This window comes from Arachis ipaensis, chromosome B5 (genome assembly GCF_059453495.1).
Source record: "Arachis ipaensis isolate K30076 ecotype BB chromosome B5, ASM5945349v1, whole genome shotgun sequence".
Lineage (NCBI taxonomy): Eukaryota > Viridiplantae > Streptophyta > Magnoliopsida > Fabales > Fabaceae > Arachis > Arachis ipaensis.
In genome coordinates, this window is record NC_142440.1 from 99,958,197 (window position 1) to 100,102,375 (window position 144,179).

General features: G+C 39.3%; 4 non-coding genes and 1 pseudogene across 4 annotated transcripts; 4 read left to right on the forward strand and 1 right to left on the reverse strand.

The window, feature by feature from the left end:
* Positions 1–40,070: 40,070 nt before the first annotated feature.
* LOC148565145 (small nucleolar RNA R71) lies at positions 40,071–40,178 on the forward strand. The gene has a single exon (XR_015885096.1). It is a non-coding gene; the product is annotated as a small nucleolar RNA R71 (small nucleolar RNA).
* Positions 40,179–50,267: 10,089 nt separating this feature from the next.
* LOC148565146 (uncharacterized) lies at positions 50,268–98,115 on the forward strand (annotated as a pseudogene).
* Positions 87,005–87,111, forward strand: LOC148565147 (small nucleolar RNA R71). The gene has a single exon (XR_015884880.1). It is a non-coding gene; the product is annotated as a small nucleolar RNA R71 (small nucleolar RNA).
* Positions 98,116–107,132: 9,017 nt separating the features above from the next.
* On the reverse strand, positions 107,133–107,236 carry LOC148565148 (small nucleolar RNA R71). The gene has a single exon (XR_015885219.1). It is a non-coding gene; the product is annotated as a small nucleolar RNA R71 (small nucleolar RNA).
* Positions 107,237–125,834: 18,598 nt separating this feature from the next.
* Positions 125,835–125,942, forward strand: LOC148565149 (small nucleolar RNA R71). The gene has a single exon (XR_015884989.1). It is a non-coding gene; the product is annotated as a small nucleolar RNA R71 (small nucleolar RNA).
* The last annotated feature ends 18,237 nt before the right edge of the window (positions 125,943–144,179 follow it).

Genomic DNA, 144,179 nt, shown 5'->3' on the forward strand with positions numbered 1-144,179 from the left:
TGCTTCTCCCATAGAAGTCAGGAGTAGGTGCAGTAAAGTCACCAAGCACCTTCCTTGCATTGTTGGCATTGTTGTTGTTTTCGGCTGCCATGGCTTCTTCTTGTTTGAAAAGTTCTGTTAGGTCCTCTTTAGAGAGTTGTACTTTAGCTTCTCTTAGCTTTCTCTTCAAGGTCCTTTCAGGTTCAGGATCAGCTTCAACAAGAATGCCTTTGTCCTTGCTCCTGCTCATATGAAAAGAGAGGAGAAGAAAATATGGAATCCTCTATGTCACAGTATAGAGATTCCTTGAGGTGTCAGAGGTAAAGAAAAATAGAAGGAGAAGGTAGAGAAGAAAGAGTTCGAACTTATCAAGAGGGATAGAGTTTGAATTGTACATTGAAGAGGAGTGTTAGTCCATAAATAGAAGGATGTAAGAGGAGGGGAAGAATTTTCGAAAATAAAGTAAAAAGATTTTGAAATAATTAAGAAAAATTTTGAAAATTTGGTAAATGATTTTCGAAAACTAAGATTGGGAAAGAAATTGAGTGATTTTTGTAAAAGATTTTGAAATTAGAAATCAAAAAGATATGATTGAAACTTAATTTTGAAAAAGATGTGATTGAAAAGACATGATTGAGAAGATATGATTGAGAATCAAATTAAAAAGAAGAAAGTTTTTTAAAATTAAAGTTGATTACTTGACCAACAAGAAATTAAAAGATATGATTCTAGAATTTAAAATTTGATCCTTTCTTAATAGGCAAGTAACAACTTGAAAATTTTGAATTAAATCACTAATTGTAGCAAGGATTTTCGAAAATAGTAATAAATAAAAAAAATTGAAAAGAAATTGATTTTGAAAAGATATGATTGAAAAGATATGATTTGAAAAAAAAAATTTGATGTTGAAAAATTATGAAAATTTGAAAAAGATTTGAATTAAAAACAAAATCTTCCATCTAGTGTCGTCCTGGCATTAAACGCCCAGAATGGCATTCATTTTGGTGTTTAACGCCCAAAATGCTACCTTTTTGGGCGTTTAACGCCCAACCAGGTACCCTGGCTGGCATTTAAATGCCAGTTTTCCTTCTTCACTGGGCGTTTTGAATGCCCATCTTTTTCTGTATAATTCCTCTACTAAATGTTCTAAATCTTCAATTCTATGTGTTATTGACTTGAAAAGACACAATAAATTTTTTTTTAATTTTTAATGATGAGAAACAATGAAAAATGCAACTAAGATCAAATAAACAATGCATGCAAGATACCAAACTTAGAAATTTGTATACTAAGGACTATAACAATTTGAAAATGCATGTAAGAAACAACAAAAGACACAAAATAAGAGATATCAAAGATCAGAGCAATGAAATCATCAAGAACAACTTGAAGACCAATGAAGAACATTGGTGGACGAAATTGTGATGTCCAGGCTCGAACAATCCCTGGTAATGGCTCCAAAGCTTGGTGCTTTGATCTAAATTCATAATTGTCACAACTTCGATACAACTAACCAGCAAGTGCACTGGGTCGTCCAAGTAATACCTTACGTGAGTAAGGGTCGAATCCCACGGAGAATGTTGGTATGAAGCAAGCTATGGTCACCTTGTAAATCTCAGTCAGGCAGATATAAAGTGATAATGGTGTTTTCGAAATTTAATAATAAAATAGGGATAGAGATACTTATGTAAATCATTGGTAGGAATTTCAGATAAGCGAATGGAGATGCTTTTCGTTCCTCTGAACCTCTACTTTCCTGCTATCTTCATCCAATCAGTCTTTCTCCTTTCCATGGCTGGCTTTATGCAAGGGCATCACCGTTGTCAGTGGCTACATCCCCTCCTCTCAGTGAATAATATGCTCACGCACCCTGTCACGGCACGGCTATTCATCTGTCGGTTCCCGATCATGCTGGAATAGGATTCACCCTCCTTTTGCGTCTGTCACTAACGCCCAACAATCGCGAGTTTGAAGCTCGTCACAGTCATTCAATCATTGAATCCTACTCAGAATACCACAGACAAGGTTTAGACCTTCCGGATTCTCTTGAATGCCGCCATCATTCTAGCTTACGCCACGAAGATTCTGGTTAGGAGATCTAAGAGATACTCATTCTAGCTTAATTCATGTAGAACAGAAGTGTTTGTCAGGCACGCGTTCATAGGGGAGAATGGTGATGAGCGTCACACATAATCATCACCTTCATCACGTTCTTGGGTGCGAATGGATATCTTAGAAGCGAAATAAGAAGAATTGAATAGAAAACAGTAGTACTTTGCATTAATCTTTGAGGAACAGCAGAGCTCCACACCTTAATCTATGGAGTGTAGAAACTCTACCGTTAAAAATACATAAGTGAAGGTCCAGGCATGGCCGAGATGGCCAGCCCCCTAAAACGTGATCAAAGGATCATAAGGTAATCCAAAGATCCAAATATGTCAAATACAATAGTAAGAGGTCCTATTTATAATAAACTAGTCACTAGGGTTTACATGAGTAAGTAATTGATGCATAAATCCACTTCCGGGGCCCACTTGGTGTGTGTTTGGGCTGAGCCTGAGTGTAGCACGTGCAGATGCCATTTGTGGAGTTGAACGCCAGTTTCTGTGCCAGTTTGGGCGTTCAACTCTGGTTTTGTATCCTTTTCTGGTGCTGGACGCCAGATTTGGGTAGAAAGCTGGCGTTGAACGCCAGTTTACGTCGTCAATTCTTGGCCAAAGTATGGACTATTATATATTGTTGGAAAGCCCTGGATGTCTACTTTCCAACGCAATTGGAAGCGCGCCATTTCGAGTTCTGTAGCTCCAGAAAATTCACTTTGAGTGCAGGGAGGTCAGAATCCAACAACATCAGCAGTCCTTTTTCAACCTCTGAATCTGATTTCTGCTCAAGTCCCTCAATTTCAGCCAGAAAATACCTGAAATCACAGAAAAACACACAAACTCATAGTAAAGTCCAGAAATGTGAATTTAACACAAAATCTATTAAAAACATCCCTAAAAGTAACTAGATCCTACTAAAAACATACTAAAAACAATGTCAAAAAGCGTATAAATTATCCGCTCATCAAACATATTGCATATATTCGAAAAATGCAAGAAGAATAAAGACATGCAATTGACACCAAACTTAAAAATTGACACTTGACTCAAACAAGAAACATAAAATATTTTTGATTTTGTAAATTTTATAATTTTCTTTTGTGATTTTTCGAAAATTATATAGAAAAGGAAATAAAGAGATTCAAAATTTTTAATGAGAATTTTAGGAATCATGCAATGTTAGTCTAAAACTCCGGTCCAGGAATTAGACATGGCTTACTAGCCAGCCAAGCTTTCAGTGAAAGCTTCGGTCCAAAACACTAGACATGGCCAATGGCCAACCAAGCTTTAGCAGATCATTACTTTCAACAGCAAAATTGATAGAAGTCAACAAGGTCTTGTGATGATAAGTTGAAACCTCGGTCCAAAAGATTAGACATGGCTTCTCATCCAGCCAGACTTCAATAAATCATCATGAAACTCTAGAATCCATTCTTAAAAACTCTGAAGAATAGAATAGAAATATTTTTGTATTTTTGAAAAAAAATTTCGAAAATAAAAAGTAAAAAGCTTAAAGCATAAAGTAAAATTACCTAATCTAAGCAACAAGATGAACCGTCAGTTGCCAAACTCGAACAATCCCCGGTAACGGCGCCAAAAACTTGGTGCACAAAATTGTGATCATCAATGGCGCCAATAACTTGGTACGCACAATTGTAATCTCAACTCTTTATCACAGCTCCGCACAACTAACCAGCAAGTGCACTGGGTCGTCCAAGTAATAAACCTTACGTGAGTAAGGATCGATCCCACGGAGACTGTCAGCTTGAAGGAAGCTATGGTCATCTTGTAAATCTCAGTTAGGCAGATTCAAATGATTATGGAGGATTGATAATTAAAAGATGAATAAAACATAAAATAGGATAGAGATACTTATGTAATTCATTGGTAGGAATTTCAGATAAGCATATGAAGATGCTTTGTTCCTTCTGAACCTCTGCTTTCCTATTGCCTTCTTCCAATCATTCATACTCCTTTCCATGGCAAGATTTATGTTGGGCATCACCGTTGTCAATGGCTACTTCCCGTCCTCTCAGTGAAGATGTTCCAAATGCGTTGTCACCGCACGGCTAATCATCTCTCGGTTCTCGATCATGTTAGAATAGGATCCATTGATCCTTTTATGTTTGTCACATGCCCAACACTCGTGAGTTTGAAGCTCGTCACAGTCATCCCTTCCCAGATCCTACTCGGAATACCACAGACAAGGTTTAGACTTTTCGGATCTCAAGAATGACCGCCAATGATTCTAGCCTATACCACGAAGGTTTTAATCTTAGATTAGAAACCCAAGAGATACACATTCAAGCTTGATTGCATGTAGAACAGAAGTGGTTGTCAAGCACGCGTTCATAGGTGAGAATGGTGATGAGTGTCACGGATCATCACATTCATCAAGTTGAAGAACGAGTGTATATCTTAGAGAAGAAGTAAGCGTGAATTAAATAGAAAACAGTAGTACTTTGCATTAATTCATGAAGAACAGCAGAGCTCCACACCTTAATCTATGGTGTGTAGAAACTCCACCATTGAAAATACATAAGAATAAAAGGTCCAGGCATGACCGAATGATGCCAGGGCATTTTGGCCAGGTTCACTGACCTTTTCTTTATGGTTTTAGGGTAGTTTCATGCACTTTCTTAGGAAATAAGCAAGTTTTGGGTAAATAATTATTTACATCTTGATTCAAGCAAACATTGTGAATTTTATATGATTTCATGAGAATTATGCATGAATTGAATGGTAAATTAAATGATGCATGATCTCATGGGTTATAACCTAGCTTTGATGCACTTTATTTGCTTGATTTCAGGACAAAGGAAGCAAGGAAGATGCCACATTAACAGCCACGTTAGTCCAACTAACGTGACCATTAACGTGGAAAGGAGGCTAGCTTACAACGTTAACAAGAAAAGTGAACACCAATAACACTTTCGTGAGCCATCATAGCCCACGTTAGTGTCCACGTTAACTACGTTAACATGGAAGCTAACGTGGAAGAGAAATAAAGCTCCAACGTTAGTGGTAAAAGTGAATGCCACTAACGTTGGGGAGAGGGGCACACTTAGCCACATTAAGAGTCACGTTAACTACATTAACGTGACCTCTAACGTGGGAGAAGCAATAAAGAGCCAACGTTAGGGACACTCACCTTTGTCACTAACGTTGGACTAAGCCTCTATTAGCCGCGTTAGTTGTCACGTTAATTGCATTAACGTGGAAGCTAATGTGGAGGAAAGGAATGATGAGCCAACGTTAGTGACACTCACCTTTGTCACTAACGTTGGAGATGGCTATCACTACCACGTTAGAAGTCACGTTAACCTAAGTAACGTGAACTATAACGTGGGAAGAAGGGTGTTTGGAGCGTTAGTGACAAAGGTAAGTGTCACTAACGCTCTCGAAGTTAAGCCATACCCACGTTAAGAGTCACGTTAGCTACACTAACGTGGACTCTAACGTAGGGAAGAAGGGGCCAAGGGCAACGTTATTGGCAAAGGTAAAGGCAAATAATGCTCGCGATGGATCAAGAGGCAACGTTAGTGGTCACGTTAGTGCCACTAATGTTGAAGTTAACGTAACTCATCTTGGGCTAGGAACGTTAGTGCAAAAGGTGATTGTCACTAACGTTCTCGAACCCACATTTTCACTTAACATTAACGCCACTAATGTCCTAGCCAAAGTCCATGCCTACTTCACACTTTCTCTGCAAGTAAAGCTGAGCCCACTGAAGATTCCAAACTGCTTCAACTCAAGATCCAAAGGCCCATATCTAAGACTTGAAGAGCCAACTGGAAGATCAGAAGAGTAGTATATAGGGGTAGTTTTGAACTAGAGAGGAGCTTTGGGGGGGGGGATTGAGAGGACTACTCTCTGTATAATTTTACTTTCTCTGCAACTTCTAGTTTTACTTCAGAATGTACTCTCCATCTTTCCTTTCCATTCCCAGAGCCATGAACAACTAAACCCCTTTCATTGGGTTAGGGAGCTCTATTGTAATTTGATGGATCAATAATAGTTTTCATTATTCTTCTTCTTTCTTTTCTCTTGATTTTACTTGAAAGCTTTCAATCTTCATCCAATTGGATAGTTGTCTTCGAAAAGAAACTATTCATACTTGGATCTCTTTTGAACCTTGGAAGAGGAATGAAGAGATCATGCTAGAAATACTTTCTCATGTTGGACCAAATTGGGGTTTGGGCGGATATGGTGACATATAATTCTCCCAATACTTTGATTTGGAAATACATGTGGTATAATCAGTGACCGCACCTCATCTCTTCTCATGAGCAATTAGACCAAGGAATTGGCTATTGATCAAGATTTGAGAGATTGAGTTACCAAGGAATTGGAATTCAATCACTTAAGATTGCCAAGGAGATCAATGAATGCATTGATTGAGGAAGAGATGAAAATGAACTTGATCCGGAGAATGCAACATCTCCTAAGCCCAATGAATTCCCCATTTCTGATCTTACCCATTCTCTTTAGTTTCTGCCATTTACTTTCATGCTAAATTCCCCATTCCCCATTTAAGATTCTGCCATTTACTTTCCGTCATTTATATTCAGCTCTTTATTTCCAGCATTTACATTTTCTGCCATTTACTTTCCCGCCATTTAATTTCCTGCAATTCTCATATCAAATTCTGCTTAGCTCAACTAGAACATTCCTCCAATTAAAGTTGCTTGACCAATCAATCCCTGTGGGATTCGACCTCACTCTATTGTGAGTTTTTACTTGACGACAATTCGGTATACTTGCCGAGGGAAATCTGTTGAGAGACAAATTTCCGTGCATCAAGTTTATGGCGCCGTTGCCGGGGATTGATTTTGTATCAACAATGATTAAATTGGTGGATAACTAGATGGAGCACTTTTCTTTTGTTTGATTTAATTCCATCTGAGTAATTTAATTTCAGTTTTAGTTATTTCCTTCCCTTTACCTCTCACCCATTTGTGGTGCTATCTGCATATCATTTTTTTTACTATTTAGTTCACTGACCCACTAACTGTTTGATATATTGCATCATTCACACTAATAGCATTTCTGCAGAAAATACTGACTACATCTATCCTTTTTTCTTGTGCCTTACTGGTTGTATGACAGGTAGAAGAAGTAGGGCTTCAACTTCCTTTGATTCTGAACCTGAGAGGACCTTCCTTAGATTAAGGAGGGAAGCAAGAGAGAAGAGAGTAGTTGGTGCTGAGGAAGAGGAAGAGTACTTTGAACTAGACCTGGATGAGAATATGGAGAACCATCATGAAGAAGAGGCTCACAACCATGGCAGAGAAGGTCCAGCGCATCATGCTGGGCAAGAGAGAAGAGTTCTAGGATCCTACATCAATCCAAACCCAGGAAACTGTGGAAGTAGCATCCAAAAGCCAACCATACATGCCAACAACTTTGAACTAAAGCTACAGCTCATCACCCTTATTCAGAACAATTGTTCATTCGGAGGAAGTGTTCAAGAAGATCCCAATCAACATCTAACCACCTTCCTGAGGATATGTGACACTATGAAGTCTAATGGTATTCATCCTGACACCTACAGACTACTTCTATTCCCCTTTTCACTCAAGGACAAGGCATCTAAATGGCTGGAATCCTTCCCGAAGGAGAGCTTAACAACCTGGAAAGATGTGGTAAACAAATTCTTGGTGAGATTCTATCCTCCTCAAAGAATCAACAGGTTGAGAGCTGAGGTACAAACTTTCAGGGTTAAAGACTCTATATGAAGCATGGGAGAGGTTTAAAGACTTAACAAGAAGATGCCTGGTGCGCAAAATTGTGAATCACACTTTTCACAACTCGTACCACTAACCAGCAAGTGCACTGGGTCGTCCAAGTAATACCTTACGTGAGTAAGGGTCGAATCGCACGGAGATTGTTAGCTTGAAGCAATCTATGGTTATCTTGTAACTCTTAGTCAGGATATCAATTATATTTATCAGTTTGAATTGCAAGAAATGAAAGAGCATGAAATAAATACTTGTTCTGCAGTAATAGAGAATATGTTAGAGTTTTGGAGATGCTTTATCCTCTAAATCTCTGCTTTCCCCCTGTCTTCTTCTTCACGCACGCAAGGTCCCTCCTATGGCAAGCTGTATGTTGGTGGATCACCGTTATCAATGGCTACCATCCTTCCTCTCAGTGAAAATGGTCCAGGTGCGCTGTCACTGCCCGGCTAATCATCTGTCGGTTCTCACTCATGCTGGAATAGGATCCGTTGGTCTTGCGTCTGTCACTACGCCCAACCTTTGTGAGTTTGAAGCTCGTCGCAGTCATTCAATCCTTAAATCCTACTCAGAATACCACAGACAAGGTTTAGACTTTTCGGATTCTCAAGAATGCTGCCAATGGATTCTAGCTTATACCACAAAGATTCTGATTAAGGAACCCAAGAGATAGTTATTCAATCTAATGTAGAACGGAGGTGGTTGTCAGGCACGCGTTCATAGGTTGAGAATGGTGATGAGTGTCACGGATCATCCCATTCATCATATTGAAGTGCAAATAAATATCTTAGATAGAAACAAGCGTGTTTGAATGAAAAATAGAAGTAATTGTATTAATCCATCGAGACACAGCAGAGCTCCTCACCCCCAACAATGGAGTTTAGAGGCTCATGCCGTCAAAGAGTACAAAGTTCAGATCTAAAATGTCATGAGGTGCAAAATAAATCTCTAAAAGTTGTTTAAATACTAAACTAGTAACCTAGGTTTACAGAAAATGAGTAAACTAAGATAGATAGTGCAGAAATCCACTTCTGGGGCCCACTTGGTGTGTGCTGGGGCTGAGACTTAAGCTTTACACGCTCCTAGGCCGTTTCTGGAGTTAAACGCCAGGGTGTAACCTGTTTTGGGCGTTTAACTCCAACTTGTAACTTGTTTCTGGCGTTTAACTTCAGACTGCAACATGGAACTGGCGTTGAACGCCAGTTTACGTCATCTATCCTTGAGCAAAGTATGGACAATTATATATTGCTGGAAAGCCCTAGATGTCGACTTTCCAACGCAATTGAGAGTGCACCAATCGGACTTCTGTAGCTCCAGAAAATCTATTCCGAGTGCAGAGAGGTCAGAATGCAACAGCATCAGCAGTCCTTTTTCAGCCTGAATCAGATTTTTGCTCAGCTCCCTCAATTTCAGCCAGAAAATACCTGAAATTACAGAAAAATACACAAACTCATAGTAAAGTCCAGAAATATGAATTTTGCCTAGAAACTATTGAAAATATACTAAAAACTAACTAAAACATACTAAAAACTACATGAAATTAACCCCAAAAAGCGTATAAAATATCCGCTCATCACAACACCAAACTTAAACTGTTGCTTGTTCCCAAGCAACTAGATAAATAAAATAGAATACAAATAATTCAAGAAGCAATAATATCTCAGAGTTTTTGAGTGAAGCTCAGACTCTAATTAGATGAGCGGGACTAGTAGCTTTTCGCTTCCGAACAGTTTTGGCATCTCACTTTATCCATTGAAGCTCAAAATGATTGGTATCTATAGGAACTTAGAATTTAGATAGTGTTATTGATTCTCCTAGTTCAGTATTTTGATTCTTGAACACATCTACTTTATGAGTCTTGGCCGTGGCCCTAAGCACTTTGTTTTCCAGTATTACCACCGGATACATAAATGCCACAGACACTGACTCAGCTTTACTAAAGTCCCTAATTAGAGGTGTCCAGGGTTCTTAAGTACACTCTTCTTTTTTCTTTGGACCTTGACTTTAACCGCTCAGTCTCAAGTTTTCACTTGACACCTTCACGCCACAAGCACATGGTTAGGGACAGCTTGGTTTAGCCGCTTAGGCCAGGATTTGATTCCTTTAGGCCCTCCTATCCACTGATGCTCAAAGCCTTGGATCCTTTTTATTACCCTTGCTTTTTGGTTTTAAGGTCTATTTTTTTTCTGCAAGCTTTTGTATTCACTACTTTTTCTTGCTTCAAGAATCATTTTTATGATTTTTCAGATTATCAGATAACATTTCTCCTTTTTCATCATTCTTTCAAGAGCCAACATATTTAATATTCATAAACATCAAATTTAAAAGACTTATGCACTGTTCAAGCATTCATTCAGAAGACAGAAAGCATTGCCACCACATGTAAATAATTAGAATTTTTTTCTTATTAAAAACTCGAAAAATATTGCCTCCTTATTCTATAGAAAATTTGCTTTTTTTATTCATGTTTAATGATGATGAGAAAAATAAATTATAGCTTAATTGGAGATAAAATCAGAATATAAATACTAATTACTACTACTCATATATAACTTCTTAAGGTAAAACTCAAATAAGAACAATTATCACAGAGTTAAGGCTAAGATTAGAACTCAACCACCTTGAATTTGGAAGGTGGATGTCTCTTTTGTCTTTGGAGTGCTTGGCCCTTCAAGAGATAGTTTCTAACGCTTTAATTCCTTCAGTTCACGCCCTTGCTCTTCTTGTTCTCTAAGAAATTTGCAGAGCATGCTGTTTTGATTTTGCTGTTCTTCCTTTAGTTGATCCACAGCTTCTTGCAACTTGGTGACAGATACTTCTAGGCGCTCCTAGTATTCAATTTGAGGGATTTCCGGGAGGAACTCCTCTGCTTTTCTCTTGATGGGGTCGTCCTGCACTTGTTGTCCTTCCATAGTCTTTTTGGTGATTGGTTGCTCAACTGAGATATACTTATCTACTCCCATCTTTATCCCAGCATCTTTACATAACAGAGAAACTAAGCTTGGATAGGCCAATTTGGCATCCTTGGAGTTCTTGTTTGTAATTTTGTAAAGCTCACAAGCAATCAACTGATGAACTTCCACTTCTTTTTCCAGCATAATACAATGAATCATCACTGCTCTTCTGATGGTGACTTCTGAGCGGTTGCTAGTGGGAAGAATAGAGCCCCCAATGAAGTTCAGCCAGCCTCTGGCGACTGGTTTGAGATCTCCTCTCTTGAGTTGGTTCGGGGCACCCTTTGTGTTGGTTGTCCACTTGGCTCCAGGGAGGCATATATCCTCTAGGATTTTATCCAAGCCTAGGTTTGATCTCATCATTTTCCTATTAAAGGAGTCTGGGTCATCTTGCAGTTGAGGCAGCTTGAAGATCTCCCTTATTTTATCAGGGTGGATGTGAACAACCTTCCCTCTGACCAAAGTTCTATAGTCATAGAATGCGGTTCTAGCTATCCTCTGCCTGTCTATCTGCCATGGATTAGCATAGAATTCCTGAACCATGTTTCTTCCCACCTTTGTTTCAGGATTAGCTAGGACTTCCCAGCTCCTGTTTCAAATTTGCTCTTGGATCTCTGGATATTCATCTTCTTTCAGATCGAATTTAACTTCCGGGATCACTGACCTTAGACTCATTATTTTGTAAAAATGGTCTGAATGTTCTTTGGTTATGAACTTCCCTTGATTCCAAAGTGGTTTTGGAATATTCTCTTTCTTGCCTCTTGAGTCGGTTTGTTTTCCCTTAGGAGCCATGATCTTAGTGGGTATTGGTTTAGTGATCACGGATAAACACACCAAACTTAAAGTTTTGTTTGTCCTCAAGCAAAAGAAAGCAAAGAAGAGGGAAAGAGGGAGAGCCAAGTGCAACTTGTGGAGGAGAGGGGGAGAGGCCGAACCAATATTTAAGGGGAAGGGGGTGGGTTTCAAAAATTATTTGAAAAGATATGATAGAAAAAGTGATTTGGAAAAGATAAGTATGATAGTAAAAGATGTGATTTAAAATTGAAAAGATATGAAAGATATTTGAAAAAGATAAATCTGAATTTTGAAAAAGATGATGTGAAGATTTGAAAAAGATATTGATGAGTTGAAAAGATTTGAGAAGGAAAAGAGATAGATTTATTTTGAAAAGGATTTGAAAATAATTTGAAGGGGATTAAGAAAAAGGGTTTATGAATTAAGATACATTTGATATCTTTTGAAAAAGGATTTGAAAAATTAGGATTTGTAACATGTTTGTGAAAGAAATCATGAATTGAAACATAAAAATTGGAAAAAATTTGAATTGAAAATGAAATTGCCTACTCCCCACAATCCTGGCGTTAAACGCCCAACTACTGCAAGTTTTGGGTGTTTAACTCCCACTTGCTGCTTGGTTTGAGCGTTTAACGCCCAGCTGTTGCTTCTAGCTGGCGTTAAACGCCAGAAACCCCTTTGTCACTGGGCATTTTTCTGAACGCCCAGGATGCTGTAAATCTGGCGTTAAACACCCAGAAGTTGCTTCTTTCTGGCGTTTAACGCCCAGATGGCTATCTTTACTGGCATTTTCTTGCCAGTAAGCTCCTTTTTCCTGTTTTGTGCTCTGAATTCTTCTGTAACCCTGTGGACTTATGCAATTGATTCTTTACCTTGTTAATATTAAGCTCATATAAATAAAATGAGGAATAAAATAGCAGAAAAGTTTTGCTAATGGTTGGGTTGCCTCCCAGCAAGCGCTTCTTTATTGTCGTTAGCTGGACCTTTGCTAAGCTTTTAATCTAGCCTCAGCCTTGAGCACTCTTGCTCAACATTGCCTTCAGGATAGTGCTTGATTCTCTATCCATTAATAATGAATTTCTTATCAGAATCAGTGTCTAGAAGCTCCACAAAACCATATGGTGATACACTTATAATCACATATGGTCCCCTCCACCGGGATTTCAATTTCCCGGGGAATAGCCTGAGCCTAGAGTTAAACAACAGAACCTTTTGTCTTGGTTCAAAGACTCTAGATGACAGCTTTCTGTCATGCCACCTTTTTTATTTCTCTTTATAAAGCTTGGCATTTTCGAAAGCAGTGAGTCTGAATTCCTCTAGCTCATTCAGCTGGAGCAATCTTTTTTCTCCAGCTAGTTTGGCATCAAAGTTTAGGAATCTGGTTGCCCAGTAGGCCTTATGTTCCAGTTCCATAGGTAGATGACAGGCCTTACCATACACAAGTTGGTATGGAGAGGTCCCTATAGGAGTCTTGAATGCTGTTCTGTAAGCCCACAGAGCATCATCTAAGCTTCCTGCCCAATCCTTTCTACGGGTACTTACAGTCCGTTCCAGGATTCTTTTTAGTTCTCTGTTAGAAACTTTAGCTTGCCCATTTGTCTGTGGGTGATATGGAGTTGCCACTTTGTGGCGAATTCCATACCGGACCATGGCAGAGTAAAGCTGTTTGTTGCAGAAGTGAGTGCCCCATCACTGATTAGTACTCTAGGGACACCAAACCTGCTGAAGATATATTTTTGGAGCAACTTCAGCACTATTTTAGTATCATTGGTAGGTGTGGCAACGGCCTCTACCCATTTTGATACATAGTCGACTGCCACCAGAATATAAGTGTTTGAGTATGATGGCGGGAAAGGTCCCATGAAGTCAATTTCCCATACATCAAACAACTCAATCTCTAAGATTCCCTGTTGAGGCATGGCGTAACCATGAGGCAGATTACCAGCTCTTTGGCAACTGTCACAGTTACGTACAAATTCTCGGGAATCCCTATAGAGTGTAGGCCAGTAGAAGCCACATTGGAGGACCTTGGTGGCTGTTCGCTCACCTTCGAAATGGCCTCCATATTGTGATCCATGGCAAATTTCATAAGATCCTCTGTGCTTCTTCTCTAGGTACACACCTACGGATTATTCCGTCTGCACATCTCTTAAAGAGATAGGATTCATCCCACAAGTAGTACTTTGCATCAGTAATTAATTTTTTCTTTTGTTGCCTACTGTACTCCTTGGGTATGAACCTTGCAGCTTTATAGTTTGTAATGTCTGCAAACCATGGTTTTTCCTGAATGGCAAATAAATGCTCATCCGGAAAGGTCTCAGAAATCTCAATAGAGGGGGGAAACTCCCCTTCTGCTGGTTCTATCCGAGACAGATGATCAGCCACTTGGTTCTTTGTCCCTTTCCTATCTCTTATTTTTATATCAAACTCTTGCAGAAGTAACACCCATCTTATGAGCCTGGGTTTTGAATCCTGCTTTGTGAGTAGATATTTAAGAGCAGCATGGTCAGTGTACACAATCACTTTTGATCCTACTAAGTATGATCTAAACTTGTCAATGGCAAAAACCACTGCAAGAAATTCTTTTTCTGTGGTTGTGTAATTTTTCTGGGCATCATTTAAAACACGGCTAGCATAATAAATGACATGCAGAAGCTTGTCATGCCTCTACCCCAGTACTGCACCAATGGTGTGGTCACTGGCATCACACATTAATTCAAATGGTAAAGTCCAGTCTGGTGCAGAAATAACTGGTGTTGTGACCAGCTTAGCTTTCAGAGTCTCAAACGCTTGCAGACACTCGGTGTCAAACACAAATGGCGTGTCAGCAGCTAGCATATTGCTCAGGGGTTTTGCAATTTTTGAAAAATCCTTTATAAACCTCCTGTAGAATCCTGCATGCCCTAGAAAGCTTCTGATTGCCTTGACAATAGCAGGTGGTGGTAATTTTTCAATTACTTCCACTTTAGCTTGATCCACCTCTATCCCCTTGTTTGAAATTTTATGCCCAAGGATAATTCCTTCAGTCACCATAAAGTGATATTTTTCCCAGTTTAAAACTAGGTTGGTCTCTTGGCATCTTTTTAGAACAAGTGCTAAATGGTCAAGGCAGGAACTGAATGAGTCTCCAAATACTGAAAAGTCATCCATGAAGACTTCCAGAAATTTCTCTACCATATCAGAGAAGATAGAGAGCATGCACCTCTGAAAGGTTGCAGGTGCATTACACAGACCAAAAGGCATTCTCCTGTAAGCAAATACTCTAGAAGGACATGTGAATGTTGTTTTCTCTTGGTCTTGAGGATCTACTGTAATTTGGTTGTAACCCGAATAGCCATCCAAAAAGCAGTAATATTCATGACCTGCTAGTCTCTCTAGCATCTGGTCTATGAATGGTAAAGGAAAATGATCCTTTCTTGTGGCTGTGTTGAGCCTTCTGTAGTCAATACACATGCGCCACCCTGTAACTGTTCTTGTAGGAACCAGTTCATTTTTTTCATTATGAACCACTGTCATGCCTCCCTTCTTGGGAACAACTTGAACAGGGCTCACCCAGGGGCTATCAGAAATAGGGTAAATAATCCCAGCCTCCAGTAATTTGGTGACCACTTTCTGCACCACTTCCTTCATGGCTGGATTTAGCCGCTTCTGTGGTTGAACCACTGGCTTAGCATCATCCTCCAATAGGATTTTGTGCATGCATCTAGCTGGGCTTATGCCCTTAAGGTCACTTATGGACCACCCAAGAGCTGTCTTGTGTGTCCTTAGCACTTAAATTAGTGCTTCCTCTTCCAGTGGGTTTAAAGCAGAGCTTATAATCACCGAAAAAGTGTCACCTTCTCCCAGAAATGCATATTTCAGGGATGGTGGTAATGGCTTGAGCTCGGGTTTAGGAGGTTTCTCCTCTTCCTGAGGAAATCTCAGAGGCTCTTTCAGTTCCTCTGAACCCTCCAACTCAGGCTGAACATCTTTAAAGATGTCTTCCAGCTCTGATTCGAGACTCTCAGCCATGTTGACCTCCTCTACCAAAGAGTCAATGAGATCAACTTTCATGCAGTCTTTTGGTGTGTCTGGATGCTGCATGGCCTTGACAACATTCAACTTAAACTCATCCTCATTGACTCTCAGGGTTACTTCCCCCTTTTAGACATCAATGAGAGTTCGTCCAGTTGCTAGGAAAGGTCTTCCTAGAATGAGAGTAGCACTCTTATGCTCCTCCATTTCCAGCACTACAAAGTCAGTGGGAAAGGCGAATGGCCCAACGCTAACAATCATGTCCTCAATCACGCCTGATGGGTATTTAATGGAGCCATCAGCAAGTTGGAGATATATCTGGGTTGGTTTAACTTCTTCAGTTAAACCAAGCTTTCTGATAGTGGATGTAGGTATTAAGTTGATGCTTGCCCCAAGATCACATAAAGCTGTCTTGGTGCAATTACCCTCTAATATGCATGGTATCAGAAAGCTCCCAGGATCTTTAAACTTTTCTGGAAAGCTTTTCAGAATGACTGCACTGTATTCTTCAGTGAGGAGAACTCTTTCAGTTTCTCTCCAAACCTTCTTATTACTCAAGATCTCCTTCATGAACTTGGCATAAGAAGGTATTTGCTCAAGTGCCTCTACAAATAGAATCTTTATTTCAAGAGTCCTGAGATAATCTGCAAAGCGAGCAAATTGCTTATCCTGCTCCTCTTGGTGGAGTTTTTGAGGATAAGGTATCTTGGCTTTATATTCCATAACCTTAGTTTCTGCAGGTTTATTTCCTACAGAGGTGGTTGGAGAAGCCTTTTTAGAGGGGTTGTTATCAGCACTTGTGTGTGTCTGATCCCTCACTGGCATTTGAATGCCAGGGTTAGAAGCTGGAGTGGGGTTGGACGCCAACTCCTTACTTGTTCCTAGTGTTTGAACGCCAGAACTGAGCTTCTATTGGGCGTTTGACGCCAAATCCTTGCCTATTTCTGGCGTTTGAACGCCAGAGTTATTCCTCTCTGGGCTCTTACTATCCTCAGAGGGATGTTGGATAGGAGTTTGTTCTTTTCTTGGCTTTCTGCTGCCTTGAAGTGAGGTATTTAATGTTTTCCCACTTCTTAATTGAACTGCTTAGCACTCTTCTATTATTTGTTTTGATAACTGTTGTTCTGTTTGCTTCAACTGTACCTCCATATTTATATTAGCCATTCTTGTGTTTTGTAGTATCTCCTTGAATTCGGCCAGCTGTTTTGTTAGAAAGTCTAATTACTGATTGAATTCAGTAATTTGTTCTGCAGGACTGAGTTCAGCAGTTACTGTTTTAGCCTCTTCTTTCATGGAAGATTCACTATTTAGGTACAGATGCTGATTTCTGGCAACTATATCAATAAACTCTTGAACCTCTTCAATTGTATTTCTCATGTGTATAGATCCACCAGTTGAGTGATCCAGAGAAATTTGAGCTTTCTCTGTAAGCCCATAATAGAAGATGTCTAACTGCACCCATTCTGAAAATATTTCAGAGGGGCATTTTCTTAGCATCTCTCTGTGTCTCTTCCAGGCATCATAAAGAGATTCATTATCTACTTGTTTAAAGCCTTGGATGTCCAGCCTTAGTTGTGTTATCTGTTTTAGAGGGAAGTATTGATTCAGGAATTTTTCTGACAGCTGTTTCCCTGTCCTTATGCTAGCCTTAGGTTGGTTATTTAACCACCTCTTAGCTTGGTCTTTTACAGCAAATGGAAACAGTAATAATCTATAGACATCCTGATCTACTTCTTTATCATGTACTGTGTCAGCAATCTGTAAAAACTGTGCCAGAAACTCTATAGGTTCTTCCTGAGAAAGACTGGAATACTGGCAACTTTGCTGCACCATGATAATGAGCTGAGGATTCAACTCAAAGCTACTGACTCCAATGGAGGGTATACAGATACTACTCCCATATGAAGCAGTAGTGGGGTTGGCATATAACCCCAGAGTCCTTCTGGACTGTTCAATTCTACTTAGATCCATGATGGAGAAAAGGGGGTTGATATGAATAGCAAATAGAATATATTTTTATTATTTTTTTTATTTTTATAAAAAGAGAGCGAATAAAAAAAATTGAAATAAAATAACTAGAAATTAAATATAGATTCCGAAAATTAAGAATAAAAAATTTTTAAAACTAAAATAATTACTTAATTAAGAAGATTTGAAAAAATTTTGGATATGATTTTTGAAAAAGATTTTAAATTTTGAAATAGAAATCTGAATTTTAAAAGTAATTTTTGAAAATTCACTTTAAAATAGAGAGAAAAGATATATTTTTTTTATTTTTGAATTTTATGATGAAAGAGAAAAACACACAACTGACACACAACTTAAAATTTTTAGATCTAATGTTCCTTATTTTCGAAAATTTTGGAGGGAAACACCAAGGAACACCAAACTTAAAAGTTTTAAGATCGAAACACAAGGAAGACTCAAGAACACTTTGAAGACTCACAAGAATAACAAGAACATGAAGATAGAACACCAAACTTAAAATTTTTAGAAAACTAAAAACAAAATTTTCGAAAACTAAAGAAAAGTCAACAAGAAAACACCAAACTTAAAGTTTGGCACAAGATTTATTCAAAGAAAAATTATTTTTGAAAAAGTTTTTTTTTAAAAGAAGATAGCCAATTACCAAGAACATAAGCACCACGCTCTAGCCAATTGAGCTATAAATTTAAAGTGTTTTAACAAGGTGTTTAATGTATTAAAATATTTTATTTTATTATTTTTTTTTTAAAAACTGATATTTTGAAAAAGCACAAGAAAAACAAGAAAAGACACAGAACAAAAAAAACCAAAGATCAAACAAGGAAAATAAACAAGAACAACTTGAAGATTAAGGAAGAACAAAGAACATGCAATTCGAAAATTTAAAGGGAAATAAAAACATGCAGTTGACACCAAACTTAAAACATGAAACTAAACTCAAACAGAAGACTAAATCATGAAGTTATTGGTTTTAAAAATTTTCGAAATTAACTAAGAAAAAGGAAATAAGGATTTTAAAATTTTAACAAGAACAATAATAAAAGACTCTGACCCAAAAGACAAAATTTTCCTAATCTAAGCAACAAGATGAACCGCCAGTTATTCAAACTCGAACAATTCCCGGCAACGGCGCCAAAAACTTGGTGCGTAGAATTGTGAATCACACTTTTCACAACTCGTACCACTAACCAGCAAGTGCACTAGGTCGTCCAAGTAATACCTTACGTGAGTAAGGGTCGAATCCCACGGAGATTGTTGGCTTGAAGCAATCTATGGTTATCTTGTAACTCTTAGTCAGGATATCAATTATATTTATCAATTTGAATTGATAGAAATAAAAGAGCATGAAATAAATACTTGTTCTGCAGTAATGGAGAATATGTTGGAGTTTTGGAGATGCTTTGTCCTCTGAATCTCTGCTTTCCCCCTGTCTTCTTCTTCACGCACGCAAAGTCCCTCCTATGGCAAGCTGTATGTTGGTGGATCACCATTGTCAATGGCTACCATCCTTCCTCTCAGTGAAAATGGTCCAGGTGCGCTGTCACCGCCCGGCTAATCATCTATCGGTTCTCACTCATGCTGGAATAGGATCCGTTGGTCCTTTTGCGTCTGTCACTACGCCCAACCTTTGTGAGTTTGAAGCTCATCACAGTCATTCAATCCTTGAATCCTACTCAGAATACCACAGAAAAGGTTTAGACTTTCCGGATTCTCAAGAATGCTGCCAATGGATTCTAGCGTATACCACAAAGATTCTGATTAAGAAACCCAAGAGATACTTATTCAATCTAATGTAGAACGGAGGTGGTTGTCAGGCACGCGTTCATAGGTTGAGAATGGTGATGAGTGTCACGGATCATCCCATTCATCATATTGAAGTGCAAATAAATATCTTAGATAGAAAGAAGCGTGTTTGAATGGAAAACAGAAGTAATTGTATTAATCCATCGAGATACAGCAGAGCTCCTCACCCCCAACAATGGAGTTTAAAGACTCATGCCGTCAAAGAGTACAAAGTTCAGATCTAAAATGTCATGAGGTGCAAAATAAACCTCTAAAAGTTGTTTAAATACTAAACTAGTAACCTAGGTTTATATAAAATGAGTAAACTAAGATAGATAGTGCAGAAATCCACTTCTGGGGCCTACTTGGTGTGTGCTGGGGCTGAGACTTAAGCTTTACACGTACCTAGGCTATTTCTGGAGTTAAACGCCAGGTTGTAACCTGTTTTGGGCGTTTAACTCCAACTTGTAACTTGTTTCTGGCGTTTAACGCCAGACTGCAACATGGAACTGGCGTTGAACGCCAGTTTACGTCGTCTATCCTTGAGCAAAGTATGGAGTATTATATATTGCTGGAAAGCCCTGGATGTCTACTTTCCAACGCATATAAAATATCCGCTCATCAATGCCCGCCAGATATGTTCAATGAATGGGTGCAGTTGCACATTTTCTATGAAGGTCTTTCTTATAAATCAAAGAAGGCAGTAGACCACTCATTCGGGGGATCTCTGAACAAGAAGAAGACCATTGAAGAAGCTATAGATGTCATTGAGACTGTAGTTGAGAATGACTACTTCTATGCTTCTGAAAGAGGCAACACTAGAGGAGTGATGGAGCTAAACAATGTGGATGCACTACTAGCTCAAAACAAGATGATTACCAAGCAATTGGCTGACCTCACCAAGAAGATGGAGAGAAATCAAGTAGCAGCAATCACCACTTCAGCAGCAACTCAAAAAGGAGTGAATGAAGAAGCAGAGGGTAGTCAGGAGCAAGCCAACTACATTGGAAATTCACCTAGGCAGAACCATGCCTCATACTCCAAAACGTATAATCCTGGCTGGAGGTACCACCCAAACTTTGGGTGGGAAAATCAACAAGACCAAGGCCAAGATCAGAGACGCCACAACCCCAACAACAATGCAGCTCACCAACATTCCACACAGAGATCATATCAGCACTCACCTAACAACACATCTCAACATCTATACCAAAGCCAAAATGGCCCTTCTCATCCCTCCAATCTCAACTCTCCATCATCAAAAGAAAGACTATCAAGGATTGAGACTCTACTTGAAGGCATATGTAAGGAAATCCAAGATAACAAGGTGTTCAAGGAGGAGGTGTGAGCCAATATCAAAAACCAGGGAGACACCATCAAGAGGATGGAGTTTCAAGTGGGATACCTCTCTGAGAAGATTCCCAAACCTACTGATAGCTTCCCAAGTGACACAGAGAAGAACCCAAGAGGTGAAGCAAAGAAGGTCAGATGGAAAGATTGCAAGATGGTCACTATAAGTGATAAGGGTACTGAGGAAGAGCTGAACAAATTAAAACAACCTGGAGATACCTCAGTAGAGACACACGAAGAGGATCACCAAGAAACCACACTTACATAAAAGGAGCTGCTGAAACTCTATGCACCTTTTCCCCAAAGACTCAAGGATGGTGTAGAAAAAAGAATATACTCAAGGTTCCTTGATATGTTTGCATCTCTCCATGTAAACATACCATTCATCAAGGCTCTCCAACAAATGCCCTCATACATTAAGTATATGAAAGAGCTGCTGACCAGGAAAAGCTCACTCAAAGGAGGGCAAACAATAGTGATGAATAAGGAGTGCAGTGCTCTCATTCAACCAGAGTTGCCTACAAAAAGGAAGGACCCATGGAGTTTTCACATCCCCTATGCCATATGAGAAACAATGTTTGACAAAGGACTCTGTGATCTGGGAGCAAACATCAACTTAATGCCTTTATCTCTTATGAAGAAGCTGCAGATCAATATGAGCTAATACCTACAGACGTAGTCATCAGGCTGGCTGACAAAACTCAAAAACAAGCAGTGGGAGTGGTTGAAAATGTGTTGGTAAAGGTTGGAAACTACTTCCTTCCTACAGACTTTGTCATATTGGAAATAGAAGAGTGTCACATCCACCCAATCATATTGGGAAGACCGTTCCTAGCTACAGCCAGAGCGCTCATAGATGTGGAGCGAGGAGAGCTAATACTGAGGATACATGATGAACAACTCGCATTCAATGTCTTCAAACACTCACAAGAGGAAGATCAGGAAAACAAGGAACCAAGGAAAGAGAACGACAAAGCAATGGTGGAAGAAACAAGCATTGAAGCACAGGGAATTCCTTTGGTTAATGAACAAGACAGTCAGCAGTTACCACAGCTAAAGGAAACTCAAGTGGAGCCAAAACCACCAGAATCATATGAGACCAGCAACAAAGTCTCCCTAGGAAAAGAAACCACAAAGAGTAGGGCAACAGCAAAAGAAACAAAGAAGAAGGCACCAAGGAGATGGAGGAACAAGAAGATCCCTACAGAGGATTTCTCTCCAGGGGATAAAGTGATCTCAGCCTACTTCCTAGACATCCCACCTTATCTCCCTACCATCCCATCTCAGTTACCTAAGGTTTTCACCATCAACAAAGTTCTCTCCCTAGAACATGTGGAGATCCTTGATGAAGCCAATGGATATAGGTTTACTGCAAGTGGGGAAGATCTGAAGCATTACCAACCACCCTGACAAAGGTAGAACGTCAAGCTAGTGACGCTAAAGAAGCGCTTCATGGGAGGCAACCCATATTTTACATGCTTTTAAAGTAGTTAATAAAGAAAAGTTCATGAATTTCAAATCAACTTTGACATGCACTTGAATGAATCATTTTATGCAACATATAGTGAAGAACAAGTTTGGTGTTCAAGGCACACTAAGAGAACATAAATGTAACTCATATCATGTCACGCTTAGAGCCTTGAACAAGTCATTTACACCACATAGCCCCAAACTAAGTTTGGTATCACCAATGTTGCATACATGGACATTTAGTTGGTTAGTTAGTTTGCACTCATGAATAGCACTTAGAAATTAGAAACAAAAAAATTTTAAAAGGTAGTTACCCCACTTTTTAAATTTAGCCGCCACTTTCCACAATTTTATTAATCACATTTCTTTTATTTTGTAGGAGAATTGATGGGACAATTGAAGGAAGGCTCGGCCACCACAAAAAGAGAGGACTATACACGTGTCTTCAAGGGGATTGCATTGGGAATTGTTGCCATGCAATATTGGAAGAAGAACACGCTTGGAAACTGAACCAACCCCATCATAAAGTTGATGATCCTTGTGCTCATCCCATGCTAAACCCCATCCGTTCATTATACACCCACTCCATCGATCCACACCTTTCATTCACTCACCACTCCTCTATATAAGTGGTTCTTATTTCATAACCCTCTCACATTCCAACTCCCATTCTTTATACTTCACACCTTCGGAACCCAAAGCCCTTCATCTCACCCTATCTTAACTGGCCAAAGTCTACCACACCCTTTACACCTTCACATATCAACAATCACTTATGGCATCATCAAGCTCTAAGAGAAGATAAGGGAAGGAGCCTATGGAGCAACGCCCTTTCGATGAGAAGAAATTCAAAACCTTTCACCATGCATTGCAATATGGATGGATGGTTGATAAGGAGATCATATATGAGCTAGGCTTTCAAGTCAGAAAAACTGAGTGCCCCGAAATCACATAGAAGGTGGAGAAGAGAAGATGGGAGCTCCTTACTAATCCAGTCATAAAAGTAAATGCAACTCTTGTAAGTGAGTTTTATGCAAATGCAGTCAAGTATGATAAGGCAGATGACTCCTATATAAGCTTCGTAAGAGGGGTAACCGTGGACTTCAGCCCCATGAGCATCATGAGGGCATTAAAGCTACAAGCCATACCATTTGCAGAAGAAAGCTATCACTCCAGAATAGATGGCAGCCCCAATCATGACCAGATTGTACAAGATATATGCGTGCAAGGAGCTGATTGGGTACGAGATCCTCAGGGGAAACCCAAGTTCATCAAGAAAGGAGACCTCACCCCTAAGGCAAAGGGGTGGTTTGAAATTGTAAGGAGATCTATCCTTCCTGTCAGGAATAACTCAGAGGTGAATCTTAAGAGAGCAACAATGGTGCAATGTATACTTAAAGGGGGAGAGATCAAGGTCCATGAACTTATAGCTCAAGGTATTAGGAAGATGGCTGAAAAGAGCGATTCTGGAGGAAGGTTAGGCTACCCCAACACTATTTTTCGTCTGTGTGACAGGGCTGGGGTGGTGTTCGAAGATGAGGACCCCGAGTGGATAAAAGTGGGCATCCCAATTACTATTCGACGGATGCATGCGGTTGCATCTCACCTACCTCAACGAAAGCCAAGAAAAAGGCCAACCCATCAAGTAGTAGAAGGACAAAACTTAGAGGAGCAAGCCCCTTTAGACATGCACCAGCTACAGGAAGCCATTGATGGCTTATCTAGACAATACTTGGAAAATCAAGGGGCACAGAAAGAATTGCAACTACAGTTGGTAAGCCGTCAAGAAGAATTACTCTCTGGATGGATGAATCAACATAGGGAATGGCAAAAGCAATTGATGGAGTAGCAACTAGAACAAGGGAAACATTGGGATGAATCCTTCCATAGGATAGAGCAAAGGCAAGATCAACAACAAGAAGCCATCCAAAAGCTAATCAACATCCAAGCACATCAAGGTGCACACATACATGAAATGCATCGGAAACAACTGGAACAGGCAGAACTCTTTGACGAATACAGAGCATTTGCAGAAGGAGTTTACATGAACGAGACTGGACATCATGTAAACACTCAATAAAGGATATGAAGAAATAAAGGATGAATTAGCGCAAGAAGAAAGAGAGAGGGTAGAAAAAAGTCATGAATCAGTAAGGAAGGCACTTGAGGAGTGGAAGAAAGCCAGGCTAGCACGGATACGAGGAAACACAAGTGGACACAAAGAGGACAAACAAGAGGGAGAGCATGAGCAACCCCATGAGTAAAAGGTGGTGGAGTTCCCTTATTGTCCCATCTTTTTCAAGTTTTAAATAAGGAAAATCATGTATGAAATAGAACATGCTTCTATGGTAGTTTAGGATTTTCAATTCTGTCTTTAGTATTTTCCTTGCTTTTGTCATATGTGTGCTGGTTCAAGTTACCTGTTTTCATCTGCATCTTGCTTATTGTATGTTTGTCCTTTTAAGCCAAATAAAAAGAGATGTTATGAAAGACCAGAGTGATGTTAAAGTTGTGGAGTAGGTCCTTAAATTTGTGGTGTAGTAATCACTTAGCTAAGTTGGTTCACCAACAAGGTAGGAAGGCAACTATCTGTCCTGAATCATATGCTTGAAACACACCCCATGAGACTAGCTAACTAATAAGATCCTAATAAGAAAAAGGAAAAGAACAATAAGAGTTGAAAAAGAAAGAAAAGTAATAAGAAATAAGGCTAGGCACCAAGGGCTTGAATCTTGAGGGATATGTCTGTGGTGCTCTTGTACCAAGGATCTGCTTGGATGAATAAGTTCTTAGGAGTACTTCATCACTTGGTAACTTGGGTTAACTAACCCGGGATTATCAACTGAAAATCCACTATCAAGAGCAACCTTGCTACAGAATATTTAGTAACCCAAAGAGGTGCTGGACACCAAAGCCTCAAGGAAATAAAATAACAAACCATGTGCCTGTGGTGTGCATGTATGGGGGAGAGAGACTTGAGGGAGTAAGTCCTTAGGGGTGTTTCAACACCTAGCACCTTGAACCAACTGGTTTGGGAGTGTTGGCTGAAAGCTTATCTTAAAGAGTCGCCCCCTCACAGAACACTTAGCCTAAGGATGCAATAAACCGTGGAAAGACAAAGGGATCAATAAATAAAAGTCTCAAAGGGTGCAATCAAGTGAGTATTCCAGGGCATGATAAAGGTCTGAAAGCCAGTAAAGGAATGAACCTAAGTTGCTATGCATGAAAACCCATAAAACCAAGGACATGACTTCCACAATAATGATTCATTTCTCTTGTCATTTCATTCATCAATCTCTTGTTCGAGTACTTGCTTAGGGACAAGCAAGCTTTAAGTTTGGTGTTGTGATGCCAGGGCATTTTGGCCAGTTTCACTGACCTTTTCTTTATGGTTTTAGGGTAGTTTCATGCACTTTCTTAGGAAATAAGCAAGTTTTGGGTAAATAATCATTTACATCTTGATTCAAGCAAACATTGTGAATTTTATATGATTTCATGAGAATTATGCATGAATTGAATGGTAAATTGAATGATGCATGATCTCATGGGTTAGAACCTAGCTTTGATGCACTTTATTTGCTTGATTTCAGGACAAAGGAAGCAAGGAAGATGCCACGTTAACAGCCACGTTAGTCCAACTAACGTGACCATTAACGTGGAAAGGAGGCTAGCTTACAATGTTAACAAGAAAAGTGAACACCAATAACGCTTTCGTGAGCCATCATAGCCCACGTTAACTATGTTAACGTGGAAGCTAACGTGGAAGAGAAGTAAAGCTCCAATGTTAGTGGTAAAAGTGAATGCCACTAACGTTGGGGAGAAGGGCATACTTAGCCACGTTAAGAGTCACGTTAACTATATTAATGTGACCTCTAACGTGGGAGAAGCAATGAAGAGCCAACGTTAGTGACACTCACCTTTGTCACTAATGTTAGACTAAGCCTCTATTAGCCACGTTAGTTGTCACGTTAATTGCATTAATGTAGAAGCTAACGTGGAGGAAAGGAATGATGAGCCAACATTAGTGACACTCACCTTTGTCACTAACGTTGGAGATGGCTATCACTACCACGTTAGAAGTCACGTTAACCTAAGTAACGTGAACTCTAACGTGGGAAGAAGGGTGTTTGGAGCGTTAGTGACAAAGGTAAGTGTCACTAACACTCTCGAAGTTGAGGCATACCCACGTTAAGAGTCAAGTTAGCTACACTAACGCGGACTCTAACGTAGGGAAGAAGGGGTCAAGGGCAACGTTATTGGCAAAGGTAAACGCCAATAACGCTCTTGATGGATCAAGAGGCAACGTTAGTGGTCACGTTAGTACCACTAACGTTGAAGTTAACGTAACTCATCTTGGGCTAGGAACGTTAGTGCAAAAGGTTATTGTCACTAACGTTCTAGAACCCACATTTTCACTTAACGTTAACACCACTAACGTCCTAGCCAAAGTCCATGCCTACTTCACACTTTCTCTGCAAGTAAAGCTGAGCCCACTGAAGATTCCAAACTGCTTCAACTCAAGATCCAAAGGCCTATATCCAAGACTTGAAGAGCCAACTGGAAGATCAGAAGAGTAGTATATATAGGGGTAGTTTTGAACTAGAGAGGAGCTTTTGGGAGGGGATTGAGAGGACTACTCTCTGTATAATTTTACTTTCCCTGCAACTTCTAGTTTTACTTCAGAATGTACTCTCCATCTTTGCTTTCCATTCCCAGAGCCATAAACAACTAAACCCCTTTCATTGGGTTAGGGAGCTCTATTGTAATTTGATGGATCAATAATAGTTTTCATTATTCTTCTTCTTTCTTTTCTCTTGATTTTACTTGAAAGCTTTCAATCTTCATCCAATTGGATAGTTGTCTTGGAAAAGAAACTATTCATACTTGGATCTCTTCTGAACCTTGGAAGAGGAATGAAGAGATCATGCTAGAAATGCTTTCTCATGTTGGACCAAATTGGGGTTTCGGCGGATATGGTGACATATAATTCTCCCAATACTTTGATTTGGAAATACATGTGGTATAATCAGTGACCACACCTCATCTCTTCTCATGAGCAATTAGACCAAGGAATTGGCTATTGGTCAAGATTTGAGAGATTGAGTTACCAAGGAATTGGAATTCAATCACTTAAGATTGCCAAGGAGATCAATGAATACATTGATTGAGGAAGAGATGAAAATGAACTTGATCCGGAGAATGCAACATCTCCTAAGCCCAATGAATTCCCCATTTCTGATTTTACCCATTCTCTTTAGTTTTTTCCATTTACTTTCATGCTAAATTCCCCATTCCCTATTTAAGATTCTGCCATTTACTTTCTGTCATTTATATTCAGCAGCTCTTTATTTCCAACATTTACATTTTCTGCCATTTACTTTCCCGCCATTTAATTTCCTGCAATTCTCATATCAAATTCTGCTTAGCTCAACTAGAACATTCCTCAAATTAAAGTTGCTTGACCAATCAATCCCTGTGGGATTCGACCTCACTCTATTGTGAGTTTTTACTTGATGACAATTCAGTATACTTACCGAGAAAAATCTGTTGAGAGACAAGTTTCCGTGCATCACCGAATGGTGAGCCCCCAAACGTGATCAAGAGATCAAAAGTATGATCAGTTGTGTAAAAGTCTATCCAAGATTAAAAGTATATTCTAAGATTAAAAACACAATAGCAAAAGGTCCTATTTATAGAGAACTAGTAGCTTAGGGTTTACAGAAATGAGTAAATAATGCAGAATCCACTTCCGGGCCCACTTGGTGTGTGCTTGGGCTGAGCATTGAAGTTTTCACGTGTAGAGACTTTTCTTGGAGTTAAACGCCAGCTTTTGTGCCAGTTTGGGCGTTTAACTCCAGCTTTTATGCCAGTTCTGGAGTTTTGATGCCAGAATTTCTATGCTGACTTGGAATGCCGGTTTGGGCCATCAAATCGCAAGCAAAGTATGAACTATTATATATTGCTGGAAAGATCAGGATGTCTACTTTCTAACGCAATTGAGAGCACACCAATTGGGTATCTGTAGCTCCAGAAAATCCACTTCGAGTCTAGGGAGGTCAGAATCCAACAGCATCTGTAGTCCTTTTTCAGCCTCTAAATCAGATTTTTGCCCAGGTCCCTCAATTTCAGCCAGAAAATACCTGAAATCACAGAAAAACACAAAAACTCATAGTAAAGTCCAAAAATGTGATTTTTATTTAAAAACTAATAAAAACATAATAAAAACTAACTAAAATATACTAAAAACATACTAAAAACAATGCCAAAAAGCGTATAAATTATCCGCTCATCAGGTGGGTATGAGGGTTCATTGGTTGGGGAAGAGGGTTTAAAATAAGAAAATGGTGGTTTTGAGAGTAATTGGATTGGAATTGTGGTGGATAAGGGTCATACGGTGGTGAATGGTGAAAAGGAGCTTGTGAGTGTGGTAGTTCAAAGCTACGTTGAGAGGATGGTCTATAAGCATAGGGTAGGGCTTGTTGGTAATTACAAGGGGGTCCACCATGTCTATCAGCTTGGTATGCATTGTAGAGTGGTCCTTGCCCATGATATCTTGGAGGGTGTTGTTGCCTAAAAGGTTGATCAGGGCCTCTTGGCTCCATCCATCTTTGATTGCTTAGACCTTGATGCATATTCCTGTTGTAGCTTCCACTCCTTTTAACAGATTTAGAACCAAAATCAAAGCGAGAGGGATGAGAATTCATAGTAGCTAATAGAAATAAAAGGGAAAAACAAAAACAAATAAACAATTAAAAGAAAAATATTTACAATAACCAATAATAAGGCACAAATTTGTAGTTCCCGGCAACGGCGCCATTTTGACGATCGGTTTTTCTATCGGTAAAGAAATATAAAAATATGATCGCGTTGTAAGTATAGCTTCTAAACCAACAGAAAATCCTTTCGTACAAATGTTTTGGTTGTCACAAGTAACAAACCCCTTTAAAATTGATAACCGAAGTATTTAAACCTCGGATCGTCTTCTCAAGGAACTGCAGGGAGGTGTTTTTATTATTGGTTATGAGTTTTGTAAATTGGGGGTTTTGAAAGTAAGGAACAAGTAATTTAAATGACAAGTAAAATAAATAAATAACTGTAAAATAAACTCTTGGCAAGGTATGAAAATTCGGAAGTCCTATCCTAGTTACTCCTATGAGAATTGAAGTTAATCCCACTTAGTTAACCTTTACAAAAGCAAGGGAAAGTCAAGTGAACTAATTAGTTAGATTCCCAAGTCCTAGCCAACTCCTAAGGAGAGACTAGAGTTAGTGGAATTCCAGTCAATTAGCCAACATAACAATCAATCACGATAAGTTGATAACTCAAGAGCCTCCAGTTAATCAATTAAAGCCAAGAATATAAAAAGCTAAACAAGAATCATAAATCTGAAATACCTCAATTGCATTAATAAGAGAAAATCAATCTAAACATAAGGAGTTCATAAGCCAATTTGGCAACATAAGTAATTAAATGAGAGCATTAAAGTATCTGAAAGTAAAAGAGAAATATAAAGTAAAAGAAATATTGAACCTGATGAAGAGTTGAAAACCTAAATCCTTTAAGAGGAATCCTAATCCTAAAACATAAGAGAGAGGAGAGAACCTCTCCCTCTAAAAACTACATCTAAACTATGAAAAGTGAATAATAATTGACCTCCTTCTAAATGGATGCATTACCCCACTTTATAACCTCTAATATGTGCTTTCTGTACTTGGATCTGGGTCAAAAAGGGTTTCAAAAATCGCTAGGAGCGTTTTTTGCAGTTTCTGGTGCGTGGCGTCTGTCACGCGTCCGCGTGGGTCACGCGGTCGCGTCATCTGGGAGTTTTCCTGATCACACGTTCGCTTCGGTCACGCATACGCGTCATCTGTGTTCTGATCAAGGCATGCGTCTGCGTCAGTCACGCGTTCGCGTCACTACCCTTTCGCGCTAGGCATGCGGCCGCGTCGTCCATGCGTTCGCGTCGCTTCCAGTTTCTTCAAAAACTCTATTTTGTGCTTTTCTTCCATTTTTGTATGTTTCCTTTCCATCTTTTAAATCATTCCTGCCTTAGGGGGTTTGAAAATACTCAACACACAAATCACGGCATCGAATGGTAATAAAAGGTAATTAAAATAATTATTTTTAAAGCATAGGAAACATGTTTTTCACATATATCACATAATAAGGAATGGAAAGTAAAACCATGCAATTTCACATAAATCACTTAAATTGAGCACAAAATATATCATAAAATATGGGTTTATCATCTCCTTTTAAGGTTGCCCCAACATTTGTTGTCTTATCCCAGGCATCGCCGATTTGGACTTCTTCAGTCTCGCCTTCAGGTTGTGGATGAAGTTCCTCGCGAGCTCGAACTCCCCCGAGTTCAATAGTGTTAATTTCCTCTCTTTTGGTGTTGCCTTTAAGGTTCAAACTTTCATTGTAATAGCGTTGTGCAATTTTTTGGTCTCCTTTTATCATGGCGATCCCTTCCGGAGTTGGGAACTTCATGCACAGATGTGGAGTCGAGACTACTGCGGCGAGCTGGTTCAGTGTTGTCCGACCTATTAGGGCGTTGTAAGCTGAGCTCACGTCAATTATGATGTAGTCTATGTTAAGTGTTCTTGATCGGGTTCCCTTTCCAAAGGTTGTGTGTAGTGAGATATATCTAAGGGGTTGGATTGGAGTGTCTCCTAGTCCGAACAAGCTATTCGGATATGCTCGGAGCTCTTTATCCTGTAAACCGAGTTTGTCGAAAGCGGATTTAAACAAGATATCCGCGGAGCTTCCTTGGTCTACTAGTGTTCTATGGAGATTAGCATTGGCCAATATGATACTAATGACCATAGGATCATCATGTCCCGGGATGACGCCTATTGCATCTTCTTGGGTAAAGGTAATTGTGGGGAGGTCGGATGACCTCTATTCTTCCCCGACATGATATACCTCTTTAAAGTGTCTTTTACGAGATGATTTAGAGATCCGTCCTCCTGCGAATCCTCCATTTATCATATGAACATGTCTCTCAGGAGTGTGGGGTCGTCGTTCAACCTGTCCGACCTCTTCGTCCCGCCTTCTCTTTCTTGGTTCGTCGGTTTTGTTGGCCAAGAACCTGTCTAGTCTTCCTTCCTGGGCTAGCTTCTCTATGACGTTCTTTAGGTCGTAGCATTTGTTGGTGGAGTGTCCATAGATTCGATGATATTCATAGTACTCTGTCCGACTTCCCCCTCCTTTTTTGCTTTTGATTGGGCGGGGTGGTGAGATCTTCTCAATGTTGCATATTCCTCGGTAAACATCCACAAGAGACACCCAAAGAGGGGTGTAGTTGTGGTATTTTTTAGGCTTCTCACTGGACTGATCTTCTTTTTTCTTGGATTCTTTATCTTTGTCCCGAGAGGGATAGGAGGGTCCAGCTTTTGAGGTTTCTCCTAATCGAGAGTTTTCCTCCATGTTGATGTACTTTTCTGCCCTTTCTTGTACCTCATTCAGAGATGTTAGATGCTTTTTTGATATGGAGTGACTAAAAGGTCCTTCTCGCAGGCCATTGATGAGACCCATGATGGCTGCTTCAGTTGGTAGACTTTGTATGTCGAGGCACGCTTTGTTGAATCTTTTCATGTACTTGCGCAGGCTTTCCCGATCTCCTTGCTTGATCTCTGACAGGCTCGGGGCGTGTTTGACTTTGTCCTTTTGGATGAAGAATCTGGCAAGGAATTTTTTGGCTAAGTCGTCAAAACTTGTGATGGATCTGGGAGGGAAACTGTCAAAGGCGTCCAAGGCGTCGGTGAGATACATTCTACTTCTGAAATTGCTGAGATGATGGCTTGGATCCTAGGTACCGTCGTATAAATTCATGTCGGGAGCTTTAAAGTCCTTTGGGACTTTAGCTTTCATGATCTCTTTGGTGAAGGGATCTTGGTCTTTGTGAGAGTTATCTTCATGATTGGAATGAGCAGTTCTGGTCTTGAGATCGGCCTCGAGCTTTGCGAGCTTGTCCTCTAGCTCTCAGCGACGTCTTGCTTCTCTTCGAAGGTTTCTCTTGGCCTTCCACTGATGTTCAGCCTCCTGTTCGAGCTGTTTAAGACGATCTTGTTGTTCTTGGATAGATTTCAAAATTTCTGTGTTGGAAGGTTGTTTATCCCCCTTATTTTGTGGTGCATCCTTCGATGTGACCTTCGTATTTTTAAGCGAAGTTCTTTCTTCTAAACCGGAGTTGTGGTCGTTGTCAAGGTTGTCTGCCATGATGATGGGATGACTTCTAGGTTTCCTGGCAACGGCGCCAATGTTCCGAGGGTTACCTGAAACTGAAGGTCGATCTCGAATGAGATCTGCTGTGATAGCCGGAGCTGTCGCATCTGACTTGTTGGATCTGGTGGTGCTGCTGATCTTTGATCGTTGGATGGTGGTGGTACCTGCAAGAGATTCCGATGCTTAAGTTAGAATGGGCTTTAAGCAGGTTTATTGTGTAGAATCAGAGTATGAGTTATACCTGGGTGCTCCAGTGTATTTATAGTAGTGTGGGCTGACCTTTCTAGATAAGATAAGTTAGTTATCTTATCTTATCTTTAAGTGAAGTCATCTTTTCTCCAAGGGGAACCGCCCTTATCTTTCTAGGCTTTAACTCCCTTTAGATTGGGCTATGTCCCTTTGTTTGGGCCTTCTTGGGCTACTTGTGGCGATTTGGCCGAACTCTTTTAAAAAAAGAGGTCGGGGGTCCTGACCCGAAGAGGTCGGTCGCTTTGTCTTCAATCAGCCCAGGTTGGATAGCTCGATCCAGGGTATGAACACTAATTATTATCAATTACTTATTATATGAGCCTGATTCGTTGTTAAAGGCATAGTTATTTTTTGAGGTTTTTTTCGAAAACGTTTGGATTAAGAAACAGTTATAACAGATAAAATAGTTATAAACAACCACGCATAAATATATCTCAAGAAGTTGATAACATTCTATGATCCAGCCTTGATAAGTTACATGGTTATGTAGAGAAAGAAGAGAGGGTCATTTTGGTGTAATCAGAGTTTTGATTTGAGTTTTAGTTCAGAAGAAATCAAGCTTTGAAGATTTAAGTGTTATGAAAGTTTTCTCTCTTTTCTCTCTTTTCAATTTCGGCCAAAGGGAGCAAATGAGATAGCCTTGGAGGTCTTGGGGGTTTAAGGTGAGTTATGGTTGGTTGGCTTGAAGGTGGATTAAAATAATATTAAAATATCTCAGGTGTATAACTACTAAAACTAGATGTATCAGAACACTCGTAAAAACATCTCTAAAAATTCTTTTATGAGCTACTAGCATAAATGACACTAGTAACATATTTAATATGAGAATAGAACATGTATTATGAGGCATTAGCATTGCTAAAATCATCAGAGAGTGCTGGTGCTAAGCTGCATGGTGCACGAAATTGTGATCTCCAGGCTCGAACAAATCCTGGTAATGGCTCCAAAGCTTGGTGCTCTGATCTTAATTCATAATTGTCACAACTTCGATACAACTAACCAGCAAGTGTACTAGGTCGTCCAAGTAATACCTTACGTGAGTAAGGGTCGAATCCCACGGAGATTGTTGGTATGAAGCAAGCTATGGTCACCTTGTAAATCTCAGTCAGGCAAATATAAAGTGATAATGGTGTTTTCGAATATCATATAATAAAATAGGGATAGGAATACTTATGTAAATCATTGGTAAGAATTTCAGATAAGCGAATGGAGATGCTTGTCGTTCCTCTGAACCTCTGCTTTCCTGCTATCTTCATCCAATCAGTCTTACTCCATTCCATGGCTGGCTGTATGCAAGGGCATCACCGTTGTCAGTGGCTACATCCCCTCCTCTCAGTGAATAATATGCTCACGCACCCTGTCACGGCACGGCTATTCATCTGTCGGTTCTCGATCATGCTGGAATAGGATTCACCCTCCTTTTGCGTCTGTCACTAACGCCCAGCACTCACGAGTTTGAAGCTCGTCACAGTCATTCAATCATTGAATCCTACTCAGAATACCACGGACAAGGTTTAGACCTTACGGATTCTCTTGAATGCCGCCATCATTCTAGCTTACGCCACGAAGATTCTGGTTAGGAGATCTAAGAGATACTCATTCTAGCTTAATTCATGTAGAACAGAAGTGTTTGTCAGGCACGCGTTCATAAGGGAGAAGGATGATGAGCATCACACATAATCATCACCTTCATCACGTTCTTGGGTGCGAATGGATATCTTAGAAGCGAAATAAGAAGAGTTGAATAGAAAATAGTAGTACTTTGCATTAATCTTTGAGGAACAGCAGAGCTCCACACCTTAATCTATGGAGTGTAGAAACTCTACCGTATGAAAATACATAAGTGAAGGTCCAGGCATGGCCGTGTGGCCAGCCCCCTATGGTCTATGAACAATGCGTTCAAAGATGATCCTAAGATCCTAAGATGATCAAAAGATGGTCAAAAAGACGTCTAATACAATAGTAAGAGGTCCTATTTATAATAAACTAGTCACTAGGGTTTACATGAGTAAGTAATTGATGCATAAATCCACTTCCGGGGCCCACTTGGTGTGTGTTTGGGCTGAGCTTAAGTGTTCCACGTGCAGAGGCCATTTGTGGAGTTGAACGCCAGTTTCTGTGCCAGTTTGGGCGTTCAACTCTGGTTTTGGATCCTTTTCTGGCGCTGGACGCCAGATTTGGGCAGAAGGCTGGCGTTGAACGCCAGTTTACGTCGTCAATTCTTGGCCAAAGTATAGACTATTATACATTGCTGGAAAGCCCTGGATGTCTACTTTCCAACGCAATTGGAAGCGCTCCATTTCGAGTTCTGTATCTCAAGAAAATCCACTTTGAGTGCAGGGAGGTCAGAATCCAACAGCATCAGCAGTCCTTCTTCAACCTCTGAATCTGATTTCTGCTCAAGTCCCTCAATTTCAGCCAGAAAATACCTGAAATCACAGAAAAACACACAAACTCATAGTAAAGTCCAGAAATGTGAATTTAACATAAAAACTAATGAAAACATCCCTAAAAGTAACTAGATCCTACTAAAAACATACTAAAAACAATGCCAAAAAGCGTATAAATTATCCGCTCATCACAACACCAAACTTAAATTGTTGCTTGTCCCCAAGAAACTGAAAATCAAATAGGATAAAAAGAAGAGAATATACTATAAATTTCAAACTATCAATGAAACAGAGCTTCAATCATATGAGCGGGACTTATAGCTTTTTGCCTCTTGAATAGTTTTGGCATTTCACTTGATCCATTGAGGTTCAGAATGATTGGCATCTATAAGAACTCAGAGTTCAGATAGTGTTATTGATTCTCCTAGTTCAGTATGATGATTCTTGAACACAGCTATTTTATGAGTCTTGGCCGTGGCCCTAAGCACTTTGTTTTCCAGTGTTACCACCAGATACATAAATGCCACAGACACATAATTGGGTGAACCTTTTCAGATTGTGACTCAGCTTTGCTAAAGTCCCCAATTAGAGGTGTCCAGGGTTCTTAAGCACACTCTTCTTTTGCTTTGGACCTTGACTTTAACCGCTCAGTCTCAAGTTTTCACTTGACACCTACACGCCACAAGCACATGGTTAGGGACAGCTTGGTTTAGCCGCTTAGACCAGGATTTTATTCCTTTAGGCCCTCCTATCCACTGATGCTCAAAGCCTTGGGATCCTTTTTCTTTGCCCTTGCCTTTTGGTTTTAAGGGTTATTGGCTTTTTCTGCTTGCTTTTTCTTTTTCTTTCTATTTTTTTTTTTCGCCTATTTTTTTTTTCTGCAAGCTTTATTCTTTGCTGCTTTTTCTTGCTTCAAGAATCATTTTTATGATTTTTCAGATTATCAAATAACATGTCTCCTAGTCATCATTCTTTCAAGAGCCAACATATTTAACATTCTTAAACAACAACTTCAAAAGACATATGCACTGTTCAAGCATACATTCAGAAAACAAGAAGCATTGTCACCACATCAATATGATTAAACTAAGTTCAAGGATAAATTCGAAACTCATGTACTTCTTGTTCTTTTGAATTAAAACATTTTTCATTTAAGAGAGGTGATGGATTCATAGGTCATTCATATCTTTAAGACAAAGTTACTAACTACTAATGATCATGTAGCGAAGACACAAACATAGATAGGCACATAACATAGAAAACGAAAAACAGAAGAAAGAAGAACAAGGAATGAATCCACCTTAGTGATGGTGGCATTTCCTTCTTGAGGAACCAATGATGTCCTTGAGCTCTTCTATGTCTCTTCCTTGTCTTTGTTGCTCCTCCCTCATTGCTTTTTGATCTTCTCTTATTTCATGGAGCATGATGGAGTGCTCTTGATGTTCCACCCTTAGTTGTCCCATATTGGAACTCAATTCTTCTAGGGAGGTGTTGATGTGCTCCCAATAGTTTTGTGGAGGAAAGTGCATTTGAGGCATTTCCGGAATCTCATGGTGATGAGCTTCTTGCGCCTCTTGAGCTCCATGACTGGGCTCTCTTGCTTGCTCCATCTTTTTCTTAGTGATGGGCTTTTCCTCTTTAATGAGGATATCTCCCTCTATGTCAATCCCAGCTGAATTGCATAGGTGGCAAATGAGGTGAGGAAAGGCTAACCTTGCCATGGTGGAGGACTTGTCAGCCACCTTGTAGAGTTCTTGAGGTATAATCTCATGAATTTCCACCTCTTCTCCAATCATGATGCTATGGATCATGATGGCCCGGTCTATAGTAACTTCAGACCGGTTGCTAGTGGGAATGATTGAGCATTGAATAAACTCCAACCATCCTCTAGCTATAGGCTTGAGGTCCAATCTTCTTAGTTGAACCGGCTTGCCTTTGGAGTCAATCTTCCATTGAGCTCCTTCTACACATATGTCCATAAGGACTTGGTCCAACCTTTGATCAAAGTTGACTCTCCTTGTGTAGGGGCGTGCGTTCTCTTCCATGTATGGCAAGTTGAACGCCAACCTCACATTCTCCGGACTAAAATCTAAGTATTTCCCCCGAACCATTGTAACATAGTTCTTTGGATCCGGGTTCTTACTTTGATCATGGTTCTTGGTGATCCATGCATTGGCATAGAACTCTTGAACCATTAGGATGCCGACTTGTTGGATGGGGTTTGTTAGGACTTCCCAACCTCTTCTTTGAATTTCATGTCGGATCTCCGGATACTCATTTCTTTTGAGTTTAAAAGGGACCTCAGGGATCACCTTCTTCTTGGCCACAACATCATAGAAGTGGTCTTGATGGGCTTTGGAGATGAACCTTTCCATCTCCCATGACTCGGATGTGGAAGCTTTTATCTTCCCTTTTCCTCTTCTAGAGGATTCTCCGGTCTTAGGTGCCATCAATGGTAATGGAAAAACAAAAAGCTTATGCTTTTACCACACCAAACTTAGAATATTGCTCGCCCTCGAGCAATAAACAAAAGAATAGAAGTAGAAGAAGAAGAAATAGAGGAGAGGGAGAGGGTGATGTGGTTCGGCCAAGAAGGGTATAGAGGGGTTGTGTTGTGTGAATTTGATGAAGAATGGAGGGCTTTATATAGGGAAGGGAGGGGGGGTTAAGGTTCGGCCATATGGGTGGGTTTGGGTGGGAAATTGGTTTTGAATTTTGAAGGTAGGTGGAGTTTATGAGGTAGGTTTATGGGGAAGAGTGGATGGATGTGAGTGGTGAAGAGGTGATGGGGAAGAGAGTTTGAGGTGATTGGTGAAGGGTTTTTGGGGAAGAGTGTTTATGGGGTTGTGTGAAAGAGAGTGGTGAGAAGAGGTGAGTGGAGGTAGGTGGGGATCCTGTGGGGTCCACAGATCCTGAGTGGATCCTGTGGGGTCCACAGATCCTGAGTAGATCCTGTGGGGTCCACAGATCCTGAGGTGTTCAAGGATTTACATCCCTGCACCCATTAGGCATGTAAAAATGCCTTTGTACCCAACTCTGGGCGTTCAGCGCCAGGTTGGTGGCCATTTTGGGCGTTCAACGCCCATCTGTGTGCCATTTCTGGCGTTGAACGCCAGAACCATGCCTGTTCTGGCGTTCAGCGCCCAGAAGCTGCCCATTTTGGGCGTTTAGCGCCAGAACCATGCTCTGTTCTGGCGCTGAACGCCAGACAGATGCTCCTCCAGGGTGTGATTTTTCTTCTGCTGTTTTTGATTCCGTTTTCAATTTTTATATTTATTTTGTGACTCCACATGATCATGAACCTAAGAAAACATGAAAAACAATAAAAATAAGAATTAGATAAACATTGGGTTGCCTCCCAACAAGCGCTTCTTTAATGTCAATAGCTTGACAGTGGGCTCTCATGGAGCCTCACAGATGTGCAGAGCTTTGTTGAGACTCTCCAACACCAAACTTAGAGTTTGACTGTGGGGGCTCTGGTTGACTCTGCTTTGAGAGAAGCTTTTCAAGCTTCCTCTCCATGGTTGCAGAGGGAGATCCTTGAGTTTTGAATACAAGGGAGTTCTCATTCCATTGAAAGACTATTTCACCTCTGTCAACATCAATCACAGCTCTTGCTGTGGCCAGGAAAGGTCTTCCTAGGATGATGGATTCATCCTCTTCCTTTCCAGTATCCAGGACTATGAAATCAGTAGGTATGTAAAGGCCCTCAACCTTTACTAATACATCTTCTACTTGTCCATAAGCCTGTTTTCTTGAGCTGTCTGCCATCTCTAATGAGATTTTAGCAGCTTGCACCCCATAGATTCCCAGTTTCTCTATTGCAGAGAGGGGCATGAGGTTTATCCCTGAACCAAGGTCACACAGAGCCTTAAAGATCATGGTGCCTATGGTACAAGGGATTATGAACTTTCCAGGATCCTGTCTCTTCTGAGGCAATGTCAGTTGATCCAGATCACTTAGTTCATTGATGAACAAGGGAGGTTCAACTTCCCAAGCATCAATGCCAAATAATTTGGCATTCAGCTTCATGATTGCACCAAGAAACTTGGCAGTTTGCTCTTCAGTGACATCCTCATTCTCTTCTGAAGAGGAATACTCATCAGAGCTCATGAAGGGTATAAGGAGGTTCAATGGAATCTCTATGGTCTCTAGATGAGCCTCAGAGTCCTTTGGTTCCTCAGAGGGAAGCTCCTTATTGATCACTGGACGTCCCAGGAGGTCCTCCTCCTTGGGATTCACGTCCTCTCCTCTCCTCAGAGGTTCGGCCATGGCGCTTATGTCAATGGCCTTGCACTCTCCTTTTGGGTTCTCTTCTGTATTGCTTGGGAGAGTACTAGGAGGGATATCAGTGATCCTTTTACTCAGCTGGCCCACTTGTGCTTCCAGATTTCTAATGGAAGACCTTGTTTCATTCATGAAACTTACAGTGGCCTTAGATAGATCAGAGACTAGATTTGCTAAATTAGAAGCATTTTGTTCAGAGTTCTCTGTCTGTTGCTGAGTGGATGATGGAAAAGGCTTGCTATTGCTAAACCTGTTTCTTCCACCATTATTAAAGCCTTGTTGAGGCTTTTGATCCTTCCATGAGAAATTTGGATGATTTCTCCATGTTGAATTATAGGTGTTTCCATAAGGTTCACCTAAGTAATTTACCTCTGCTATTGCAGGGTTCTCAGGATCATAAGCTTCTTCTTCATGAGAAGCCTCTTGAGTACTGTTGGATGCAGCTTGCATTCCATGCAGACTCTGAGAGATCATATTGACTTGCTGAGTCAATATTTTATTCTGAGCCAATATGGCATTCAGAGTATCAATCTCAAGAACTCCCTTCTTCATAGGCGTCCCATTATTCACAGGATTCCTTTCAGAAGTGTACATGAACTGGTTATTAGCAACCATGTCAATGAGTTCTTGAGCTTCTGCAGGCGTTTTCTTTAGGTGAATGGATCCACCTGCAGAAGTGTCCAGTGACATCTTTGATAGCTCAGATAAACCATCATAGAATATATCCAGGATGGTCCATTCTGAAAGCATGTCAGAAGGACACTTTTTGGTCAACTGTTTGTATCTTTCCCAAGCTTCATAGAGAGATTCACCTTCTTTCTGTCTGAAGGTTTGAACATCAGCTCTAAGCTTGCTCAGCTTTTGAGGAGGAAAGTACTTGGCTAAGAAAGCCGTGACCAGCTTATCCCAAGAGTTCAGGCTGTCTTTGGGTTGAGAATCCAACCATAATATAGCTCTGTCTCTTACAGCAAAAGGGAAAAGCATGAGCCTGTAGACTTCAGGATCTACTCCATTAGTCTTAACAGTATCACATATCTGCAAGAATTCAGTTAAGAACTAAAAAGGATCTTCAGATGGAAGTCCATGAAACTTACAGTTCTGCTGCATTAGAGAAACTAATTGAGGTTTCAGCTCAAAGTTGTTTGCTCCAATGGCAGGAATGGAGATGCTTCTTCCATGTAAATTGGAATTAGGTGCAGTAAAGTCACCAAGCATCTTCCTTACATTATTATTATTTTCGGCTGCCATCTCCTCTGCCTGTTCAAAAATTTCTGAAAGGTTATCTCTGGATTGCTGTATTTTAGCTTCTCTTAATTTTCTCTTCAGAGTCCTTTCAGGTTCTGGATCTGCTTCCACAAGAATGTTCTTATCCTTGCTCCTGCTCATATGACAAAGAAGAAGGCACAGAAAAATAATAATAATAATAGAAATCCTTTATACCACAGTATAGGGATCCCTTTGTGAGTGGAAGAAAAGAGGGGGAGACAAAGAATGTGATGTAAAGGAAGAAATGCAACTGTACTGATGGAAGAGATGTGAGATGAGATGTTAGGATATGAATGAATAAATAGAATAGGATGGGGGAGGTATAATTTTCGAAAATTATTTTGAAAAGGAGTTAGTGATTTTTGAAAATTGGTTTTTGAAAATTTGTTAGTATTTTTCGAAAATTTTTTTTGAAATAAAAATAAAAATAAAAATAATTAGTTAATTAAAAAGAAATTTTTGAAAAAGGGGGAGATATTTTCGAAAATTAGAGAGAGAGAGTTAGTTAGGTAGTTTTGAAAAAGTTAAGAAACAAACAAAAAGTTAGTTAGTTAGTTGAAACAAATTTTGAAAAGATAAGAAGTTAGGAAGTTAGAAAAGATATTTTGAAAAGATATTTTTGAACAAGATAAGATAAGAAGATATTTTGAAAAGATATGATAGGATTAGTTTTGAAAAAGATTTGATTTTTAAAATCACAATTAATGACTTGATTCATAAGAAATCACAAGATATGATTCTAGAACTTAAAGTTTGAATCTTTCTTAACAAGCAAGTAACAAACTTCAAATTTTTGAATCAAAACATTAATTGTTTATGTTATTTTCGAAAATTTGGTATAAAAATAAGAAAAAGATTTTTGAAAAATATTTTTGGAATTTTCGAAAATAACTAAGAAATTTGAAAAAGATTTGATTTTTGAAAAAGATTTTGAAAAAGATAAGATTTTCAAATTGAAAATTTGATTTGACTCATAAGAAACAACTTTGATTTTTTTTAAAAATTTTTTAAAAAGTCAACTCAATTTTCGAATTTGATGAGAGAAAAAGGGAAAGATATTTTTTTGATTTTTTTTTTGAATTTTTTATGAAAACATGAAAAATATGCAATGCATGAAATTTTTAGATCAAAACAATGAATGCATGCAAGAATGCTATGAATGTCAAGATGAACACCAAGAATACTTTGAATGTCATGATGAACATCAAGAACATATTTTTGAAAAAATTTTTAATGCAAAGAAAACATGCAAGACACCAAACTTAGAATTCTTTAATGCTTACGCACTAAGAATTCAAGAATGCATATGAAAAACAACATACAACACAAAACAAAAAATCATCAAGATCAAACAAGAGGACTTACCAAGAACAACTTGAAGATCATGAAGAACACTATGAATGCATGAAATTTTCGAAAAATGCTAGATGCATATGCAAGTGACACCAAACTTATGATATGACTCAAGACTCAAACAAGAAACATGAAATATTTTTTTGATTTTTGTGATTTTCTAAATTTTTTTTGGATTTTTATTTTATATTTTTCGAAAAATTATTTTGAAAAAGGAAAATAAGGATTCCAAAATTTTTAGTATGAATTCCAGGAATCTTGCCATGTTAGTCTAAAGCTTCAGTCCAGGAATTAGACATGGCTTACTAGCCAGCCAAGCTTTCAATGAAAGCTCCAGTCCAAAACACTAGACATGGCCAATGGCTAGCCAAGCTTCAGCATTTAACACCAGAGTATATTGATCTTGATAACAAATTGCTACTCATCATTTACCAAGCATGTAACTTGCCTCTGATGGTTTGGAAGCCTCAGTCCAAAAGAATTTAGACATGGCTCTACAGCCAGCCAGGCTTCACATGCTTCATGAAACACTAGAATTCATTCTTTAAAAATTTTGAATAAATTTTTGAAAACATTTTTATTTTATTTTTTTTTCGAAAACATATGAGAAATTTTTGAAAATATTTTTGAAAGATTTTTGAAAATAAAATAAAAAGAAAGTTACCTAATCTGAGCAACAAGATGAACCGTCAGTTGTCCAAACTCAAACAATCCCCGGCAACGGCGCCAAAAACTTGGTGCACGAAATTGTGATCTCCAGGCTCGAACAAATCCTGGTAATGGCTCCAAAGCTTGGTGCTCTGATCTTAATTCATAATTGTCACAACTTCGATACAACTAACCAGCAAGTGCACTGGGTCGTCCAAGTAATACCTTACGTGAGTAAGGGTCGAATCCCACGGAGATTGTTGGTATGAAGCAAGCTATGGTCACCTTGTAAATCTCAGTCAGGCAGATATAAAGTGATAATGGTGTTTTCGAATATCATATAACAAAATAGGGATAGGAATACTTATGTAAATCATTGGTAAGAATTTCAGATAAGCGAATGGAGATGCTTGTCGTTCCTCTGAACCTCTGCTTTCCTGCTATCTTCATCCAATCAGTCTTACTCCTTTCCATGGCTGGCTGTATGCAAGGGCATCACCGTTGTCAGTGGCTACATCCCCTCCTCTCAGTGAATAATATGCTCACGCACCCTGTCACGGCACGGCTATTCATCTGTCGGTTCTCGATCATGCTGGAATAGGATTCACCCTCCTTTTGCGTCTGTCACTAACGCCCAGCACTCGCGAGTTTGAAGCTCGTCACAGTCATTCAATCATTGAATCCTACTCAGAATACCACGGACAAGGTTTAGACCTTCCGGATTCTCTTGAATGCCGCCATCATTCTAGCTTACGCCACGAAGATTCTGGTTAGGAGATCTAAGAGATACTCATTCTAGCTTAATTCATGTAGAACAGAAGTGTTTGTCAGGCACGCGTTCATAAGGGAGAAGGATGATGAGTGTCACACATAATCATCACCTTCATCACGTTCTTGGGTGCGAATGGATATCTTAGAAGCGAAATAAGAAGAGTTGAATAGAAAACAGTAGTACTTTGCATTAATCTTTGAGGAACAGCAGAGCTCCACACCTTAATCTATGGAGTGTAGAAACTCTACCGTATGAAAATACATAAGTGAAGGTCCAGGCATGGCCGTGTGGCCAGCCCCCTATGGTCTATGAACAATGCGTTCAAAGATGATCCTAAGATCCTATGATGATCAAAAGATGGTCAAAAAGACGTCTAATACAATAGTAAGAGGTCCTATTTATAATAAACTAGTCACTAGGGTTTACATGAGTAAGTAATTGATGCATAAATCCACTTCCGGGGCCCACTTGGTGTGCGTTTGGGCTGAGCTTAAGTGTTCCACGTGCAGAGGCCATTTGTGGAGTTGAACGCCAGTTTCTGTGCCAGTTTGGGCGTTCAACTCTGGTTTTGGATCCTTTTCTGGCGCTGAATGCCAGATTTGGGCAGAAGGCTGGCGTTGAACGCCAGTTTACGTCGTCAATTCTTGGCCAAAGTATGGACTATTATACATTGCTGGAAAGCCCTGGATGTCTACTTTCGAACGAAATTGGAAGCGCGCCATTTCGACTTCTATATCTCCAGAAAATCCACTTTGAGTGCAGGGAGGTCAGAATCCAATAGCATCAGCAGTCCTTCTTCAACCTCTGAATCTGATTTCTGCTCAAGTCCCTCAATTTCAGCCAGAAAATACCTGAAATCACAGAAAAACACACAAACTCATAGTAAAGTCCAGAAATGTGAATTTAACATAAAAACTAATGAAAACATCCCTAAAAGTAACTAGATCCTACTAAAAACATACTAAAAACAATGCCAAAAAGCGTATAAATTATCCGCTCATCACTGCACCAGTAAACTGTGAACCCGGTTAAACCGATGTCCTGTTTTTAACTAAAACAGACCTGGTAATCTTATAATGTCATTCAAGAAGCTTCTAATACTAATATAATGATAATATTATACTATTATCTCTCTTCCCTCATTAATTGGGTCCAGTTCATCAAACTGAGACTATTTACGAAAACTAGAATAAAAACTCCTAACCGATACGGTTAAAAAACTAGGTTCTTCGCGATTGCGTTGTGGGCTTGTCTCAACTAAGGTCCTGAGTTAAAGATAATATAATGACATTGAGGATTGAGATGCTCGATGATATAGCAGAGGTTCTCCCCTTACTGATCTTCCGGAGAAATCCGTACTTTCAAAAAAGATCTCGCGTACTCGAAAAATGGGGTTGTTACAAATGATATCCAAGGAAGTTCGAAATTCAACTGGTATTTCATGGTTACCTCGTGTCTGAGAATCAGATTCAGCTGCATCCCAGCGTTTCCTGTGTGGACAGTTTCGAGCTATATGCCCCAGCTTCCCGCACTTGTAGCATACACCTAGCCCAGCCCTATGCGGCTCGTCTGGAGCAGTCTCTCCATAGCCTTCCTGTAGCATTGTCCACTTTAGGGAGTAATCTTCCGCTAATTGGCTCTTCTTAACCAATTCAGTGAAATTTTTTAGCCTTTGTGGATACACGTAGTTAAAGATATCTCTCCTAAGTCCTTTCTCATACTGAGCACACATCCACTCCTCATAGTCGGCTGGATTTCCTTGACAAACTATTGAGAAACGGAACAGGTTGTCGAATTCACAGGTATAGTCAGCAACAGACATATTCTTTTGCTTCAGCTGCGTTAACTCCAACTCCTTTGCTGTGCGAAGTGCATGCAAGAAATATCTCCCGTAAAATTCTGTCTTGAATCTACTCCAAGGGACATCTGTTAACTCCACCTGCAAGGTATGACATAACTCCTACCACCAATTATGAGCATCTCCTTTCAACATGTAGGTCACTATTTCCACCGACTGTACTTCAGGAATGTGCTGAGTGTACAAAAATCTCTCCACGTCTCCAAACCATCGATTAGCCTCCAACACATTGGCATTTCCATTAAATTGAGGTGGACCACTCTTGAGGAAATCAGTAAGGGTCATAGGCCTATAGTATTGACCTACGTTGCTTGCACCAGCACCCGAGGATCCATCTCGAGGTCTTTGCATCGGTTCAGTCCTAAGATTTTCCCTCCAGGTACTTCGCTCAGATCCGCGAGACGACATTTGGTCCCTATTCACACCAAACAATTGATATTAAGGTTATCAGTCTCAATATCTCAAGTTTAGTGCTTTAGAGTCCCAAATGCATGCTCACAAACATGTATGCTACACATATCAGTCGGATACCCTAGGTAGCACATAGTCACACACAGAGAATGCACAGAAGCATAGTCAGTCCATCCTCAGGCTCAATAGGAACGAACTGCTCTAATACTATAATGTAACACCCTATCACACAGAGCTTTACACCTAGGATGTAAAACAGAGGTGGTGTGGTATTACGCTCTAAGATAAAATATATATTATAATACATAACAAAGGATATAGTATACTAGGAGCCTTGAAAAATGGGTAAAGCAAAATTGCAAAATAAAAAGCGCAACGCTCCAGAAACGGAAATAACTTGCGTGTGAAGAAACCTAAAGATCATAGATATGAATAAGTGAAAGAGTGGATAGATAGCCAAGAATACATCATAACTAGCTCCTGGCTCAGCCTGCGAAGCCAAGGCTGGCCGGAGAATATTTACAAACATATACAAGTATCCCAAAATGCCCAAAATACAAAAATAAAATCTTAACTCTCCTTAAACATCTAAGAGGAATAATTTAAACAAGTTTCTTAGAGAGAAAGCTAAGTACATATATACATAAACAGTTAATCAAAAGAACCCAGAGACTACTCTGCTTCGGGGATCCGACGCCTAGCGAGGAGCCTCTCGACCTGCATCTGAAAATAGCAACACAGTATGGGGTAAGAACCGGAGGTTCTCAGCATGGTAAAGGTACCACGCACATAATATATAAGGTCTTGGGAATGCGAGAGGCAATCCTAGAATGCTGACACTCAGTTATAAAACTTAAATGCTAAACCGAAGCCATAAAAAGGGTAGGTATTCTAAGGAATCCTAAACTTACTTAAACCTAACTTTATCACAAAACCAGTCCACCCTTCCTCCATTCCTTCATCACCAATGACTTAGCAGAGACAGACAACCAAACAAATTCAAGCACAAGTAGAAAACAGGTAGTGCAAGTAGCAAACATAGCAAATAGCATAATATGTATTCAGTTAGGCAATCCCAAGTAATGCATAGCATACAAAATAAACAGAATGCATATGATGCATGCCTGTCCTATGGCAGATGAGGCTCATCTGTCAGTTATCCAGCCAACCCAACAAGTCCAAAAACCTTAGACTGTCCCTCGTCGCACATCACCATGAGTCTATGCATGGATTTCTCATTCATTCGTCATTTATATGATCATTCATTCATTTATATATCACTCAATGGGGGATATCCATTCTCGGGAATTTGTACGTGCCCGGTCACTCTTACGACGTAGGGTCAACAGAGTATTGAGTTTCAACATGGAACACTGATAAACCACTATTTTATGGTTTATATTGTGTTTAATTGTGTGGTTTTATCAAATCTTTACCCACTTATTCATTAAATAAGCATGCATTTATCATTCCTTCCTAAAAATACTTTATGGTTGAAAATTTGCTTCCTAGAGACTTTTAATTTTGTATTTTAATTCTCCTGTATTCCATTCGATGCCGTGATCTGTGTGTTAAGTGTTTCAGGCTTTATAGGGCATGAATGACTTAGAGATTAGAAAAGAAGCATGCAAAAATGGAAGGAACAAAAGAAATTAAGGAGATAACCAGCGAGAAGTGACGCGGGCGCATGGCTCATGCGACCGCGTGGATTGGAAACTGCACCAATAACGCGAAGGCGTGGACGACGCGCACGCGTGGCAAGGCAAAATGCTGGATGACGTGAACGCCTGGATGACACGATCGCGTGACATGCGCGATCTGCAGAATCTGCAGAATTCACTGGGGGCAATTTTGGGCCCTGTTTTGACCCAGTTTTTGGCCCAGAAAAGCAGATTAGAGCCAGGAAACATGCAGAGACCAGGGAGAACATTCATTCCGCATAATTTTTAGTTTTAGATCTGATTTTTCCTCTCCTCTAGGTTTTCTCTCTACACATTGAAGTTCTTAGGATTTGATTTTATTGCTTTTTGGATTGGAACATTGAGAAGAGTTATTACGTCCGTCAAGACTTCGTCATTCTAGTTTGTTTCCTTACTTGTCACTTACTCTTTCATGTTCCTTATTTACTCAGAGATACTCTTGGATTATTTCTAGAATTTATTTATACAAGAATTATTTTTATTTTAATTGATCCTTTTGATTATTATTTATTATGTCTTTGAGTATTTCTCTTCCTTATTTTGTGAAATTTACATTCATAATGAGCAAGTAGTTCCATAACTTGATTGGGAGATGATTGAAAGAAAACCTTGAGTTGGGTTACTCAAGAGAAAAATTGTAATTGGGTTTATTGTTGGATCGCCCTATAATCATTGACACTAGTCCTTCTCAAGGGAGAGGATTAGGACTTGTGATTAGAAATAGCTTTCCAACTTGCTTGACTTTCCTCTACCTAGTAAAGGGTAACTAAGCAGAACAACCTTCAATTATCAATTAATCTTGAAAGTACTCCAACAAGAATAGGGCTTCCAACTAATCTACTCCTAGTCAAGGTTTTAATTAAAATTACATAATTTCTCTGATTTAATTTCCTGTTTATCAACTCAAACCATTTTAGAAAACATCTGATTAATAAAATAGCACACCTTTCTGCAACTCGTTGGGAGACGACCTGGGATTCATACTCCCAGTATTTTAATTTAAATTTTAATTTTGTGACAACCCTTCTAAATTGATAAGTGGATTTTCGGTTGGTTAAGAACTGTACTTGCAACGTATCTCTTATAATAATTTCTTAACTCGCCAATTTCCGCCACGTCAATTTTTGGCGCCGTTGCCGGGGAGTTGCAATAGAGTGCTAAGTTATTAATTAGAATTTATTTATTTGCATTTTATTTTATTTTTGCTACTATGAGCTACATGTTTCTTTCGTTAAATGACGCGTTCACTTCCTGATCCAAGCTTGCCAGTATTTGATCCTGAGATTGAAAGAACTATCTCACGAATAAGGCAAGCTCGGCGTCGGTTAGTCCTCTCTGAGGGTGAATCTGAAATGTCACTTGAGGAAGAAACAAGCTCCCTTTCTGCTGATTCGGTTGATTTACGTGTAGGTGACCTGGCAGCACCTAGGAGAATTACTATCCAGGAGGCTGGAGCCCCTGATTTTATAATGCAACCGTTTCAAGCGCATCACCCAGCAGTGGCTACAGACTTTGAAATAAAGACTGCACTGCTCAATTTGATGCCTAAGTTTCATGGCTTACATGCTCAAGAGCCTATCAAGCACCTGAGAGATTTGCAAGCAGCCTGTTCTACTGTCAGGCGTGATGGTGCAGATGAAACTTCAATTTTGTTAAAAGCCTTCCCATTCTCTCTTGAGGGAAAGGCAAGAGAGTGGTACTACACTCAACCCGCAGTAACTGTTTCTGACTGGGATACGCTCAGAAGAGAATTTTTGGAAAAATTCTTCCCAGCTGAAGTTATTGAGAAACTACAGAAAGACATTTCCATGATTGTTCAAGACGAATCCGAGACTCTCTATGAATATTGGGAGCACTTCAACAACCTTCTGGAAGCATGCCCCCACCATATGATTGACAAGATAGTGTTGCTCGGCTACGTCACACAGGGCATGAGGCCCCAAGATAAGACCACATTGGAAAGTGCTAGCAATGGGTCTATGAAAAAGTACAAGACCACTGATGAGGTATGGTAATTGATCAGCGACTTAGCTGATTCTACTCGGAATCACAGGCAGAAACAAGGCCGTTCAAAAGCTGTTGCAGAAGTATCCTCTAGCAAAGAGACTTCTGCTCTAACTCAGAGTATCTGTGAAATGACTAACTTACTGAAGCAGATGCAATTGAATCAACAACAAGCTCAGCAAGCTCAACCTTCTCTACCACAGCAAAGTGAACAGTTAGTCCCATAGAGAGTGTGCAGAATCTGTGCTGATTATAGCCATTATACTGATGAATATCCGCAGCTCCAGCAGAAAGATAACACCGTGACAGCCACTCATAACTTCTATGACCGCCCCAACCAAGGGTACAATCAAGGTGGCAATTACAGCCATGGATGGCAGGACAATTCTAACCAAAATTGGAGAGATAATTCTAACCAGAATTAGAAGGACAACAATAACAGAGGAGGCAGAGACAATAAGGAAAATCAGAGGTAGAATAATAACAACAACAGGCAGCAGAACCAGAACCAGCCTTACAGAGCACCTTACCTAAGGCAATTTCAAGGATCACAGCACAACCAACAGCAAACCTCTCAGATCACTTGTCCTTCTTCATCTTCTAATGATGAGTTACTACAATCTATTGATCGGAGACAACAGGCCATGGAAAATAACCTTACTTCTACTCTAAATGGTCTGAACTCTACCTTGCAAGCTCTTGTCTCACAGATTGGATCAATGAATAACTCCAATAACCAGCCTTTGAGCTCCAGTGGAATCCCCTCTCAACCATTACCCAATCCAAAGGGTGGCATTAATGCCATCACCCTAAGGTCCAGAACCACATTGCAAGAGAGGAATCAGGAGGAGCCAAGTCCACCAGAACACGCCTCAGCTGAAGAGGTAGTGGAAATAGAAGATGTTGAGGAGGAAGAGGACATACAGGACATGGCTGAAGAAGAATAAGCTCAATCACAGGAAGAAGCACCGAAGGGCGCAGACACTGTAGAAAACGCCATTCTTATTCCCTTTCCGCAACTTGCAAGGAAGCCCAGGAAGCAATTGGAACCTGATCCCAAAATGGTAGAAATATTCAAAAAGGTTGAGGTAACTGTTCCCCTTTTTGATGTTATTCAATAGGTACCTAAATACGCAAAGTTTCTAAAAAATTTATGTATACATAAAGACAAAATTAATGAATTAGAGATTATTCCTTTAGGTAGTTCTATATCTGCTTTAATGGGAGGTATACCTGAAAAGTGTAGTGATCCAGGTCCATGTATGGTTAATTGTACTATTGGTGGTGTGGTATTTTCTGACCGCATGTGTGATTTAGGAGCATGTGTGACTATAATGCCTTTGTCTATATATGATATTTTGAGGCTCCCTCCCTTAAAAAGGTCGGCAGCTTGTTTTATGTTAGCAGATAAAAGCATTATTATAGTGGCTGGAGTTGCTGAAGATGTATTAGTGGGCATTAAGGGGCTCACATTTTCCATTGATTTTTACATCCTGGAAATGCCCCAAAATGACTCAGAGAAGCCATCATCAATCCTACTCGGAAGACCATTCCTGAAGACCTCGAAGTTCAAATTAGATGCTTTTTCAGGAACATACTCTTTTGAAATAGACGGCCGAGTAGTAAGCTTCAATCTGAATGGAATTATGAAGCACCCTCCAGAAGATCATTCTATCCTCCAGTGTGACATCATAGATGAAACCGTAGCTGAAATTTACCAAGAGGAGTTAGAAGAGAAGTACATAGGACAAGGTCCGAGTGTGGGGACACTTTCTGAGGACAATGAAAGTACTTTACCATTGTCATCAACTCCAGACAATCCAGAGCCTAGCCATGAGTAGAAGTTAGAACTAAAACCCCTCCCTCCACACCTCAAATATGCTTTCCTTGAGGACAAGCAGAAATTTCCAGTTATCATTGCACGGGAACTCACTTCTCAACAAGAAGAGCAGTTACTTAGTGTGCTGAGGAGGCACAAGAAGGCAATTGGGTGGAGTTTGGCAGACATAATAGGCATCAACCCTCAAGTTTGTGAGCACAGAATATTTTTAGAAGAGGGAGCTAGGCCTGTTCGTCAACCCCAGAGAAGACTGAATCCCACTATCTTGGAGGTTGTCAAAAAGGAAGTGACCAGACTACTAGAGGCAGATATCATCTATCCCATCTTAGACATTGAATGGGTAAGCCCAGTACAAGTGGTGCCCAAGAAGTCTGGAGTCACTACAGTGAAAAATGAGCATGGAGAGCTCATTGCAACTAGAGTACAGAACGCCTGGAGGGTCTGCATTGATTACAGGCGCCTAAACCAGGCCACTTGTAAAGATCACTACCCTCTTCCATTCATTGATCAAATGCTAGATCGCCTATCAGGTAAATCGCATTATTGCTTTTTAGATGGTTACACAGGTTATTTCCAGATTCATATAGCTCCTGAAGATCAGGAAAAGACTACTTTCACCTGTCCTTTTGGGACTTATGCTTATAAAAGAATGCCCTTTGGCTTGTGCAATGCACTAGCTACTTTCCAAAGGTGCATGATGAGTCTTTTCTCTGACCTTATTGAGGACTGTATGGAGGTTTTTATGGATGATTTTAACGTTTATGGTGATTCCTTTAGCCTTTGCATAGATAGTTTATCTCGAGTATTAGATAGATGTGTCAGTACAAACCTTGTATTGAATTTTGAAAAATGTCACTTTATGGTTAAACAAGGGATTGTACTAGGACATGTTGTATCTAATACTGGCATTTCTGTAGATCCAGCAAAGGTGGATGTTATTTCTAGTTTACCTTACCCCTCCTCTGTGAGGGAAGTCCGTTCGTTCCTTGGCCATGCAGGTTTTTACCGGAGATTCATTAAGAACTTCAGTAAGGTAGCGCTTCCCTTATCCAGATTACTACAGAAAGATATTGAGTTTGAGTTCAGTGAGGATTGTAAACAAACGTTTGATAAACTGAAGACTGCCCTGACTCAAGCTCCAATTGTGAGAGGACCAGACTGGAGCCAGCCATTTGAAATCATGTGCGATGCTTCCAACCATGCAATAGGAGCAGCGCTGGCTCAGCGTGAAGGTAAGGACCCATTTGTAATTGCTTATGCGTCTAAGACTTTAGACGCCGCTCAGTCTGATTACACTACTACTGAGAAAGAGCTTCTTGCTATTGTTTTTGCTTTGGATAAATTCTGAGCCTATTTACTTGGTACTAAAGTAGTAGTGTATTCAGACCATGCAGCTCTAAAGTATTTATTAGCTAAAAAGGAATCCAAACCAAAGCTTATACGTTGGATACTGCTACTACAAGAATTTGATTTAGAAATAAAGGATAGGAGTGGAAACCAGAACTTAGTGGCAGACCACTTGAGTCGCCTTGAGCACATTAAGGATGACTCCACTCCTATAGCTGATAATTTCCCTTTTGATAACCTGCAAGCAGTATCTGAGGTAGTCCCTTGGTATGCACCTGTAGCTAATTATCTAGTTAACCGCACTTTTCCTCCAAACTTTACTAAGCATCAAAGAGACAAGCTGAAAAGTGAGTCTAAATATTATATATGGGATAACCCATATTTATGGAGATGTGGCGCTGACCAGGTAATTAGAAGGTGTGTGCCTCAATCAGAATTCCAGTCCATCTTAGAGGCCTGTCACTCATCTGAGGGTGGAGGACATTTTGGCCCTCAAAGAACAGCTAGAAAAATCTTAGACTATGGATTCTGGTGGCCTACTCTTTTTAGAGACGCTGCTGAATTTTGTAAATCTTGTTTCCCATGCCAAAAATTTGGTAATATATCCAAGAAAGATGAGATGCCTCAACAAATTATGCTTTTCTATGAAATTTTTGATATTTGGGGCATTGACTTCATGGGTCTGTTTCCAAATTCTAATGGTTATTTTTATATATTGTTAGCTGTGGATTACGTTTCTAAATGGGTGGAAGCAATTTCTACCCGCACTGATGATGCTAACACTGTTGTTTCCATTGTTAGAAACCACATTATTTGTCGCTTTGGATCACCACGAGCAATCGTGAGCGATCAAGGCACCCATTTTTGTAACAGGAGACTAACAGGATTACTGAAGAAGCATGGGATAATTCATAAAGTAGCAACAGCCTACCATCCTCAGACTAATGGGCAAGCCGAGGTGTCTAACAGAGAGATAAAGCGCATATTACAGAAGATAGTCAAACCTCATAGAAGAGACTGGAGCACCAGGCTGCAAGATACACTATGGGCATACAGAACAGCATACAAGACACCCATTGGGATGAGTCCCTTTCGCTTAGTTTATGGAAAAGCCTGTCATCTCCCAGTTGAAGTAGAGCACAAAGCCTTTTGGGCAGTAAAATAGTGCAACATGGGATTTGAGAAAGCCGGAGCTGAAAGGAAGTTGCAACTGCAAGAATTGGAAAGCCTTCGCCTGGAAGCTTATGAGAACTCAAGACTGTACAAGGAAAAGATGAAGGCTGTACATGATCAGCACATCAAGAGGAAAGAGTTCCAACCTGCGGACTTAGTCTTCCTTTACAAATCCAGACTGAGGCTCATGCCAGACAAGTTGAGATCAAGATGGGAAGGTCCGTATCGAGTAGAGAAGGCTGAGCCGTACGGAGTTTTTCACCTAAGTCACCCTTCAAGCTCTGAACTCATCAGAGTTAATGGACATCGTTTGAAGCTATATCATGGTGAGAAGGTGACGAAAAAACAAGGAGTTAGATATCTTCCTCTTGAAAGATCCACTCACAGCAGAAGACTGAGCTAGTGGAGCGTCCAACTTACGGACGTTAAAGCAAAGTGCTAGGTGGGAGACAACCCACCATGGTATGATCGTTCCTTTCTTTATTCTTAGTTTTATTATTCAATAATTCTTCTCTTTATTAGTACATTTAGTTTGCATCTGCATTTGCATATTTTTATTTAAAAAAAAAAGAGGGAGAGCCGCGATGCGACAGTGTCGCCGACGCGTCCGCGTTGCAGGTGGCTCAATGAGAATAAGAAATCGAACAGAAAGTCACGCGGGAGTGTGGCTGGAGGCGTGCCCCTGGCAGAAATCGCCTCACACGACCGCGTCACCGACGCGTCCATGTCACATGGGAAAAATGCCTCCCACGCGTCCGCGTCACTCACGCGGCCGCGTGGCCTGGAAATCGACGTAAGAAAGGGTGCACGACCGAAAGTTGTGCTAGAATGGTGCTGGACTGGTGCTGAACGCACAAGCCTTACCACACGGACGCATGACTCACACGTCTGCGTCATACCCCTAAAATAGCCACTCACGCGATCGCGTCGATCACGCGACCGCGTCACCCTGAATTTTGGCAATACTAAGTTTTAAATAGAGAGTTGTGTGAGCGCGAGGCTGCCCTCGTTCCAGTAGCGCAAAACGCGTCAAGCGTCCGTGTGACCGATGCGACCGCGTCGATTAATTTAAGCGCAAGTCGCGCGAATGCGTCCCCCATGTGTCCGCATCGCTTGCGCAGCACAGTTTATCCTAATTTTCCAAATATCTTATCTTTCTCTTCCCCAAATCCTACTTTTTCTTTTCCCTCCTCATTATTTTCTTCCCCTTTCTTTCTTCTTCCTTCTTTCTCCCTTTCTACTTTCTCTCTCCCATCCCCATTAACAAGGTTTTTCTTTTCTTCCCTCCTCCTTACTTTTCTATTCTTCTTAATTTATGTTTTCTTCTTCTTTTCTTTTTCTTTTTATTTTCATTATTCATGTTTTCTTTTTCTTTCTTTTTCTCTTTTAATTGGTGTTAGATATTTAGTACGGGTTGTTATTATTCCTTATGTTTGCTTGTGGATTGTTGCAACATTGTTTGGCAATTATCTATCAATTTTTAAAGGGTTGCTTGCATGTTCAATTTCTTATTTTGAATAGCTTACCTACCATGCATGCTATGTGTTTGTGAAAAAGCCCATATGGCATTGTGCACTATTTTTGAATCCTTTTATTTTCCTACTCTAAATGCTTGCTTTTCACAAAATCCTTTTTCATATCCTATTAATTTAATATAATTGTCATTACAAACAGATTGTTAGTATGAAAGACTTGGTAATCTAACTTGGACATTGAATGCTTGATCTATGCTACTCATGCCTTTGCCTGCATGCCAATAAACACCTTGCATTTAATTGTCCTCATATGCACTCGTTATATTTCCATTGTTGATTTTCCACATGTTGTCATGACCATGTGTTAACATCATTCATTTTTTTAATGTGCATTGATTACCACCTTTCCCGTTCTCTTCCTTGCTCTATCCCTTGACATTTTGACATACTTTCTCTTTTCCCCCTTTCAGGATGGCCACCAAGAAAGGAAAGGAGAAATCTGCTCCTAAATCAACAGCAAGGAGAAGAACAAAACGAGCATTAGTGGCAGAGCCTTCTTCGACTGCAGTTAAACCCTCAACAAAAAGAATTAAGAGGATTATCAAGGTTGATGATAAAGAAAAAGCCTTCCCAGCAAAGGACACTGCGCGATTTACCAATCGCTACTGTGAGCAGATGTTCCCCATCCTGGCAGAAAGGAGTTACAACAACGAATACCTTTTTATCCTCCCAAACCATATTGCTGCATTTGTTGAGCCACAAATTGCGCAAAGACAATGGGGCTTCCTATAGAGACAGCCATGGCAGGTCAATCTTTCCTGGGTTGTCGAGTTCTACTCCAACTTCCACCTGCCGACCCTGCCGTCTGTCTATGTCCGTCAGAAGCAAGTCCCCATTACAGAAGAAGCCATTCAACGAACTTTAGATCTTCCCCCTACTCCAGAAGGACTGGACGTATTTCAAGAAGCCGCACTCAAGCGCCAGATGTACCAATTTGACTGGGATGCTGTTCTCAGAGTTATCGCACTACCTGGCAGCAGATGGATCTACAGATACCATCGTTCCCATCCTAAGGGAATATCAGCTTACGCACTTACCTTGGAGGCTCGAGTATGGGCACAGATTATATCCCATTACGTCTTTTCGATCACCTACGAGTCCTCCTTCACTGCAGACATGGCCGTTCTACTATGGTGCATCCTTACAGACCAGCCTCTGAACCTACCAAGACACATCCGGAGTGCTATGGGACACGTACAGATTGCGGGCAACTTACATTTTCCCGCCTTGGTTTCAGATCTCGTCTCAGCCACCGGAGTCTCCTACAGAGCTGGGGACACCAAAGCCATGCTTCCACGGGAAGATCAGTATGTCCCTAACGGGAAATATATCAGACCTCCAGCATCCACTACCAGCCAGCCTACTGAACCGGCTGAAGAGATTCCTCCTTCAACACCACAAGCACCTACAACAACTCAACTGCTCCATCAGATACTTGAAAAGTTGGATTGGCAGGAACACAAAGCAAAGCTAAGAGAGCGCCGTAACGAGCGCCGATTCACATACCTCAAGGAGCTACTTAAGGGAAAATACAGAGACTCAGACACCCCGGACTCCACTTCCTTTACCAGCACAGGGAGCCATGACGACCCCGACTGTGGAGATACTGCTACTAGCCCACCTTTGTTCCTGACAGATGGCACCGAGGACGGTGCAAAGCCTTAAGTGTGGGGAGGTCGGTCAGTAATTGACTTCCGGAGGTAATTTCTCTTCCCTAACACCAATAAAATAGGATATTTAGTTAGTTTTTATTTTGTAGAATAGGATAAATTGCATAGTAATAGATTAGTTGCATGCATGTTCTACTTGATTGAAAAGACAATAAGTTTCTTCTAAGACCCTATTTTTAGAACAAAATTTCACTAATTTTAATTTAAACTTTTGTGTTAAATTTGCTTGAAGTTATATTTGGAACATGGTTTTTGAGCTAAAGAACACACAACCTGTGAGATTTGAGCCTTTACACATGGTTACATTATTTAACCATGATTATTTTGTTCTTGTGTGTTTACTTCTCTATGATTGTAATATGTATTTTGTTTCATCCTATATGTCCAATGTTTAATATATCTATATGCTTGCATATGATTGAGGCCATTTTTTGTTTAGCTCACTTATCCAAATTAAGCCTACCCTTGCAATTACCTTTGTTAGCCACTTTGAGCTTTTAAATCCCAATTGTTCTTTATTTTACCACATTACTAGACTTAAGCAGAAAAACAATTTTATATCCCAATTGAATCTTTGGTTAGCTTAAGATAGAATTGTGTGTTAATTAAGTATGGGAAAATTGTGGGAACAAAAGATAATAAGGGAATGTGTCATGATGATATAATGGGAATTTGGGTACCTGCTCATGTGAAACTATAAGAATTAAACATCTATGTGCATTAATAAGCTATGTTTATTTTTATGTTTATAAAAAAAATCCAAAAATATTCAATAATTAATTAAGGGGACAAAATTACCCTAATGTTAAGTTAAGAATTCAAAGATCAATGCATGTATGATAAAATTAAAAGAAAAGTTGATACATGAGTAAGGAATGTGAAAGAGAAATTTTGGGTAGCTAGGTATGAGATTTAAGTTATATAAAATGTACATATGTGTGGGTTAAATCTCAGGATAATTAAAGATTCAATTTATAAAGCTTACTTAACCATATATGTATCCTTACCCTTACCTTGGCCCCATTACAACCTTGAAAAGACCTCATGATGTTTGCATTGGTATATTAAATGTTGTTGATTGGTTAGGTGAAGAACAAAAATTAGAAAGCATGATTAGAGAAGGATAGAGTGATTACCCTATACACTAGAGAGATTAGAGCATACATACATCATCAATGAGGGTTCAATTCTTAAATTCTATATTCCCTGCTTTCATGAGCTACCTTCTTGCATTTTTATCTATTCTTACTGTATAAGAATTGAATTAGTGGAATTTGATTTGTGATTGTCTTGAAGAGCTTATTCACTTTTAACCAGGTGAAAAAAAATCATATAGTTGCATTTACATATATAGGTTGCATTGCATTGCATGAGTTTTACATGTTCCTACTCATTTATTTTATCTCCTTCAACTAAGCATGAGGACATGCTAATATCTAAGTGTGGGGAGGTTGATAAACCACTATTTTATGGTTTATATTGTGTTTAATTGTATGGTTTTATCAAATCTTTACCCACTTATTCATTAAATAAGCATGCATTTATCATTCCTTCCTAAAAATACTTTATGGTTGAAAACTTGCTTCCTAGAGACTTTTAATTTTGTATTTTAATTCTCCTTTATTCCATTAAATGCCGTGATCTGTGTGTTAAGTGTTTCAGGCTTTATAGGACATGAATGACTTGGAGATTAGAAAAGAAGCTTGCAAAAATGGAAGGAACACAAGAAATTAAGGAGATGACCAGTGAGAAGTGACGCGGGCGCATGGAGCTTGGTGCACGAAATTGTAATCATCAATGGCGCCAACAGCTAGGTACGCACAATTGTAATCTCAACTCTTTATCACAACTCCGCACAACTAACCAGCAAGTGCACTGGGTCGTCCAAGTAATAAACCTTACGTGAGTAAGGGTCGATCCCACGGAGACTGTCAGCTTGAAGCAAGCTATGGTCATCTTGTAAATCTCAGTCAGGCGGATTCAAATGGTTATGGAGAATTGATAATTAAAATATGAATAAAACATAAAATAAAGATAGAGATACTTATGTAATTCATTGGTAGGAATTTCAGATAAGCGTATGAAGATGCTTTGTCCTTCTGAACCTCTACTTTCCTATTGCCTTCTTCCAATCATTCATACTCCTTTCCATGGCAGGCTTTATGTTGGGCACCGTTGTCAATGGCTACTTCCCGTCCTCTCAGTGAAAATGTTCCAAATGCGCTGTCACCGCACGGCTAATCATCTGTCGGTTCTCGATCATGTTGGAATAGGATCCATTGATCCTTTTGCATCTGTCACTACGCCCAACACTCGCGAGTTTGAAGCTCGTCACAGTCATCCCTTCTCAGATCCTACTCAGAATACCACAGACAAGGTTTAGACTTTCTGGATCTCAAGAATGACCGCCAATGATTCTAGCCTATACCACGAAGGTTTTAATCTTAGATTAGAAACCCAAGAGATACACATTCAAGCTTGATTGCATGTAGAACGGAAGTGGTTATTAGGCACGCGTTCATAGGTGAGAATGGTGATGAGTGTCACGGATCATCACATTCATCATTGTTGAAGAACGAATGGATATCTTAGAACAGAAATAGGCTTGAGTTGAATAGAAAAACAATAGTACTTTGCATTAATTCATGAAGAACAGCAGAGCTCCACACCTTAATCTATGGTGTGTAGAAACTCCACCGTTGAAAATACATAAGAACAAAAGGTCCAGGCATGGCCAAATGGCCAGCCCCCAAATGTGATCAAGAGATCAAAAGTATGATCAGTTGTGTAAAAGTCTATCCAAGATTAAAAATACAATAGCAAAAGGTCCTATTTATAGAGAACTAGTAGCCTAGGGTTTACAAAAATGAGTAAATGATGCAGAATCCACTTCCGGGCCCACTTGGTGTGTGCTTGGGCTGAGCATTGAAGCTTTCATGTGTAGAGACTTTTCTTGGAGTTAAACTCCAACTTTTGTGCCAGTTTGGGCATTTAACTCCAGCTTTTATGCCAGTTCTGGCGTTTTGACGCCAGAATTTCTATCCTGACTTGGAACGCCGGTTTGGGCCATCAAATCTTGGGCAAAGTATTGACTATTATATATTTCTGCAAAGCCCAGGATGTTTACTTTTCAACGCAATTAAGAGCGCACTAATTGGGCCTCTGTAGCTCCAGAAAATCCACTTCGAGTGCAGGGAGGTCAGAATCCAACAGCATCTGCAGTCCTTTTTAGCCTCTGAATCAGATTTTTGCTCAGGTCCCTCAATTTCAGCTAGAAAAGACCTGAAATCACAGAAAAACACACAAACTCATAGTAAAGTCCAGAAATGTGATTTTTAATTAAAAACTAATAAAAATATAATAAAAACTAACTAAAATATACTAAAAACATACTAAAAACAATGCCAAAAAGCGTATAAATTATTCGCTCATCACAACACCAAACTTAAATTGTTGCTTGTCCCCAAGCAACTGAAAATCAAATAGGATAAAAAGAAGAGAATATACAATGAATTCAAAAAATATCTATGAAGATCAGTCTTAATTAGATGAGCGAGGCTTTTAGCTTTTTGCTTCCGAACAGTTTTGGCATCTCACTTTATCCCTTGAAGTTCAGAATGATTGGCATCTATAGGAACTCAGAATTCAAATAGTGTTATTGATTCTCCTAGTTCAGTATGTTGATTCTTGAACATAGCTACTTTATGAGTCTTGGCCGTGACCCTAAGCATTTTGTTTTCCAGTATTACCACCGGATACATAGATGCCACAGACACATAATTAGGTGAACTTTTTCAGATTGTGACTCAGCTTTGCTAGAGTCCCCAATTAGAGGTGTCCAGAGCTCTTAAGCACACTCTTTTTGCTTTGGACCACGACTTTAACCGCTCAGTCTCAAGTTTTCACTTGACAGCTTTACGCCACAAGCACATAGTTAGGGACAGCTTGGTTTAGCCGCTTAGGCCAGGATTTTATTCCTGTGGGCCCTCCTATCCACTGATGCTCAAAGTCTTGGATCCTTTTTATTTTACCCCTGCCTTTTGGTTTAAAGGAATATTGGCTTTTTCTGCTTGCTTTTTCTTTCTCTTTTTTTTTTTGCTTTTTTTTTGCAAGCTTTTCATTGCTTTTTCTTGCTTCAAGAATCAATTTTATGATTTTTTAGATTATCAAATAACATTTCTCCTTTTCCATCATTATTTCAAGAGCTAACAATTTTAATATTCATGAACAACAAATTCAAAAATATGCACTGTTCAGGCATTCATTCAGAAGAACAAAGAGTATTGCCACTACATCAAAATAATTAAACTATTTTAAAATTCGAAATTCATTACTTCTTAGACACTTAGACACTAGTGATCATGTAAAAAAGACACAAACATAAATAAACATAAAGCATGAAAATTCGAAAAATAGAAAATAAAGAACAAGGGAATTAAAGAACGGGTCCACCTTAGTGATGGCGGCTTGTTCTTCCTCTTGAAGATCTTATGGAGTGCTTGAGCTCCTCAATGTCTCTTCCTTGCCTTTGTTGCTCTTCTCTCATGATTCTTTGATCTTCTCTAATTTCATGAAGGAGGATGGAATGTTCTTGGTCCAAATGTCTATGAGGACTTGGTCAAACCTTTGATCACAGTTGACCCTTCTAGTGTAGGGGTGTGCATCTCCTTGCATCATTGGCAAGTTGAATGCCAACCTTACATTTTCCGGACTGAAATCTAAGTATTTCCCCCGAATCATTGTAAGCTAATTCTTTGGATCTGGGTTCACACTTTGATCATGGTTCTTGGTGATCCATGCATTGGCATAGAACTCTTGAACCATTAAGATTCCGACTTGTTGAATGGGGTTGGTAAGAATTTCTGAACCTATTCTTCGAATCTCATGTCGGATCTCCGGATATTCACCCTTTTTGAGCTTGAAAGGGACCTCGGGGATCACTTTCTTCTTGGCCACAACTTCATATAAGTGGTCTTGATGCACCTTTGAGATGAATCTCTCCATCTCCCATGACTCAGAGGTGGAAGCTTTTGCCTTCCCTTTCCTCTTTCTAGAGGTTTTTTCGGCCTTTGGTGCCATAAATGGTTATGGAAAAACAAAAAGCAATGCTTTTACCACACCAAACTTAGAAGATTTGCTCGTCCTCGAGCAAAAGAAGAAAGAAAAGAGTAGAAGAAGAAGAAATAGAGGAGATAGAGGGAGGATAGTGTTTCGGCCATGTATGGGTGGGTTTGGGAGGGAAAGTGGTTTGAATTCAAATGGTGAGGTAGGTGGGGTTTATGATGGATGGATGTGGATTGGTAAAGGGTTTATGGAGAAGAGGGTAGGATTTGATAGGTAAGAGGCTTTTGGGGAAAAGGTATAGAGGTGATTGGTGAAGGGTATTTAGGGAAGAGTATTATGGAAAGGTGTGAAGAAGAGAGAGAGTGAGTTGAGGTTGGTGGGGATCCTGTGGGGTCCACAGATCCTGAGGTGTCAAGGATTTCTCATCTCTGCACCAATTAGGCGTGCAAAACGCCCTCTGCTGCCAATCTTGGCGTTAAACGCCAGGTTGCTGCCCATTTCTGGTGTTTAACGCCAGCTTCTTGCCCTTTTCTGGCGTTAAACGCCAGTCTGGTGCCCATTTCTGGCGTTAAATGCCCAGAATGGTGCCAGACTGGGCGTTTAACGCCCATTCTGCTGCACTTACTGGCGTTTAAATGCCAGTAGGCTTCTCTTCCAGGGTGTGCTATTTTTCATTCTGTTTTTCAGTTTATTTTTGCTTTTTCAATTATTTTTGTGACTTCATATGATCATCAACCTATAGAAAATATAAAATAATAATGGAAAATAGAAATTTAACATAGATAAGTAAAATTGGGTTGCCTCCTAACAAGCGCTTCTTTAATGTCAGTAGCTTGACAGTGGGCTCTCGTGGAGCCTCACAGATACTCAGAGCATGATGATGGCCTCTCAACACCAAACTTAGAGTTTGGTTGTGGCCTCCCAACACCAAACTTAGAGTTTGAATGTGGGAATTTTGTTTGACTCTGTATTGAGAGAAGCTTTTTATGCTTCCTCTCCATGGTTACAGAGGGAGATCCTTGGGCTTTAAACATAAGGGAGTCCTCATTCACTTGAAGGACTAATTCTCCTCTGTCAACATCAATCACATCTCTTGCTGTGGCTAGGAAGGGTCTGCCAAGGATGATGGATTAATCCATACACTTCCCAGTGTCTAGGATTACAAAATCAGCAGGGATGTAGTGGCCTTCAACCTTTACCAAGACATCCTCTACAAGTCCATAAGCCTGTTTTCTTGAATTGTCTGCCATTTCTAGTGAGATTCTTGCAGCTTGTACCTCAAGGATTCCTAGCTTCTCCATTACAGAGAGAGGCGTGAGGTTTATGCTTGACCCTAGGTCACACAGAGCCTTCTCAAAGGTCATGGTGCCTATGGTACAAGATATTGAGAACTTTTTAGGATCTTGTCTCTTCAGAGGTAATTTCTGCCTAGTTAAGTCATCCAGTTCTTTGGTGAGCACGGGTGGTTCATCCTCCCAAGTCTCATTACCAAATAGCTTGGCATTTAGCTTCATGATTGCTCCAAGGTACTTAGCAACTTGTTCTTCAGTAAAATCTTCATCCTCTTCAGAGGAAGAATATTCATCAGAGCTCATGAATGGCAAAAGTAAATTCAATGGAATCTCTATGGTCTCAGTGTGAGCCTCAGATTCCCATGGTTCCTTATTAGGGAACTCCTTGGAGGCCAGTGGACGTCCATTGAGGTCTTCCTCAGTGGAAATCACTACCTCTTCTTCCTCTCCAAGTTCGGCCATGTGGGTAATGTTGATGGCCTTGCACTCTCTTTTTGGATTCTCTTCTGTATTGCTTGGGAGAGTACTAGGAGGGAGTTCAGTAATTTTCTTACTCAGCTGACCCACTTGTGCCTCCAAATTTCTAATGGAGGACCTTGTTTCAGTCATGAAAATTTGAGTGGTTTTAATTAAATCAGAGACTACAGTTGTTAATTCAGAGTGGTTCTGCTTGGAATTCTCTGTTTGTTGCTGAGAAGATGATGGAAAAGGTTTGCCATCGCTAAACCTATTTCTTCTACCATTATTGTTGTTGAAGCCTTGTTGAGGCCTCTGTTGATCCTTCCATGAGAGGTTTGGGTGATTTCTCCATGAAGGATTATAGGTGTTTCCATAGGATTCTCCCATGTAATTCACCTCTTCCATTGCTGGGTTCCCAGGATCATAAGCTTCTTCTTCAGATGAAGCTTCTTTGGTACTAACTGTTGCTGCTTGCATTTTAGACAGACTCTGTGAAATCATATTGACTTACTGAGTCAATATTTTGTTCTGAGCCAATATGGCATTCAGAGTATCAATTTCAAGAACTCCCTTCTTCTAAGGCGTCCCATTGTTCACAGGATTCCTCTTAGAGGTGTACATGAATTGGTTATTTGCAACCATTTCAATGAGTTTCTGAGCTTCTGCAGGCATCTTCTTCAGATGAAGAGATCCTCCAGCAGAGCTGTCCAATGACATCTTGGACAGTTCAGACAGACCATCATAGAAGATACCTATGATGCTCCATTCTAAAAGCATGTCAGAAGGACACCTTCTGATCAGTTGCTTGTATCTTTCCCAAGCTTCATAGAGGGATTCACCTTCCTTCTGTCTGAAGGTTTGGACTTCCACTCTAAGCTTGCTCAATTTTTAAGGTGGAAAGAACTTTGCCAAGAAGGCATTGACTAGCTTTTCCCAAGAGTTCAGGCTTTCTTTAGGTTGTGAATCCAACCATGTTCTAGCTCTGTCTTTTATAGCAAAGGGAAAAAGCATAAGTCTATAGACCTCGGGATCAACCCCATTGGTCTTGATAGTGTCATAGTGATGAGCGGATATTTTATACGCTTTTTGGGGTTAATTTCATGTAGTTTTTAGTATGTTTTAGTTAGTTTTTAGTTTATTTTCATTAGTTTCTAGGCAAAATTCATATTTCTGGACTTTACTATGAGTTTGTGTGTTTTTCTATAATTTTAGGCATTTTCTGGTTGAAATTGAGGGAGCTGAGCAAAAATCTGATTCAGGCTGAAAAAAGGACTGCTGATGCTGTTGGATTCTGACCTCTCTGCACTCAAAATGGATTTTCTGGAGCTACAGAAGTCCAATTGGCGCGCTTCCAATTGCGTTGGAAATTAGACATCCAGGGCTTTCCAGCAATATATAATAGTCCATACTTTGCTCAAGGATAGATGACGTAAACTGGCGTTCAACGCCAGTTCCATGTTGCAGTCTGGCGTTCAGCGCCAGAAATAGGTTACAAATGGGAGTTGAATGCCAGAAACAGGTTACAGAAGTGGATTTCTGCACCATCTATCATAGTTTATTCATTTTCTATAAACCTAGGTTACTAGTTGAGTATTTAAACAACTTTTAGAGATTTATTTTGGACCTCATGACATTTTTAGATCTGAAATTTGTACTCTTTGACGGCATGAGTCTCTAAACTCCATTGTTGGGGGTGAGGAGCTCTGCTATGTCTTGATGAATTAATGCAATTATTTCTGTTTTCTATTCAAACACGTTTGTTTCTATCTAAGATGTTCATTTGCAAGTCAATATGATGGATGTGATGATCCGTGACACTCATCACCATTCTCAACCTATGAACGCGTGACTGACAACCACCTCCATTCTACCTTCGATTGAATGAGTATCTCTTAGATTCCTTAATCAGAATCTTCGTGGTATAAGCTAGAATCCATTGGCAGCATTCTTGAGAATCTGGAAAGTCTAAACCTTGTCTGTGGTATTCCGAGTAGGATTCAGGGATTGAATGACTGTGACGAGCTTCAAACTCACAAGGGTTGGGCGTAGTGACAAACGCAAAAAGATCAATGGATCCTATTCCAGCATGAGTGAGAACCAACAGATGATAAGCTGTGTGGTGACAGCAAACCTGGACCTTTTTCACTGAGAGGACGGATGGTAGCCATTGACAACGGTGATCCACCAACACACAGCTTGCCATAGGAGGAACCTTGCGTGCGTGAAGAAGAAGACAGGGAGAAAGCAAAGATTCAGAAGATAAAGCATCTCCAAAACTCCAACATATTCTCCATTACTGCAGAACAAGTATTTATTTCATGCTCTTTTATTTTTCGCAATTCAAACTGATAATTATAATTGATATCCTGACTAAGAATTACAAGATAACCATAGATTGCTTCAAGCCAACAATCTCTGCGGGATTCGACCCTTACTCACGTAAGGTATTACTTGGACGAACCAGTGCACTTGCTAGTTAGTTGTGCGAATTTGTGAGAAATAGTAATATTGACATTGACATACACAATTTTGTGCACCAAGTTTTTGGCGCCGTTGCCGGGGATTGTTCAAGTTTGGACAACTGACGGTTTATTTTGTTGCTTAGATTAGGAAAATTTTTTTCTTTTTGGTTTAGAGTCTTACATTATTGTTTTTGGTTGAAATATTCTTTTTTTAAATCCTTATTTTCTCTTTTTAAATTTTTGAAAAATTTTTATAAACTAATAATTGAGTTTTTCTGTTTGAGTTTAGTTTCATATTTTAAGTTTGGTGTCAATTGCATGTTTTTATTTTCTTTTAAATTTTTGAAATTGTGTTCATTGTTCTTTCTTAATCTTCAAGTTGTTTTTGTTTATTTTCTTTGTTTGGTCTTTAGTTTTTCTTGTTTTGTGATTTTTCTTGTTTTTCTTGTGCATTTTCGAATTATTAGTATCTAAAAAAAATTATTTATTAAATACTTTGTTAAAACACTTTAAATTTATAGCTCAATTGGCTAGAGCGTGATGCTTATGTTCTTGGTAATTGGCTATCTTCTTTTTAAAAACTTTTTAAAAATTAATTTTTCTTTGAATAAATCTTGTGCCAAACTTTAAGTTTGGTGTTTTCTTGTTGATTTTTCTTTAGTTTTCGAAAATTTTGTTTTGGTTTTCTAAAAATTTTAAGTTTGGTGTTTTATCTTCATGTTCTTGTTGTTCTTGTGAGTCTTCAAAGTGTTCTTGAGTCTTCCTTGTGTTTTGATCTTAAATTTTTTAAGTTTGGTATTCCTTGGTGTTTCCCTCCAAAATTTTCGAAAATAAGAAGCATTAGATCTAAAAATTTTAAGTTTTATGTCTTTTTATTGTTTTTCTCTTTCCTCATTGAATTCAAAAATATCTTTTTCCTTTATTTAATTGATTTTTCGAATTTTTCTTTTAAAAAATTCAGATTTTATTTTAAAATTTTTTTATTTTATCTTAGCTTAGTTTTAAAATTTCAAAATTCAAATCTTTATCAAAAATCATATCCAAAATTTTTCAAATCTTCTTAATTAAGTAATTATTTTAGTCTTAAATTTTTTGTTCTTAATTTTTGAATTCTATATTTAATTTTAAACTATTTTATTCTCTTTTCTTTTATTATTTATTCGTTCCCCTTTTACAAAAGAAAAAAAATAAAAATATATTCTATTTGCTATTCATATCAATTACCTTCTCTTCATCATGGATCTAAGTGGAATTGAACAGTCCAGAAGGACTCTGGGGTCATATGCCAACCCCTCTTCTGCTTCATATGGGAGTAGTATCTGTATACCCTCCATTGGAGTTAGTAGCTTTGAGTTGGATCCTCAGCTCATTATCATGGTGCAGCAAAGTTGCCAGTATTCCGGTCTTCCTCAGGAAGAACCTACAAAGTTTCTGGCACAGTTTTTACAGATTGCTGACACAGTACATGATAAGGAAGTAGATCAAGATGTCTACAAATTATTACTGTTTCCATTTGCTGTAAAAGACCAAGCTAAGAGGTGGTTAAATAACCAACCTAAGGCTAGCATAAGGACATGGAAACAGCTGTCAGAAAAATTCCTGAATCAATACTTCCCTCCAAAACGGATGACACAGCTAAGGCTGGACATCCAAGGCTTTAAACAAGGAGATAATGAATCTCTTTATGATGCCTGGGAGAGATACAGAGAGATGCTAAGAAAATGCCCCTCTGAAATATTTTCAGAATGGGTGCAGTTAGACATCTTCTATTATGGGCTTACAGAGAAAGCTCAAATTTCTCTAGATCACTCAGCTGGTGGATCTATACACATGAGAAAGACAATTGAAGAGGCTCAAGAGCTTATTGATACAGTCGTCAGAAATCAACATCTGTACCTAAATAGTGAATCTTCCATGAAAGAAGAGGCTAAAATAGTAACTGCTGAACACAGTCCTGCAGAACAAATTACTGAATTCAATCAGCAATTAGACTTTCTAACAAAACAGCTGGCCAAATTCAAGGAGATACTACAAGACACAAGAATGGCTAATATAAATATGGAGGTACAGTTGAAGCAAACAGAAAAATAGTTATCAAAGCAAATAACAGAAGAGTGCCAAGCAGTTCAATTAAGAAGTGGGAAAATATTAAATACCTCACATCAAGGCAGCAGGAAGCCAAGAAAAGAACAAACTGCTATCTAAATTCCCTCTGTGGACAGTAAGAGCCCAGAGAGGAACAACTCTGGCGTTCAAATGCCAGAAACAAGCAAAGAAGTGGCGTTGAACGTCCAAAAGAAGCACAGTTCTGACGTTCAGACGCCAGGAACAGGTGAGGAGTTGGCGTCCAACGTCACTCTAGCTTCTAACCCTGGCATTCGAATGCCAGTGAGGGATCAGAGATACACAAGTGCTGATAACAACCCCTCTAAAAAGGCTTTTCCAACCACCTCTGTAGGAAATAAACCTGCAGCAACTAAGGTTGAGGAATATAAAGCCAAGATACCTTATCCTCAAAAACTCCGCCAAGAGGAGCAGGATAAGCAATTTGCTTGCTTTGCAGATTATCTCAGGACTCTTGAAATAAAGATTCCGTTTGCAGAGGCACTTGAGCAAATACCTTCTTATGCCAAGTTCATGAAAGAGATCTTGAGTCATAAGAAGGATTGGAGAGAAACTGAAAGAGTTCTCCTCACTGAAGAATGCAGTGCAGTCATTCTGAAAAGCTTTCTAGAAAAGCTTAAAGATCCCGGAAGCTTTCTGATACCATGCACATTAGAGGGTAATTGCACCAGGACAGCTTTATGCAATCTTGGGGCAAGCATCAACCTAATACCTGCATCTACCATCAGAAAGCTTGGTTTAACTGAAGAAGCTAAACCGACCTGGATATGTCTCCAACTTGGTGATGGCTCCATTAAATACCCATCAGGCGTGATTGAGGACATGATTGTTAGGGTTGGGCCATTCGCCTTTCCCACTGACTTTGTGGTGCTGGAAATGGAGGAGCACAAGAGTGATACTCTCATTCTAGGAAGATCTTTCCTAGCAACTGGACGAACTCTTATTGATGTCTAAAAGGGGGAAGTAACCCTGAGAGTCAATGAGGATGAGTTTAAGTTGAATGCTGTCAAGGCCATGCAGCATCCAGACACACCAAAAGACTGCATGAAAGTTGATCTTATTGACTCTTTGGTGGAGGAGATCAACTTGGCTGAGAGTCTCGAATCAGAGCCGGAAGACATCTTTAAAGATGTTCCGCCTGATCTAGAGGATTCAGAGGAATTGAAAGAGCCTCTGAAACTTCCTCAGGAAGAGGAAAAACCTCCTAAACCCGAGCTCAAACCATTACCACCATCCCTGAAATATGCATTTCTGGGAGAATGTGACTCTTTTCTATTGATCATAAGCTCTGCTTTAAATCCGCAGGAAGAGAAAACACTAATTTAAGTGCTAAGGACACACAAGACAGCTCTTTGGTGGTCCATAGGTGACCTTAAGGGCATAAGCCCAGCTAGATGCATGCACAAGATCTTATTGGAGGACAATGCTAAGCCAGTGGTTCAACCACAGAGGCGGCTAAATCCATCCATGAAGGAAGTGGTGCAGAAAGAGGTCACCAAATTACTGGAGGCTGGGATTATTTATCCTATTTCTGATAGCCCCTGGGTGAGCCCTGTCCAAGTTGTCCCCATAAAGGGAGGCATGACAGTGGTTCATAATGAAAAAAATGAACTGGTTCCTACAAGAACAGTCACAGGGTGGCGCATGTGTATTGACCACAGAAGGCTCAATACAGCCACCAGAAAGGATCATTTTCCTTTACCATTTATATACCAGATGCTAGAAAGATTAGCAGGTCATGATTATTACTGCTTTTTGGATGGCTATTCAGGCTACAACTAAATTGCAGTAAACCTCCAGGATCAAGAGAAAACAGCATTCACATGTCCATCTGGAGTGTTTGCTTACAGAAGGATGCCATTTGGGCTGTGTAATGCGCCTGCAACCTTTCAGAGATGCATGCTCTCTATTTTCTCTGATATGGTGGAAAAATTTCTGGAAGTCTTCATGGATGACTTCTCAGTATATGGAGACTCATTTAGCTCCTGTCTTGATCACATAACACTTGTTCTGAAAAGATGCCAAGAGACCAACCTAGTTTTAAACTGGGAAAAATGTCACTTTATGGTGACTGAAGGGATTGTCCTTGGGCATAAAATTTCAAACAAGGGAATAGAGGTGGATCAAGCTAAAGTGGAAGTAATTGAAAAATTATCACCACCTGCTAATGTTAAGGCAATCAGAAGCTTTCTGGGGCATGCAGGATTCTACAGGAGGTTTATAAAGGATTTTTCAAAAATTGCAAAACCTCTGAGCAATCTGCTAGTTGCTGACACGCCATTTATGTTTGCCACAGAGTGCCTGCAGGCATTTGAAACTCTGAAAGCTAAGCTGGTCACAGCACCAGTTATCTCTGCACCCGACTGGACATTACCATTTGAACTAATGTGTGATGCCAGTGACCATGCCATTGGTGCAGTGCTGGGGCAGAGGCATGACAAGCTTCTGCATGTCATTTATTATGCTAGCCGCATTTTAAATGATGCCCAGAAAAACTACACAACCACAGAAAAAGAATTGCTTGCAGTGGTTTATGCCATTGACAAGTTTAGATCATACTTAGTAGGATCCAAAGTGATTGTGTACACTGACCATGCTGCTCTTAAATATCTACTCACAAAGCAGGATTCAAAACCCAAGCTCATAAGATGGGTGTTGCTTCTGCAGGAGTTTGATATCGAAATAAGAGACAGAAAAGGGACAGAAAACTAAGTGGCTAACCATCTGTCCCAGATAGAGCCAGTAGAAGGGGCGTCCTTTCCCTCTATTAAGATCTCTGAAACCTTTCCGGATGAGCATTTGTTTGCCATTCAGGAAACACCATGGTTTGCAGACATTGCAAACTATAAACCTGCAAGGTTCATACCCAAGGAGTACAGCAGGCAACAAAAGAAAAAATTAATTACTGATGCAAAGTACTACTTGTGGGATGAACCCTATCTCTTTAAGAGATATGCAGACGGAATAATCCGTAGGTGTGTGCCTAGAGAAGAAGCACAGAGGATCTTATGGCATTGCCATGGATCACAATATGGAGGCCATTTTGGAGGTGAGCGAACAGCCACCAAGGTCCTCCAATGTGGCTTCTACTGGCCTACACTCTATAGAGATTCCCGAGAGTTTGTACGTAACTGTGACAGTTACCAAAGAGCTGGTAATCTGCCTCATGGTTACGCCATGCCTCAACAAGGAATCTTGGAGATTGAGTTGTTTGACGTGTGGGGAATTGACTTCATGGGACCTTTCCCACCATCATACTCAAACACGTATATTCTGGTGGCAGTCGACTATGTATCAAAATGGGTAGAGGCCGTTGCCACACCCACCAATGATACTAAAACGGTGCTGAAGTTCCTCCAGAAACATATCTTCAACAGGTTTGGTGTCCCTAGGGTACTAATCAGTGATGGGGGCACTCACTTCTGCAACAAACAGCTTTACTCTGCCATGGTCCGGTATGGGATTCGCCACAAGGTGGCGACTCCATATGATCCACAGACAAATGGGCAAGCTGAAGTTTCTAACAGAGAACTAAAAAGAATCCTGGAACGGACTGTAAGTACCAGTAGAAAGGATTGGGCACGAAGCTTGGATGATGCTCTGTGGGCTTACAGAACAGCATTCAAGACTCCTATAGGGACCTCTCCATACCAACTTGTGTATGGTAAGGCTTGTCACCTACCCGTGGAACTGGAACATAAGGCCTACTGGGCAACCAGATTCCTAAACTTTGATGCCAAATTAGCTGGAGAAAAAAGATTGCTCCAGCTGAATGAGCTAGAGGAATTCAGATTCACTGCTTTCGAAAATGCCAAGCTTTATAAAGAGAAATAAAAAAGGTGGCATGACAGAAAGCTGTCATCTAAAATCTTTGAAACAGGACAAAAGGTTCTGTTGTTTAACTCTAGGCTCAGGCTATTCCCCGGGAAACTGAAATCCCGGTGGAGGGGACCATATATGATTACAAGTGTATCACCATACGGTTATGTGGAGCTTCAAGACATTGATTCTGATAAGTAGTTCATTGTTAATGGACAGAGAATCAAGCACTATCTTGAAGGCAATGTTGAGCAAGAGTGCTCAAGGCTGAGGCTAGATTAAAAGCTCAGTAAGGTCCAGCTAAAGACAATAAAGAAGCGCTTGCTGGGAGGCAACCCAGCCATTAGCTAACTTTTTCTGTTATTTTGTTTTATTTTATTTTATTTTATTTTATTTTTCATTTTAATTACATGAGCTTAATATTAACAAGGTAAAGAATCAATTGCATAAGTTCACAGGGCTACAGAAGGATTCAGAGCACAAAACAGAAAAAAAGAGCTCACTGGCAAGAAAACGCTAGTAAAAGGCTGTTTTGGGCGTTCAACGCCCAAAAGAAGCATCCACTGGGCGTTGAACGCCAGTAAGGATAGCCATCTGGGTGTTAAACACCAGAAAGAAGCATTTTCTGGGCGTTGAACGCCAGAAAGAAGCACCTTTTGAGCGTTTAACGCCAGATTTACAGCATCCTGGGTGTTCAGAAAAACGCCCAGTGACAAAGGAGTTCCTGGCGTTCAATGCCAGAAAGAAGCAACAGCTGGGCGTTGAACGCCCAGGAGAAGTAGCATTTGGGCGTTTAACGCCAGGATGGTGGGGATGAGGTAAATTCGTTTTTACTTCACAATTTTTATTTTAATTTTAATTTTCATGTTTCAATTCATGATTTCTTGCATAAACATGTTACAAACTCTCAATTCCAAAATCTTTTAACCTTAATTTCTAAAAACCCTATTTCAAAAATATCAAATGTATCTTAATCCATAAACACAAATATCTCTCTTTTCCTTCTAAAATCTTCTCAACTCATCAATATCCTTTATCAAATCTCCACATTATCTTTTTCAAAATCCAGATTTATCTTTTTCAAATATCTTTCATATCCTTTCAATTTTAAATCAAATATTTTCATATCATACTTATCTTTTCCAAATCACTTTTTCTATCATCTCTTTTTCAAATGATTTTCGAAACCCACCCCCTACCCCTTAAATATTGGCTCGGCCTCTCTCCCTCTCCTCTACAAGTTGCGCCTAGCTCTCCTTCTATCCCTCTCCTTTCTTTTCTTTTACTTGAGGACAAGCAAACCTCTAAGTTTGGTGTGTTTATCCGTGATCACTAAACCATACCCACTAAGATCATGGCTCCTAAAGGAAAACAACCCACTCCAAGAGGCAAGAAAGAGAGTATTCCAAAACCACTTTGGAATCAAGGGAAGTTCTTAACCAAAGAACATTCAGACCATTACTACAAAATAATGGGTCTAAGATCAGTGTTCCCGGAATTCAAGTTCGATCTGAAAGAAGATGAATATCCGGAGATCCAAGAGCATATTCGAAACAGGAACTGGGAAATCCTAGCTAATCTTAAAATAAAAGTGGGAAGGAATATGGTTCAGGAGTTCTATGCTAATCTGTGGCAAACAGACAGGCAAAGAATATCTGGAACTGCCCTCTATGACTATCGGACTTTGGTCAGAGGAAAGATTGTTCACATCCACCTTAACAAAATCAGGGAGATCTTTAAGCTACCTCAGCTGAAAGATGACACAGACTCCTTCAATAGGAGAATGATGAGAACAAACAAGGGCTTGGATAAGATTCTAGAGGATATATGTATTCCTTGAGCCAGGTGGACCACCAGCAGCAAGGGCATCTCAAATCAGTCGCCAAAGGATGCCTGGACTTCATTGGGCATTCTATATTGCCCACTAGCAACCGTTCTGAAGTCACCGTTAAAAGAGCAATGATGATCCATTGTATTTTGTTGGGAAAAGAAGTGGAAGTTCATCAACTGATTTTATGTGAATTTTACATAATTGCAAACAAGAACTCCAAAGATGCCAGGTTGGCTTATCCAAGCTTAATCTCTATGCTATGCAAAGATGCTGGAGTAAGGATGGGAATAACGGAGTATATCTCAGAGGAGCAACCAATCACTAAAACTACAATGGAAAAACAACAAGTGCAGGATGACCCTATCAAGAGAAGAGCACAGGAATTTCTCCCGGAAATCCCTCAATTTGAATATTGGGAACATCTTGAAGCATCTGTTACTAAGTTGCAAGAAGCTATGGACCAAATAAAGGAAGAACAGCAAAATCAAAATAGCATGCTCTACAAACTGCTCAGAGAACAAGAAGAGCAAGGGCGTGAACTGAAGGAATTAAAGCATCAGAAACTATCTCCTAAAGGGCCAAGCACTCCACAGACTAAAGAGGCATCCACTTCCCAACTTCAAGGTTGTTGAGTTCTAATCTTAGCCTTAACTCTGTGATAATTGTTCTTATTTGAGTTTTACCTTAGAAGTTATATATAAATAGTAGTAATTAGTATCTATAGTTTGATTTTATCTCCAATTAAGCTATAATTTATTTTTCTCATCATCATTAAACATGAATAAAATAGCAGATTTTCTTTAGAAAAAGGAGGCAATTTTCTTTCGAGTTTTTTATAAGAAAAATTCTAATTATTTACATGTGGTGGCAATGCTTTTTATCTTCTGAATGAATGCTTGAACAGTGCATATGTCTTTTGAATTTGATGATTATGAATGTTAAATATGTTGGCTCTAGAAAGAATGATGAAAAAGGAGAAATGTTATTTGATAATCTGAAAAATCATAAAAAATGATTCTTGAAGCAAGAAAAAACAGTGAATACAAAAGCTTGCAAAAAAAAAAAAAAAAAGAAGAGAGCGAAAATAAAAGAAAAAGAAAAAGAAAAAGAAAAAGCAAGCAGAAAAAGCCAATAGCCCTTAAAACCAAAAGGCAAGGGTAATAAAAAAGATCCAAGGCTTTGAGCATCAGTGGATAGGAGGGCCTAAAGGAATCAAATCCTAACCTAAGCGGCTAAACTAAGCTGTCCCTAACCATGTGTTTGTGGGGTGAAGGTGTCAAGTGAAAACTTGAGACTGAGCGGTTAAAGTCAAGGTCCAAAGCAAAAAGAAGAGTGTGCTTAAGAACCCTGGACACCTCTAATTGGGGACTTTAGCAAAGCTGAGTCACAATCTGAAAGGGTTCACCCAATTATGTGTCTGTGGCATTTATGTATCCGGTGGTAATACTGGAAAACAAAGTGCTTAGGGCCACGGCCAAGACTCATAAAGTAGCTGTGTTCAAGAATCAACATACTGAACTAGGAGAATCAATAACACTATCTGAATTCTAAGTTCCTATAGATGCCAATCATTCTGAGCTTCAATGGATAAAGTGAGATGCCAAAACTGTTTGGAAGCAAAAAGCTACTAGTCCCGCTCATCTAATTAGAATCTGAGCTTCACTCAAAAACTCTGAGATATTATTGCTTCGTGACTTATTTGTATTCTATTTTATTTGTCTAGTTCCTTGGGGACAAGCAATAGTTTAAGTTTGGTGTTGTGATGAGCGGATATTTTATACGCTTTTTGGGGTTAATTTCATGTAGTTTTTAGTATGTTTTAGTTAGTTTTTAGTTTATTTTCATTAGTTTCTAGGCAAAATTCATATTTCTAGACTTTACTATGAGTTTGTGTATTTTTCTGTAATTTCAGGGAGCTGAGCAAAAATCTGATTCAGGCTGAAAAAAGGACTGCTGATGCTGTTGGATTCTGACCCCTCTGCACTCGAAATGAATTTTCTGGAGCTACAGGAGTACAATTGGTGCGCTTCTAATTGTGTTGGAAAGTAGACATCTAGGGCTTTCTAGAAATATATAATACTCCATACTTTTCTCAAGGATAGATGACGTAAACTGGCGTTCAACACCAGTTCCATGTTGCAATCTGGCGTTCAGCGCCAGAAACAGGTTACAAATGGGAGTTGAACGCCAGAAATAGGTTACAATCTGGCGTTTAACTCCAGAAACAGCCTAGGCTCGTGAGAAGCTTAAGTCCCAGCCCCAGCACACACCAAGTGGGCCCTAGAAGTGGATTTCTGCACCATCTATCATAGTTTATTCATTTTCTGTAAACCTAGGTTACTAGTTGAGTATTTAAACAACTTTTAGAGATTTGTTTTGGACCTCATGACATTTTTAGATCTGAACTTTGTACTCTTTGACGGCATGAATCTCTAAACTCCATTGTTGGGGGTGAGGAGCTCTGCTGTGTCTCGATGAATTAATGCAATTATTTCTGTTTTCTATTCAAACACGCTTGTTTCTATCTAAGATGTTCATTCGCACGTCAATATGATGGATGTGATGATCCATGACACTCATCACCATTCTCAACCTATGAACGCGTGACTGACAACCACCTCCGTTCTACCTTCGATTGAATGAGTATCTCTTGGATTCCTTAATCAGAATCTTCGTGGTATAAGCTAGAATCCATTGGCAGCATTCTTGAGAATCCGGAAAGTCTAAATCTTGTCTGTGGTATTCCGAGTAGGATTCAGGGATTGAATGACTGTGATGAGCTTCAAACTCACAAGGGTTGGGCGTAGTGACAGACGCAAAAGGATCAATGGATCCTATTCCAGCATGAGTGAGAACCAATAGATGATTAGTCATGCGGTGACAGCGCACCTGGACCTTTTTCACTGAGAGGACGGATGGTAGCCATTGACAACGGTGATCCCCCAACACACAGCTTGCCATAGGAGGAACCTTGCGTGCATGAAGAAGAAGACAGGGAGAAAGCAGAGATTCAGAAGACAAAGCATCTCCAAAACTCCAACATATTCTCCATTACTGCAGAACAAGTATTTATTTCATGCTCTTTTATTTTTCGCAATTCAAACTGATAATTATAATTGATATCCTGACTAAGAATTACAAGATAACCATAGATTGCTTCAAGCCAACAATCTCCGTGGGATTCGACCCTTACTCACGTAAGGTATTACTTGGACGACCCAGTGCACTTGCTGGTTATTTGTGCGAATTTGTGAGAAATAGTAATATTGACATTGACATACACAATTTCGTGCACCACACAGATTTGTAAGAATTCAGCTAAGAACTGATAAGGATCTTCCAATGGAAGTCCATGAAACTTGCAATTCTGTTGCATTAGAGAAACTAATTGAGGCTTAAGCTCAAAGTTGTTTACTCCAATGGCAGGGATTGAGATGCTTCTCCCATAGAAGTCGGGAGTAGGTACAGTAAAGTCACCAAGCACCTTCCTTGCATTGTTGGCATTGTTGTTGTTTTTGGCTGCCATGTCTTCTTCTCATTTGAAAAGTTCTGTTAGGTCCTCTATAGAGAGTTGTACTTTAGCTTCTCTTAGCTTTCTCTTCAAGGTCCTTTCAAATTCAGGATCAGCTTCAACAAGAATTCCCTTGTCCTTGCTCCTGCTCATATGAAAAGAGAGGAGAAGAAAATATGGAATCCTCTATGTCACAGCATAGAGATTCCTTAAGGTGTCAGAGGTAAAGAAGAATAGAAGGAGAAGGTAGAGAAGAAGGAATTCGAACTTATCAAGAGGGATAGAGTTCGAATTGTGCATTGAGGAGGAGTGTTAGTCCATAAATAGAAGGATGTGGGAAGAGGAGAAGAATTTTCGAAAATAAAGTAAAAAGATTTTGAAATAATTAAAAGAACTTTTGAAAATTTGGTAAATGATTTTTGAAAACTAAGATTGGGAATAAAATTAAGTGATTTTTGGAAAAGATTTTGAAATTAGAAATAAAAAAGGTATGATTGAAACTTAATTTTGAAAAAGATGTGATCGAAAAGATATGATTGAGAAGATATGATTGAGAATCAAATTTAAAAGAAGAAAGTTTTTAAAATTAAAGTTAATTACTTGACCAACAAGAACTTAAAAGATATGATTCTAGAATTAAAACTTTTGATCCTTTCTTAATAGGCAAGTAATAACTTGAAAATTTTGAATTAAATCATTAATTGTAACAAGGAATTTTGAAAATAGTAATAAATAAAAAAATTGAAAGGAATTTGATTTTGAAAAGATATGATTGAAAAGATATGATTTGAAAAAAATTTGATTTTGAAAAATTATGAAAATTTGAAAAAGATTTGAATTAAAAACAAAATCTTCCCTCAAGTGTCCTCCTGGCGTTAAATGCCCAGAATGGCATTCATTCTGGCGTTTAACGCCCAAAATGCTACCTTTTTGGGCGTGTACCTGGCTGGCGTTTAAACGCCAGTTTTCCTTCTTCACTGGGCGTTTTGAACGCCCAGTTTTTTCTGTGTAATTCCTTTGCTAAATGTTCTGAATCTTTAATTCTATGTGTTATTGACTTAAAAAGACACAATTTTGAAAAAAAAATTTTTGAATTTTTAATGATGAGAAACAATGAAAAATGCAACTAACATCAAATAAACAATGCATGCAAGACACCAAACTTATAAGTTTGTATACTAAGGACTATAACAATTTGAAAATGCATGTAAGAAACAACAAAAGACACAAAATAAGAGAAATCAAAGATCAGAGCAATGAAATCATCAAGAATAACTTGAAGATCAATGAAGAACATATTGCATATATTCAAAAAATGCAAGAAGAATAAAGACATGCAATTGACACCAAACTTAAAAATTGACACTTGACTCAAATAAGAAACATAAAATATTTTTTATTTTGTAAATTTTATAATTTTTTTTGTGATTTTTCGAAAATTATATGGAAAAGGAAATAAAGAGATTCAAAATTTTTAATGAGAATTCCAGGAAACATGCAATGTTAGTCTAAAACTCCGGTCCAGGAATTAGACATGGCTTACTAGCCAGCCAAGCTTTCAGTGAAAGCTTCGGTCCAAAACACTAGACATGGTGATGCACGGAAACTTGTCCTTTAACAAATCTCCCTCGGCAAGTATACCGAATTGTCGTCAAGTAAAAACTCACAATAGAGTGAGGTCGAATCCCACAGGGATTGATTGGTCAAGCAACTTTAATTGGAAGAATGTTCTAGTTGAGCTAAGCAGAAATTGGGTTGAGAATTGCAGGAAATTAAATGGCGAAAAAGTAAATGGCAGAAAACGTAAATGTTGGAAATAAAGAGCTGAATATAAATGACGGAAAGTAAATGGCAGAATCTTAAATAGGGAATGGGGAATTTAGCATGAAAGTAAATGGAAAAAACTAAAGAGAATGGGTAAAATCAGAAATGGGGAATTCATTGGGCTTAGGAGATGTTGCATTCTCCGGATCAAGTTCATTTTCATCTCTTCCTCAATCAATGCATTCATTGATCTCCTTGGCAATCTTAAGTGATTGAATTCCAATTCCTTGGTAATTCAATCTCTTAAATCAGATCAATAGCCAATTCCTTGGTCTAATTGCTCATGAGAAGAGATGAAGTGTGGTCACTGATTATACCACATGTATTTCCAAATCAAAGTATTGGGAGAATTATATGTCACCATATCCACCCAAACCCCAATTTGGTCCAACATGAGAAAGCAATTCTAGCATGATCTCTTCATTCCTCTTCCAAGGTTCAGAAGAGATCCAAGTATGAATAGGTTCTTTTCCAAGATAACTACTCAATTGGATGAAGATTGATAGCTTTCTAGTAAAATCAAGAGAAAAGAGAGAAGAAGGATAATAAAAACTATTATTGATCCATCAAATTAAAACATAGCTCCTTAACCCAATGAAAGGGGTTTAGTTGTTCATAGCTCTGGGAATGAAAAGCATAGATGGAGAGTACATTCTGAGAATTAAACTAAAAGTTGCAGAGAAAGTAAAATACAAAGAGTAATTCTAATAATGCCAAAAGCTCCCTTCTAGATCAAAGCTCTCCCTATTTATACTATTCTTTTGATCTTCTAGCTGGCTCTTCAAGTCTTGGATATGGGCCTTTGGATCTTGAGTTGAAACAGTTATCTTCTTCAATGGGCTTAGCTTTACTTGCAGAGAGAAAGTGTGAAGTAGGCAGGGATTCTAGCTTAGGACGTTAGTGGCGTTAACGTTAAGTGAAAGTGTGGGTTCGAGAACGTTACTGACAATCACCTTTTTCACTAACGTTCCTAACCCAAGGATGCTCCACGTTAACTTCAATGTTAGTGGCATCAACGTGACCACTAACGTTGCCTCTTGGTCCTTCGCACACGTTATTGGGACTTACTTTTTCCAATAATGTTGAGAATCCTCCTTTCTGCCTATGTTAGAGTTCACGTTAGTGTGGCTAACGTGACCTTTAACGTAGGCTTGCCACATCTTTGAGAACGTTAGTGACACTTTCCTTTGTCACTAACGTTCCAAAATGCCCCTACTTCCCACGTTAGAGTTCACGTTAACTAGGTTAACGTTGCTTCTAACGTGGTATTGCTAGCCATCTCTAACGTTAGTGACAAAGGTGAGTGTCACTAACGTTGGCTCGTCATCCCTTTTACTCACATTAGCTTCCACGTTAATGTAGTTAACGTGGGAGTTAACGTGGCTCATAGTGGCTCATCCCAACGTTAGTGACAAAGGTTAATGTCACTAACGTTGGCGATTCTTTGCTCCCTCCACGTTAGAGTCCACGTTAACTGAGTTAACGTGGCAACTAACATGGCTCAAAGTGGCTTAGCTCAACGTTAGTGACAAAGGTGAGTGTCACTAACGTTGGTCATTCTTTTGTTTCCCCACGTTAGAGTCCACGTTAACTGAGTTAACGTGGCTCTTAACGTGTCCAATATGAGCTTGGTCCAACGTTCGTGACAAAGGTGAGTGTCACTAACGTTAGCTTCATTTTCTTCATCCACATTAACTACCACGTTAATGTAGTTAACGTGGCAATTAACGTGGGCTATGATGGCTTCGAGGACATTATTGGCGATTACTTTTCTCATTAACGTTGTAAGCTAGCTCCCCTTCCACGTTAGAGGTCACGTTAGTTAGACTAACGTGGCTGCTAACGTGGTTCTTCCTTGCTTCCTTTGTCCTGAAATCAAGCAATAAAGTGCATCAAAGTTCTAGTCCAAGTTATAAGACATGCATCATCCAATTTATCATTCAATTCATGCATAATTCTCATGAATTCATATAAAAATCACAATGTTAGCTTGAATCAAGATGTAAGTGAAATTCTACCCAAAACTTGCTTATTTCCTAAGAAAGTGCATGAAACTACCCTAAAACCATAAAGAAAAGGTCAGTGAAACTGGCCAAAATGCCCTGGCATCACAACACCAAACTTAAAGCTTGCTTGTCCCTAAGCAAGTACTAGAACAAGAGAATGATGAATGAAATGACAAGAGGAATGAATCATTATTGTGGAAGTCATGTTCTTGGTTTTATGGGGTTTCATGCATAGCAACTTAGGTTCATTCCTTTACTGGCTTTCAGACCTTTATCATGCCTTGGAATACTCACTTGATTGCACCCTTTGAGACTTTTATTTATTGATCCCTTTGTCTTTCCAAGGTTTATTTCTTCCTTAGGCTAAGTGTTCTATGAGGGGGCGACTCTTTAAGATAAGTTTTCAGCCAACACTCCCGAACCAGTTGGTTCAAGGTGCTAGGTGTTGAAACACCCCTAAGGACTTACTCCCTCAAGTCTCTCTCCCCCATACATGCACACCACAGGCACATGGTTCGTTATTTTCTTCCCTTGAGGTCTTGGTGTCCAGCACCTCTTTGGGTTACTAAATGTTCTGTAGCAAGGTTGCTCTTGATAGTGGATTTTCAGTTGATAATCCCGGGTTAGTTAACCCAAGTTACCAAGTGATGAAGAACTCCTAAGAACTTATTCATCCAAGCAGATCCTTGGTACAAGAGCACCACAGACACATCCCTCAAGATTCAAGCCCTTGGTGCCTAGCCTTATTCTTTATTAACTTTTCTTTCTTTTTCAACTCTTATTATTCTTTTCCTTTTTCTTATTAGGATCTTATTATTTAGCTAGTCTCATGGGGTGTGTTTCAAGCATATGATTCAGGACAGATAGTTGCCTTCCCACCTTGTTGGTGAACCAACTTAGCTAAGTGATTACTACACCATAAATTTAAGAACTTACTCCATAAATTGAACTCCACTCTGGTCTTTCATAACATCTCTTTTTATTTAGCTTAAAAAAAGGACAAGCATACAATAAGCAAGATGGAATTGAAAACAGGCAATTTGACTAGCAATCATAGACCTAAGCAAGGAGAATACTAAAAACAGAATTGAAAATTCTAAACTACCATTGAAGCATGTTCTATTTCATACATGATTTTTTCCTTATTTAAAACTTGAAAAAGATGGGACAATGAGGGAACTCCACCACCTTTTAATCATGGGGTTGTCCATGCTCTCCCTCTTGCTTGTCCTCTTTGCGTCCACTTGTGCTTCCTTGTATCCGTGCTAGTCTGGCTCTTTTTCAGCCTTCAAGTGCCTTCCTTACTGATTCATGACTCTTCTCCACCCTTTCTCTTTCTTCTCGTGCTAACTCATCCTTCACTTCGTCATATTTTGTGATTCCCGGATGTACTATAGGTAGCTGTCCAACTAAGTATCCGAGCCTGGCTAGCATGTTTACATGATTTCCACTTTCACTCATGTAAACCCCTTCAGAGAATGCCCTGTGCTCGTCAAAGAGTTCTGCTTGTTCTATTTGTTTTCGATGCATCTCATGTATGTGTGCACCTTGATGTGCTTGGATGTTGATTAGCTTTTGGATAGATTCTTGTTGTTCATTTTGCCTTTGTTCTATCCTGTGGAAGGATTCACCCCATTGTTTTCCTTTTTCCAATTGCTGCTCCATAATTTGCTTCTGCCACTCCCCTTGTTGATTCATCCATCTCGAGAGCGATTCCTCTTGACGGCCCATCATCTATAATTGAAGCTCCTTCTGTGCCTCTTGATTCTCCCAATATTGCCTAGATAAGCCATCAATGGCTTCTTGTAATTAGTGCATGTTCAAGGTGGCTACGGCTTGCTCCTCTGGGTTTTGCCCTTCTACAGTTTGCTGGGCTACCCTCTTTCTTATCCTTCGTTGAGGTAGGGGACATGTAACAGCATGCATACGCCGGACAGTAATTGGGATACCAACTTTTATCCATTCGGGGTTTTCATCTTCGAACACTACCCCGGCCTTGTCACACAGGCAGAAAATGGTGCTGGGATAGCCTAACCTTCCTCCAGAATCACTTTTCTCAGCCATCTTCCTAATGCCTTGGGCTATGAGCTCGTGCACTTTGATCTCTCCCCCTTTAAGTATGCATTGCACCATTGTTGCTCTCTTAAGATTCACCTCTGAATTGTTTCCGGCAGAAAAGATGGATCTCCTTACAATTTTGAACCATCCCTTTGCTTTAGAGGTGAGATCATCTCTTTTAATAAATTTGGGTTTTTCATTGGGATCTCTCATCCAGTCTGCCCCTTGTATGTAGATATCTTTCACAATTTGGTCATAATTAGGATTACCATCTATTCGAGATTGATAACTCTCTTCCTCAAATGGTATAGTTCGTAGCTTCAGCACTCTCATGATGCTCATGAGACTAAAATCCACCGTCACTCCTCTCACAAAGCTTATATAAGACTCTTCTTTCCTATCATACCTCACCGCATTTGCGTAGAACTCTCTCAGGAGCGTTGCATTTATTCTTGCGGTGACCAAATTGGTGAGGAGCTCCTATCTTCTCTTTTTTACCTTCTCTGTGATTTCGGGGCACTCAGTTTTCTTGACTTGAAAGCCTAGCTCATATATGATCTCCTTATCAGCCATCCATCCAAATTGGAGTGCATGATAAAAAGTTCTACACTTCTTTTCATCGAAAGGGCGTTGCTCCATATGCTCCTTCCCCTTTCTTCTTTTAGAGCTTGATGATGCCATGAGTGACTTTTGGAAAGTGAAGGTGTTGAGGTTAGTGATGAGTGGTGGAATTCGGTTGGCTTTGGATAGGGTGTGGCTTGGAGAATTGTACTTCGAGAGTGAGAAGTTTGAAGAAGTGGTTGCTGGAATGTGAAGGGAAGTACGGACTAGGACTCACTTATATAGGAAAATGATGAGTGAATGAAAGGTGTGGATTGATGGGGTGGTTGTGTGATGGACGGATGGGGTTTAGCATGGGATGAGCACAAGGATCATCAACTTTATGATGGTGTTGGTTCAGTTTCCAAGCTTGTTCTTTTTCCAATGTTGCATGGCAACAATTCCCAATGCAATCCCCTTGGAGACACGTGTACAGTCCTCTCCTTTTGTGGTAGCCAAACCCTTCAATTGTCCCATCAATTCTCCTACAAAATAAAAGAAATGTGATTAAAAGAAAACTTATGGAAAGTGGCGGCAAAATTAAAAGAATAACTACTTTTTAAAGTTTTTGTTTCTAACTACTAAGTGATGTTCATGAGTGCACACTAATTGACTAACTCAACATCCATGTATGCAACATTGGCAACACCAAACTTAGTTTGGTGCCATGTGGTGTAAAAGATTTGTTCAAGGCCCCTAAGAGTGACATGATATGGGTTACATTTATGTTCTCTTAGTGTGCCTTGAACAACAAACTTGTTCCTCACTATATGTTGCACAAAAGGATTCATTCAAGTGCATGTCAAGTTGAGTTGAAATCCCTGAACCTTGCTTTATTAACTACTTTTAAAAGCATGTAAAACATGGGTTGCCTCCCATGAAGCGTTTCTTTAGCGTCACTAGCTTGACGTTCTGCCTTTGTCATGGTGGTTGGTAATGCTTCAGATCTTCCCCTCTTGCAGTAAACCTATATCCATTGGCTTCATCAATGATCTCCACATGTTCTAGGGAGAGAACTTTTTTGATGGTGAAAACCTTAGGTAACTGAGATGGGATGGTGGGGAGATGAGGTGAAATATCTAGGAAGTAAGCTGAGATCACTTAATCCCCTGGAGAGAAATCTTCTGTAGGGATCTTTTTATTCCTCCATCTCCTTGGTACTTTCTTCTTTGTTTCTTTTGCTGTTATCCTGCTCTTTGTGGTCTCTTTCCCCAGGGAGATTTTGTTGCTGGTCTCATATGATTCTGGTGGTTTTGGCTCCACTTGAGTTTCCTTTAGCTGTAACAGCTGCTGATTCTCTTGTTCATCACCCAAAGGAATTCCAGGGTGTACAACTTGTGCTTCAATGCTTTTTTCTCCCACCATTGCTCTGTCATGCTCTGCCCTTAGTTCCTTGCCTTCCTGACTTGCTTCTTGTGAGGGTTTGAAGACGTTGAAGGTGAGTTGTTCGTCATGTATCCTCAGTATTAGCTCTCCTCGCTCCACATCTATGAGCGCTCTGGCTGTAGCTAAGAATGGTCTTCCCAATATGATTGGGTGAAGGTGACTTTCTTCCATTTCCAGTATGACAAAGTCTGTGGGAAGGAAGTAGTTCCCAACCTTCACCAGCACGTTTTCAACCACTCCAATTGCTTGTTTTTGAGTTTTGTCCGCCAGCCTGATGACTACGTCTGTGAGCATCAGCTCATTGATTTGCAGCCTCTTCATAAGGGATAAAGGCATTAAGTTGATGCTTGCTCCCAGATCACAGAGTCCTTTGTCAAACATTGTTTCTCCTATGGCACAGGGGATGTGAAAACTCCCTAGGTCCTTCCTTTTTGTAGGCAGGTCTGGTTGAATGAGAGCACTGCACTCCTTATTCATCACTATGATTTGTCCTACCTTGAGTGAGCTTTTCCTGGTCAGCAGCTCCTTCATATACTTGATGTATGAGGGCATTTGTTGGAGAGCCTTGATGAATGGTATGTTTACATGGAGGGATGCAAATATGTCAAGAATCCTTGAGTATATTTTCTTCTCTACACCACCATTTAGTAATTGGGGAAAGGGTGCATAGAGCCTCAGCAACTCTTTCTGCGTAATTGTGGTTTCCTAAGGATTCTCTTTCTGCTTTCCTGCTGATGTATCTCCAGATTGTTCTGATGGTTTGTTCAGCTCTTCCTCAGTCTCCTTATCACTTATAGTAACCATCTTGCAATCTTCCCATCTGACTTTCTTTGCTTCACCTCTCGGATTTTTCTCTGTGTCACTTGGGAAGCTATTAGTAGGTTTGGGAATCTTCTCAGATAGGTATCCCACTTGAAATTCCAGCCTCTTGATGGTGTCTCCTTGATTCTTGATATTGGCTCACACCTCCTCTTTGAACACCTTGTTATCTTGAATTTCCTTGCATATGCCTTCAAGTAGGATTTTAATCATGGAGAGTCTATCTTCAGATGATGGTGAGTTGAGATTGGAGGGGTGAGAAGGGCCATTTTGACTTTGGTATGGATGTTAAGGTGTGTTGTTAGGTGGGTGCTGATATGATCTCTGTGTGGAATGTTGGTGAGTTGCATTGTTGCTGGGGTTGTGGCATCTCTGATCTTGGCCTTGATCCTGTTGATTTCCCCACCCAAAGTTTGGGTGGTTCCTCCAACTAGGATTATATGTTTTGGAGTATGGGTCATGGTGCTGCCTGGGTGAATTTCCAATGTAGTTGGCCTGTTCCTGATCACCCTCTGCCTCTTCATTCACTCCTTCTTGAGTTGCTGCTGAAGTGGTGATTGCTGCTACTTGATTCCTCTCCATCTTCTTGGTGAGGTTAGCTAATTGCTTGGTAATCATCTTGTTTTGAGCTAGCAGTGCATCCACGTTGTTCAGCTCCATCACTCCTCTAATGTTGCCTCTTTCAGAAGCATAGAAATAGTCATTCTCAGCTACAGTCTCAATGACATCTATGGCTTCTTCAATGATCTTCTTCTTGTTCAGAGATCCCCGGATGAGTGGTCTACTGCCTTCTTTGATTCATATGAAAGACCTTCATAGAAAATATGCAACTGCACCCATTCATTGAACATATCTGGCGGGCATCTTCTTGTCAGGTCCTTAAACCTCTCCCATGCTTCATATAGAGTCTCACCATCTTGCTACCTAAAGGTTTGTACCTTAGCTCTCAACCTGTTGATCCATTGAGGAGGATAGAATTTTGCCAAGAATTTGTTCACCACATCATCCCAGGTTGCTAAACTCTCCTTTGGAAAGGATTCCAGCCATTTAGATGCTTTGTCCTTGAGTGAGAAAGGGAACAGAAGTAGTCTATAAGTGTCAAGATGAACACCATTAGACTTCACAGTATCTCATATCCTCAGGAAGGTGGTTAGATGTTGATTGGGGTCTTCTTGGACACTTCCTCCGAATGAACAATTGTTCTGAACAAGGGTGACGAGATGTGGCTTTAGTTCAAAGTTGTTGGCATGTATGGTTGGCCGTTGGATGCTACTTCCACAGTTTCCTAGGTTTGGATTGATGTAAGAACCCAGAACTCTTCTCTCTTGCCCAGCCTGATGTGCTGGACCTTCTCGACTATGGTTGTGAGCCTCTTCTTCATGATGGTTCTCCATATTCTCATCCATATCTGGTTCAAAGTACTCCTCCTCTTCCTCAGCACCAACTACTCTCTTTCCTCTTGCTTCCCTCCTTAATCTAAGGAAGGTCCTCTCAGGTTCAGAATCAAAGGAAGTTGAAGCCCCGCTTCTTCTACCTGTCATACAACCAACAAGGCACAAGCAAGAGAGATAGATGCAGATAGTAATTTCTACAGAAATGTTGTTAGTGTGAGTGATGCAATATATCAAACAGTTAGTGGGTTAGTGACTGAATTGTAAACAACTAAGAAAATAGGTAGGGGAAAGGGAAGAAAATAGCCAAACAGAAAGTAAATTACTCAAATGAACTTAAATCAAACAAAATAAAAACAAATGCTCAATCTAGTTATTCACCAATTTAATCATTGTTGATACAAAATCAATCCCCGGCAACGGCACCATAAACTTGATGCAAGGAAACTTGTCCTTTAACAAATTTCCCTCGGCAAGTATACCGAATTGTCGTCAAGTAAAAACTCACAATAGAGTGAGGTCGAATTCCACAGGGATTGATTGGTCAAGCAACTTTAATTGGAAGAATGTTCTAGTTGAGCTAAGCAGAAATTGGGTTGAGAATTGTAGGAAATTAAATGGCGGAAAAGTAAATTGTAAAAAATAAATGACGGAAGGTAAATTGCAGAATCTTAAATGGGGAAGGGGAGTTTAGCATGAAAGTAAATAGCAGAAAGTAAAGAGAATGGGTAAGATCAGAAATGGGGAGTTCATTGGGCTTAGGAGATGTTGCATTCTCTGGATCAAGTTCATTTTCATCTCTTCCTCAATCAATGCATTCATTGATCTCCTTGGCAATCTTAAGTGATTGAATTCTAATTCCTTGGTAATTCAATCTCTCAAATTAGATCAATAGCCAATTCCTTGGTCTAATTGCTCATGAGAAGAGATGAAGTGTGGTCACTGATTATACCACATGTATTTCCAAATCAAAGTATTGGGAGAATTATATGTCACCGTATCTGCCCAAACCCCAATTTGGTCCAACATGAGAAAGCAATTATAGCATGATCTCTTCATTCCTCTTCCAAGGTTCAGAAGAGATCCAAGTATGAATAGCTTCTTTTCTAAGATAACTACTCAATTGGATGAAGATTGAAAGCTTTCTAGTAAAATCAAGAGAAAAGAGAGAAGAAGGATAATGAAAACTATTATTGATCCATCAAATTAAAACAGAGCTCCCTAACCCAATGAAAGGGGTTTAGTTGTTCATAGCTCTGGGAATGAAAAGCATAGATGGAGAGTACATTCTGAGAATTAAACTAAAAGTTGCAGAGAAAGTAAAAAACAGAGAGTAATTCTAATAATGCCAAAAGCTCCCTTCTAGTTCAAAGCTCTCCCTATTTATACTATTCTGATCTTCTAGTTGGCTATTCAAGTCTTGGATATGGGCCTTTGGATCTTGAGTTGAAGCAGTTATCTTCTTCAGTGGGCTTAGCTTTACTTGCAGAGAGAAAGTGTGAAGTAGGCAGGGATTCTAGCTTAGGACGTTAGTGGCGTTAACGTTAAGTGAAAGTGTGGGTTCGAGAACATTAGTGATAATCACCCTTTTCACTAACGTTCCTAACCCAAGGATGCTCCACGTTAACTTCAACGTTAGTGGCATCAACGTGACCACTAACGTTGCCTCTTGGTCCTTCGCACACGTTATTGGGACTTACTTTTTCCAATAATGTTGAGAATCCTCCTTTCTCCCTACATTAGAGTTCACGTTAGTGTGGCTAACGTGACCTTTAACGTAGGCTTACCACATCTTCGAGAACGTTAGTGACACTTACCTTTGTCACTAACGTTCCAAAATGCCCCTACTTCCCACGTTAGAGTTCACGTTAACTAGGTTAACGTGGCTTCTAACGTGGTATTGCTAGCCATCTCCAATGTTAGTGACAAAGGTGAGTGTCACTAACGTTGGCTCATCATCCCTTTTACTCACGTTAGCTTCCACGTTAATGTAGTTAACGTGGCTTATAGTGGCTCATCCCAACGTTAGTGACAAAGGTGAGTGTCACTAACGTTGGCGATTCTTTGCTCCCTCCACGTTAGAGTCCACGTTAACTGAGTTAACATGGTAACTAACGTGGCTCAAAGTGGCTTAGCTCAACGTTAGAGACAAAGGTGAGTGTCACTAACGTTGGTCATTCTTTTGTTTCCCCATGTTAGAGTCCACGTTAACTGAGTTAACGTGGCCAATATGAGCTTGGTCCAACATTAGTGACAAAGGTGAGTGTCACTAACGTTGGCTTCATTTTCTTCTTCCACGTTAACTACCACGTTAATGTAGTTAATGTGGCAATTAACGTGGGCTATGATGGCTTCGAGGACGTTATTGGCGATTACTTTTCTCATTAACGTTGCAAGCTAGCTCCCCTTCCACGTTAGAGGTCACGTTAGTTAGACTAATGTGGCTGCTAACGTGGTTCTTCCTTGCTTCCTTTGTCCTGAAATCAAGCAATAAAGTGCATCAAAGTTCTTGTCCAAGTTATGAGACATGCATCATCCAATTTGTCATTCAATTCATGCATAATTCTCATGAATTTATATTAAAATCACAATGTTAGCTTGAATCAAGATGTAAGTGAAATTCTACCCAAAACTTGCTTATTTCCTAAGAAAGTGCATGAAAGTACCCTAAAACCATAAAGAAAAAGTCAGTGAAACTGGCCAAAATGCCCTGGCATCACATGGCTAATGGCCAGCCAAGGTTTAGACTTTGCTCATCAAAATGCCCTGGCACTCGCGAGTTTGAAGCTCATCACAGTCATCCCTTCCCAGATCCCACTCGAAATACCACAGACAAGGTTTAGACTTTTTGGATCTCAAGAATGACCGCCAATGATTCTAGCCTATACCACGAAGGTTTTAATCTTAGATTAGAAACCCAAGAGATACACATTCAAGCTTGATTGCATGTAGAACGGAAGTGGTTGTCAAGCTTGATTGCATTGTAGAGCTCGATGCGCTGGACGCGTAGCCGCAAACGGTGCGGCGATCAGAGCTCGGATGAAGAAGTTATGGTGGATGGAAGTGGGAGTTAGGGTTTTGGTCTTTACCTTCCTCTCTCCATGGCTGCTGGAACGAAATGAAGAATGGAAGGGAAGTGATGAGCTGAAACTCATTTAAGTAATAGGTCCGGTTGGGCCCACGGGCTCGGTTTGGACCCGGTTCGACCAATTCGGCCCGTTCAGTCCAATCTTGGGCCAAATTCTTTGAAATTAGTGTCAAAATTCTCGTTTTGATGAGCTCTATCCTAATTTAATATAAAATTTACATTTTTAATTTCCTTTATTAAAATATAATTTATTGACTAATTATTTGCTAATTTTACGGGGTTTACACAAACAAAGACTAACATAAAATTAAAGAAAACATAATTTAAATGAATACTTCAGAATATAATAAGATCTATAAAAAAAATTATTTATCACCACTGGTTAAATACTTGTTGACTTCTAATTATGATATTCTGACTTATGGTCATAGAAGTGCATAATTAACAAAAAAGATAAAAAATTACAACGTTGGATTTTATGACATGTTAATAATCGGAGTACAAGTTGAATTCCCGTGCCATCATGAAGAATGATGCCAGCACAGAAAATAGCAGAACTGCATTAGCAGGTGAAAGAAAGAAAGATCAGACTGAAAATATTAATTTCTTTTTGATATATGTCACTAACGTGCCTGTTCTGCGTTTTTCTATTATTTTTAAGAAATTTATTTTATTTTTTTGTTAATATATCATTCACTATTCAAATTTATTAGATAAGTATTTTTTTATTTTAATGTTGACATGACTTTATTTATAATTAAAATTACTATAAACCAAAATATAATTCTAAGAATAATGATAATAATATTATTCTTATTCAAAAACAGTATATATAAACCAAAATACATGTCTTATTTAAATAATTGTTCCGTACAGAGAAGAGTTCATGAGATAAAGAAGGAGTGATAAACCACTATTTTATGGTTTATCTTGTGCTAATTTGGATGGTTTTTATCAATTCTTTGCTCACTTATTCATATAATTCGCATCGTTTTACAATTTCTTCCTAATTCTGTGATATAGTTGAAAACATGTTTCCTAGACCTTTAAACTGTTAATTTTAATTATCCTTTATTACCATTCGATGTCGTGATCCGTGTGTTGAGTGTTTTCAGGCTTTATAGGGCAGGAATGGCTTAGAGGATGGAAAGGAAACATGCAAACGTGGAAGGAACGTGAAAATTGAAGTTTTGAGAAGCTAGCAGCGACGCGCACGCATGGTCGACGTGCACGCGTAACTAGCGCAGAAGACGAGCGACGCATACGCGTGGAAAGGAATTTCGCCAAATGACGCGCAATTTCTTGGGAGATGACCCGAGGTTTAAATACTTTGGTTATCAATTTTTTTAGGGGCTTGTTACTTGTGACAACAAAATTTTTGTACGAAAGGATTCTTTGTTGGTTTAGAAACTATACTTTTAACGAGGATTTATCTGTCAATTTCTTTACTAGCAAAAATCCGTTCGTCAAAATGGCGCCGTTGCCAGGGAATTGCAAACATGTGCCCTATTATTGATTATTGTAAATATTTACTTTTTGCTTGTTTATTTGTTTTTGTTTTTAATTTTTATTAGCTACTATGAATTCTCTCCCCTGTCGCTATGAGTTTGGTTCCAATTATGTTGTGGGGAATGGACGCTATAATGAGAACATGCATCGAGGTTGAAACAATCAAAGATGGGAGGAGCCACAAGGATTTGATCAACCCTCTTGGCAACACCCCCCCCCAATGCACTATGACCAACAACCATACTATGATGCATCCCTAGACAATGGTTATGGTGGACCCCTTCGTGACAACCAACCTCCACTACATTACCATGGTCAAGAGTCATTCCGAGGTGCGTACCAAGATGATGGATATGGTGGACCCCCTTGTAGTTACCAACGAGCCCCATCATATGCTTATGAACTACCTCCTCAACATAGTTTTGAACCACCATACTCACAAGCCCCTTTCCACCATTCACCTTCATATGACCCTAACCCTTATCCACCATACCAACCACCTCTATATCCACCATGTCTATATCTATCAACCCAAGAGCCTTATGTCCCTAATCGTGTTGCCTAAGAGAAGCAAGAGTCAAGGGATCGTCTCAAGAAAACAGTGGACCAATTTCATGCAGCCTGGTGCACGAAATTGTGATCATCAACAATGGCGCCAAAGACTTGGTACTCTCAAACGTGAATCACACTTTGTCACAACTTCGTACAACTAACTAGCAAGTGACTGGGTCATCCAAGTAATAAACCTTACGTGAGTAAGGGTCGATCCCACGGAGATTGTCGGCTTGAAGCAAGCTATGGTCACCTTGTAAATCTCAGTCAGGTGGATTCAAATGGTTATAGAGAATTGATAATTAAAACATAATTAAAATATAAACTAGGATAGAGATACTTATTTAATTCATTGGTGAGAATTTCAGATAAGCGTATAGAGATGCTTTCGTTCCTCCTGAACCTCTGCTTTCCTGCTGTCTTCATCCAATCATTCCTACTCCTTTCCATGGCAAGCTGTATATTGGGCATCACCGTTGTCAATGGCTACATCCCGTCCTCTCTGTGAAAATGGTCCAATGCGCTGTCACTGCATGGCTAATCATCTGTCGGTTCTCCATCATACTGGAATAGGATTTACTATCCTTTTGCGTCTGTCACTACGCCCAGCACTCGCGAGTTTGAAGCTCGTCACAGCCATGCCTTCCCGAATCCTACTCGGAATACCACAGACAAGGTTTAGACTTTTCGGGTCTCAGGAATGGCCGTCCATGGGTTCTAACTTATACCACGAAGACTCTAATATCTCGGACTCGGTCCCCTGTATTAGATATCTAAGAGATACTCATTCTATCTCATCTTCATGTAGAACGGAAGTAGTTGTCAGGCACGTGTTCATAAGTGAGAATGGTGATGAGCGTCACATAATCATCACATTCATCATGTTCTTGGGTGCGAATGAATATCTTAGAATAGGAATAAGTTTGAATTGAATAGAAAAACAATAGTACTTTGCATTAATACTCGAGGAACAGCAGAGCTCCACACCTTAATCTATGGTGTGTAGAAACTCTACCGTTGAAAATACATAAGAATAAGGTCTAGGCATGGCCGAGAGGCCAGCCTCCATGATCCCAGAACTAAATGTCCGAAGATGATAAAATACAATAGTAAAAAGTCCTATTTATACTAAACTAGTTACTAGGATTTACAGAAATGAGTAAATGATGCAGAAATCCACTTCCGGGGCCCACTTGGCGTGTGCTTGGGTTGAGCATTGAGCTTTACACATGTAGAGGCTTCTCTTGGAGTTGAACGCCAGTTTGTAACCTGTTTCTGGCGTTTAACTCCACTTTGCAACCTGTTTCTGGCATTTAACTCCAGAATGCAACATGGAACTGGCGTTGAACGCCAGTTTGCGTCATCTAAAATCGGGCAAAGTATGGACTATTATATATTGCTGGAAAGCCCTGGATGTCTACTTTCCAACGAAATTGAGAGCGTGCCATTTGGAGTTTTGTAGCTCCAGAAAATCCACTTTGAGTACAGGGAGGTCAGAATCCAACAGCATCTGCAGTCCTTCTTCAACCTCTGAATCTGATTTTTGCTCAAGTCCCTCAATTTCAGCTAGAAATTACCTGAAATCACAGAAAAACACACAAACTCATAGTAAAGTACAGAAATGTGATTTTTATTTAAAAACTAATAAAAATATACTGAAAACTAACTAAATCATACTGAAAACTATGTAAAAACAATGCCAAAAAGTGTATAAATTATTCGCTCATCACAGCCCTTCATCAATTGGAGCAAGCGATAAATGGATTTGCTTCCCAATGTTTGGACACTCAAGGAACCCCCATAGCTTCATGTGGAGAATCTAATGAAGAATGTAGCATGAAAGAGACACTAGAAACTCCGGTGGACAGTGAGAAGCATGACTTTGTACTGGAACAAGTGGAGGAAGCCATAATTATCAAAGAAGAAGAAGTGGTTGAAGACCTAGGAGATGCTGAACTTCCATGGGAATCGAGAGTTATAGAGAATTCCACCAAAAAGTTTGAAATTGATGTTGAGGAGGATAGTGCACAACCTCCAAGGCATGTACCTTATGAAGAATTGGACGGAAAAGATCCGAAAGCAAGTTCCCTTGGTGATGATGATCATAAATCAAGCTATCCTAGTGATGAACTTGCATCCACAATTCAACCCCTTGAGTTTGAAGAAACTTCCCCAAGCGAATATGAAGATGATGTGGAGGTAGAATTTTCTCAACCTCCAACTTATGACTTGAGTGATGGGAAAGAAGTAGAAGATTTTGATCAAGATGCGGTTGTAGTTGAAGAGGTTTGCAAGGAGGTGGAAGAATTCACAGAAGAGCACAAGGGAATGGAGCTTGCAAAACCATTGGAAACACCTCCCCCAACGCCATCACCATCTATTCCTTCATTCAAGTGGGTAAATCTTTCATTTCTAAGCTTAATTAGCCCAACTGAATATGCTTTGCTTGAGACGGATGGGCAACTTAGAGCCCTTTGTGGCTATAAGAGTAAGAGGGAGATGGTTAGTGGTAAGAGTTGTCATGCAAGGTTCAATACGATTGCATGCTCCAAATTGAAGTACCAGGATTGGTGTAGAGCTCGATTGAATGGGTCTAGGAGGCTGTTTGGATGTCTCAGTGAGAATTCTAATTACTCATCACCCAAGTGGAAAAATAATGATCAACAAGAAGACGGGTGCAAAAGCAAGGTTTGGGACCCCAGAATTCATTCTAGCAATCAACACTCTTGGGGCCTTGTCACTTGCTTTAACTTGCTTGAAGGTTCTATGCAACTAATGTGGGATCCCGGAGGCTATTGGAATTACAAACACTGGTGAGGATTCCTAGATGAGTTCAAGCACAAGCCTCCATGACAAGGAGCTCACCAAATGTCCAACTTAAGGACTTTAACTAAAAGTGCTAGGTGGGAGACAACCCACCATGGTATGATCGTTCTTTTTCAGTCTTAGTTTTATTTTTGTTTTGTTTTATTGTTAGTTTTATTTTATTCGATTTTTCTTAGTGTTCATTCATAATGTCTGCATCAGCATCTGCAATCTGCATTCTGCATTTTGCATTTAAAAAAAAAGCCACACCACGCGTGCGCGTAGGCCACGCGTGGGCGTTGATCCCAAATCGGCGTCTCCATCCAACGACCTGAAAGTTGTGATGGAATCGTGCGGCTGGTATGCTATAGGCACAATTTGGCCCACACGTAAGCATCAATTTCATTTTAGCACACCACGCGCGGGCGTGCATGACGCGCACGCATCGCATGAAAATTCTAGCCCCCTCAATTTGAACAGAGAGTTGCGCCAAAACGACGCTGGAGTCATGCGTTTAGCACCATTTCGGTTGACACGTACGCGTACTTCACGCGTACGCGTCATCTTCATTTATCCCTTTTCACGCGTTCGCATCGAAGATGCTTACGCGTCGATGCACTTTTTGCCCATCCACACCCAGGCGTGATCTACGCGTACGCGTGGATTTCATTTTATAACTCCCCCTGACGCGAAAACCCTAACTCGCGTCATTTACCCCTCCCCTCCTCAATGTTTCAATTCCTTTCTTCCCTCCATAACCACCACTCACCCTCACCACAATCACCTTCGCGCAGCCACCACCACCGCCGACGACCCCGACCGCCGCCGACACAGCCCCTCCCTCTCCCTCATTTCTTCTTCTCTTATTCTTCTTATTCCCCTTCTCAACCCCCTGTCTTCACCAAGCCGCCGCGGACAGCAGCACTGTCGCCGTGCCACCATTACCTCGCCGCCGTGCCACTCCTCTCTCCCTTCCTTTCTGATTCTAAGTAATATTCCTTCCCTAGGTTTCCATGTCTCCACCCCTGCATTTCAATTTCATTTTCTATTTACTTAAGTCCGTTTGCATATTTAATTTTTGTTCAAATTAGGATAGTTAGAATTCAATGTTCTTAGTGGATTTTAGGTAGTTAGGTAGCTAGGTTGTGGTTAGAGGATTCTAGGTCTGATAAGTGCCCCGTTCCTGCTGTTTGAATTATCTGATTTTCCCAATTGCTTTGTTGTTGATGTTGCTGGCTTGTTGTTTCATTGCTAATTGATACTGTTTTGCTTCATGACGTCAATTCACATAAGTTGAATTTGTTACTGCTGATTGAATTTGTTGCTCTGAGTTCATATGCCATGCTGATTGCTACTTTTTTGCTGAACTGCCTTGACTCTATCTGAACTGAGTTTTTGCTATTTATTTTTCCGGGAATGTTCCTTTTACTGCCGAAATGCTGCTCAATTTTTCTGAAAAAGCTGTTTTACTTACCTCTTACTCATGAATTGACTTTAGTGCTTTTGACATTGCGATTTACTTGGTTTACACCAAAGCCATTTCATGAGATGCTGGGCCGGCATTTCCTTCCAATTGGTTCCCTTCTTAATTGACTTACATTGTTGATGATTCTATTTCTATTTGTGCTTTCTTTACTACCTGTTTCATCATTAATAATCCACATTCTTTGCTTGAGTGTGAGTTACTTGTTCTTCAATCTTGTGAACTTCTGTTAGCTAGGAACTACAGTACCATGCCACTAATTTTAACTTACCTTTTTAACTTTGGACTTCATTGACTTCCTAACTTTTCTCTTCGTTTTACACTAACTCTTTTCAACCCCTTTAAAGGCATGTTGATTGATGTTTCTTGCTAAAACAAGCATTCTGAATTTTATTTAATAGATTATTAGATTGTGATTTCTGATTGGTTTCTTTAATTCCTTCCTTGCATCTAGTCCAAATTTTTATATCTTTATGACTCACTTCTTGCTTTAGCTTTCGTTCCTTTTTTCCCTATCCACTGCTTGTTATGCTTGCCCATTAATTGCCTATTTATTTCCCTGCTTTATTTGTTAATCTGTATCCTAGAATTTCTGTTTTTTAGGATGTCTGATCTAAAAGGAAAGGGTAAGGCTAAGGCCACCACAGGTAAGAGGAAAAGAGGCCAGTCCTCTATGGCTCTTTCAGATATTCTTGGGGATGATTCCTGGCATGAGAAGAACTTCACTCCATAGGAAAAAGAAGATCAACTAGTGCCTGCGACTGATCCAATCAAGTTTGCAAATCACTACTGTAAACTGAAATATCAGGTCTTTGCGGATAAGAGGCACCTATATTTGGAAAAGACCCTCAGAATACCAACTGAATTACAACAGTACACTACAGAGCAGATCAAACAGAGAGGCTGATTCTTTCTAGAGAGGAATTTGACTGAGGTTAATGCATCCTGTGTCTGGGAATTCTACTGCAACTATTACAAGACGACCCTGGATGCAGTACAGCTAAGAGGGAAAAAGATTTTGGTTACTGAGGAGGCCATTGAAGATATCCTCCATTTCCAGCCTAAATCAAATGAGCCAGATGGTTATCAGAAGGCTGAGGAATCCATGAGGTTTCTGAGCTTTGACTAGGATGCTATGAGGCGCACCATAGCCATTGATCCTGTTGTTCCCTGGGCTATGGGTAAGTCGACGGTAAATCCAAAGGGCATCAAGATTATCTATCTTAATGATAAGGCTCGGCTATAGCAGCAAATCCTGAGCAACTATGTTATGCCGAGCACTTACGAGACAGAGGTGCCAGCTGCTATGATCATTCTCATCTGGTGCGTTATGGAAGGCAAGGACCTGTACCTTCCACGGTTCATCAGGCAGTACATGGCTAGGGTTCATGTTCGAGGCACTCTGCCATTCTCCTATCTGATTACCCAGATGGCCCGCCGAGCTGAGGTACCTTGGAAGCTTGAGGATGAGAAGCCACCAGCTGCCGAATGCAAAATGATTATTCCACATGGCAAGCGGTTTGAAGCTTTAGGCTACAGACCACCATCTCTTACTGCCTCCACTGACGTGGCCACATCCTCTGCAGCACCTTCAGTGCCTGCTGCACCTCCCACATCCACAGAACCCTCACCCGCTTCCCAGCCCATCTACCACCTAGTGCACCGACTCTTTGAGCGCCTGGATCAGATGGAGCGCCGCAACCAGCAGCGTTATGAGCAGTCTGAGCATCGCAGTAAGCGACGCTATGAACATCTGAAGCTAATGATCAGGTCGGGACATACTGACATCCCTCCGAGCCTGACACACCATCGGAGCCCTCTGAGGAGGAGGCTGAATAGCAGGAAGAGGATGCACAGGCAGAGGATCAGCACCAGGAGCCCCAGCACGAGGAGCCTCAACTTGAGCAGTCTGTAGAGCCACAAGCCCCTACACAGCCAGAGCCCACAGAGCCAGCAGCAGCACACCCTTCAGGAGGTGACGACCTTTCACACCCGGCTTGATTGAGCATCGAGGACGATGCTATGATATAAGTGTGGGGAGATCGCCATCTCTGGCGGATCTTATTTTGGTGAACTATTTTAGACTTTTTCATCCTATTTTGCTTCATTTTTGTATTTTTATTTTATTTTATTTTATTTTATCTTATTTTCCTTTCAGTGCTTGCACATTTTCTTTTACTGTATTTCTGTTTATTTCTACTTTATTATATTTTGTACTTTGGGCTGTATATATCTTAGATATTTAGCTTGAATTGCACTCTTAGTTTATTAGTTGTGATATAGAAAAATATGGATTATTAAGTTTAATTTACCCTTTTTAGCATATGAGAATTTGGTATTGATTGAAAATAGGGAGTAAACTAGAAAATATTTAGTTTTTCATAATCACAACAATCCACTTAGTATATATATAGTAATAAATGTTGGTCAATTGATGACATTTTCAAGAAATATATTTATTTTTAGGAAAGGCATTTAAAGATTCATATTTATTTGAGTTGAAACTTTTTATTTTTACTTGCATGATATACATGACTGATATATGATTTTTGAGCCAAAGAACACACAACCCGTAAGTTTTTGAGCTTAATTGCATGATTACACTATTTAGCCATAATATTGCATTCTTGTGTGTTTCTTCACTATGAGTGCAGACTTTACTTTGTTCCTTTCTATATGTCCAATGTTTAGTGTATTTACATGCTTGCATATGATTGAGCCCATTATTTGATTTTTGGTCACTTATCCCAAATAGCCTATCCTTTCAATCACCTTTGTTAGCCACCTTGAGCCTTTTAATTCCCATTTATTCTGTATTTTACCACATAACTAGCCTTAAGCAGAAAAAAATTAATTACTCCAAATTGAATCTTTGGTTAGCTTAAGATAGAGATTGTGTATCAATTAAGTGTGGGGAACCGTCTGAACTTGGGTTGATAAAAAAGTGTTGAATTGACAAGATATTTGGAATTTGGGTGCATGCTCATGTGAGACCAAAATAATTAAAATACCATATGCATTGATATGTTATGCTTATTTTCATGAAAAAAAAATTTCCTATAATTAAATAAATAAATAAGGGGACAAAATTACCCCAGTATTAAGTTTAATAAAAGATCAATGCATATGTGATAGAATTAAAGATAATTTGGTACATGATTGTGTGACGCAAAAGTGGGAATTATGGGTAGCTAGGCATGAATTTTAGAGTTACATAGAGTGTATGTATGTTAGGTGAGGACTTAGACTAATCAGAGATTCAATTTATAGCTCACTTGGCCATACATATATCCTCACCATTGCCTTAACCCCATTACAACCTTAAAAAGACCTCATGATGTTTGTATTTGTACATTAAATATTTGTTGATTGGTTAGATGAAGAACAAAGTTTTAGAAAGCATGATTAGAAGAGATTTGAGTGGTTTAACCCCAAACACTGAGTGACTAGAGTGTATATACAATTTCAGTGAGGGTTCAATGGCTCATTTCCATATGTCCATGTTTGATAATTACTTGTCTTGCAAGTTTGTGAACCCTTTTGATTAATTCAATTCAATTGGGAATGTGTTTTAATATGACTTAGTCCTTGGTTGTGCATATATGATTCCTTGAAAATCTGACTCAAGTTGACCACATATATGCTTATATATATATATAGATATACTGAGACTAGAATTGCATGATGCATGTAGGTAGCTTGCATTTAGATAGATTGCATTGCATAAGTTTCACCATTCTGCCTTCACTCTTTTTCAGTTTCCCCTGAGTTGAGCATGAGGATATGCTAATGTTTAAGTGTGGGGAGATTGATAAACCACTATTTTATGGTTTATGTTGTGCTAATTTGAATGGTTTTTATCAATTCTTTGCTCACTTATTCATATAATTCGCATGATTTTACAATTCCTTCCTAATTCTGTGATATAGTTGAAAATATGTTTCCTAAGCCTTTAAACTATTAATTTTAATTATCCTTTATTACCATTCGATGCCGTGATTCGTGTGTTGAGTGTTTTCAGGCTTTATAGGGCAGGAATGACTTAGAGGATGCAAAGGAAACATGCAAAATTTGAAGGAACGTGAAAATTGAAATTTTGAGAAGCTGGCAGCGACGCGCACGCATGGACGACGCGCAGGCGTGCCTAGCACAGAAGACGAGCGACGCGTATGCGTGACTGACGCGTACGCGTGAAAAGGAATTTCGCCAAATGACGTGCACGCGTGACCTACGCGTAGGCGTGACATGCGCCACATGCAGAAAGTTGCAGAAAGCGCTGGGGGCAATTTTTGGGCTCCTTTTCGGCCCAATTCCAAGCCCGAGAACACAGAATAGAGGCTAGATAATGGGGGAATCAAACAACATTCATTCATTCATCAATTTACAACAATTTAGGTTTGAGATGTAGTTTCTAGAGAGAGAGGCTCTCTCCTCTCTCTAGGTTTTAGGATTTCTCTTAGTTTTAGGTTTATTTCTTCTCAATTCTAGGTTCAATGTTTCTTTAATTTAATTTCTCTTCTACTTTTATTTGTTCTAGCTTTCTAGTTTATTTATTTTCCTTGTTGATTACATTATGTTGACAATTTGGTTTATGAACTCCATGTTAGAATTGATTTTCTTATTTAATGCAATTTGAGGTATTTCATATTTATGATTTTAATTTAGCTTTTTACATTCTTAGCTTGAATTGATTAATTGGAGACACTTGAGTTATCAAACTCCTTTGTTGGTTGGTCTGGATCCCTAAAGCTAGTCTTTCCTTAGGAGTTGACTAGGACTTGAGGAATCAAGTTGATTAGTCCACTTGACTTTCCTTTATTTAGTAAGGGTTAACTAAGTGGGAGTAATGAACAATTCTCATCATAATTGATAAGGATAACTAGGATAGGATGTCCAGTTTTCATACCTTGCTAAGAGCTTTATTAGTTATTAATTTAATTCTTACAATTTACTTTTTCTTGTTCCTTATTCAAAAACCCAAAAAAAAAAAAGATAATCTTCCATAACCAATAATAAATTTATTAGGGTTTGTTACTTGTGACAACCAAATTTTTGTACGAAAGGATTCTTTGTTGGTTTGGAAACTATACTTTCAACGAGGATTTATTTGTGGATTTCTTTACTAGCAAAAATCCATTCGTCAAGGAGAATCAGAAAAAATAAAAAAATTTAAAAAGGGAGATTGTGGGAATAAAGAATTGAACAGAAGTTATACGTGAGTTTTTATAATTGTTAGTGAAATATGTTAGTGAAATAAGTAACTATAAAATAATTTTGAATTATGTTAGGAAGGTTAAAATAGAAAATAGAAAATTGGACACAAAATCCCATGTAGTGGCATTATATAATATTATAGATTAAAAATAACAATTATTTTTATGAAAAATCACTTAAACAAATGAATTGGATCATAAAATTACATAGATCTCCTAAAATAAAAGACATTACACGCATACTCTTATATGGTAGTAGTAAATCAAATTAACCAAATTCGAACTATTAGGATTTTGTATAAATTGAATAGATTTGATTCGATTTAGTAGATTTTGAACTCCATCCATGGTAAATCGAAACCATTGGCTTCGAATTACACCCATAGTTTTTGCCCCTAATAATTCGAATTGACTGGATCTAAATACAGCATTAGTAAATCGAATGAAGTTAGTTCAATTTATGTTGAATGAAATTAAAGCTAATGGTAAATCGAATCCACTAGCTTCAATTTAGTGTTTTTATGCCCATATAAGGAATTCAAATCCAGTTGCTTCGAATTACATTTCACCAATGCCCAAAAACCAAATTCAGAGAACATTTGTGACAAAAAAACCCTAGGATTAAAACCGTGAAAATGGAAGACGATCCTAGCCGTATCTATCGGTTAGACGGCATCATCCACATTGCTGGTTCCATCCACAAAGAGGTTAGTTTTCAAAATTTAATATTAATAATAGTTTGTGATGTTAAATGGCTTAGAATTTTATTATAATGCGCTATTGTGATTAAAGTATAAATGGGAGTTAGATTAGTTGTTTAGTGATTAACAATACTTAGTTAGAGTAATGATTAACTATATTAATAGTTTTTTAGGTGTTTAGGTAGGTTTCTAATGTTAGGTTAAATAGGCAGTAGAAATAAGGTAAAGATATAAATTAGTTTAAGTTTTTAGATTTAATATAATTCCTAAACATTAGGTTAAAGGGCTAGCAATTTAGTTAAAAATTTAAGTCATTTAAAATTTATTTAGTTTTGGTTGGTTAAATTTTTTAATAATTTAATTTAATTTAATTTATTTAGAATCAATACAATTTAATCCTTGTTAAATTATTTAGGATTAATTTATCAAATTATTTAATTTAGTTTAATTTTATCAAAAAATTAATAAAATTAAATTATCCTTGTCCACTTTAGGTGATTATTGATATAACCTGGATATCATTGTTGAAAAGAGTTTACACTATTTATTGGTCTTTTGGTGAATTGGTTTAATACTTGCGATGGTTCTAAAAGAAATTTTTTCATCGTGGTACAGGCACATCGATATATCACCAGCATGAGGAGGCAGCATGGTATGTTATTGGATGACAGGATTATACTATACCTGCACATGGCTAGCTTAGCCCACCTCGCGAGGCTCAACAATCACTGGTTTAGGTTGGATGAGCTGATGGTCAGTGCTTTTGTCAAGCGGTGGCAGTCCGAGACTCATACTTTTCATATGCCATTCGGGGAGTGCACGATTACACTTGAGGATGTTGCATACAATTTAGGCCTTCCCATCGACGGACATTACGTCAGCAGATACTTACGGATTTTCAACGGTTCATTGACGGCGGCGCGACCTGCATGGGATTAGTTCCAGGAGTTGTTGGGTGTGTTGCCTCCGGCGGACTGCATCGACAAGTTCATGGTGAAGTGCACTTGGATGCAGGAGATGTTCAATCACTGATGAACGGATATTTTATACGCTTTTTGGCATCATTTTCATATAGTTTTCATTATGTTTTGTTTAAGTTTTATTATATTTTCATTGGTTTTAGTGAAAAATTCACATTTTTGGATTCTACTTTGAGTTTGTGTGTTTTAAGGTGATTTCAGGTATTTTCTTGCTGAAATTGAGGAGCTTGAGCAAAAGTCTGATTTAGAGACAGAGAAAGGACTACAGATACTGTCAGAATCTGACCTCCGTGCACTCGAAGGAGCTTTTCTGGAGCTACAGAAGTCCAAATAGTGCGCTCTCAACAGCTATGGAAAGCTAACATCCAGGGCATATTATAGTCCATACTTTGCTCTGGAAATGAAGGTCCAAAACTGGCATTCAATGCCAGCCACCTACTCTATTCCTGGCGTTGGACGCCAAAAAAGGAGCAGCTGGCATCCAATGCCCAAAAGGGAGTCCCAAGCCAGCGTTCAACACCTCTAAGGGGTATTAGCTCCTGGAGACACCCCAAGCTCAGCCCAAACACTCACCAAGTGGGCCCAAAAAGTGGATTTTTGCACTACAAGACTAGTCTATCTTATTTTTGTAATCCTTAGTCATTAGATTAGTATATATAGACAAGAGTTCACCCTTGTTAGGAGCTCTTCCCCACTCTACACATTTTTCATTGTTTCTTTGTACAGTATGAGTTACTAACCTCCTAAGGTTAAGGTTAGGAGCTCTGCTGATTCTTATGAATTAATAATATCACTATTCTGCTTCAATTTATGCTTGATTCTATTCTAAGATCTATCTTCGTTCTTCAACCTTATGAATCGGATGACTCGTGACAATCATCCTCATTCTACATGGGTTTTTGCGAGTCCTTGACGGGATAGTATTGAACCACAAGTTTGATTATACATCTCTTAGACGGCTAATCCACGGCTTCGTTGAGGACTTCTCGAGACATCAGTTCAGCCGAGGTGCGGGTCGATTAGGGCTTTTGTAGTATAGACTAGAATCCAAAGAAGCAGCATTCTCTGATCCAGAAGATCCGACATTATCTGTGGCATTTTCTGTAGGATCACCAAGGGAATGGGCTGATAGAGCGTCACCCCCGTTCAAATTGGATGACCACTGACCCAGCGTTTGATTTGAAGCAGAGGAGATTAATGACCGCTGACCCGGCATTAATTATATATAGCCTGCCATGGAATGAATCAATCAGAAGTTGGAGTAGATGGTGAGAAAAGTTGATCCAGAAGGAAGAAGCCTCTCCGAAGCCTCAACCATTCTCGTACCATTGATTTCACACCTATGTAGTAACGTTTTATTTATTTATCTATTTTATATGTTTTTCGTGACAAACTATAATTTTTATCTGCCTAACTAAGATCTTCAAGGTAACCATTGCTTGCTCAAACCAACAATCTCTGTGGGATCGACCCTCACTCACCTGAGGTATTACTTGGACGACCCGGTATACTTGCCGGTCTATCTGTGCGAAACGTGCGGAGCCAGTTTTGTGTACCAAGTTTTTGGCGCCGTTGCTGGGGATTGTTCGGATTTGACAAACTATTGGATTATCTTGTTGCTTAGATTAGGTACTTTTTACTTTTGTTTTGAGTCTTTTGTTTTCTTTTTTTTCAAAAACTTTTCAAAATCCATATTTTCTTTGTCTTTTGTTTGAGTCTAGTGTTAGTTCTTGTGTTTGGTGTCCTTTTTGTGTTCTTTATTTTCTTCAAATTTTCGAAAATTGTTCTTAGTGTTCTTCTTGGTATTCAAGTTGTTCTTGTTTCTTTTCTTGTTTTGATCTTAAAATTAAGTTTGGTGTCTTTTGGTGTTTTTCTTTTTAATTTTCAAAAAACTAGTGTCTTTAATCTAAAAATTTTAAGTTTGGTATATTTTGGTTGTTTTTCTCTTTCTTCATTAATTTCAAAAAATCAAAAAAAAATCTTTTTTATCTTTATTCAAAAAAAATTTCAAATCTTATCTTTTTAAATCTTTTCAAATCTTTTCTTTTAATTTGATTCTTTCTTATCTTATCTTTCTTTTAGATTTAAACTTTTAAAATTCAAAAATTTTTCAAATCTTTATCTTATCTTTGGTTTATCTTTCTTTAAATTTCAAATCATTATCTTATCTTATCTTACTTTTAATTTTCAAAATCAAATCTTTTCAAAAATTAAATCTTTTTTTCAAATCTTTATCTTATCTTGTTTCAATTTTAAAATTCAAAATTAAATCTTTTTCAAATCTTTTCAATTCTTATCTTATTTTGTTGAATTTTTATTTCCAATTTTAAAATTCAAAATTTTAAAATTAAATCTTTTTCAAATCTCCTATCTTATCTTATTTTCATATCTTTCTTAATTAGTTACTTGTTTTCTCTTCTCTCTTTTTCAAAACTTTTCTTTTATTTCTCTCTCTTCTATTTTGAAATCACACTTAAGTTTTCAAATCTTTTTAATTCAATTAATAAATAAAATAAAAATAAAAATATTTTTATTCTAGTTTCTCTTTTTACTTTTTAATTTTCGAATTCTCCCTTTTATTCGAACTCTTCATCTCCTTCTTCTATCTTCATTTTTCTTTCTTCTTCACATCTCACAGGGAGTTCTCTATCCTTTAACATAGAGCTCTCATTCTTATTCTTTCTTGTCTTCTTTTTCTTGTTTATGAGTAGAAACAGAGATAAAGAACCTCTCTTTAATCCTGATCCTGAACCTGAGAGGACCCTAAGGAAGCATTTACAACAAGTTAAAGCACAACATTCTGGAAGAGACCTCACAGAACTTTTTGAACAAGAAACTGAAAATACAGACACGGCAACCGAACAAAATAATGGAAGAGATGCAAGGAAGGTTCTTGGTGACTTCACTGTACCAACTTCTGACTTCTATGGAAGAAGTATCTCTATACCTGCCATTAGAGCAAATAACTTTGAGCTTAAGCCTCAGTTAGTCTCTCTAATGAAACAGAATTGCAAGTTCCATGGACTTCCACTGGAAGATCCACATCAATTCTTATCTGAATTCTTACAAATCTGTGATACTGTTAAGACCAATGGAGTGGATCCTGATGTCTACAGGCTAATGCTTTTCCCTTTTACTGTTTGAGACAGAGCTAGGATATGGTTGGATTCTCAACCTAAGGAAATCCTAGATTCTTGGAAAAAGTTAGTCAATGCTTTCTTAGCCAAATTCTTTCCACCTCAAAAGATGAGCAAGCTCAGGGTGGAAGTTCAAACCTTCAGACAGAAAGAGGGTGAATCCCTCAATGAAGCTTGGGAAAGATACAAGCAACTAGTCAGGAGATGTCCTCCTGACATACTCTCAGAATGGTCTATCATAGGTATCTTGTATGATGGCCTATCTGAGATGTCCAAGATGTCATTGGACCATTATGCTGGTTGATCACTGGTGCAAAAAATTATGATTCACACTTTTCACAACTCCGCACAACTAAGCAGCAAGTGCACTGGGTCGTCCAAGTAATACCTTACGTGAGTAAGGGTCGATCCCACGGAGATTGTCGGCTTGAAGCAAGCTATGGTCATCTTGTAAATCTCAGTCAGGCAGATTCAATTGGTTATGAGGTTTAGATAATTAAAATATAAATAAAATATAAAATAAAATAAGATACTTATGTAATTCATTGGTGGGAATTTCAGATAAGCATTTGGAGATGCTTTGTTGCTTCTGAACTTCTGCTTTCCTATTGTTTTCATCCAATCATGTGTGCTTCCTTCCATGGCAAGCTGATGAGAAGCCACCTGCTACAGAATGCAAGAAGATTATCCCTCACAGCAGGAACTTTCTGACTTTGGGCTACAGACCTCCATTCCTCACTGCTACTGACGAGATAGCCACACCTTCCGCCGGACCTTCTTCATCTATAGCTACCACCACTACACCTCCACCTGCCTCAGAGCCCATTTATCACCTCGTACACCGCCTGTTTCAGCAGCTAGACCGGATGGAGTGCCGCAACCGGCGCCGATATGAGAGATCTGAGCGTCGCAGCAAGCGATGCTATGAGCACCTGAAGCTGATGATCCGTTCTGGCAGCGACATCCCCTTCGAGCCTGACACACCATCAGAGCCATCTGAGGAGGAGGCGGATGATCATGAGGCAGAGACCCATCCACAAAGAGAGGCTGAGCAGGCAGGCCCAGAATAGGCTGTATCACAGTAGGAGGCCCCGCCTCAGATTCAGGCTGCAGACCTAGAGGTTCCTATTCAGTCAGCACCTCCTCTGCAGCAGACAGATCCTCAGACCACCACTACAGAAACTCCAGCCACCCATCCTTCCAGTGATGACACTCCTTTACACCCTGCTTGAGTGAGCATCGAGGACGATGCTTTATTTTAAGTGTGGGGAGGTCGCCATCTCTGGCGTATTTTTCTTGGTGAACCACTACAGACTCTTTTTATTTTATTTTGTTATTTTTCTGTATTTTGATCTTTATTTTTATTTCTCAGTACTTATACATTACTCTTTTCATGTATTTTTACTCTATTTTTGTGTTTTGCACTTTAGTTCATATTTTAGCCATTTAGTTTAGTTGCAATTCTAACTTATTAATTATAGAAAATGTGGATTAATTAGTATAATTTACCCTTTTTAGCATAAGATAGCTTAGTTTGAATTGAAAATACAAAAAGGAAGTAAACTAGAAACTTGAACAGAATAGAAACAATCTACACACCTTGTATATATAGCATTACATGTTAGTTAGTTAACAACATTTCATCAAGGAGAAACACTAAAACTTTAAAGCCACCCTAAGATTTACATTGAGAATAATGGGAACTCTTAATTTTTACTTGCATGACATACATAACTGATATATGATTTTTTGAGCTAGAGAACACACAGCCTGTGACTTTTGAGCTTAATTGTATGGTTACATTCAAACCATAATATTTTATTCCTGTGTGTTTCCTCCTTCTTTTTTATTTTGGTGTTCTTTACTTTGTTTTAATCTATATGTCCGATTATAGAATATAGATACATACAAAGAAAGTGATTGAGGCCATTGTTTGATTCTAGCTCACTTATCCTAAATTAGCCTACCTTTTACATCACCCTTGTTAGCCCCTTTGAGCCTTTAAAACCCCTCCTGTTCTATAAACCACATTACTAGCCTTAAGCAGAAAAACAAAATAAAAATCCCAAGTTGAATCCTTGGTTAGCTTAAGATAGAAATTGTGTAATTGTTTAAGTGTGGGGAACCTTATGGGAAAATGAATGATAGAAACAAAGGTAGAAAGTTAAAAAGAATAAAAATATTTCAAAATAAAATTTTGGGAAGCATGCTCATGTGAAATCAAAGCAATTAAATTACCATGTGCATTAAAAAAAATAATTTTTCATATATATTTTATTTCAGTACCTAAATAAGGGGATACAAAAGAATTCCCCAAATGCAAAATAAAGCAATGCACATGGGATAAAAAAAATTTAAGGCATGAGCATGTAAGATAAAAAATGGAAAAAATTGGGTAAATAGGTAAAGAAACCTTTGAATTACAAAATATGTATGTTAGGTGAGATCTTAGACTAATCAAGGATTCACTTATTAGCTCACTTAGCCTTATACATATACCCTTACCTTTACCTTGGCCCCATTACAACCTTGGAAAAGACCTCATGATTTTTGTATGCCTATATTCTATAATTGTTGATTGGTTAGATGAAGAACAAAGTTATAGAAAGTAAGGATAAAAAGAAGAATAGAGTGATTAACCCAATAAACACTGTATGACTAGAGAGTAAACACAAAATCCAGTGAGGGTTCAATAGCTCATCAACATATATCTCTGCTTAAATTGTTAATTGTCTTGCAAGTTTATAAAATATTTCTCTTTCCCATCTCAATTGTAAAGGTTATTTATCATCATCTAAGGTTTGGCTATGAATATAGGATTCCTTGAGAATGTGAATTAATTTAACTACATGTAAGTTTTATATACAAGTGAATAACAATTAGAATTGCATGATTCATTTAGGTAGTTATATTTAGAATAGATTGCATTACATGAGATTCCACCACTTCAACCTTACCTTACTCTTTATCTTGGATTTAGCATGAGGACATGCTATTGTTTAAGTGTGGGGAGGTTGATAAACCCATATTTTATGATATATTTTGTGCCTAATTTAAGTGATTTATTCAATCCTTCACTCACTTATTCATGTTAATTGCAGGGTTTTACTTTCCCTTCCTTATTATGTGATGTATGTGAAAAACATGTTTCCTATGCTTTAAGAATAATTATTTTAATTACCCTTTATTACCATTCGATGCCGTGATTTATGTGTTGAGTAGTTTCAGATCTTCTAAGGCAGGAATGACTTAAAGGATGGAAAGAAAACATACAAAAATGGAAGGAAAGCACAAAATGGAGTTTTTGAAGAAACTGGCAGCGACACGAACGCGCGCCACGAGCAAAACAAAAATGACGCGGATGCATGACCGACGCGAACGCATGATAAGGAAAACTCCAGATGATGCGACCGCGTGACCCACGCGGACGCGTGACAGAGGCCACACACCAGAAATTACAGAAAATGCTTCCAACGATTTCTAAAGCCCTTTTTGGCCCAGATCCAAGTCTAGAAGGCACAGATCAGAGGTTATGAAGTGGGGGAATGCATCCATTCAGGAGGAGAGTCTCCAATTAGTTACTTTTGATGATTTAGATGTAGTTTTTAGAGAGAGGTTCTCTCCTCTCTCTTTTAGGATTTAGAATTAGGATTTCTTTTGCTTTCAGGATTATCTCTTTTCATCAGGTTCATTATTCCTTTTTATTTATTTTCTCAATATTGATTTATGAACTTTTCTATGTTACAGATAATTCTCTTAATTAATGATATTTGAGGTATTTCAGTTTATGATTGCTTTCTTTTATTTACATTATTGTTATTCCCAATCCGAAGACATTTTTTTATTCCAGTAGATTTACTTTTTCCCCTTTTGGTCTTGGTCAAGAAATCAGTAACTCAGGAGTTATCAAACTCAACGTGATTGATAATTGTTATCTTGTTAATTGAATTGAACTTTAATAATTCCAGTCTTTTCTTAGGGATTGACCAGAACCTGAAGTTCAGACTAATTAATCCACTTGATCTTCCTTTGCTTTAGTAAAGGCTAACTAAGTGGGATTAAGACTAATTTCTCATCACCATTGATAAGGATAACTAGGATAGGACTTCCAATTTCTTATACCTTGCCAAGAGTTTATTTTACAGTTATTTATTTATTTTATTTTCCATTTAAATTACTTATTCCTCATTTTTAAAGACCCCAATTTACAATCTTCATAACCAATAATAAGAACATACTTCCCTGCAGTTCCTTGAGAAGATGACCCGAGGTTTAAATACTTCGGTTATCAATTTTAAAGGGGTTTGTTACTTGTGACAACCAAAACGTTTGTAAGAAAGGTTGATTGCTTGGTTTAGTAACTATACTTGCAACGAGAGTTTACTATAACTTCTAAACCATCAATCTTCCGTCTCTTCAAAATGGCGTCGTTGCCAGAGAACTGCAATCGTGTGCCTTATTATTGGTTATTGTACATTTTTCTCTTTTACTTGTTTATTTGTTCTTATTTTTTCTTTTATTTTTATTAGCTACTATGAATTCTCACCCCTCTCGCTTTGAGTTTGGTTCTAATATTGTTGAAAGGAGTGAAAGCTATAATAGGAATATGCATCAAGGTCAGAGCAATCAAAGATGGATGGAGCCAAGAGGATTTGATCAACCCTTTAAGCAACAACACCCTCCAAGATATCATGGACAAAGGCCATTCTACAATGCATACCAAGCTGACAGATATGGTGGATAGCCTTGTAATTACCAACAAGCTCCACCCTGTGCTTATAGACCATCCTCTCAACATAACTTCGAACCACTACACTCACAAGCTCCTTTTCACCATTCACCACCATATGATCCTTATTTACCCCAATCCCAATCCGATTACTCCCAAACACCACCACTTTCCTATGTACCATGTCCAAATCTATCGCCTCCAGAATCACAGGTTCACTTCAAGGAAATAGTAGATCAACTTCAAACAACCCTTTATCAACTGGAGCAAGCAATAAGTCAATTATCTTCTAGACGTTCGAACATTCAAGGACTTCCCATAGCCCCATGTGGACAATCTAATGAAGAGCGTAGCATGAAGGAGATACTAGAAACTCCAGTGGACAGAATAGAGCATGACTTCGTACTGGAACAAGTAGAGGAAGCTGTCATTATAGAAGAAGAAGAGTTGGTTGAAGACTTAGGAGACGCTGAACTTCCATGGGAATCTAGAGTTGTGGAAAATTCTGTCAAAGACGTTACAATTGATGCTAAGGAGGATAGTGCACAACCCCAAGGCAAATCTTTTATGAAGAAGTAGACGGAATAATCCAAGAAGCAAGTTTCCTTGATGATGATAATCTCAAGTCAAGTTCTCCCAGTAATGAACTTGCATCCGCGAGTGAATTCTTTGAGATCGAAGAATCTTCCCCAAGTGAATACGAAGATGATGCGGAGGTAGATTTCTCTCAACCTCCAGTTTATGACTTAAGTGACGAGGAAGACATAGAAGGCTTTGATCAGGACATGGATACAGTTGAAGAATTTTGCAAAGAAGTGAAGAAATTCACAGAAGAGCACAAGGGAGTAGAACTCACAGAACCACTGGAAACACCTATCCCAAGGCCATTACCACCCAATACAAGCTTCAAGTGGGTACAATCCTTAACCTTTAACTTTATCTTTCCACTCGAATATGGGTTGCTTGAAACAGATGGCCAGCTTAGAGCTCTCTGCGGCTTTAAGAGTAAGAGGGAAATGGCTCGTACTCAGAGCTGGTACACAAGGTTCAATAAGGTTCCATGCTTCAAATTGAAGTGCACGGATTAGCATCATGATCAATCGAATGGATCTCGGAAAACGTTTGGTCATCTTGGTGAGAATCTAATTTTTAAACCGCCCGGATGGAAAAATATAGATCAAGACGGAGGCAGATTTAAAAGCAAAGTATGGGATCCTGGAATCTATTCTGACATTCGTCACCCCGGGAGCCTGAGAATCTGTTTCAAGCTGCTCAAAAGCTTTACATGCCTAGTTTGGGACCCCAGAGGCCGTTGGCATTCAAAACATTGGTGGAGATTTCTGGACGAGTTTAAGCATAAGCCGCCATAACAGGAAGCTCTCCATATGTCCAACTTAAGGACTTTAACTAAAAGTGCTAGGTAGGAGACAACCCACCATGGTATGGTCATTTCGTTTTCAGTTTTATTTCATGTTATTTATTTTTATTCTTTTTCAAACTGAACCTGAATATTATTCATTAGCATTGCATACTGCATAATTGCATGATTGCATTTTAGTTAAAAAAAAAGAGAGTAGGGCGTGCAACGCGACCGCATCGCTCATGCGATCGCGTCAGTTGCGTAAAACACTCCCCACGCGTCCGCGTTATTCATGCAGCTGCGTGACCTGGAGATCGGCATAAAGATCCAACGCCCAGAAAGTTGGGCTGGAATCGTGCGGCTATTGTGCGTTTAGCACAAAACGACCCACGCGGTCGCGTCCCTGACGCGATCGCGTCATTTGCACAACACCCATCTCACGCGATAGCGTGTGCGATGCGATCGCGTCGCGCGGATATCATAGAACCCCCAGTGGAGACAGAGAGTTGCGCTAAAACGACGCTGGAATTGTCCATTTTGCACAATTTCCAACGACGTGGTCGCATGCCTCACGCCACCGCGTCACTCACCCTTTTACCCACTCCATGCGATTGCGCCACCCACGCGATCGCGTCAACTTCCATTCCACCACATCTACGCGACCGCGTGCCCCACGTGATCGCGTGCCCCACGTGATCGCGTGGATTCAAATTCATTAACCCCTCCAGTCACGCAAAACCCTACCCTGTCGCGCCCCCCATCCCCTTTCTTCTTCCTCTTCTCTGCAACAACCCCCCTCTCTGCCCCTCGCCACCCCAACCACTTCCACCGGCCGCACCACCGTCGCCACCTAGCCACGACCGCGACACCACCACCCCCTTCTTCCTTCCCTCTTATTCTTCCTTCTTCTTCTTCTTCCACCCCCTTCCCTTTCTTCCACTGCCGCGGTCAACCACCGACCAGCGCACCGTCACCGCCGCGCCTTTGCGCCATCCACCACCACCCTCACCCCCTCCCATCCTTCCTCCTTTACCCCTACCCCCATTACCCTACCCGAAACCCCCTGCCACCGGACAGCCGTTTACCGCCGTGCCAACCACCTCAACCGCCGCGTCAGCCACCACCGCAACCACCCCCCAGCCATCTATTTGCCCTACTTTCATTCATTCGCCTACCAGGTTCCGCCGAACGCCACTCTTCTTTCCTTTCGCAGTTATTTGAATTTTTTTCCGTTTATGTTCAAAATTAGGCTAGATAGATATGCATGTTGTAGTGGATTCTAGGTGGTTAGGTAGCATAGGATGTGGTTAGTGGATTTAGGCCTGATTAATTGCGCTGTTCGTGCTACTTGCTTTCTAATTTTACAACTCTGCTGTTGCTGTGATCTAAGTATTGTTCATATGCTGTTCTTACTGTTCATGCTGCTATTGCGACTGCTCTTTCATGTTCAAATTATTTATATCTTTTTGCAGTTTCTTTTAATTCATATGAACTATTCTGCTTGCTGTTTATTTTCAGGGACCATCCACTTTTAGCCAGACTGCTACCCAAATTTCTGTAAACTATTCTGATTTTCATTCATGTTTTGGTTTTGGCAATTTGAATTCTGCTTTACTCAGCTTTTACCAAACCAATTCATGTATGCACGGGCAAGCTTTCTTATTCTTTTCGATTTCCTGGTTAATAAATTGCCTTTTGGATGATTCAATTCCACTTTTTGCTATTTACATATCTATATGAATCATCATCAACTTCCTTGTTTGAATGTGAGTTGATTGTAGCTTCTAATTGTAAATTCTTGTTACTTAGAAAATGATCATCAGACCACTTACTCTAACCTTCTTTTTCCTAACTCACTGATTTCAACTTCCTAACCTCTTTTTCATTCCTAACCAACCTAACTTTCACAACATCTCTTCTTGGTTTTTCACTATTCTCTTTAACCTTCTAACCAAGGCATGATGATAATTTTTCCTAATTAACATGAATTCTATTTATATCACATTTTGGATTGTACAATTTTTCTCAGATTTCTAACTCCTATACAATCCATAATGCACATTTACTCAACTCATTTCATTATTCTACTGCTCCTTTGCCACTATGTGCTTATTTTGTTATTTGCCTACTTGTTTTCCTGTTTTATCATATCCTGGATTTCTGTTTTTCAGGATGTCTGACACTCAAAGAAAAGGAAAAGGAAAGGCAACAACTGGTAAACGGAAAAGAGGAGAATCCTCTATGTCCATCCTGGACATCATGCACGATGACTCCTGGTGGGAGAAATACTTTACCCCGCAGGAGAAGGCTGACCAGCTACTCCCTACTAATGACCCCATCAAGTTTGCAAACAGATATTGCGAGTTGAAGTATCCGGTGTTTGCAACCTCCAGGAACCTGTACCTGGAGCAGACTCTGAAAATTCCGGAAAAACTCCAGCAATACACCCCTGATCAGATCAAACATAGAGGCTGGTTCTTCCTGGAGAGACACCTGACAGAGGTCAATGCTTCTTGGGTAAGAGTGTTTTACTGCAATTACTTCAAAACTTTCCTAGATGCAGTGAACCTAAGAGGGAAGCAGATACTGGTCACTGAAGAGGCCATTGAGGATATTCTGCAGCTTCAGCCTAAATCTGATCAGCTTGATGGTTACCAGATGGCTGAGGAGGACATGCGCTTCATGTGGTTTGACTGGGATGCGGTTAAGGCAAGTATAGCCATTGACCCGACTGTACCCTGGGTCATGGGTCAGAACAGCACCATGCATAAGGGAATCAAGCGTATATACTTGAACGATGAGGCTCGGCTCTGGCACCAGATCCTGAGCAACTTTGTTATGCCGAGTACTCACGAGACTGAGCTACCTGCCGCTATGATCACCCTCCTATGGTGTGTGATGGAGGGTAAGGACCTGTACCTGCCACGATTCATCCGGTACTACATGGCCCGGGTCCATGTCCGAGGCACTCTCCCCCTCCCATATCTGATTACCCAGCTCGGCCGTCGAGCTGACGTGCCTTGGGAGGATGCTGATGAGAAGCCACCTGCTACAGAATGCAAGAAGATTATCCCTCACAATAGGAACTTTCTGGCTTTGGGCTACAGACCTCCATTCCTCACTGCTACTGAGGAGACAGCCACACCTTCCGCCAGACCTTCTTCATCTACAGCTACCCCAGCTACCACCACTGCACCTCCACCTGCCTCGGAGCCCGTTTATCACCTCGTACACCGTCTGTTTCAGCAGCTAGACCAGATTGAGCGCACCGGCGCCAATATGAGAGATCTGAGCGTTGCAGCAAGCGACGCTATGAGCACCTGAAGCTGATGATCCGTTCTGGTGGCGACATCTCCTCCGAGCCTAACACCCCATCAGAGCCATCTGAGGAGGAGGCGGATGATCATGAGGCAGAGACCCATCCACAGAGAGAGGCTGAGAAGGCAGGCCCGGAGCAGGCTACATCACAGCACGAGGCCCTGCATCAGATTCAGGCTACAGACCCAGAGGTTCCTATTTAGTGAGCACCTCCTCTGCAGCAGACAGACCCTCAGACCACCACTACAGAGACTCCAGCCACCCATCCTTTCAGTGATGACACTCCTTCACATCCTGCTTGAGTGAGCATCGAGGACGATGCTTTATTTTAAGTGTGGGGAGGTCGCCATCTCTGGCGTATTTTTCTTGGTGAACCACTACAGACTCTTTTTATTTTATTTTGTTATTTTTCTGTATCTTGATCTTTATTTTTATTTCTCAGTACTTATACATTACTCTTTTCATGTATTTTTACTCTATTTTTGTATTTTGCACTTTAGTTCATATTTTAGCCATTTAGTTTAGTTGCAATTCTAACATATTAGTTATAGAAAATGTGGATTAATTAGTATAGTTTACCCTTTTTAGCATAAGATAGCTTTGTTTGAATTGAAAATACAAAAAGGAAGTAAACTAGAGACTTGAACAGAACAGAAACAATCCACACACCTTGTATATATAGCATTACATGTTAGTTAGTTAACAACATTTCATCAAGGAGAAACACTAAAACTTTAAAGCCACCCTAAGATTTACATTGAGAATAATGGGAACTCTTAATTTTTACTTGCATGACATACATAACTGATATATGATTTTTTGAGCTAGAGAACACATAGCCTGTGACTTTTGAGCTTAATTGTATGGTTACATTCAAACCATAATATTTTATTTCTGTGTGTTTCCTCCTTCTTTTTTATTTTGGTGTTCTTTACTTTGTTTTAATCTATATGTCCGATTATAGAATATAGATACATACGAAGAAAGTGATTGAGGCCATTGTTTGATTCTAGCTCACTTATCCCAAATTAGCCTACCTTTTACATCACCCTTGTTAGCCCCCTTGAGCCTTTAAAACCCCTCCTGTTCTATAAACCACATTACTAGCATTAAGCAGAAAAACAAAATAAAAATCCCAAGTTGAATCCTTGGTTAGCTTAAGATAGAAATTGTGTAATTGTTTAAGTGTGGGGAACCTTATGGGAACATGGATGATAGAAACAAAGGTAGAAAGTTAAAAAGAATAAAAATATTTCAAAATAAAATTTTGGGAAGCATGCTCATGTGAAATCAAAGCAATTAAATTACCATGTGCATTAAAAAAATAATAATTTTTCATATATATTTTATTTCAGTACCCAAATAAGGGGATACAAAAGAATTCCCCAAATGCAAAATAAAGCAATGCACATGGGATAAAAAAAAATTTAAGGCATGAGCATGTAACATAAAAAGTGGGAAAAATTGGGTAAATAGGTAAAGAAACCTTCGAATTACAAAATATGTATGTTAGGTGAGATCTTAGACTAATCAAGGATTCACTTATTAGCTCACTTAGCCTTATACATATACAATTACTAATTGAATTGAACTTCAATAATTCCAGTCTTTTCTTAGGGATATTGACCAGAACTTGAAGTTCAGACTAATTAATCCACTTGATCTTCCTTTGCTTTAGTAAAGGCTAACTAAGTGGGATTAAGACTAAATTCTCATCACCATTGATAAGGATAACTAGGATAGGACTTCCAATTTCTTATACCTTAACAAGAGTTTATTTTACAGTTTTTTATTTATTTTATTTGCCATTTAAATTACTCATTCCTTATTTTCAAAGACCCCAATTTACAATCTTCATAACCAATAATAAGAACATACTTCCCTGCAGTTCCTTGAGAAGATGACCCGAGGTTTAAATACTTCGGTTATCAATTTTAAAGGGGTTTGTTACTTGTGACAACCAAAACGTTTGTAAGAAAGGTTGATTGCTTGGTTTAGTAACTATACTTAGAACGAGAGTTTACTATAACTTCTAAACCATCAATCTTCCATCTCTTCAGCTAATCAACTGTCGAATTTCTCGTCTTGGATGAAAAATACCAGGTATAGCTACCGCACGGCTAATCATCTGTCGGTTCTCACCAACGTCAGAATAGGATCTCTCTATCTTTTTGCACACTGTCACTGCGCCCAACATTCACAAGTTTGAAGCTCTTCACAGTCATCCCTTCCCAGATCCTACTGGAAATACCACTGACAAGGTTTAGACTTTTCGGATCTTAGGAATGCTGCCAATGGTTCTAGCCTATAACACGAAGGTTCTAATATCATATTCGGATGCTCTGTTCTCAGGAGAGACGATGCGAATCGAGGATTAGAGACCCAAGAGAATATACTCTGGCTGTCGTCCAATGACTACGTTGAACATCATGTAGACCGCTTGTGGTTGTCAGGCACGCGGATCTTGGCTAAGCGAGTAACGAAGATAGTGGGTGATTGTCATAGGTCACCCCTTCATTCTGACTTAACTGGATTAAGTACAAGAGTATATCTTGGAGAAGAAGTAGGCGTGAATTGAAAGAAAAACAATAGTACTTGCATTAATTCATGAAGAACAGCAGAGCTCCGCATCTTAATCTATGAGGTGTAGAAACTTCACCGTAGAAAATACATAAGAAAAAAAGGTCTAGGCATGGCCGAATGGCCAGCCTCCCAAATGTCATAAAATGGCATAAGCTCCTAAAGTATGCGAATACAATAGTAAAAAGTGCTATTTATACTAAACTAGTTACTAGGGATTATAGAAAATAAGTAACTAAGTGCAGATAGTGCAGAAATCTACTTACGGGGCCCACTTGGTGTGTGCTTGGGCTGAGCATTGAGCTTTACACGTGCATAGGCCATTCTTGGAGTTAAACGCCAGCTTGGGTGCCAGTTTGGGCGTTTTACTCCAGTTCTGGTGCCAGTTCTGACGTTTTACTCCAGAAAAGGGTCTCAGATGGGCGTTTAGATGCCAGTTTGGGCCATCAAATCTCGTGCAAAGTATAGACTATTATACATTGCTGGAAAGCCCAAGATGTCTACTTTCCAATGCAATTGAGAGCGTGCCAATTAGGCTTCTGTAGCTCCAGAATATCCACTTCTATAGCGCCAATTAGTCTTTTTTCAGCCTCTGAATAAGATTTTTGCTCAAGTCCCTCAATTTCAGCCAGAAAATACCTGAAATTACAGAAAAACACACAAACTCATAGTAAAGTCCAGAAATGTGATTTTTGCATAAAAACTAATAAAAATATAATAAAAAGTAACTGAAACATACTAAAAACTATGTAAAAATGATGCAAAAAAGGGTATAAATTATCCGCTCATCACAACACCAAACTTAAATTCTTGCTTGCCCCCAAGCAACTAAAAACAAAATAGGTTAAAAAGAAGAGAATATGCAATAAATTCCAAAATTATCAATGAAGATTATTTTTAATTAGATGAGCGGGGCTAGTAGCTTTTTGCTTCTGAACAGTTTTGGCATCTCACTTTATCCTTTGAAGTTTAGAATGATTGGCTCCCATAGGAACTTAGAATTCAGATAGTGTTATTGATTCTCCTAGTTCAGTATGTTGATTCTTGAACACAGCTACTTTATGAGTCTTGGCCGTGACCCTAAGCATTTTGTTTTCCAGTATTACCACCGGATACATAAATGCCACAGACACATAATTGGGTGAACCTTTTCAGATTGTGACTCAGCTTTGCTAGAGTCCCCAGTTAGAGGTGCCCAGAGCTCTTAAGCACACTCTTTTTGCTTTTGGACCACGACTTTAACCGCTCAGTCTCAAGCTTTTCACTTGACACCTTCACGCCACAAGCACATGGTTAGGGACAGCTTGATTTACCCGCTTAGGCAAGGATTTTATTCTTTTGGGCCCTCCTATCCATTAATGCTCAAAGCCTTGGATCCTTTTTACCCTTGCCTTTTGGTTTAAATGGTTATTGGCTTTTTCTACTTGCTTTTTCTTTATTTTTTTGCCTTTTTTTCGCAAGCTTTGTGTTTTTCACTGCTTTTTCTTGCTTCAAGAATCAATTTTATGATTTTTCAGATTATCAATAACATTTCTCCTTTTTCATTATTCTTTCAAGAGCCAACAATTTTAACATTCATAAACAACAATATCAAAAATATGCACTGTTCAAGCATTCATTCAGAAAACAAAAAGTATTGCCACCACATCAAAATAATTAAACTAATTTCAAGATAAATTTCGAAACCCATGTACTTCTTTTTCTTTTTCAGAAAATATTTTTCATTTAAGAAAGGTGAAGGATTCATTGAATCATTCATAGCTTTAAGACAAAGACACTAAACACTAATGATCATGTAATAAAGACACAAACACAGATAAAATATAAAGCATTGAAACCAAAAAACAGAAAAATAAGAACAAGGAAATTAAAGAACGGGTCCACCTCAGTGACGGCGGCTAGTTCTTCCTCTTGAAGATCTTATAGAGTGCTTGAGCTCCTCTATGTCTCTTCCTTGCCTTTGTGGCTCCTCTCTCATGGCCTTTTGGTCCTCTCTGATTTCATTGAGGATAATGGAGTGCTCTTGGTGCTCCATCCTTAGTTGTTCCATGTTAGAACTCAAATCTCCTGAAGAGGTGTTGAGTTGCTCCCAATAGTTGTGTGGAGGGAAATGCATCCCTTGAGGCATCTCAGGGATTTCTTGATGAGAAATCTTCTCATGCTCTTGTTGAGGTCCATGAGTGGGCTCTCTTGTTTGCTCCATCCTTTTCTTAGTGATGGGCTTGTCCTCTTCAATGAGGATGTCTTCCTCTATGACAACTCCAGCTGAATTGCATAGGTGATAGATGAGATGAGGAAAGGCTAACCTTGCTAAAGTGGAGGGCTTGTTAGCCACCTTGTATAGTTCTAGAGATATGATCTCATAAACTTCTACTTCCTCTCCTATCATGATACTATAGATCATGATAGCCCGGTCCACAGTAACTTCAGACCGGTTGCTAGTAGGAATGATAGAGCATTTGATGAACTCCAACCATCCCCTAGCCACGGGCTTGAGGTCAAGCCTTCTCAGTTGAACCGGCTTGTCTTTGGAGTCTCTCTTCCATTGAGCTTCTTCCACACAGATGTCCATGAGGACTTGGTCTAACCTTTGATCAAAGTTGACCCTTCTAGTAAAAAGGTGTTGATCTTCTCTCATTATTGGCAAGTTGAATGCCAACCTTACAGTTTTCGGACTAAAATTCAAGTATTTCTCCCAAACCATTGTGAGCCAATTCTTTGGGTTCGAGTTCACACTTTGGTCATGGTTCCTAGTGATCCATGCATTAGCATAGAACTCTTGAACCATTAAGGTTCTGACTTGTTGGATGGGGTTGGTGAGAGCTTTCCAACCTCTTCTTTGAATCTTACGTAGGATCTCCGGATATTCACTCTTTTTGAGCATGAAGGAGACATCGGGGATCACCTTTTTCTTGGCCATAACTTCATAGAAGTGGTCTTGATGAACCTTTGAGATGAATGTCTCCATCTCCCATGACTCGGAGGTGGAAGAAATTGCCTTCCCTTTTCTCTTTGTAGAGGTTTCTTCGGTCTTAGGTGCCATTAGTGGTTATGGAAAAACAAAAAGGAGAGATTTTTTCTACACCAAACTTAAAAGGTTTGCTCGTCCTCGAGCAAAAGTAGAAAGAAAGGAGTAGAAGAAGAAGAAATGGAGGAGATGGAGGGGAAGGTTGGTTTCGGCCAAGGGGGTTTAAGTGTGTTTGAGGTGTGAAATTGAAGGTTGTAAGGAAGGGTATTTATAGGGTAAGAGAGAGAAGGAATTCGGTTATGAAGGGGTGGGTTTGTGAGGGAAATGGTTTGAATTTGAAAGGTGAGGTAGGTGGGGTTTATGATGGATGGATGTGAGTGGTGAAGAGAATATGGTGAAGAGAATATGGGGAAGAGGGTAGGATTTGATAGGTGAATGGTGTTTGGGGAAGAGGTATTGATGTGATTGGTCAAGGGTATTTGGGGAAGAGTGTTATGGAAAAGTGTGAAGAGGAGAGAAGAAGAGGTGGGGTAGGTGGGGATCCTGTGGATCCACAGATCCTGAGGTGTCAAGAAATTCTGCTCCCTGCACCATTCCGGCATGTAAACGGCCTCTGTGTGCCAATTCTGGCATTTAACGCCAGCTCTGCTACCTTTTCTGCTGTTAAACGCCAGTCTGCTGACCCTTTCGGCGTTTAACGCCAGCCATACACCCTTTTCTGGCGTTAAACACCAGTCTATCTGCCCTTTCTGGTGTTTAACGCCAGCCAGACACCAGACACCCTTTTCTAGCGTTAAACGCCATTCTGCCTGCCATTTTTGGCATTTAACACCGAGAATGCTGCCAGACTAGGCGTTAAATGCCCATTCTGCTATCCTTACTGGCGTTTAAATGCCAGTAAGCCTGTCCTCCAGGATGTGCTGTTTTTGATGCTGTTTTTTATTTTGCTTTAATTCTGTAGCTATTTTTATGACTTCACATGATCATCAACCTAAAGAAAACATAAAATAATAATGGAAAAACAAATGTCTAAAAAATTAAATATAATTAAATAACAGTGGGTTGCCTCCCACCAAGCGCTTCTTTAATGTTAATAGCTTGACAGTGAGCTCTTAGAGAGCCTCACAGAGACTCAGAGCTTGATGATGGCCTCTCAACACCAAACTTAGAAGTTGAGTGTGGGGGCTCTGTTTGACTCTGTATTGAGAGAAGCTTTTCATGCTTTCTCTCATTGGTTACAGAAGAAGATCCTTGAGCCTTAAACACAAGGTAGTCCTCATTCAATTGAAGGACTAACTCTCCTCTGTCCACATCAATCACAGCTCTTGCTGTGGCTAGGAAGGGTCTTCCAAGGGTGATGGATTCATCTTCATCCTTCCCAGTGTCTATGATTATGAAATCAGCAGGGATGTACATGCCTTCAATCTTTACTAAGACATCCTCTATAAGTCCATAATCCTATTTCATTGATTTGTCTGCCATCTCTAGTGAGATTCTTGCAGCTTGTACCTCAAAGATACCTTGTTTCTCCATTACAGAGAGTGGCATGAGATTTACTCCTGACTCCAGGTCACACAGAGCCTTCTTAAAGGTCATGGTGCCTATGGTACAGGGTATTAAGAACTTTCCGGGATCCGGTTTCTTCTGAGGTAATTTCTATTGAACCAAAGTATTCAGTTCTTTGATGAGCAATGGAGGTTCATCCTCTCAAGTCTCATTACCAAATAACTTGGCATTCAGATTTATGATTGCTCATAGATACTGAGCAACTTGCTCTTCAATAATATCTTCATCATCTTCAGAGAAAGAATACTCATCAAAGCTCATGAATGGCAACAGTAAGTTCAGTGGGATCTCTATGGTCTCTATATGAGCCTCAGATTCTTTTAGTTCCTCAATGGGGAGCTCTTTATTGGCTAGTGGACGTTGATTAAGGTCCTCCTCATTGGAAATCACAACCGTTTGACTCTCTCCAGGTTCGGCCATGTTGGGTATATTGATGGCCTTGCACTCTCTTTTTGGATTCTCCTCTGTATTGCTTAGAAGAGTACTAGGAGGAGTTTCAGTCACTCTTTTACTCAGTTGACCCACTTGTGCCTCCAAATTTCTGATGAAGAACCTTGTTTCAGTCATAAAACTGAGAGTGGTCTTAGATAGATCAGAGACTATGGTTTCTATGTCAGAGAAGCTCTGCTTAGAATTCTCTATCTGTTGCTCAGAAGATGATGGAAAAGGCTTGCTATTGCCAAACCTATTTCTCCTACCATTATTATGATTGAAGCCTTGTTGAGGCTTCTGTTGATCCTTCCATGAGAAATTTGGATGATTTCTCTATATAATTTACCTCTTCCATGTAATTCACCTCTTCCATTCCAGGATTCTCATGGTCATAAGCTTCTCATGGTCATAAGCATCCACGCGATCGCATGGACGACGTGATCGCGTGCCAGGCGCGAAAAAGCAGCGACGCGGCCGCATGACTGACGCGGCCGTGCGACTTGAGCATAGCGCATTCGATGCGGATGCGTGACCGAGGCGACCGCGCCACAAAGAAAACTCCAGATGACGTGACCGCATGACCCACGCGGACGCATAACAGAGGCCACGTATCAGAATTTACAAAATACGCCCCCAGCGATTTCTGAAGCCCTCTTGGCCCAGATCCAGGTGCAGAACACATAGACTAGAGGCTATAAAGTGGGGGAATGCATCCATTCAAAGGGAGCTCGCATTTTTACTACTTTCTATGATTTAGATTTAGTTTTGAAAGGGAGATTCTCTCCTCTCTCTCTTAGGATTAGGATTTAGGACTTCTCTTAGTTTTTAAGAGTGACTCTCGATCTAGGTTTAATATTTACTTTAATTTATGTTTCTATGCTACTTTTACTTTAAAGCTTTTATTCGTATCTACAGATGTTGCCCAATTGGCTTATGAATTATTCCATGTTACAAGATTATTATTTGAGTTAATGATTATTTGAGGTATTTCAGTTCATTATTGTTCTCTTTAATTTAACTTATTATTGCTTCCCATCTAAGGACATTTTTATTCCTACAATTTTACTTTTTCCCTTTTTGGTCTTGGTTAAGAAATCAGTAACTCAACATTATTAAACTCAGCATAATTGATAATCGTTATCTTGCTAATTGAACTGAACTTCAATAATCCCAACTTTTTCTTAGGAAATAAATAGGATTCGAAGGTCAAACTAATTAGTCCCTTGCCTTTCCTTTACTTTAGTAAAGGTTAACTAAGTGGAATTAAGATTCAACTTTCACTATTGTTGAGAAGAATAACTAAGTTGGACTTCTAATTTCTCTTACCATTGCCAAAAGTTTGCTTTACATTATTTATTTATTTTAATTTCCATTTAAATTATTTGTCATATCTACTCTTCACTCTCAACCCCGATTTTACAAACCTCCATAACCAATAATAAGAACATACTTCCCTGCAGTTCCTTGAGAAGACGACCCGAGGTTTAAATACTCGGTTATCAATTTTAAAGGGGTTTGTTACTTGTGACACCCAAAACGTTTGTATGAAAGGACTTTTGAAGGTTTAGAAACTATACCTGCAACGAGGATTTATCCGCAAATTTCTAGACCACTCAAAAGTTCTCTCATCAATGGCATTCAGGGTATCAATCTCAATAACTCCTTTCTTCTGAGTCATCCCATTATTCATAGGATTTCTTTTAGAAGTATACATGAACTGGTTATTTGCAACCATCTCAATGAGTTCTTGGGCTTCTGCAGGCATCTTCTTCAAATGAAGGGATCCACCAGCAGAGTGGTCCAACGACATCTTGGACAATTTAGATAGACCATCATAGAATATACATAAGATGCTCCATTCTGAAATCATGTGAGAAGGACACCTTCTGATCAATTGCTTGTATCTTTCCCAAGCATCATAGAGGGATTCACCTTCCTTCTGTCTGAAGGTTTGGACTTCCACTCTAAGCTTGCTCAACTTTTGAGGTGGAAAGAATTTGGCCAAGAAAGTATTGACCAATTTTTCCCAAGAGTTCAAGCTTTCTTTAGGTTGTGAGTCCAACCATATCCTAGCTTTGTCTCTTACAGCGAAGGGAAAAAGCATAAGTCTGTAGACCTCAGGATTAACCTCATTGGTCGTAACAGTGTCACAGATTTGCAAGAATTCAGCCAAGAACTGATGAGGATCTTCCAATGGAAGTCCATGAAACTTGCAATTTTGCTGTATTAGAGAAACTAATTGAGGCTTAAGCTCAAAGTTGTTTGCTCCAATTGCAGGAATTGAGATGCTTCTTCCGTAGAAGTCAGAAGTTGGTGTAGTAAAGTCACCAAGCACCTTCCTTGCATCTCCACCATTGTTGTTATTTTCGGCTTCCATGTTTTCTTCTTTTTCGAAAATTTCTATTAGGTCCTCTCCAAAGTTTTGTGCTTTAGCTTCTCTTAGCTTCTGATGAGCGGATATTTTATACGCTTTTTGGGGTTAATTTCATATAGTTTTGAGTATGTTTTAGTTAGTTTTTAGTCTATTTTCATTAGTTTTTAGGAAAAATTCATATTTCTGGACTTTACTATGAGTTGTGTGTTTTTCTGTAATTTCAGGTATTTTTCTGGCTGAAATTGAAGGAGCTGAGCAAAAATCTGATTCAGGCTGAAAAAGGACTGCTGATGCTGTTGGATTCTGACCTCCCTGCACTCAAAGTGGATTTTCTGGAGCTACAAAACTCGAAATGGCATGCTTCCAATTGCGTTGGAAAGTAGACATCCAGAGCTTTCCAGAAATATATAATAATCCATACTTTGCACAAGAATAGACGACCTAAACTGGCGTTCAACGCCAGTTCTCTACCCAATTCTGGCGTCCAGCGCCAGAAAAGGATCAAAAGCTGGAGTTGAACGCCCAAACTGGCATAAAAACTGGCGTTCAACTCCACAAATGGCCTCTGCACGTGAATTGCTTAAGTCTCAGCCCAACACACACCAAGTGGGCCCCAGAAGTGGATCTCTGCATCATCCATCATAGTTTACTCATATTTTGTAAACCTAGGCTACTAGTTTAGTATTTAAACAACTTTTAGAGACTTATTTTGTATCTCATGACATTTTAGATCTGAACTTTGTATTCTCTGACGGCATGAGTCTCTAAACTCCATTGTTGGGGGTGAGGAGCTCTGCTGTGTCTCGATGAATTAATGCAAGTATTTCTGTTTTCCATTCAAACACGCTTGTTCCTATCTAAGATGTTCATTCGCTCTTAACTGTGATGAAGGTGATGATCCGTGACATTCATCACCTTCCTCAAACCATGAACGTGTGCCTGACAACCACCTCCGTTCTATATCCGATTGAATGAGTATCTCTTAGATTCCTTAATCAGAATCTCCGTGGTATAAGCTAGAACTGATGGCGGCATTCATGAGAATCCGGAAAATCTAAACCTTGTCTGTGGTATTCCGAGTAGGATTCAGGGATCGAATGACTGTGACGAGCTTCAAACTCGCGAGTGCTGGGCGTTAGTGACAGGCGCAAAAGGATGAAGAATCCTATTCCAGTATGATCGAGAACCGATAAATGATTAGCCGTGCTGTGACAGAGCATGTGAGCATATTCTTCACTGAGAGGATGGGATGTAGCCATTGACGACGGTGATCCCCTACATACAGCTTGCCATAGGAGGACGTGCGTGTGTGAACAAGAAGACAGAGGAAAGCAGAGATTCAGAAGACAAAGCATCTCCAAAACTCCAACATATTCTCCATTACTGCATAACAAGTAACCTTTAATTTATGCTCTCTTGGTTATTCGCAATTCAACTGATAAACATAATTGACTTCCTGACTAAGATTTACAAGATAACCATAGATTGCTTCAAACCAACAATCTCCGTGGGATTCGACCCTTACTCACGTAAGGTATTACTTGGACAACCCAGTGCACTTGCTGGTTAGTGGTACGAGTTGTGAAAAGTGTGATTCATAATTCGTGCACCAAGTTTTTGGCGCCGTTGCCGGGGATTGTTCGTGTTTGAACAACTGACGGTTTATTTTGTTGCTTAGATTAGGAAAATTTTTCTTTTTGGTTTAGAGTCTCTTATTATTGTTCTTGGTTAAAAATATCCTTCTTTAAAACAAGTGTTACATTTTACTGCCCAATTGGCTAGAGCGTTAGTCTAAGCCCGTGGCAGTTTGGTACACTCTTTTTAAAACCTTTTTCAAAAATAATATTTAATATTTTCTCTATTAAATTTCGTGCCAAACTTTAAGTTTGGTGTTTTCCTGTTGATTTCCCTTGATTTTCGAAAAATTTATTTTGGTTTTCAAAAAATTTGAAGTTTGGTGTTCTTCCTTCATGTTCTTGTATTCTTGAGTTTTTCTTGTGTCTTGATCTTAAAATTTTTAAGTTTGGTGTTCCTTGGTGTTTTCCCTCCAAAATTTTCGAAAATAAGGAGCATTAGATCTAAAAATTTTAAATCCTGTTCTATCTTATTGTTTTTCTCTTTCCTCTTAAAAAAAAAATCAAAAATATCTTTTCTCTCTATTTTAAAAACAAATTTTCGAAATATATTTCAAAAAAAAATTCAGATTTTTATTTCAAAATTTAAAACCTTTTTCAAAAATCATCATATCTTTTTCAAAATCTCCTAACCACTTTCTCTCTCCTCACTTTTTTGAAAATCTTTTACTCATTTTTATTTATTTTATTTTGATTTATTTTATTTTTGAAAAAAATTAATAAATAAATAAATAAAAATATTTTTTCTATTTTACATCATCTCCCTTTCTCCATCATGGACCTAAGCGGAAATGAACAGTCCAGGAGGACTCTGGGGTCATATTCTAACCCCTCTACTGCTTCATATGGGAGTAGTATCTGCATACCCTCCATTGGAGTCAGTAGCTTTGAGTTGAATCCTCAGCTCATTATCATGGTGCAGCAAAGCTGCCAGTATTCCGGTCTTACACAGGAAGAACCTACAGAGTTTCTGGCACAATTTTTACAAATTGCTGACACAGTACATGATAAGAAAATAGATCAGGATGTCTACAGACTATTACTGTTTCCATTTGCTGTAAAAGATCAAGCTAAGAGGTGGTTGAATAACCAACCTAAAGCCAGCATAAGGACATGGAAACAGCTGACAGAAAAATTCCTGAATCAGTATTTTCCTCCAAAAAGGATGACACAGCTAAGGCTGGACATCCAAGGCTTTAAACAAGGAGATAATGAATCTCTTTATGATGCCTGGGAGAGATACAGAGAGATGCTACGAAAATGCCCCTCTGAAATGTTTTCAGAGTGAGTTCAGTTAGACATCTTCTACTATGGGCTTGCAGAAGGAGCTCAGATGTCTCTAGATTACTCAGCTGGTGGATCTATCCACATGAGAAAGAAAATTGAAGAGGCTCAAGAGCTCATTGATACAGTTGTCAGGAATCAGCATCTGTACCTAAGCAGCAACCCTTCCATGAATGAAGAGGTTAAAACAGTAACTGCTGAACTCAGTCCTGTAAAACAAGCTGCTGAATTCAATCAGCAATTGGACTTTCTAACAAAGCAGCTAGCCGAATTCAAAGATAGACTACAAGAGACAAGGATGGCTAATATACATATGGATGAACAGTTTAGGCAAACAAAGCAGAAGCTGTCAAGACAAATAATAGAAGAATGCCAAGCAGTTCAATTAAGAAGTGGAAAAACATTAAATACCCCACCTCAAGGCAGCAAAAAGCCAAGAAATGAGCAAACCACCCAAAATTCACCTGAGGACAGTAAGAGCCCAGGGAAAAATAATTCTGGCACTAAAACGCCAGAAAATTGGTGGAAGGCTGGCGCTGAACGCCCAGACCATGCCCAAAACTGGCGTTCAACGCCAGAAACAAGGCAAAACTGGCGTTCAACGCCAGAAATGGGCAAGGATCTGGCGTTGAACGCTCAACTTGGGCAAGATCTGGCGCTGAATGCCCAAAATAGGCACAATTCTGGCGTTCAGACGCCAGGAACAGACAAGGAGTTGGCGTCTAACGTCACTCCAGTTTCTAACTCTGGCACTCAATTGCCAGTGAGGGATCAGACACACACGACTGTTGATAACAACCCCTCTAAAAAGGCTTCTTCAACCACTTCTGTAGGCGATAAACCTGCAGCAACTAAGGTTGAAGAATATAAAGCCAAGATACCTTATCCTCAAAAACTCCGGAAAGAGGAGCAGGATAAGCAATTTGCTCGCTCTGTAGACTATCTCAGAACTCTTGAAATAAAGATTCCATTTACAGAAGCACTTGAGCAAATACCTTCTTATGCCAAGTTCATGAAAGAGATCTTGAGTCATAAAAAGGATTGGAGAGAAACAGAAAGAGTTCTCCTCACTGAAGAATACAGTGCGGTCATTCTGAAAAGCTTTCCTAAAAAGCAAAAAGACCGTGGGAGTTTTCTGATACCATGCATATTAGAAGGTAATTGTACCAAGACAGCTTTATGCGATCTTGGGGCAAGCATCAACTTAATACCTGCATCCACTATCAGAAAGCTTGGTTTAACTGAAGAAGTTAAACCAACCCGGATATGTCTTCAGCTCGCTGATGGCTCCACTAAATACCCATCAGGTGTGATTGAAGACATGATTGTCAGGGTTGGGCCATTCGCCTTTCCCACTGACTTTGTTGTGCTGGAAATAGAGGAGCACAAGAGTGCTACTCTCATTCTAAGAAGACCCTTCCTAGCAACTGGACGATCCCTCATTGACGTCCAACAGGGGGAAATAACCCTGAGAGTCAATGATGATGAGTTTAAGTTGAACGCTGTTAAAGCCATGCAGCATCCAGACACATCAACAGACTGCATCAAAGTTGATCTTATTGACTCTTTGGTAGAAGAGATCAACATGGCTGAGAGTCTCGAATCAGAGTTGGAACATATCTTTAAAAATGTTCAGCCTGATTTGGAGGATTCAGAGGACATGAAAGAGCCTCTGAAAATTTTTCTGGAAGAGGAAAAACCTCCTAAACCCGAGCTTAAGCCACTACCACCATCCTTGAAATATGCATTTCTAGGAGAAGGTGACACTTTTCCAGTGATCATAAGCTCTGCTTTAAATTCACAGGAAGAGGAAGCGCTTATTCAAGTGCTAAGGACACACAAGACAGCTCTTGGGTGGTCCATAGGTGACCTTAAGGGCATAAGCCCAGCTAGATGCATGCACAAAATCTTATTGGAGGATAATGCTAAACCAGTGGTTCAACCACAGAGGCGGCTAAATCCAGCCATGAAAGAAGTAGTGCAGAAAGAGGTCACCAAATTACTAGAGGCTGGGATTATTTATCCTATTTCTGATAGCCCCTGGGTGAGCCCTATCCAAGTCGTCCCAAAAAAGGGAGGCATGACAGTGATTCATAATGAAAAAAATGAACTGGTTCCTACAAGAACAGTTACAGGGTGGCGTATGTGTATTGACTACAGAAGGCTCAATACAGCCACCAGAAAGGATTATTTTCCTTTACCATTCATAGACCAGATGCTAGAAAGACTAGCAGGTCATGAGTATTACTGCTTTTTGGATGGCTACTCAGGCTATAACCAGATTGCAGTGGATCCCCAGGATCAAGAGAAAACAGCATTCACATGTCCATCTGGAGTGTTTGCTTATAGAAGGATGCCATTCGGGCTGTGTAATGCGCCTGCAACCTTCCAGAGATGCATGCTCTCTATTTTCTCTAACATGGTGGAAAAATTTTTGGAAGTTTTCATGGATGACTTCTCAGTATATGGAGACTCATTCAGCTCCTGTCTTGATCACCTAAAACTTGTTCTGAAGAGATGCCAAGAGACCAACCTAGTTTTAAACTGGGAAAAATGTCACTTCATGGTGACTGAGGGGATTGTCCTTGGGCATAAAATCTCTAACAAGGGAATAGAGGTGGATCAAGCAAAAATAGAGGTAATTGAAAAATTACCACCACCTGCCAATGTTAAGGCAATCAGAAGCTTTCTGGGGCATGCAGGATTCTATAGGAGGTTTATAAAGGATTTTTCAAAAATCGCAAAACCTCTAAGCAATCTGCTAGCTGCTGACACGCCATTTGTGTTTGACACAGAGTGTCTGCAGGTGTTTGAAACACTGAAAGCTAAGCTGGTCACAACACCAGTCATTTCTGCACCAGACTGGACATTACCATTTGAGTTAATGTGTGATGCCAGTGATCATGCCATTGGTGCAGTATTGGGACAGAGGCAGGACAAGCTTTTGCATGTCATTTATTATGCCAGTCGCGTTCTAAACGATGCCCAGAAAAATTACACAACCACAGAAAAAGAATTACTTGCAGTGGTTTACGCCATTGACAAGTTCAGATCATACTTAGTTGGATCAAAAGTGATTGTGTACACTGACCATGCCGCTCTTAAATATCTACTCACAAAGCAAGATTCAAAACCCAGGCTCATCAGATGGGTATTGCTTCTGCAAGAGTTTGATATAGAAATAAGAGACAGAAAAGGGACAGAGAACCAAGTGGCTGATCATCTGTCCCGGATAGAGCCAGTGGAAGGGACGTCCCTCCCCTTTCTTGAGATCTCTGAGACGTTTCCTGATGAGCATCTATTTGCCATTCAGGAAGCACCATGGTTTGCCGATATTGCAAACTATAAAGCTGCAAGGTTCATACCCAAGGAGTACAACAGGATACAGAAGAAGAAATTAATTACTGATGCAAAGTATTACTTGTGGGATGAACCTTATCTCTTTAAGAGATGTGCAGACGGAATAATCTGTAGGTGCGTGCCTAGAGAAGAAGCACAGAGGATCCTGTGGCATTGCCATGGATCTCAATATGGAGGCCATTTCGGAGGTGAGCGAACAGCCACCAAGGTCCTCCAATGTGGCTTCTATTGGCCCACACTCTATAAAGATTCCCGAGAGTTTGTACGTAATTGTGACAGTTGCCAAAGAGCTGGTAATCTGCCTCATGGTTACGCCATGCCTCAACAAGGAATCTTAGAAATTGAGTTGTTTGACGTATGGGGAGTTGACTTCATGGGACCTTTCCCACCATCATACTCAAACACTTATATTCTGGTGGCAGTTGACTATGTATCAAAATGGGTTGAGGCTATTGCCACACCCACCAATGATACTAAAACAGTGCTGAAGTTCCTCCAGAAACATATCTTTAGCAGGTTTGGTGTCCCTAGAGTACTAATCAGTGATGGGGGCACTCACTTCTGCAATAAACAGCTTTACTCTGCCATGGTTCGGTATGGAATTCGCCACAAGGTGGCCACTCCATATCATCCACAAACCAATGGGCAAGCTGAAGTCTCTAACAGAGAATTAAAGAGAATCCTGGAACGGACAGTAAATACCCGTAGAAAGAATTGGGCACGGAGCTTGGATGATGCTCTGTGGGCTTACAAGACAGCATTCAAGACCCCCATAGGGACATCTCCATACCAACTCGTGTATGGTAAGGCATGTCACCTGCCCGTGGAACTGGAACATAAGGCCTACTGGGCAACCAGATTCCTAAACTTTGATGCCAAATTAGCAGGAGAAAAATGATTGCTCCAGCTAAATGAGCTAGAGGAATTCAGATTCACAGCTTTCGAGAATGCCAAGCTTTATAAAGAAAAATAAAAAAAATGGCATGACAGAAAGCTGTCATCTAGAATCTTTGAACCAGGACAGAAGGTCCTGTTGTTTAACTCTAGACTCAGGCTATTCCCCGGGAAACTAAAATCCCGGTGGAGGGGACCATACGTGATTACAAGTGTATCACCATATGGTTATGTGGAGCTTCAGGATATTGATTCTGATAAGAAGTTCATTGTCAATGGACAAAGAATCAAGCATTATCTTGAAGGCAACATTGAGCAAGAATGCTCAAGGCTGAAGCTAGATTAAAAGCTCAGCAAGGTCCAGCTAAAGACAATAAAGAAGCGCTTGCTGGGAGGCAACCCAGCCATGGGGCAACAATCCTCTAAGCATTTTACCCTATTTCTATTTTTATTTTTATTTGTTTATATGGAGTTCATTGAAAACAAGGTAAATAATCATTTACAGAAGACCTCGGCACACAAAACAGAGAAAAAGAGCTCATTGGCAAGAAAATGCCAGTAAAAGTATATTTTGGGCGTTCAACGCCCAAAATGGGCATCCACTGGGCGTTGAACGCCAGTAATGGTAGCAATCTGGGCGTTCAACGCCAGAAAAGGGGCACCCACTAGGCGTTGAACGCCAGTAATAGCAGCAGATGGGCGTTGAATGCCCAGGAGAGCAGCAGTTGGGCGCTGAACGCCCAAAACAGGCAGTGTTTGGGCGTTCAAACGCCAGGAAGGCAGGGAGGAGCCAAACTCATTTTTCTACACGTATTTCCATTTTAATTTCAAATTTTATGTTTCAATGCATGATTTTTACATGAACATGTTAAGAACCCTAATTTCTGAAATCCTTAATTTCTAAAAATCCCTCTTTCCAAATTCAATCCAACTCTTTTCAAATCTTTTCTGAAAACAAATCTATCTTTTTCACTCTAAAATCTTTTCAACTAATCCATATCTTTTTCAAATCTCCATATTATCTTTTTCAAAATTCAGATTTATCTTTTTAAAAAATCTATCATATCTTTTCAAAATTAAACTATATCTTTTATCTTATCTTTTTCAACTCAATCTTTTTATCTTATCTTTCCCAATTTTTCGAAAATCCACCCCCCATCCCTTTAAATTTGGGTTCGGCCTCCCTCCTCCTCCATCAACAATTGCCCCTAGCTCTCCCTCTACCCCTCTCCTTTCTTTTCTTTTGCTTGAGGACAAGCAAACCTCTAAGTTTGGTGTGTTTATCCGAGATCACTAAGATCATGGCTCCTAAAGGAAAACAACCCACTCCAAGAGGCAAGAAAGAGAGCGTTCCAAAACCACTTTGGAATCAAGGGAAGTTCTTATCTAAAGAACATTCAGACCATTATCTTAAAGTAATGGGTCTGAGATCAGTGATCCCGGAAGTTAGATTCGATCTGAAAGAAGATGAATATTCGGAGATCCAGGAGCAAATTCGAATCAGGAACTGGGAAGTCCTAGCTAATCCTGAAACGAAAGTGGGAAGAAACATGGTCCAGGAGTTCTATGCTAATATGTGGCAGACTGACAAGCAAAAACTATCCGGAACTGCCTTTTATGAATTTCGGACCATGGTCAGAGGAAAGATTGTTCATACCACCCCTGACAAGATCAGAGAGATCTTAAAGCTACCTCAGCTAAACGATGATCCAGACTCCTTCAACAGGAGGATGATGAGAGCAGACATTGACCTGGATAAGATTCTAGAGGACATATGTATCCTTGGAGCCAGGTGGACCACCAACACAAAGGGTGTCCCAAATCAACTCAAGAGAGAGGATCTCAAACCAATCGCCAGAGGATGGCTGGACTTCATTGGGCGTTCTCTGTTGCCCACTAGCAACCGTTCTGAAGTTACAGTTAAAAGAGCAGTGATGATCCATTGCATCATGATGGGAAAGGAAGCGGAGGTTCATCAGCTGATTTCAGCTGAACTCTACAAAATTGCTAACAAAAATTCTAAAGAGGCCAGGTTGGCTTATCCAAGCGTGATTTCTCTGCTCTACAAGGACGCTGGAGTGAGGATGGGAATAACTAAGTATATCTCAATTGAGAAGCCAATCACCAAAGCATCAATGGAAAAACAACAAGCACAGGATGATCCCATCAAGAAGAGAGCACAGGAATTCCTCCCAGAGATCCCTCAATCTGAATACTGGGAGTATCTTGAGACGTCTGTTACCAAGATACGGGAAGCTATGGAGCAAATAATAAAAGAACAGAAGGAACACAGTCAAATGCTGACCTATATGTTTAAAGAACAAGAGGAGCAAGGGCGTGACTTAAGGGAATTGAAGCGCCAAAAGTCTTCTCTTATAGGACCGAGCACCCCAAGGATCAGAAGAACCCCCGTTCCCCTAGAATAAAGGTTGTTAATTTCCAATTTCTGCCTTAACTCTGTGACAGTGTCCTTATAGAAGTTTACCTTAGGAGTCATATAGTAGTAATTAGTATCTATTTTGATTTTATCTCCAATTAAGCTATAGTTTATTTTTCTCATCATCAGCAAACATGAATAAAGTAGTAGATCTTTTGAATAAGAGGCAATAAAATTTCGAGTTTTAATAAGAGAAATTCTAATTAGTTAAATGTGGTGGCAATGCTTTCTGTCTTCTGAATGAATGCTTGAACAGTGCATATGTCTTTTGAATTTGTTGTTTAAGACTGTTAAATATGTTGGCTCTTGAAAGAATGATGAGCATGAGACATGTTATTGATAATCTGAAAAATCATAAAAATGATTCTTGAAGCAAGAAAAAGCAGCAAAGAACAAAGCTTGCAGAAAAAAAAAATATTAGAAAGAAAAAGAAAAAGCAAGCAGAAAAAGCCAAAAGCTCTTAAAACCAAGAGGCAAGAGCAAAAAGCCAATAACCCTTAAAACCAAAAGGCAAGGGCAAATAAAAAGGATCCCAAGGCTTTGAGCATCAGTGGATAGGAGGGCCAAGAAGGAATAAAATCCTGGCCTAAGCGGCTAAACCAAGCTGTCCCTAACCATGTGCTTGTGGCGTGAAGGTGTCAAGTGAAAACTTGAGACTGAGCGGTTAAAGTCAAGGTCCAAGCAAAAAGAAGAGTGTGCTTAAGAACTCTGGACACCTCTAGCTGGGGACTTTAGCAAAGCTAAGTCACAATCTGAAAAGGTTCACCCAGTTATGTGTCTGTAGCATTTATGTATCCGGTGGTAATACTGGAAAACAAAGTGCTTAGGGTTACGGCCAAGACTCATAAAATAGCTGTGTTCAAGAATCATCACACTGAAATAGGAGAATCAATAACACTATCTGAATTCTAAGTTCCTATAGATGCCAATCACTCTGAGCTTCAATGGATAAAGTGAGATGCCAAAACTGTTCAGAAGCAAAAAGCTACTAGTCCCGCTCATCTAATTAGAATCTGAGCTTCACTCAAAAACTCTGAGATATTATTGCTTCTCAACCTATTAGTCTTCTATTTTATTTGTCTAGTTGCTTGAGGACAAGCAACAGTTTAAGTTTGGTGTTGTGATGAGCGGATATTTTATACGCTTTTTGGGGTTAATTTCATATAGTTTTGAGTATGTTTTAGTTAGTTTTTAGTCTATTTTCATTAGTTTTTAGGAAAAATTCATATTTCTGGACTTTACTATGAGTTGTGTGTTTTTCTGTAATTTCAGGTATTTTTCTGGCTGAAATTGAAGGAGCTGAGCAAAAATCTGATTCAGGCTGAAAAAGGACTGCTGATGCTGTTGGATTCTGACCTCCCTGCACTCAAAGTGGATTTTCTGGAGCTACAGAACTCGAAATGGCATGCTTCCAATTGCGTTGGAAAGTAGACATCCAGGGCTTTCCAGCAATATATAATAGTTCATACTTTGCACAAGGATAGACGACGTAAACGGGTGTTCAACACCCGTTCTCTGCCCAATTCTGGCGTCCAGCGCCAGAAAAGGATCAAAAGCTGGAGTTGAACGCCCAAACTGGCATAAAAACTGGCGTTCAACTCCACAAATGGCCTCTGCACGTGAATTACTTAAGTCTCAGCCCAACACATACCAAGTGGGCCCTAGAAGTGGATCTCTGCATCATCCATCATAGTTTACTCATATTTTGTAAACCTAGGCTACTAGTTTAGTATTTAAACAACTTTTAGAGACTTATTTTGTATCTCATGACATTTTAGATCTGAACTTTGTATTCTCTGACGGCATGAGTCTCTAAACTCCATTGTTGGGGGTGAGGAGCTCTGCTGTGTCTCGATGAATTAATGCAAGTATTTCTGTTTTCCATTCAAACACGCTTGTTCCTATCTAAGATGTTCATTCGCTCTTAACTGTGATGAAGGTGATGATCCGTGACATTCATCACCTTCCTCAAACCATGAACGTGTGCCTGACAACCACCTCCCTTCTATATCCGATTGAATGAGTATCTCTTAGATTCCTTAATCAGAATCTCCGTGGTATAAGCTAGAACTGATGGCGGCATTCATGAGAATCCGAAAAGTCTAAACCTTGCCTGTGGTATTCTGAGTAGGATTCAGGGATCGAATGACTGTGACAAGCTTCAAACTCACGAGTGTTGGGCGTTAGTGACAGGCGCAAAAGGATGAAGAATCCTATTCCAGTATGATCGAGAACCGACAGATGATTAGCCGTGTTGTGACAGAGCATGTGAGCATATTCTTCACTGAGAGGATGGGATGTAGCCATTGACGACGGTGATCCCCTACATACAGCTTGCCATAGGAGGACGTGCGTGTGTGAACAAGAAGACAGAGGAAAGCAGAGATTCAGAAGACAAAGCATCTCCAAAACTCCAACATATTCTCCATTACTGCATAACAAGTAACCTTTAATTTATGCTCTCTTGGTTATTCGCAATTCAACTGATAAACATAATTGACTTCCTGACTAAGATTTACAAGATAACCATAGATTGCTTCAAACCAACAATCTCCGTGGGATTCGACCCTTACTCACGTAAGGTATTACTTGGACGACCCAGTGCACTTGCTGGTTAGTGGTACGAGTTGTGAAATGTGTGATTCATAATTCGTGCACCAGCTTCCTCTTCAGAGTCTTTTCAGGTTCAGGATCAACTTCAACAAGAATGTTCTTATCTTTGTTCCTGCTCATATGAAAAAGAAGAGAACAAAGAGAGAAGAGGAATCCTCTATGTCACATTATAGAGATTCCTTTATGTGAGTAGAAGAATAGAAGAATAGAATGAAGAAGGGAGAAGAAGAAGAATTTGAACACAGAGAGAGAGAAAGGGTTCAATTTTTAAGAAGAGAAGTGTTAGTGAATAAATAAAATAAATAGAAAGAGATGAGAGAGAGAGAGAGAGAGAGAGAGTGTGTCTGTATTCGAATTTTTAATTAAAAGAAAAGAAAAATATTTTTATTTTTATTTTAATTGTGAGTTAGAATTCGAAATTTAAGAGAAGAAATAAAATAAAATTAGAATTTAAAACAATTAGTTAATGAAAAAGAATTTTGAAAAAGTGGTTAGTTGTTTTCGAAATTAATGAGAGAGAGAAGTAGTTAGGTGGTTTTGAAAAAGATAAGAAATAGTAAACTTTTTAAAATTAAAACAAACAAGTCAAGTGGTTAATTGAAAAAGATTTGAAAATAATTTTTGAAAAATTAAGAAGTTAGAAAAAGATTTTGAAATTAAGTTTTGAAAAAGATATGATTGAAATTTATTTTAAAAAAGATTTAAAAAAGAAATTTAAAAAGATTTGATTTTGAAAATTAAAGTTGATGACTTGACTAACAAGAAACTAAAAGATATGATTCTAGAATTTAAAGATTGAACCTTTCTTAAGAGGAAAGTAACAAACTTGAAATTTTTGAATCAAAACATTAAATGTTAGCAATAATTTCAAAAATTATGAAATAAAATTAATAAAAAGATTTTGAAAAATTTATTTGAGAAATTCAAAAATATTAAGAAGAAAAATGAAAAAGATTTGATTTTTGAAAAAGATTTGATTTTTGAAAAAGATTAGAAAAGATAGAGTTTTAAATTGAAATTTTGACTTGACTAACAAGAAACAACTAAATTTTAAAAATTTTTGACCAAATCAACCCAAAATTTCGAAATTTATGAGGAAAATAAGGAAAGATATTATTTTTTTATTTTTGAATTTATGAAGAAAGATTATTTTGTTGTTTTTCTCTTTCTTCATTAAACAACAAAATGAAACAAAACATAAAAATTTAAGATCAAAACAAATAATGCATGCAAGAACACTTTGAATGTCAAGATGAACACCAAGAACACTTTGAAGATCATGATGAACATCAAGAACATATTTTTGAAAATTTTTAAGAAAAGAAAGACATGCAAGATGCCAAACTTAGCAATTTTTTAATGTTTAGACAATATGCATTCGAAAATGCATATGAGAAACAAGAAAAGACACAAAACAAGAAAATGAAAGATCAAACAAAGAAAATCACCAAGAACAATTTGAAGATCAAGAAAGAACACATGATGAATTTTCGAAAATTTTAAGAAAATAAAAAAAATTGCAATAGACACCAAACTTAAAATTTGACACAAGACTCAAACAAGAAACACAAAATTTTTTTGGTTTTTATGATTTTATTAATTTTTTGTATTTTTCAAAAATTATTTTAGAAAAAGAAAATAAAGACATTCAAAATTTTTAATAAGAATTCCAGGATTCGTGCAATGTTAGTTAAAAGCTTCGGTCCAAAAGAATTAGACATGGCCAAATGGCCAGCCAAGCTTTAGCATAACAATTACAAACATGTCTTTTCTACAATGGAAAGTGGAAACCTCGGTCCAAAAGATTAGACATGGCTTAACAACCAGCCAGGCTTCAACATATCTCATGAAACTCTAGAATTCATTCTTAAAAAATCTGAAAAACATATAGATTTTTTTTGAATGATTTTTCGAAAATAAAAAAAAATAAAAAGCTTAAACATAAAATAAAATTACTTAATTTAAGCAACAAGACAAACTGTCAGTTGTCCAAACTCGAACAATCCCTGGCAACGGCACCAAAAACTTGGTGCACGAAATTGTGATTCACACTTTTCACAACTACGCACAACTAACCAGCAAGTGCACTGGGTCGCCCAAGTAATAAACCTTATGTGAATAAGGGTCGATCCCACGGAGATTGTCGACTTGAAGCAAGCTATGGTCAGCTTGTAAATCTCAGTCAGGCGGATTCAAAGGATTATGAGTAGTGACAATTAAAATATAAATAAAACATAAAATAAAATAAAGATACTTATGTAATTCATTGGTGGAAATTTCAGATAAGCGTTTGGAGATGCTTTGTTGCTTTTGAACCTCTGCTTTCCTATTGTCTTCTTCCAACCATGCATGCTCCCTTCCATGGCAAGCTGTATGATCCTCTCGGATGAAAAATACCAGGTACGATCTCTGCACGGCTAATCAACTGTCAGATTTCTCGTCTCGGATGAAAAATACCAAGTACAGTTACTGCACGGCTAATCATCTGTCGGTTCCTGCTAGCGCGGAATAGGACCCTTGTCCTTTTGCACACTTTCACTGCGCCCAACATTCGCAAGTTTGAAGCTCGTCACAGTCATCCCTTCGCAGATCCTACTCGGAATACTACAGACAAGATTTAGACTTTCCGGATCTCAGGAATGGCTGCCAATTAGTTCTATCCTTTACCATGAAGATACTAATATCACGGACTCGGTCCGTGTATTAGATATCCAAGAGATACGCACTCAAGCTGTCCCCCAATGACTACGTTGAGCTCAGATAGAACGGAAGTGGTTGTCAGGCACGCATTCATAGGTTTGAGAATAATGATGAGTGTCACGGATTATCATATTCTCTATATTGAAGTACAAGTGGGTATCTTAGAATAGAATCAAGTGTGATTGAATAGAAAACAGTAGTAATTTCATTAATTCATGAAGAGCAGCAGAGCTCCACACCTTAATCTATGGGGTGTAGAAACTCCACCATAGAAAATACATAAGTGAAAAGAGGTCTAGGATGGCCATGTGGCCAGCCTCCCAAACATAACATAAGATGATAATAGGTTCCAAGGATGCCAATACAATAGTAAAAAGTGCTATTTATACTAAACTAGTGACTAGGGATTACAGAGAATAAGTAACTAAGTGCAGATAGTGCAGAAATCCACTTCCGGGGCCCACTTGGTGTGTGCTTGGGCTAAGCATTGAACTTTACACATGCATAGGCCATTCTTGGAGTTAAACGCCAGGTTGGGTGCCAGTTTGGGCGTTTAACTCCAGTTCTGGAGTTTTACTCCAGAAAAGGGTCTTTAGTGGGCATTTAAACGCCAGTTTGGGCCATCAGATCTCAGGAAAAGTATGAACTATTATACATTGCTGGAAAGCTCAAGATGTACTTTCCAACACAATTGAGAGCGTGCCAATTGGGCTTCTGTAGCTCCAGAAAATCCAATTCGAGTGTAGGAGGGTCAGAATCCAACAGCATCGGCAGTCCTTTTTCAGCCTCTGAATCAGATTTTTGCTCAGGTCCCTCAATTTCAGCCAGAAAATACCTGAAATTACAGAAAAATACACAAACTCAGAGTAAAGTCCAGAAATATGATTTTTGCATAAAAACTAATAAAAATATAATAAAAAGTAACTAAAACATACTAAAAACTATGTAAAAACAATGCAAAAAAGGGTATAAATTATCCGCTCATCAGCAACCATATTCTTTGAAATCTCTAAGACCACCCATAGTTTCATAACAGAAACTAGGTCCTCCATTAGAAATCTGTAGGTATAAGTTAGTCAACTGAGCAAGAGAATCTCTGAGACCCCTCCTAACACTCTTTCCAGTAACACTGAAGTGAACTCAAGAGAAAAGTGCAAGGCCATTATTGTATAAGTGGAAGCCGAATCTGAAGGGGATAATCTGGCATTGAACACCAGTAAAGATGTCCTTACTGGGCATTCAACGCCCAAGGGTGAGTCATCTCGGCATTGAACGCCAGTAAGGAGGTCCTTACTGGGCGTTCAACAAGGCAGTACAAAAGCTGCCATTGAACGCCAGTAATAGGGAAGCTGGGCATTCAATGCTCACTCAAGGCTTCCCTAATGAAGAAATGAAGGCAACTAAGGCTCATGAGGAGACTATAGAAGTTCCCTTGAATGCCTTATTACAAACCATGGATTATGAAGATCATTCCTCCTCTGATGAGGAAGAAGAAACTAGGGAAGAACAAGTTGCTCGGTACCTGGGAGTCCTCATGAAGTTGAATGCCAAGATTTTTGGTACAGAGACATTGGAAGAAGAACCTCCAGTGCTCACCAAGGAACTCAATGCCTTGGTTCAGTAGAAACTACCTCAGAAGCTGCCGGATCCCGGACGCTTCCTGATTCCCTACACCATGGGCACCATTACCTTTGAGAAAGCTCTGTGTGACCTAGGGTCAAGCATAAACCTCATACCACTCTTTATAATGGAGAGACTAGGAATCTTTGAGGTACAAGCTGCAAGAATCTCACTAGAGATGGCAGACAAGTCAATGAAAAAAGCTTATAGTCTGGCAGAGGATGTCTTAGAAAAGGTTGAGAACCTTTACATCCTGCAGATTTCATAATCTTGGATACTGGGGAGGAAGAGGATGAATCCGTCATCTTTGGAAGACCCTTCCTAGCCACTACCATTGCCATCATTGATGTAGAAAGGGGATAGCTAGTTCTGCAATTGCATGAGGACTGTATCTTATTCAAGATACCTAGCCCTATTGATGAGAGGAACTTTTCCGTAGTCTAGAAATTTGCGGATAAATCCTCGTTGCAAATATAGTTTTTAAACCTTCAAAAGTCCTTTCATACAAACGTTTTGGTTGTCACAAGTAACAAACCCCTTTGAAATTGATAACCGAGTATTCAAACCTCGGGTCATCTTCTCAAGGAATTGCAGGGAGGTATGTTCTTATTATTGGTTATGAGTTTGTAAATTGGGGTTTTGGAAGTAAGGAGGGAATATGTTATATGACAAGTAAAATAAAATAATAATAATAAAATCTCTTGGCAAGGTATAAGAATTAGAATTTCTATCCTAGTTATCCTTATCAAGTGTAAAGAGAATTGGGTTTTAATCCCACTTGGTCAGCCTTTATTAAACGAAGGAAGGTTAAGTGGACTGATTAGCTTGATTCTCAAGTCCTAGTCAACTCCTGTGGAGAGACTAGTGTTAGAGCAATCCTAGCTAAAGCAGAATCTACCAATTTCAATCACTTGCTGAGTTTGATAACTCAAGTACTACCAATCACTTGACCAAAGCCAAAAGGGAGAAAAATATCTAAATTAAATTAAAAGCATCAATATAAATAAAGCAAAGCAATCTTAAATCTGAAAATACCTCGAATTGCATTAACAAAAGAAATTAAATATGGCAGAGATGTTCATAAATTAAATTGAGAAAATAAATAAAAAGAACATTGAACTTGGGATCGAGAGTCACTCCTAAAACTAAGAGAAATCCTAATCCTAATCCTAAGAGAGAGGAGAGAACCTCTCTCTCTAAACACTACATCTACTCCTAAAATTGTGAATGTGAAAGCTTGATTATGAATGGATGCATTCCCCCACTTTATAGCCTCTAATCTGTGTTTTCTGG